This window comes from Cynocephalus volans, chromosome X (assembly GCF_027409185.1).
Source record: "Cynocephalus volans isolate mCynVol1 chromosome X, mCynVol1.pri, whole genome shotgun sequence".
In the NCBI taxonomy this organism is placed as follows: Eukaryota; Metazoa; Chordata; class Mammalia; order Dermoptera; family Cynocephalidae; genus Cynocephalus; species Cynocephalus volans.
In genome coordinates, this window is record NC_084478.1 from 144,821,449 (window position 1) to 144,960,148 (window position 138,700).

The following is a 138,700-nucleotide window of genomic DNA, read 5'->3' on the forward strand; positions in this document are numbered from 1 at the left end:
TGGCATTTCTATCTGTAGTTGTTTGAGAAACCTCCATACTGTTTTCCATAGTGGCTGTACTAATTTACAGTCCTACCAACAGTGTAGAAAAGTTTGCCTTTCTCCACATCCTTGCCAGCATTTCTTATTCTGTCTTTTTGATAATAACTAGTGTAACTGGGGTGAGAAGTTATCTCAATGTGGTTTTGATTTGCATTTCCCTGATGACTAGTGATGTTGAGCATTTTTTCCCATGCATGTTGGCCATCTGTATGTCTCCCTTTGAGAAATGTCTATTCAGCTCCTTTACCCATTTTTTAATTGGATTATTTGGTTTTTTTACTGTTGTTTGGGTTCCTTGTATATTCTGGATGTTAACCCCTTGTTGGATATATAGTTTGCAAATATTTTCTCCCATTCTGTAGATTGTCTTTTCACTCTGTTGATTATTTCCTTTGCTGTGCAGAAGCTTTTTAGTTTGACATAATCCCATTTGTTTATATTTTCTTTTGTGGCCTGTGCTTTGGAGGTCTTATTCAAAAAGTCTTTGCCCAGTCCTACATCCTGAAGTGTATCCTCTATGTTTTCTTCTAGGAGTTTTATAGTTTCAGGTCTTGCATTTAAGATTTTAATCCATTTTGAGTTGATTTTGGTATATGGTGAGAGGTACGGGTCCAGTTTCATTGCTGTATACATGGAAATCCAGTTTTCCCAGCACCATTTATTGAAGTCTGCCCTTTCCCCAATGTATGTTCTTGTTATCTCTGTCAAAGATCAGTTGGCTGTAAGTATCTGGGTTAATTTCTGGATTCTCCATTCTGTTCCATTGGTCCAGAATCACAGTATTTTTTATCTTCAATATTTCTATTGGTATAAGTTGATACAGACAGCCATTGCAGTATATTGAGCTCCATAGAGACAGTGCCAGGACAAGTGAGAGCCAGACGGGCACTGGGCAACTCTGTGCCTCACTGAGGAAAAATAACTAGACATGGGCAAAGGAGATCCTAAGAAGCTGAGAGGCAAAATGTCATCATATGCAGTCTTTGTGCAAACTTGTCGGGAGGAGCACCAGAAGAAGCACCCAGATGCTTCAGTCAACTTCTCAGAGTTTTCTAAGGAGTGCTCAGAGAGGTGGAAGACCATGTCTGCAAAAGAGAAAGGAAAATTTGAAGACATGACAAAGGCAGACAAGGCCCATTATGAAAGAGAAATGAAAACCTATATCCCTCCTAAAGGAGAAACAAAAAAGAAGTTCAAGGATCCTATTGCACCCAAGAGGCCTGCTTTGGCCTTTTTCTTGTTCTGTTCTGAGTATCACCCCAAAATCAAAGGAGAACACCCCGGCCTATCCACTGGCGATGTTGCAAAGGCACTGGGAGGGATGTGGACACCACGGCTGCAGACGACACGCAGCCTTGTGCAAAAGAGGCTACTCAGCTGAAGGAAAAATATGAAAAGGATATTGCTGCACAATATCCGAGCTAAAGGAAAGCCTGATGCAGCAAACAAGGGAGGTGTCAAGGCTGAAAAATGCAAGAAAAAGAAGGAAGAGGAGGAAGACGAGGAGCATGAAGAAGGTGAGGAGGAAGAGAAAGATGATGATGAATAAGTTGGTTCTGGTGCAGTTTTTTTTTTTTTTCTTGTCTATAAAGCATTTAACCCCCCTGTACACAATTCACTCCTTTTAAAGAAAAAAATTGAAATGTAAGGCCACGTAAGATTTGTTTTTAAACTGTACAGTGTCTTTTTTGGTATAGTTAACACACTACCGAATGTGTCTTTAGATAGCCCTGTCCTGGTGGTGTTTTCAGTAACCACTAACTTTGTTGGGTACAGTATGGGGGCTGTAAATTGGTTTGGAAATTTAAAGCAGGTTCTTGTTGGCGCACAGCACAAATTAGTTATATATGCGGATGGTCGTTTTTTCATCTTCAGTTATTTCTGATGCAGCTTATATGAAATAATTGTTGTTCTGTTAACTGAATACCACTCTGTAATTGTGAGGAAAAAAACTGCAGCTGTTTTGTTGACATTCTGAATGCTTCTAAGTAAATACAACTTTTTAATTTAAAAAAAAATTGATACAAAGCTTTTGGGAAGCAATCTGGCAAAATTTACTAAAATTTTAAATGTGGACATCCTTTGGTTCAGCATTGCCTCATCTAAGAAACTTTCCTAAAGAAATAATTTTGTGAGTATACATATATATATATATATAATGTGTATGTGTGTATATATGTATATATATATATATATCTATAGGTATGTATGTATACGTATATACACAGCATTATTTTCTAGCCTTACATTGAGAACAATTAAAATGTTCACCAATAGGGAATTCATTATTCAATAATATAGCAGCTAGAGGTGGCTCTGAGGGACTAGCATTTCAGGGCAACTTTTAAATAAATTTCTGTGCTCACAAGAGTAGAGGGGAAAGAAAGATCTTTTCAACAACTGAGGGAAAAACTAAACTTCAATCTTTACCTCTTACCATACACAAACATTTGCTTGAAATGGATCATAGACAAAAACATAAAAGCTAAAAATAAAAAAATTCTAGAGGAAAACTTTCAAGAAAATCGTTGTGACCTTAGGGTAGACAAAAATTCCTTAGGACATGAAAAGTGTAAACCGTATAAAATTATAAAATTAAGTGCATCAAAACTAATCTTTTTGCTTTTTAAAATAAACACTGTTTAAAAATGTCAAGGAAAGCCACAGATAAAGAAAATATTCACAATGCATATATCTCACAAAGGACTTGTATCCAGAATCTGTAAATGCTCTTACAATTCAATTAGAAGAAAATAAACAGCCTACTTAAAATGGATAAAAATATTCAAACACTTAGCAAAAGAAGATGTATAAAGGGTCAATAAGCACATGAGAGATGTTCAAAATCATTGATCATCAAGGAAAAGCAAATTAAGACAACAAAGGCATGCCACTACACACTCATTAGAATGGGCAAAATTGAAACGACTGACAATACTAAGTGATGGTGAAGATATGGAACAACTGGAACTCAAATACATGCTTGTCAGATTGGAGAATGGTACAACCACTTTGAAAATAATTCTGCTTTTTAAATAAACAGACACCTACCCTATAATCCATTCTACTTCTAGGTATTTACCCAAGAGGAAGAAAAACATATGTTCATAAAAAGATTTGAACATGAACGTTCATAGTAGTTTTATTGAACTAGAAACAACCCAAATGTCCATCAAAGGGTGAGTAGGTAAAACAAATTATGGTATATTTATACAATGGAATACTGTTTGGCACTAAAACAGAAATTAAACGACACAAATAGTAACAGGGATGAATCTTTAAAAGATTATGGTGATCAAAATAGCCAGACACAAACCTATACATATTTTATGTATCCATTTATATACAACTCTAGGAAACACAAATCTAATGTATAGTAATAGAAAGCAATTATCTAGAGCCAGTGGGGGTGAGAGGATGGGTATTGACTGGGAAGGGGAATAAAAGAAATTTTTTGTTGAGTTAGAAATGTTCTATTTGTTGGTTATCATAATGATTACACAGGTGTTGCACACTGAGTTCTCCAGAAGACGCTGGATTGGGGGCACAAGTTGTTTTTTAGGAGTCGATACCTATGAAGAAAGAGAGAGACTAGCCATATAGGCAGTGGAAGTTGTGGAACTCAAACACAGGCACCATAAAACCTCTGTCAACCTGAGGACAAGTATTGGAGCAAGTATTACCCATGAGAGTGTCCCACATCAGGCAGAAATGTCTGGGCCTTTATACTCCTGCTTTGCTAGGTCACTGAATATGGACAAAGGAAGGTTGTGAGCTGGAGGAAGGTGGCTCTCTGCATTTGAAGAAGAACCTGAAGGAGTTGACAGTGAAGGCTGTCTGTGTCTGCTGACACAGCTGGTGGTGGCGAGGGTGGGGGCATGTGCACGTCACTGTGTCTTCAACAATGGGTGTACATATTTATCAAAAATCATTGAACTGTGTACTTAATATGTGTGCATTTTATTGTTTTTAAATTATACCTGAAAAAGCTGATTTTACAAAAGGAAAGAATGTAGAACAGATTAGACAGTAAGCATATATATCAATCTAAGAAAGCATTTTACGTATAAAATATTAATCATGTCTAATTAATTGTTTTTTAAAAATGGGCAAGAATAAAATATTTCAAAATGGCATGCAAATTGTTATTGTTGTTTGCAGGGATGGGAGGACGATTGCTCGGTGTTAAAATGTACTAATATCCATGTATTGTTTGGGAGAGAAATTAAGGTATTATTTTTAACTTCTGGCTGGGTGAAGAAACAAATATTAATAACCACTTAAAGAATATTATTTGGTGTAAAAATTTCAAACTGTTACAGGAAAAAAGACTAGAATACGAAAAAGGGCAAAATGCAATAATTGTACTATAATTTAATCAGGGAAGAGAGACAATCAGAGGGAAATATAAAAAGAGGACTTCAAATAGAAATAAACAATAAGATGATAGCAGTTCCTAATATATTAATAATCTCATAAAATAAACCCTTTCCAGAACAGTTGAAATAATAGACTATCAATACCAGGAAAAAAATATGTACCAGGCAAAACAGTAGCTAAGATAGCAATATTACTAGAAAATTTTTAAAAAGACTAAGGCAAAAAGCATTATTAAAGATAGAGAAGGTTATCATAGAATAAAAGGCTAAATTCACTAGAAATATATAGCAATTCTAAACTTGTTTGCATATGTACATAAACTCAGAAAGGCAGTAATAGAAGAAACAAAAAAGACATAAGACATAGAAAACAAATAGCAAATTGGTCGACATAAAAACCACCTTATTAGTAATTACATTAAATGCAAACAGACTAAACACCCAAATAAAATGTAGAAATTGATAAAACAGATAAATAAAACATGATATAACTCTATGCTGTCTACAGAAAACACACCTTAAATTCAAAGACATGGATAGGCCAAAAGTAAAAATATAGATCAATGACCTAAATGTAAGAGCTAAAATTATACAACCCTTCAATAAAAACACAGGAGTAAATCATTGTGACTTTGGATGAGGCAATAATTTCTTAGATATCCAAAAGCACAATGTTAAAAGAAAGAAATAGTTAAACTGGACTTCACCAAAATTAAAAACTTATCATTTCAATTGATAGCATCAATAAAGTGAAAGGCAACACACAGAATGAGAAAAATGTTTATAAATTATGTATCTGATAACACATGTCCAGAATGTATAAACAACTCTTACAACTCAACATTAAAAGCAAAAAAATCGATTTAAAAATGGACAAAGGAACTGAACAGCGATTTCTTCAAAGAAGATATTTTTAAAAACCAATAAGTACATGCAAAGTTTTATAGCATTATTAGTTATTAGGCAAATGCAAATCAAAACCCCAATGAGATACAAATTCATATCCGCTAGAATGGCCATAATAATGATAGTTTTATAAAGACAATAATGAGTGTTAGCAAAGATGTGAAGAAACTGGAAACCTCTTAGATTGCTGGTGAACATGTAAAATGATGCATCTACTTTGGAAAACAGATTGGAAGCTCTTCAAATGGTTAAATGTAGAGTTACCATATGATTCAGCAATCCCACTCCTAGTTATATGCCCAAGAGAAATGAAAATATATGCCCACACAAAAACTGTACACAAATGTTTATAGTGGCATTATTCATAATAGCCAAAAAGTGGAAGTAACTCAAATATCCATCAACTAATGAATAGATAAACATAATGTGGTATATCCATAAGGTGGAATATTATATAGCCATAAAAAGCAATAGAGGACTGATATATGCTACAACATGGATAAACTTTAAAACATTATAATTTAAAGAAGCCAGTCACAAAAGACCACATATTGTATGATGCTATTTATATGAAATGCTGAGAACAGGCAAATTCATAGAGACAGAAAGCAGATTAGTGGCTGCTAAGGGGTGGGCAGTGGGTCCAATGGGTAGTGACTGGTAATGGGTATAGGGTTTCTTTTGGGGGTAATGAAAATGTTCTAAAATTAGATAATGATGATAGTTACACAACTCAGTAAATATACTACAAACCACTGAATTGTACAATTCAATAGAGGGAGTTTTATGTTTTGTGATGTATATATCTAAAAGTTGTTATTTTAAAAAGGATTTGAAGAAACAGTCCACATTTTTTTAAACTTAAGCACACTTTTATGACACAGAATTTTAGCAGTGTAGGAATAGAAGAGAACCTCTTAATCTTATATAAGCTCCCTAGCAAAAATTTACAGCAAACATCTTTTTTTTTTTTTTATGGGAAATTGGAAGAAAAATTTAGATGAAAATCAGAAACAATGTAAGGCTGACTATTATCACCACTTCTATTCAACTTTTCATTTGAGTTTCTAACCCATGCAGAAAGATGAATGAAGAAAAATAAAACAAAAGTGCCAGTGTCAGCAATTAATATGATTTTCTACACAGAAAACCTAAAAGAATGCACAAATTATAGAGTTTATCAACATGGCTCACAATATGATCAACATAAAAATGCAATTGTGTTTATACATTCTACCAACAAACAGAAAACATAATTTTAAAAAAGAACACATAATAGCTAGAAAACTATTAAGGTATTTAGGAATAAATAGAGTAAAATATGTGGAAGACATCTGTGAAGAAATTAATAAACCTGCATTTAAAAATATTTGTAAAATATATTACATGTCTATGAATTTCATGTTTATCCTCTAACAAACATTTTTAGAAGAAACTGTAGGAGAATATCATTATGACCCTGGGCCAGTTTAGACTCAACACACACACACACAAAAAAAAAAAAAAAAAGAAAGAAAGAAAGAAAGAAAAACACATCATAAATAATGATGTTTGATGAATTCAACTACATTAAAATTTAAAATTTTTGTTTATAAAAATATACCATAAAGAAAGTGAAAAGACAAACCACAATTAGAGAAAGGATATTTACAACATATATAGTAGACAAAGTTTTAGTGCCTTAAATATAGAATGTATTTCTACAAATCACTAAGAAAAACACAAATAAATCTAGTGGAAAAGAGTGGGGAAGGGAGAGGGGAGAAAGATAAAACAGGCACTTCATGTTGACAGAAACATGAATGGCAATTTGAAAGTATGAAAATGTGCTCAATCTCATTTGTAATCTAGAAAATGAAAATTGGGAACACAATGAGATACCATTTTGCACTCATTTGATTGACAGTAATTAAGTTGTCAATCCTAAGTATTGGAGAGAATCAATGAGAATTCTTGTACAGTATTGCTGATAATATAAACTGGTTCAATCTTATTGAAAACTAATTTTGTTTTATCATTAGGGTGAACATCCAAATAATATTGTATCCAGAATTTCTATTGCTGGGTTTATACCCTAGAGCAGCAAATTCTAGTAGGAGTATAATATGATCCATAAATGCAGACCAAATATGGAATTTTGAGTATTTTGAATATGAGAACATAGCAAAGTAAAAAGCAACAGATGGTATTCATTTTATTTTATTTTATTTTGGGGGTGTCTGGCCAGCATGAGGATCACAACCCCTTGACGTTGGTGTTATCAGCACTGGGCTCCAACCAACTGAGCTAAGTGGCCAGCCCATAATTTTAATAACGTATAGTTTAAATTATATATAGTACATTATCATTTTAGCAGGTAATCAATATAAAAATTATTTTACATTATTTGTTCACTAAGTTTTTGAAATAAGTGCCTTTTTTACATTTAAAGTGCATTTCAATTCTTACCTGCCCATTTCAAATGCTCAGTAGTGACATGTAGCTAGTGCCTACCATATTGGACAGTGCAACCATGGAGAAGCTCTTGTACATGTGCATCAAGAGGTATGCACAAAAAATCTTTATGGTAGTACTTATTGCAGTAACAAAAATAAGAAATAATCAATGTTCATCAATGGTAGTATAAATAATAAAGAGTCACACAATGGAATACTATACAGCAGTAAAATGTATGAACTAAAGCTATAAAAACAACATGGATAAATATTAGAAATGATGAATGAGAAATGCAATTCCAAGAATATATATAGTATGACAGTGTTTTTATTAAGTTTAACATAAGCAAAACTAAGCAATATAACTTTTAGGGAAACATACATATGCGATAAAACTATTTTTTAAAAGCAAGTGAAGCAGGTTTAGAGAACGGTGATGGCTGCCTGACTTTGAATCTCCCCCATACCCTCCTTTCAAAAACCCATAAAATCAACAAGGAGTACTTATAAAAGCATACATAACCCATGCATTCAGCATTTTTAGGTGACAGCGAACACTGCAACCTTAAAATTACCCTCAAGGACAGAAAAAGAACAAATTTCAGCAGAGCTTTTGCTGCCCACTTGCTGCTTTAATTTAAGCCTGTGAATGCAGAAAATGGAAGAGGAGAGGCTTAAGAATCTCCCTGAAAAAACATTGATGTGACTAGAGGACTTAGGTGAGGCACAGATAAAATCATCTCCATAATGCAAACATTCAATATTAAATAACAAAATATTGAACACAAGTTGGGACTTGGCAGTGCAAAGCACTGACTGTAAAAAAGAAGCTTTTTTTTTTTTTTTTTTGTGGGACCGGAGGGGCAGTTTCATATACTTCTGTGGGAGAACCAGATATATAGAGAATTGTCAGTATCCTTTAGAGATGAGACTGTGTAGGGAAAGAGGAAAATAAGAAGAAAAGAAAGGAAAACAAGGCACATCAACCCCTCCCCCTCTCCCTTGCACGAACACCACCATTCATAAAAGCAACTTCACAGAAGAGGGAGGGCAGAACTGACAGAAGAGCATTCCTTAACTAGGAATCCTGTCCATGAAATTAATAAAAATAGGAAAAAGCAGACCACATCCATACAAAACTACTGTAAAAAAAAAAATCAGAAAAATATGAATGAAAAGATCTTTGATGGTAAAAATTATCTCCAAAAACTATGAAGTTAAATAAAATTGAAAACAATAATCCAAACCAAATTAAAATACACACACGCACAGAAGGGCTTCAAAAAGTTCATGGAAATATTCATCTTACCTTTTAATTCCATTTTTCCATGAGCTTTTTGAAGTACACTTATGGACTTCAAAAAAGCTTTTAGAGATATTTTTTTTAAGAACCTTTGAATCTGAAATACAAAAACAAGAAACATAAATGAACCAAAAAAACATAAGTAAAACAGAAAAAAATTAAAAATCATACAAAATTAAAGACTAGATTACAAGGTCCTCACTAAACTATCAATCCAAATGAAAATGGAATAAAAGTCGCATAAGAGCATATAACAAAGAAACCTTAGGCATATTAGAAAGTAGCAAAATGAGGCGGGTAATTGGCACTTACTCTGAGGTGTGAAATTTGAGAAGGAGTTAAGTAGACAAAAGAGTACCAGGGATGAACATTAAGAATCATCACAAGCCCTATTGTAGGAGGGAGCACATCGGTGTGACTAGACTCTGATAATAAGACCAGGAACAGTAAGAGAAGAGCCTGTAAAGTACGGCAGGGGCCAAACCATAAGAAGCCTTGCAACCATATTACAGACCTTGGTTTTTATCTTAGGAGCCATGTAAAGTCACTGCAGTGCTTTTTAAGAAACGGGCAATATGATCAGATTTGCTCTGTGAAAAGAGGACTCCGGCTACAGTTCAGAGCACGTATTACAGGGGAACCAGAGAAGGTCCAGGAAGACCAGATAAGACGATTTATGTAGTACTTTGGGTGAGATCAGTCTAGGATGGTGGCAGAAGACACGGAGAGATTCTGATGGAGGTTAGGTATTTAGGTAGTAAAGTTAACTGAAATTTATGATGTATTCAATATAGGGAAGGTGAGGAGGGAAGAGTCAAGGATAACACTTAGACTTTTTGGTGTGAGGAACTGAGTAGGTATAGTACCATTCAATGACAACGGACACTGAAGGGAGAATAGATTTGTGAACATGTTAAGTTAAAGGTTTTTCAAGATATCATACTGGATATACAAGTATCAAGTGGATCTTACAGGCAAGGTGTAGCCTAGAGATTATATTTGGGAGTCATTGGCATTTAAGTGTAATTGAAACTATGATTGTGGATTAGATCACTTAGGAATGAGCATGGGGAGTATAAAGTGAAAAAGACATACTAGGGTAGAACCTTGAGGGACTCCAACGCTGAGTGCCTAGAAAGAAGAGACTAGACCTGCAAAAGAGACTGTGAACATGGAGCACACAGATAAAAGGAAGAACAGGAAAATATGGTTTTGTGGAAGCATTTTTCAAGAAGGAGAAAAGATTAATAGGGTCAAATGCTGCTGAGAGGTCAGATAGGATGAGGAGGGTAGGGTCCACCTGAGTTGGTGACAAGGAAATCACTGATGACTTCCAGAGAGCTGTTTTGTTGGAGGAGTAGAGAACAGATTAGAGTGGGTTAAGGAATAAGGAAAAGGATAGAAAAACTATAGACCAAATTTTAAAGAAGCATATCTATAAGTGGGAGGAGAAAGACAAGGAGGTATATGGAAATAGTTGTGGGGACTAGAGCAGGATTTTTAAAGAAAGAAGGGACTTGATGAGGCACAGATATTGATGAGAAAGGTCACAGTGAAAGAAAGAAGTTGATGTTACAGGAGATGAGATGGATGGTTGATAGTATAAGGTTCCCTTGATGGCAGAAAAAGGGAGGATTTAAGGACAGAAATAGGGGTTGCCTCACGTAGGAGCAGGGACATAATCTCTATTGCGGCAAGGAAGAGAGAGTTGCAGATTTAAAAAACAAGCCTTAAATCAGCATGTATTATCCTGTGATTACTTAATGAAGAAAAGAAGCAGGTGTCAACATAAGTATAGAATAAACAATGTGGAGGTAACAGTTTGGTGGGCTGAAATTGAGATCACAAAACAATAGTGATGACTTGGACACTCTAGTATTTGTTTAGGAGTCTTATTTTCCTTGACACTAGTTCTTGTCATTTTGGTTCGCTCTTCCAGACAATGCAGCCATTGATAACTTTATTCCTTGGTTTGGGACCACCCTTTCTCTGGCCTCTTTTTTCATGATTCTAATCTCAGTGTTGTAGGAACCTGACTATGAGTCTCAAGATCCCCTCCATAATTTCTCTAAGGACACCTCTTTTGATTACTGAAGCTTATCTGCTCTAATAATTCAGAGCTCCCCAACTGGGAATAACCCCTCCCTTTTTCGATTTGACTTTATGCAACTGTAGGTGTCTGTGTATATATAATGCCTAGGCATATTTCCTCAGGGTTCAAATGGGCATAACTTTCATATAATCAAAACAGGTCATGAATATGTGAGTATCTGGTGTAGTGAAAAGTCGTGTCTGTGAATTTGTAAATTTTGATATATACAGGTAAGAATTATAAGCATTTTTGAGCATTAATTTTCCCAATCATTTTTTGTAATTAAGCTTGGAATTTCTAAAATGTGTAACCTTAAATATTTCCATTTATTTTGAAACTAATACATTGCATAACATTATTTCTAAGAATTTTATCCGTTTATGAGTGTTTATCTACTTAATCAATTGCTTAATCAAAAGTTTAGTATTTATACACCCATGTTTATAGCAACATTATTCACAAAAGCCAAAAGGTGTAAGCAACCTAAATGTCCATCAACGGATGAATGGATAAACAAAATGTGGTATATACAAACAATGGATTATTATTCTACCTTGAAAAGGAAAGAAATTGTGACACATGCTACAGCATGAATGAACCCTGACATAATGCAAAGTGAAATAGGCAAATCTCCAAAAGACATACTGCATAATTTTATTTATATGATGTGTTAAGGATAGTCAAACTTACAGAAAGAGAAAACAGAATGGTAGTTGCCAGGGGCTGGAGGGGTGGGAATGGGAAGTCAATTAATGATGATAGTTTTAGTTTTTCAAGATGAAAAAGTTCTGGAGACTGGTTGCCCAAAAATGTGAATATACTTAACACTTATGAACTGTACACTTAAAATGGTTATGATGGTAAATTGTATGTTATGTGTATTTTATCACATTTAAAACTAAAAAACAAAAAAGAGTTTAATGTTTTTAAAGCTGCAAACTGGCTGATCTGTATGGAAGAACTGTGACCATGTAAGAAATACTGATGAAGGATTAGAGGAGAAATAAACTACAAAATGACAATGAAACAATAATAATGAAAATGGAGAAAAGATTGAAAAAAAAAAAAGAATTAGACACCAGATTAAGAATTTAAAAAGGACAATAAAATGGAAGCATTATATATGAATAATCAATAAGCAATAATTAACTTGTAAGGGCATAATGTGAATAATATGTTTAACTGTGAGCTATTAAATACAAGATCTGAGGGACAAAAGTTAAATAACATACACACACACACACAATAATGTCCCTGTGGAAAGGTGTCTAAGACATCTACTCAACCCCAAGAATAGAGAATACACCAGAAACAACAACAACAAAAAAAGAAAAGTAGGGAATATACACAAGAGTACCGTTCGGCAACAACATTTATATTAGTAGGTACCAAAATAAAAATCAATTTGTGTTTAGTCAAAAATATATGCTCCTCTCGAAACTTTACTGAAGTCAGTAAATGCTGTATCTACCAAAAAAAAAAAAAAAAAAAAAAGACTAATAATTGTGTCCACAATAAAATGAGCAAACGAAACATAAATATTTTATCAGAACTAGTAATAAATACTAAGGTCTACTAGATCAGTGTACTCTGTACTGGGTAAAGTTAAAATTTCAGATTGCGGTTTGTGAGTCAGGCCTGTACACAGCTCTTAGCAGGCTGACTCAGTCAATCTGTTGAGTTACTAGCAATGTGAGGAGAGAAGAGTAAAATGTTCTCTCTGGTATCTAAGTCCTTACAAACTAACTGAGAAAGGGCAATGTACACACTGAAAATAGAGAGCAAGAGAGTAAAAAAAAAAACTGCTTTGTCTCACCCCAATGCTAAATTAAATGGATTTTGAGATGGGCAAGGACAGTGTGAACTAGGAAACCTCAGAAGTGAGAGGAATGGTTCTAGACTTGTCAAAAGAGAAGGTGTTTTCAACAGCAGCCTTTAGTTATGATAAAAGTTCCACTCTAAATGGCTAAAAGATTATGTGGAGAGAGGAGTTAATTGGCTCCCATAGTTTAGAATTCGGGGGATCAATCTGGCTTAAAGAACAACTGGGTACCGGGACTCAATGATATCATCAGGATTTTTCCACGTTTCTTCGTTTCTATTGCCCTCGTTTCACCCCTGCTTTTCCTTATGTTTATTTCATTATTAGGCAGACTCTTCCCACATGATGACAGATGACTACCAGCAACTCTAGGTTTACATTCTCCTGATTTAACAATCTCAGCAGAAAGAGAGGAACATTTCTTTCCTAATAAGTGCAGCAGAAGTCCCAGATTTGACTCGTACTGGTGCACTTTGTGCCACTTTCCCATCGCTGAATCTCCTGCTGTGCCCGTTTGGCCTGAACTGGTTCACATACCCACCCCTGGAACTGGCTGGGGGACTAAGCTTTACTAAGACTCTGTGTATTGAGTTTAGAGAAGAGTTGTGGTTTCTCAAAGGAAAAGCAGAGTTTGCTACTTAAGGAAGGGAAGAAGGTGTTGGGCAGGTACAAATAGCAATTGTTCATTTACAGTCTCTAGTGATAAAACATAGCCCCAGATTTGAGTCACTTACAAACTAACTGGGGATTTAAGATTGTTACAGGGAGCCATTTTCTCTCTCGTGTCTTCCTTCCAACCATGGTCTATAAAAGAGGAACTTTCGCCCTTTAATAAACATTGACTAGAGCTTCTGGCCTTTATTCTACCTCCCACTTGTTTTTTCTACCCAAGAGAAGGAATGACTTGTGTGTTTGGTGAAACTGGGAAAAAATATTGAGTATGTGCAGCTCAGACCTGCATTCCCACACTAGAATACTGCCATGTGCTAAATGCTCTGAATTTGGGCTTCTTTGCTCTGTGTCTTGGTGGCAAGTCAGTCCAATTTGTTGGTGGGCTGGGAGAAGTTGCAGGTTTTAGAAGCCCATTTGTGACCACAGATCCAGGCCACGTTATCCAATCTTGCCTTATCAGTAATAAAGCTGATATTTTTTATCTCTGACTCCAGTGTCTATTTTTCATATGTTTCTAGATGTGGAAGGGAAAAGGTTTATGACTGGTACCTCCTGAGCTGGTATGGAGTACACCAAGCTGGGAATCAGGTAGCCTGGGTTTCAAGACCAGGAGGTAGATCACTTCCCTTTTCTGAGATTCAGTTTTCTCATTTATAAAATGAGTGAGTGGGTTTTGGAGAGCTCTAAGGATATTTCCAGGTCTAACATGTCATGACTATTATTGGGAGATCAACTGAGTCTTTTTTGTTTGTTTTTGTATTTGTTTTAATTTTATTATTATTTTACATTCTACGATGTTGTGGAGCAGTTGGGAGGGAGGGGAGAGGGGAAAGGGGAAGGAAATGGGATGGAAGAAGGAGGAAGGAGGAGGGGTGGGATTGAGGCCTGTGGCACCCCCCAAATTCCCACAGAGGAGACCGGAGGGCTTCTAGCAGTGGCTTGGTCATTGCCAGGCTGGGTGCAGATGTCAAGGGGATGTGGCAATAGCCCTCATCTTCCACTACCCCAGCTCAGGAACCCCTGGGACCTTCTTGCTAAGGCTTGCTGGTCGTTACTGGGCTGGTTGAGCATGGGGGGTGCATGGTCAAGACCCTTGGCCCCCCACCGCCCTGGCTCGGGAGAGCCCGAGGCACCTCCTGTGGAGTCTGGGTGTTCGCTGCTGGGCTAGTTGCTCATGTGGGGTGGGGGGGGGGCATGGGCGAGGCCCTTGACCCCACTGCCCCAGCTTGGGAGAGCCTGGGACTTTTCCTGCAGCAGCTGGGTGGTTGTTGCTGGGATGGTTGCACTTGCCAGGGGTGTGTGACTGAGGCCCTCAGCCCTCATCCACAGGACTGGTTGTGGGTGTTGGGGCACATGGCTGAGGCCTCCTGCCCTCCCCCTTTTCTGGCTTGGTAGCTCAGGGGACTTCCAGTCCTTCTAGGTGTTATAGGCATTCTTTGGTGAAATGAGACCTTTACTAGTTAATATGAAACTTTGTCTCTGGTTGTGGGCACTGTGTTTTTTCTTTCAGTTCTGTATTGGATTATTTGCTGTTCCCACCACTTAAACTCTGCACTGGAACTAATTTGTTGTCCTTGGCTTACTTCTAAAATGGGGGAACTTCCTGTGGGGGCTAATACGTGAGCTCTGTGGTTGAGCTAAATTGCTGCTTTGCTGCTGATTCCCTAGGGAAGGCTTTTTGTGCAGCTCAGGGTTTAATAGTTGACTTTATAGGTACTTCCTGCTCTCGAGAGATCCAGTGCACCTGGGTTGTGTGGAAAGTCTGATCTGGGCCTGAGTCTTTTCATCAACCTGCAGCCCTTACAGTTCTATATTCCTGACCAGTCTCCTCTGAGTGGTCCTGCACTGATTGGGGTGTGGATTAGCTGTCCTTGCTGTGCCCGAGTGTTCCCCTGGTGGGTCCATCTCTCCCACTGCCTGTGCTCCAAATGCTTCCCATGGGACTGGCCATGCTCTGGTCCCTTGAGATGACTCACTGGCCTCTGAGGGGCTCCTTTTTTTCAGTTGTTGTGGCTTCTCACTTTGTGGGTCCACTGGAATCCTGTTAGTGGTACTGCTGGCCTGGGGGCCACCAAGACCCTCTTCTCCCCTGCCACCTCCAAGCAACTCCATTAGAAGGACACAGCTGCAGCTTTTGCCAGCTCCTGCTTCATGTGCTCAGCAGCTCCAGCCTGGAAGTGGCCATGGCACAAAATGGTCAGAGTGGTTTTTTCTTTATCTCATTGTGGCTTCTCCCACCTTCATGCACTCCATAGGTCTCTCCTCCTCTTCCCCTGAGCTCTAGTGGCCCCAGCTTGACTGTCATTGCTTTTTTTATAGTTGTAAATTGGTTGATTTGTGGGAGAGAGTAATGCTGGGGACTGTCTATTCTGCTGTCTTGACCGGACCCTCTCAACTGAGTCTTGAAGGAAATCTATGATTTAGATTTTTAAAGAGGAGGAGGAGCAGAGCTGGGGTGAGGCTAGCAGGGATGAAGGCATCAGAGGAGGAGTGAGCATGGTAAGGATGAAGAATAGAAAGAAGCAGGGCTGACTGTCCAGCCTAGGCATCTGCAGACTGAGTCACCTTAATAACCCTTTATGTTTATGCACATAAAGGGATATAAAAGATTCAGACGTAATCACATGTAGGAGGAGTTTCACTGATGCATGTCTTGAAAACTCCTCTATCATTTATGAGATGATCTTAATATAAAGATCCCAAGCACAAAGATAAAACATATCACTAAATGTTAATAAATAGCAATCTCTATAATCCCTGCCTTTCAGAACAGCAAAGGGGTGGGATCATGAACTAACTCTTTTTTTTTTTAACCTGGATTTCTTGTCTAATGATCATAGCAGCTTTTCCCCTTATACTCCATTTAATGAGTTTAACATTGATTATACCTGGCTTCTCTGACCTCAGCCTATCTTTGATTCTGATTTGATAGCTAACATTTCAGGATTATCCCTGGGCAATGATAAGAAAGCAGAATCAAACTATATATGTGTGGAAAATGGAAATAAAATATAATATGAATCTTTCTGTGAAATTTTTGATGACCTCGTGTGTGTGTGTGTGTGTGTGTGTGTGTGTGTGTGACTGTGTGTATTCATTCTCTGCTTATACTTCTTGATTAATTACTACAATCCTGCACCTAACAGCTCTGCAAGTCCCATCTGAGTGGAACACACTCACATACTGAGAAACTTCGGAATGTATTGATTATGCCTCATCATTTCTTCAGACAAAACTCAGACTTTCTAACCTAGAGTTCTGCACGTCTGTCACAGAATGAAAAGAGGAGTAAAAGGATGATTCAACTACCCCCAGATCCAAGTTCCATTCATTATATTTTCTCTAAGTAACTTGAAGAAATTTTTTGGATCATATTGCTCTCTCCCAGGCATCAGCACCAGTTGAGTAGCTAGGTGGATGGAATTCTCTTCTCCAAAGAGAAGCCATAAGAACCTACCACCGACCTATACATTTCCCTTCAACCTAATGTCAGCTCTCCATTACTTTTTAAGCTTCCCTGACCCCTACCTCAGAATGGAGAGAGTCAGTACTAAATGAGCATTCTGACGACAGTGGCTTTAAAACAAGCTGAGGGAAGCCCAGAATAGAATCACATACCTTCAAAAGAGGTCCAAGTGTATTAGCCCATTTCTGTTGCTTATAACAAAATACCTGAAACTGGGTAATTTACGAAGAAATGAAATATATTTCTTACAGTTTTGGAGGCTGGGAAGTCCAAAGTCCTGGGAATATGTCTGATGAGGACCTTCCTTTACAGTGATGCAGGGTGTCACATAGCAAGAATGGGCTGAGCAAGAGTGAGTTAACCTTATAAGGCCATCAGGACCACACCCATTACTCCATGAATGGATCAATCCATTCGCCTAAGCATAGTCCTCACAATCTAATCATCTCTTAAAGGCCCCACCTTTCTAATACTATAATTAGATTTCCTGCCCTCTTAACACTGTTACAATGGAGATCAAGTTTCCAATACATGAAATTTTGGGGGACACATTTAACCCATAGCACCAAGTATGACAGTTGGTGTCCACAAATGCATCTGAATCTGTAGTATAAGCTTCCTATTTATTTGCCTGTTGAGAATAAACAACAGAGACATAGTCCTGCTCTCATGGAGCGTAGATCTTAGCAGAGAAAAAAATATGAAAGAAGTAATTATGATTTCAGTTTGATGATAAAAGCAACATAAAAGTAGATAGGAGTTCCTAACCCAGTTTAGAAGTTCAGAGAAGCTTCTCCTAAAAGAGTGAAACTTAAATTGAGACCTAAAGACTGAGTAAGATGTAGCTAAGCCTGAGGGGATGGGGTGGAAAAAAGTATTCCACAAAAAAAGCACAGTATGTGCAAAGACCCAGAGGCATAATCCTTCCTGGGAACTGAAGGATATCCAGGATGGCCAGAACGAGGGTAGAATATAGAATAAATGAAGGCATTGGAATTTGATTGTAACTGCTCGGACTAAAGAAAGGATTAACATAAATTTAAGAGGTAGTCTTGGATGTGGGAAGTGAAGAAAAGGGGGAGACCAAGCATGATTCACAGTTTTCTGCCCTGAGCAAATAAGTGGATAATGGTATCATTTATTAAGATAGGAAAGATAAGGATAGAAGCATGGCTGAGGGGGAAGATGCAAGTTCTGTTTTATTAGATATATGGAGTTAGAGATGCTTGTGAGACATCCAAGTGAATCAGAAGATTCGAAGCTCAGAAGTGTCTGGGCTAGAGATGTATATCACAGATATGGATGAAATTGTCTTTGAATAGTGTAGAATTCAAAAGGAGGGAAGGAGGGCCTTGGACCCCTTGAAGATCCTCATTTATTCTCTGAGTAGAGGACAATGAGTCATAAAAGTAAGGAGGAAAATGAGAAGTGCTGTAATGAAAGCCATAGGAAGAAGTTGTTATTTATTTTAGTTTATACATGATACATTTTCATTCTCTGTGGCATAAAGTTCCATGTGTTTTGGCAGATGCATAGTCATACCACCAACACCATAATTAAAAAACAGAACAGTTTCATCATCCCCTAAAATTCCCTTGTGCTGACATTTTTTTAGTCAACCCTCACCCACCCATGACAACCACTAGTTTGTTTTCCATTGCCATAGTTTTCACTTTTCCAGAATGATATACAGATGGAATCGTACGATGTGTGGCCTTTTGAGTCTGGCTTCTTTCACTTAGCATCATGTATTTGAGACTCATCCACGTTGTTTGTGTTTTCAATAACTCGATCCTCTTTATTGATGAGTAGTGCTGCATTGTATAACTGTGTCACAATTTATCCATTCACCAGTTGAAGAACATTTGGGTTGTTTCCAGTTTGTGGTGATTGTGAATCAAACCACTATAAATATTCATGTACAGATTTGTGTCAACGTAAGATTTTATTTCTCTCAGATAAATGCCTAGGAGTAGGATGGCTGAGTGGTATAATAAGTGTATGTTTCACTTCATAAGAAACTGACAACTGTATTCCAAAGTGGCTATGCCTTTTTTTTTTTTTTTTTACAACAGTTTTATTTATTTATTTATTTATTTATTTATTTATTTATTTTTTGTCGTTTTTTCGTGACCGGCACTCAGCCAGTGAGTGCACCGGTCATTCCTATATAGGATCCGAGGCCGCGGCGGGAGCATCGCTGCGCTCCCAGCGCTGCACTCTCCCGAGTGCGCCACAGGCTCGGCCCCATGGCTATGCCTTTTTGCATTCGCACCAGCAGTGTAGAAAAGTTTCATGGCTTCATATTCTCACCAGCATTTCATTTTGGTAGTTTTTTAAAGCCATTCTAATAGGCATGTGGTGGTATTTCATTGTGGTTTTAATTTGCATTTTCATAATGGTAATGATTTTGAACATATTTTCTAATGCTTATTTGCCATCCAAATATCTTCTTTGGTGAAGTGTATTCATATATTTTGCCCATTTTTAAATCTGGTTGTCTGTTGTCATATTGCTGAGTTTTAAGTGTTCTTTGTATATTTTGGATACTAGTCCTTTGTTAGGTATGTGATTTGCAAATATTTTCTCCCAGTCTCTGGGCTTGTCTCTTCACCCCTTAGCAATGTCTTTCACAGAATAGAAGTTTTTAATTTTAGTGAAGTCCAACTTATCAAGTTTTTCTTTTATGGATTGTGCTTTTGGTCCTGTATCTAAGAAATCTTTGCATAAACCAAAGGAATAGTTTTAAGTAAAAAAAAAAAAAAAAAAAGTCAACAAAGCCACTGATGTCCTTGATGGGGAAGTTTTATGGAGAAATGGGGACAGAAGATAGATGACTGGATTGAGAAATGAATTAAGGGTAATTAAGTGGAAGCAGTGAGTACAGACAACTTCTCCAGAAAATTGGGTAATACATGAAGGAAGCGTGATAGATGGAAAGGTCCTGTGGGAGTTGAAAGGAAGTTTTTTAAAGATGGGAGAGACTTGAGACTGTCTAAATTCTATCGGGAAGGAATCATCAGAGAGGGGGAACTTTCATCCTTTGTAGCTTTGGTTTTATATTTAGTTCCTGTGTTCTAGATCTTGTGCTCATCTTAGATGAATTTGGTATCTGACTTTAGCTGATCCCTTACTGAACCTGGAAAGGAAGGCCTAACCTACCATGTAGCCTGGCCTGTGACACATTTGCTTAGCTCCAGCCAAAGTTATTAACTCTTCATTATGGACCTGGGCTGTAGTCTTTGATAATCTTAGTGACCACCACTGCCACAGCCCCTTTCTGAAGAAATAAAATTTCTAGAGAATACACATTATACATTGAAAACAAGTAACCCATGGAATAAAACTTACCCCAGCTATGATAGAATGAACCAGAGATCTGCCCGCAATCAAGGCCAGCCATTATCTAAGGCTGTTGGGCTTGAAACACTGCCTTATAATGATGCTCTATATTAAAAGGTACTTGTGTCAAGGACAAACATCTGTAGAATGGACACGAAGGAGACTATATGTGTTTGTGGTGGCTTATTGAGAAACCCAGCTCCTAGAGCTCTTACAGATGTAGAAGAGGCAGAGAAAGAGGAGCTATTTGTATTAGTCCATTTCTGTTGCTTATAACAAAATACACAGAACTGGGTGTTTTATAAAGAAAACAAAATTTATTTGCTTAAGTTTCAGAGGTTGGGAAGTCCAAAGTCCCAGGAACACATCTAGTGAGGGTCCTGGTGATAGTGACAGTGATGCAGGGTATCACACTGTGAAATGGTGGAGCAGAGAGAGAGAGACGGTCTGTCTTCTCTCTTAAAGCCCTCAGAACCATGCCCTTGACCACTACTTTTAATCCATTCACTACGGCGTGGTCCTACAATCCATCACCTCTTCAAGCCTCCACCCTTCAATTACCATAATAGGATTTCCCAACAGTTACAATGGGAGCCAAGTTTCTAATACATAAAACTTTAGGGACACAATTGAAGCTTCAGTGAGTTTTGGCGGGACATAATTCAATCCACTACACTATTATTACCATTTTTCTTGAAATATGATAATCGTCCAGGTCTAGGAATTACTGGTGTCTAAAATACCCGTGTAAATAAGAAGAGGATACGTTCCGCTGAGAGGCAGTAGAGCATTAAGGTCGCATGCAGTCCCAGGAGCCAAATTGTTTGTGTTTAATACTGGATCTGCCACCCAGTAGCCAATGCCAGTGACACAACATCTCTGTGCCTTAGTTTCTCCATTTATAAAACAGGTATAATAATGGTTCCTACAAGATCAAATTGTGAGCTGAAATGAGTTAATACATGTCAGGCACTTAGAATAGTGGCCGACACATAGGACGTGATCCAAAAATATAAGCTTTTTGTATTATTTTCTCCTGGTACTAAGTGAGGCAGGGTAATTCGTAGAGTTACTATGTTTATTCTCCCTCTGTTTTTGCTTTCTTGTATTCCAATGAGGAATCCAGGCCCTTTGTGCTTTCATTTCTTGGGAGAGAGTAGGTTGTATTGTAGGGACCCAAATCTGTTTTTGTCACTTTTGTTTACCTGGAATCTTGTGCACATTGCAGGGATAATGCTCAAAATGGGGGGGAACAAATAATTGCCTTTAGAGCAGGCAGAAGGAGAGAGACTTACCCAAACCTTGGGAAGGATTTACGCCTTCCAGTTTGGGAGCAATAAAGAATTGAGGCCACTCCCTTGCAGAACCCCTGGGGGTAATGTATCTTTGGTTAGCCTTAGTAGCTAGCTAGATTCTAGATGGTGTGGCTTTCACCTAGGCATGGAAGAAGTGTGGCTGCTTGCTTTCACAGGACCATGCAGGCTTGGACTAGAAAGCATGATGGCCTGAGGATTAGAGATACAGTTGGCATATAAACCTCTTGAGTGTTTATGTGATGTTAGGAGGGTAGGGAACTCCAGAAAGTGATGGGAATTTAAAATTTTTTTTTTCCATTTCTGACAGCAGAGAAAAGTGGAGTTGGAATAAATTGAATTTAAAGAATATAAAGAAATGTGACAATTCTTGCATACCCAAGTATTGGAAGTACCATCCACACAATTACACAATAAACCATCATTACCAAAAGTAATATGGTAGGGTTTTCTTCCTTATAAGACTAGAAAGACTAAATTATATATAAATCGGTGCTAAGAAAGAAGTTACAGTGAAAGATCCTTAGAGGAAATGAGAGGCTGGAGGGGTGAAGTGGGGAGCGGTGAGGATCCCCCACTGCAGTCTTTGTCATGGAGTCATTAAGGTGTCTTTCAGAGGTAAGGTAAGGCTTTTTGGTGCATAGTATCTATCATTTGAGAGTGCGCATTAGTTTCCTAGGGCTGCCATAACAAAATATCACAAACAAGGTGCCTTAAACAACAAAAATTTATTCTCTTAGTCTTCTGAATGTTACAAGTCCAAAATCAAGGCGTCTGTAATAGTGAAAACCATTTATATCTGGCATTGACATCTGGGAAAGTTTCTATGAACTTTTTACCCTCAAAACACAATGCCTGTGTAGATTATACACCTGCATAGTATTCTTTTTTTTTTTTTTTTTTTTTTTTTTAATTATTTTTTTTTAAATTTTATTTTGTCGATATACATTGTAGCTGATTATTGCTCCCCATCACCAAAACCTCCCTCCCTTCTCCCTCCCCCCCGCCCCCCCAACAATGTCCTTTCTGTTTGCTTGTTGTATCAACTTCAAATAATTGTGGTTGTTATATCTTCTCCCCCCCCCCCCCCCCCGGTTTGTGTGTGTGTGTGTGTATGTGTGTGTGTGAATTTATATATTAATTTTTAGCTCCCTCCAATAAGTGAGAACATGTGGTATTTCTCTTTCTGTGCCTGACTTGTTTCACTTAATATAATTCTCTTATGGTCCATCCATGTTGTTGCAAATGGCAATATTTCATTCGTTTTTATAGCTGAGTAGTATTCCATTGTGTAGATGTACCACATTTTCCGTATCCACTCATCTGATGATGGGCATTTGGGCTGGTTCCAACTCTTGGCTATTGTAAAGAGTGCTGCGATGAACATTGGGGAACAGGTATACCTTCGACTTGATGATTTCCATTCCTCTGGGTATATTCCCAACAGTGGGATGGCTGGGTCGTATGGTAGATCTATTTGCAATTGTTTAAGGAACCTCCATACCATTTTCCATAGAGGCTGCACCATTTTGCAGTCCCACCAAAAATGTATGAGAGTTCCTTTTTCTCCGCAGCCTCGCCAGCATTTATCGTTCATAGTCTTTTGGATTTTAGCCATCCTAACTGGGGTTAGATGGTATCTCAATGTGGTTTTGATTTGCATTTCCCGGATGCTGAGTGATGTTGAGCATTTTTTCATATGTCTGTTGGCCATTTGGATATCTTCCTTAGAGAAATGCCTACTTAGCTCTTTTGCCCATTTTTTAATTGGGTTGCTTGTTTTCTTCTTGTCAAGTTGTTTGAGTTCCTTATATATTCTGGATATTAATCCTTTGTCAGATGTATATTTTGCAAATATTTTCTCCCACTCTGTTGGTTGTCTTTTAACTCTTTTAATTGTTTCTTTTGCTGTGCAGAAGCTTTTTAGTTTGATATAATCCCATTTGTTTATTTTTCCTTTGGTTGCCCGTGCTTTTGGGGTCGTATTCATGAAGTCTGTGCCCAGTCCTATTTCCTGAAGTGTTTCTCCTATGTTTTCTTTAAGAAGTTTTATTGTCTCAGGGTGTATATTTAAATCCTTAATCCATTTTGAGTTGATTTTAGTATACGGTGAGAGGTATGGATCTAGTTTCATTCTCCTGCATATGGATATCCAGTTATCCCAGCACCACTTGCTGAAGAGGCAGTCCCTTCCCCAGTGAATAGGCTTGGTGCCTTTGTCAAAGATCAGATGGCAGTAAGTGTGTGGGTTGATTTCTGGATTCTCTATTCTATTCCATTGGTCAGTGTGTCTGTTTTTATGCCAGTACCATACTGTTTTGGTTATTATAGCTTTGTAGTATAGCTTAAAGTCAGGTAGTGTTATGCCTCCAGCTTTATTTTTTTTGCTGAGCATTGCTTTGGCTATTCGTGGTCTTTTATTGTTCCATATAAACGTCTGAATAGTTTTTTCCATTTCTGAGAAAAATGTCTTTGGAATTTTGATGGGGATTGCATTGAATTTGTATATCACTTTGGGTAGTATGGACATTTTCACTATGTTGATTCTTCCAATCCAAGAGCATGGGATATCTTTCCATCTTCTTGTATCCTCTCTAATTTCTCTCAGCAGTGGTTTGTAGTTCTCATTATAGAGATTTTTCACCTCCTTGGTTAACTCAATTCCTAAGTATTTTATTTTTTTGGTGGCTATTGTAAATGGGCAGGCTTTCTTGATTTCTCCTTCTGTATGTTCACTATTGGAGAAAAGAAATGCTACTGATTTTTGTGTGTTGATTTTGTATCCTGCTACTGTGCTGAAATCATTTATCAATTCCAACAGTTTTTTTGTAGAGGTTTTAGGCTGTTCGATATATAGGATCATGTCATCTGCAAACAGGGACAGTTTGACTTCATCTTTTCCAATCTGGATGCCCTTTATTTCCTTCTCTTCTCTGATTGCTCTGGCTAGTACTTCCAACACTATGTTGAATAGGAGTGGTGAGAGTGGGCATCCTTGTCTAGTGCCTGTTCTTAAAAGAAAAGCTTTCAGCTTTTCCCCATTCAGGATGATATTGGCAGTGGGTTTGGCATATATGGCTTTAATTATGTTGAGATACTTTCCCTCTATACCTAACTTATAGAGGGTCTTTGTCATGAATGAGTGCTGAACTTTATCAAATGCTTTTTCAGCATCTATAGAGATGATCATATGTTCCTTGTGTTTGAGTTTATTAATATGGTGTATCACATTTATTGATTTGCGTATGTTGAACCAACCTTGCATCCCTGGGATGAATCCCACTTGATCGTGATGAATAATTTTTCGTATGTGTTGCTGTATTCTGTTTGCTAGTATTTTAGTGAGGATTTTTGCATCTATATTCATCAAGGATATCGGCCTGTAGTTTTCTTTTTTGGTTATATCTTTACCTGGTTTTGGTATCAGGATGATGTTTGCTTCATAGAATGAGTTTGGGAGATTTGCGTCCGTTTCAATCTTTTGGAATAGTTTGTAAAGAATCGGTGTCAATTCCTCTTTGAATGTTTGGTAAAATTCTGCTGTGAATCCATCTGGTCCTGGGCTTTTCTTTGTTGGGAGCCTTCTGATAACAGCTTCAATCTCCTTTATTGTTATTGGTCTGTTCAAATTTTCTATGTCTTCACGGTTCAGTTTTGGGAGCTTGTGTGTGTCCAGAAATTTATCCATTTCCTCCAGATTTTCAAATTTGTTGGCGTATAGTTGTTTATAGTAGTCTTGAATGATTCCTTGTATTTCAGATGAATCAGTTGTAATATCGCCTTTTTCATTTCTAATTTTTGTTATTTGAGTCTTCTCTCTTCTTTTTTTTGTTAGCCATGCTAATGGTTTGTCAATTTTATTTATCTTTTCAAAAAACCAACTTTTTGATTCGTTGATCTTTTGAATTGTTTTTTGGTTTTCAATTTCATTCAGTTCTGCTCTGATCTTAATGATTTCTTTCCGTCTGCTAACTTTAGGATTGGATTGTTCTTGTTTTTCTAGTTCTTTAAGGTGAAGTGTTAGGTTGTTCACTTGCCATCTTTCTATTCTTCTGAAGTGAGCATTTAATGCAAGAAATTTTCCCCTCAATACTGCTTTTGCAGTATCCCACAGGTTTTGGTATGATGTATCATTGTTTTCATTAGTTTCAAGAAATTTTTTGATTTCCTGCTTGATTTCTTCTTGGACCCATATGTCATTAAGTAGAATGCTGTTTAATTTCCATGTGTTTGTATAGTTTCCAGAGGTTTGTTTGTTATTAATTTCTAGTTTTAATCCATTGTGGTCTGAGAAGATACATGGGATAATTCCAATTTTTTTGAATTTATTGAGACTTGATTTGTGACCTAATATGTGATCTATCCTGGAGAATGATCCATGTGCTGATGAGAAGAATGAATATTCTGAGGTTGTTGGGTGGAATGTTCTGTAGATATCTGCCAATTCCAATTGGTCTAGAGTCTTGTTTAGATCTTGTGTTTCTCTACTGATTCTTTGCCTAGATGATCTGTCTAATATTGACAATGGGGTGTTCAGGTCCCCTGCTATTATGGTATTAGTGTCTATTTCCTTCTTTAGGTCTAATAGAGTTTGTTTTATAAATCTGGCTGCTCCAACATTGGGTGCGTACATATTTATGATTGTTATGTCTTCTTGATGGATCAGTCCTTTTATCATTAAGTAGTGTCCCTCATTGTCTCTTTTTATGGTTTTTAGTTTAAAGTCTATTTTGTCAGATATAAGAATAGCTACTCCAGCTCGTTTTTCTTTTCTGTTTGCATGGTAAATCTTTTTCCATCCTTTCACTCTTAGTCTGTGTGAATCTTCATGGGTGAGGTGGGTCTTTTGTAGGCAGCATATAGTTGGGTCCTGCTTTTTGATCCAGTCAGCCAGTCTGTGTCTTTTAATTGGGGAATTTAAGCCTTTAACATTAAGAGTTGTTATTGAAAGGTGTTGATTTATTCCTAGCATTTTATTGGTTGTTTGGTTGTCTTAGGTGTCTTTTGTTCCTTGCTTTCTGATTTACTGTTTGGTTTCTTTGTTTGTTGGTTCCTTAGGTTGTAGATAGTGTTTTTGTTAGCTTGTTTTCTCTTCATGAATGCCATTTTTATTGTACTAGCGGGTTTAGATTTTTCTTAGGTTTTTATGGCAGTGGTAGTTATTTTTCAGGAACCAAACCTAGTACTCCCTTGAGGATTTCTTGTAAGGGTGGTCTTGTGGTAGTGAACTCCCGCAGTTTTTGTTTGTCTGAGAAATATACTATTTGCCCCTCATTTCGGAAGGATAGCCTTGCAGGGTAGAGTATTCTTGGCTGGCAATCTTTGTCTTTTAGTATTTTGAAAATATCATCCCATTCCTTTCTAGCTTTTAGGGTTTGTGATGAAAAGTCTGATGTTAACCTGATTGGGGCTCCCTTATAGGTGATTTGACGCTTCTCTCTTGCAGCTTTTAAGATTCTCTCTTTGTCTCTGAGTTTTGCCAATTTGACTATGACATGTCTTGGAGAAGGCCTTTTTGGGTTGAATACGTTTGGAGATCGTTGAGCTTCCTGGATCTGAAGATCTGTGATTTTTCCTATACCTGGGAAGTTTTCTGCCACTATTTTGTTGAATATGTTTTCAATGGAATCTCCATTTTCCTCCCCTTCTGGAATACCCATGACTCGGATATTTGAGCGCTTGAGGTTGTCTGATATCTCTCTCAGATTTTCTTCCATGTCCTTGATTCTTTTTTCTTTCTTTTTGTCTGCTTGTGTTATTTCAAACAGCCCATCTTCAAGTTCAGAGGTTCTCTCTTCAACTTCGACAAGCCTGCTGGTTAAACTCTCCGTTGTGTTTTTTATTTCGCTGAATAACTTCTTCAGTTCAGCAAGTTCTGCTACATTTTTTTTCAGGACATTGATTTCCTTGTATATTTCCTCTTTCAGATCCTGTATACTTTTCCTCATTTCATCATGATGTCTAGCTGAGTTTTCTTGTATCTCATTCAGTTTCCTTAGAATTATCACTCGAAATTCCTTGTCAGTTATTTCAAGGGCTTCTTGTTCTACAGGATCTAGAGTATGAGATTTATTAACTTTTGGTGGTGTACTTTCTTGATTTTTTGTATTTCTGGTGTCTTTTTTTTGGTGTTTATTCATTGTGGCAGGGGGTTTCACAGTCCACCGGTTTGAGACTAATGACTAACTAGGATGTTGCTGTGGTTGCCAATTTGGTATGGCTCCCGCCGTGACTGCTCAGTTGGCCTCTAGTGTCTTGTGTGTGTGGTTGCCTTGGGTCTTGGGCTTCTCCGGGAATCCACCTTTCTGGTCAGCTTGTACTCTGCTGGGCTGGTGGATCACGTACCACAGGGTGTGTGATCTCTGTTGAGCTTTCACTTTCTGTACAGGACTTCTCCCCGTTTGGTGTGCTCTGGCCCAGGCTGTTAGATCGTGCAGTGGCGACCCCACCGGGTGTGTGGTTTCTGTCGAGTCTCCGCCTCCCTGGCCGCACGTCTCCCCCCTCTGTGCACACTGTGCTGGGCTGGGGCGTGTCTTCTGCACCCCTCGTCTATCAGCTGGGCCTTCAAGACCCTGCTCAGCACCGCCTCGTCCAGGAAGTCTACCAGGTTTCTGCTAGGCACAGACGACCGGTCTCTCTGGGTGCCTTTGTAGCACTGTGTAGATCTTTCTCGGGTCTTGTTCACCTTTGTATCCCCCCGGTATAAACCGAGTCTAGTGCCCGCCTGCAGCCTGCTCTCCGGCAGGTTCAAGCGGACCTGGGAACTCTCCTACCACACTATTCCCAACCAGAAATTCGTTAGGCTTTTTTCCAAACTGGTGGTCGCAGAGATGGTATCTGCCTCCCAGTAACAGGAAGTTTACCGGGGTGGAGTCCAGGGTGTGGTGGAGTGACAGTCAGCCCTCCCGTACGTGCTAGCCCTCCCAACACTGGTCGGGACGCCCCACACCCCCAGCCCCGCCAGAGAACCGCGGAGGGAGTGGGAGAGGAGGCCGGTCCGCAGGGTCCGGAAAGCCCCGCGCCAGGCCAAGCAAATGGGCTCAGTGATGGCCGAGCAGGGCGGAGCTGCCCGCACCTGGGAAAATGGAGGCAGCACTGGGGCAGTGAGTGGCCTGGTGGTGCAGGCGGGAGCCGCGTGGGCATCCACCCCCCGAACAGAGCTGTGCCAGGGATCACTCACAGTGCTGTGCCAGGTCGGGCGCTCGCTCTGTCTCTGGTTTGTTGCCTTCCGTGTTCTCGGCGCTGCCGCCTCGGGCTGTTCAGTCGCGGCGCCGCTCGGGCGCTCCCAGGAATCTTCTTTAATGCCGGCCTGAAACCTCGAATCCTGAATAGGGCAGCTGGCCGCCTTCAGTACGGCCCCAGCCTCCGGGATCCTGGCTGCATCCACAGCAGCCCTGGCGCCGTGTTCCCTGTTTCAAGACTCGCTTTTGCAGCTAAGAATCAGTTCTTTTCCTGCTCCACACTTCAAAGCTGTTGCCTGTAAATGAGGCAGCCTCTCCTGCCGGGGGCAAAGTGGCGTTGAGCCCCCACGACCGGCCAGCAGCAGCAGTCCTCCCTTAAGAGATGGCCAGAGGAAGGTCCACAAGCTTCCCGGCTGCCTGAGGCCCAGTGGCCACCTTTTCCACCTCAGCTACTCCGCGCCAGCCGCCGCAGCCGCCGCCATCTTGAAACCTGCATAGTATTCTTTTTACTAAAGAAGGGCCTTCCAGAGACATTCTTTAGAAATACCAAACAACATGACAAATAGCTTTCCCTCCCAGCTTTATTTGAATTGACAAATAAAAACTGTTTACGTTTAAGGTATACAATGTGATGGCAAACAGCTTGTGAAGTAGCCCCAAGATATGGCCTGGAATATAAGAGCAAGGCATGACTTGTGAATTGCTATGCCATTGTGAAGAGTATAGATGAGCTCCTGTTTGGCAGCATGATCGAGTATTCTAGTGAGGATATATACAGAGAAAGAGGTATCTTATACATGGTCGGCAGGGAATGAGTTTCAGAAGAATACATCAATTTCTCAGAGTCTGCCATTCCTATAGAGCTGTTCTGAGGCCAGTAGTCTTGTGTTGTTCTTTCCACCAAAAGCTGCTATGGTAGGGCATGCTACAGAGGGCAGGCAGCTAACACCAATGACCAGGACTGGCCAATTGGGAAGCTGGTGACTTGGAGAACATATGCCTCACCTAAAGGGGGCAGCCACTTCTCAGTTGCAGCAGATTGCCCCTGCATTGCCAGATCTTCTGATTTCTTTAGAAGAACCTTCAAATCTACATCATTATATGAAATATCTTGATTTTTCAATGTTGGCAAATAATGAAAGAAAAAAAGTTGGACAAGTTGAATCTGATCCAAGGGCCACCATTTTGGGAACTTTGGTCAGAGCTTGTGTCATATGGGTTGAAAGAAACCAGTCCTGCAACCCTGTCTCAAAAGACTGGACAATTGCTTCTTCCACGAAGCTTCTTCCCTGTGAGAACTCTGTTCTTACTTTATACTTCAAGGGCACCTAAGCTTTATCTTTCTCATGGTATTTATCTTGTATGATAGTTATTTATTACTACATCAGTAGTAGACACAAGCAAACCAAATGTTTACCTTGGGAATAACACCACAAAACTGTAGGGGAGACTTCTTTCTGCCATATTTAGGGAACACAACCCTCACCCTCTGACAATAGACAATTTGATGATGGGGGAAAAACTGACCAAACTGAATCAGTAAGATTCTCTCCCTAAAAAAATTTAATTTGGGACCCAAAGATTCTGGTGAGTTGTGGTGCTTTTGATTAAACTGAGGATAAGTTAACCTAAGTATTGGTAGGACCAGCAGAAAGCTCAGAGAAACAGAAACATGTTCTGAACAAATAAGAATGAAGCAGATGTGCAAAGAGAAATGGTTATAGTGTTAGGAGAAATTACAGGAGAAAACTCAGGATGTAGACATTCGCTACTTCCTGTTGCTTTCATCAAAGTTCTACAAGAGAGCAATGAACTCAAACTAGAACTAAGAATGTCTGCAAGTAGATATAGAAAGGAACAAGTATTGCTAAGATAAGTTCTGTCTGCCTATGAGTTTTAGTCTAGATCACCTGATTGTCCCACAATTTGGAAACTTACAGGATTGAAAAAACCAACCACTTTATTTATTTATTTATTATGAATATTCATGAGATACAAAGCCAATTGTCACCAACCACTTTTGTATCTCAAAACTGAAGCTGGCACAATCAGTGGCAAAGAATTGGCAGCCATAGCAAAAGATACAATTGGTGGTCTAGGCCTTTCTCAAGTAGGTTCTATTAATAATTCTCTGCCAGACCAAAGGGCAATCCTTTGGTGTCTATGAATGGTGTCTCATTAAGCAAGGTTATTTTAGGGCTAGGGGGATGGGTAGAATGCAAAGACGAGTAGATTATAAAAAGGGTAACTTCAGATTTAAAGACTATGTCTTGTCAAGACATTTGACTGTAGTTACTTGCACGTGGAATTGATCGGAAACATACTTAAGTTTTGGAAGGAATTCTACTGCCAAAGCCAACAACATGCTGTGACTGTTCAACACTTAAGGAAACCCCAGGTGTCCAATAGTAAATGCTGTGAAACTGTGCAGTCCCCAGGATGTGCTCCTCGGTGCCTGCCTCAGATTTGGCCATGAATGAGCAAGAATTACCTTGGTGAACAGATTTTTTTTTTTTTTTTTTTTAATGAAGGCAAATGGATGAGGGAGATACTCCCAGAGAGCAGAACCAGGAACTGCTAAGTTGGCTCACCAAGGAACTTACTCCACCGTCAGGGCAGCAAATCCTTGTTTTTCCTGTCCAGCAGGATTTGATATAAGCTTTGACCAACGACTGCTGTACATTTCCCTTATATGAATTTTCCGAATGGAGTTTTTACTGCAGATATCCTGTTCTGGCTAAAACATTTTATACTGGTTATGTGAGAAGACCACTTGTGTTTTAATTTGTAGATCACAAGACCAGACTTTATAGAGAGAAGTATGAGACAGGCCAAAAGTCTCAGATGACACTTTTAGCTTGTCTCGCCTTTTACATTAAAGGCCAAAAAGAAGTGTATAAACATTGGCTACCCAAAGTGGTGAACTGTAGCAGACACTGTAGGCTGGCTCCCCCATAGCCCTATATAACCCGATTCTTGCTTTTCAGTTGTAAGCAGAGCTCACTGGTTGGAGTTTCTGGAAAAGTTTTTAAAAATGGACATATTCCTTTGGCATATCCTTGAATCTTTTTGTTACTTTTCTTCTTCTTTCTGCCTAGAACATACTGAGAATGCCTGGAGATGCAGCAACTATCTGGTGAGCATAAGATGCAGGAGGAAAGATCTACATGTTAAACATAGCAGAGTTTTAGGCACCTGTAGAAAAACGTCAACATGTTAGAATATATGGGGACTTCTCATGACCTCCACTGATAGCCTACAAAAAAGGGGGAAAGCTGTGGCTGAAATGGGTACATCTGAAAGCAGAGGGGAAAGAAAATACAGTTTTGCTAAGTGACCCCTTATACCTGCTCTCAGCAATTCAAGATGAATGAGAATCATATTATGAAACTTTCAGGGTTGAAAAGCCTAAATTATTTGCCCCAATATAAAGATCATTTTTTAAAAAGTTAAGAGGAAGGAAACATAGTCAGAAAATAGGCATTCCCCAAGCACCTACTTCTACCAAAGAAGGGCCTACCTTCAATTATCTGTGTTTCCCCACCCTAAAGTGATTTTGTAGTGATCCCATTGTAAAAGCCAAGGCAGAGTCATTTAATTGAGGGACAAGGGAGGCTGGGCAGAGTTCTAAAGCCTGCTGCCTGTTAGGCTAGGGCAAACACTCAACAATATGAGTTGGCAACATCTCTTCCTTTGAATACCACCCCATGAAATATAATATAAATAAAATTTATTGTGGCAGAATTCTAGTTGCCTATCCTGACATCTATTTCTCCTTCTTTAGTCACAGATCCCCAGTCTGTATCTGAGTATATTGCCACTTGGAATAAAGGACCAGACAACATTTAAATTCTGGTCCACGAGACACAGGCAATAGTGTTTTGTGAACCTTCTGCAGAGTCTCCTGAGAAGGGAGGAGACATGTCCTTCTTTACCTTTCCATGTCCTACTGCCTGGGATGTTGATGTGATAGCTGGAGTTTTATCAGCTATTTTGGGCCATGAGGATTAGGGCCCTAACCTAGGGATGATGGAGCAGAGAGCTAAAAGGAAGTTGTGTACTTCATACCAGCTCTAGATGATTTACTTACATGCTTCTTTTATAAAAGAAGGAAACTTCAATCTTGGGTAGGCCACTGTTACTTTTTGTTTTTGTCTTATAGGAAACTAAATTTAACACTAAATGATGCACCTACTAAATTGTTAAGGAAGTTGTATTGCCAGAGAAGCCCCAAGCCTGGCAAAAAAAAAAAGGCCTGTAATTTTTTTCAAGCCCTAAGGTAATCCCCGAGCCACTGAACTGACACGGACAGGAAGTAGGTTGCTGAAATTGTGGTGTCCCCAGAGGGTAAACTTTTGCAATGCCCCATTCACGAGTAGTCAAGTAGGAAAATAGACATGGAAGATGCTCTCTGAAAGCAGAATCTGGGACGTCCAGCTGAACTAACCAAGAACTCACTCTATTGCCAGGGCATGGGGTTCTTGCTATTCATGTATATAATAAATAAATTGATATGATATTGATTGGTCATCCTTGTGTATTTTTTCCATTTTTTCCATTTCTAAATGGGAGGTTTTATTTAGTTTATCCTGTTGTCCTTCCAATATTGGACATAGGATGCTTTGGATGGAGTCAAATGTGTCATTTACCCGTAGATGTGAGACCATGGGAAGCTACATCAACACCTGCACAAGGTGACTGTGAATCACTGAAAGATCTTGCACTAAAAGTTGGATATACTTGGGGTACATGAACTTGAATTGACTCTATATACAGGGCACAAGTATATTTTCATCTGTATATGATATAGTTGTGTTATATTAGTTGAAGACCTTTCGTAAGTAAATTGGGTAGGCTATCAAGTAGTGGAATACTGAATAGCGTTCATATGTTATTTTTGTCTGCCCAACATACATTCCTAATTGTTCCGGAAACAGCATTGTGGTCTTTTTATGAGGTACCACCTCTTGCATGTACCATCTCCCCCACCCCCCACCCCCACATTTCTCTCTTTCTCTCCCTCTTTCACTTTCAATCCATAAGGTTTGAGTTGGGATGTCCCACTCCCTGGTTCAGAGAGTAGGCACATAAAATCAAACCTGGCCAATCAGCATATTCTGTCCCCTGGCTTCAGGAATGGCCATGTGACCCAAGCTGGTATAAGCATATGGCTAAAGCCAGGTTAATGAATCGGCCCTAGGAATTATACTGGAACTATTAGAAATAGTAAACTCTCTTCTTCTGGATTGCTACTCTGGTTAGATGCAAGGGTGGACCTTCCAATGATAAACACAGAAGTCACAGCTGAGAAAAGGAGAGGGGCAGTTTTCTAACCTCACAGGTTCAGCACCGGCATACAGCTGTTCCTGAAGCCAAACCACTCATGGATCTTTTAACTATTTCACCTAATACACATCTTCTTTTCTTAAGCCACCTTTATTTCGTATTCTGCCACTTATAAGCAGAAGAACCCTGACAAACAGACCCCTATGTACTTATAATGTGCCACCCTTTCCTGTTTTGCTTATGCTATGAATCATTTACTGACAGTTGCTTGCTTGTGTGTGTGTGTGTGTGTGTGTGTCTGTTTAATCAGTGCTATAGGTATTTCCCTCTCTCAGCATTCTCTCTTATCTGACATGCTTTTGAACCAGACAATGAGAAGCCAGCTCCCATCCTGTTTGTTCTTGGTATTTGTTTGTTGGTTGGTTGGTTGTTTGATTTTTAAAGCATTGCATTATTTAGGAAACTATACTGGATAGTCCCAGAGGGGGAAAGAATAGAGGGGAAGGCTTGAGGATACAAAAGACAGAAAAGGCAAATTGGGAGAGAGGTTTGGAAAAATTCCTAAGAGACCTAGAAGACCAAACAGAATGAAGGGAGTTCAATTAGGATCCTATTGCTATTATGTTTTGCAGCCTGTATCTTTTCAGGGCTCTGGAAGATTTGGCGGAATGACAGAAGGAAATGACTGGGTGGTAAAACTAGGGAGGCTGATCCCTAGGAACTGTCCCTTCCAGTCTTGGAAATGAGATTTTTGTGGCCAAGTTTAGCACAGAAGCAGCGGAGTCATCTGCTTTTATTTTTTTTAGTTGTGGTAAAACATACATAACATAAAATTTACCATCTTAACTATGTTTAAGTTAAATGTAAAGTTCAGTGGTATTAAGTACCTTCACAACATGCACTAAGAGTGAAACTTCTGTACCTGTTAAACAATAACTCCCCATTCCCCTCCCTTCGGCCTCTGGCAACTACCATTCTATTCTGTTTCTATGAATTTGATGGCTCCAGGTACCTCGTATAAGTGGAATCATATAGTATTTGTCCTTCTGTGATTGGCTTATTTCACTTAATGTCCTCAAGGTTCATCTGTATTGTTGAGTATGACAGGATTTCCTTCTTTTTTAAGGCTGAATGATATTCCATTGTATGTATATACAGTAGTCCCTCGGTATTTATGGGGGATTGGTTCCAGGACCCCAAGGATACCAAAATCCACAGATGCCCAAGTCTCTGATATTAAATGGCATAGTATTTTCATATAAGCTATGCACATCCTCGTGTATACTTTAAATCATCTCTAGATTACTTATATTACATAATACAATGTAAATGCTACGTACATAGATGTTATATTGTATTGTTTAGGTAATAATGACAAGATAAACGTCTGTACATGTTCAGTACAGACACATTTTTTAAAAAATATTTTAAGTCCAAGGTTGGTTGAATCCACAGATATGAAACCCACAGACACGGAGGGCCGACTGCACCAGTTTGTGTTTATCCAGTCATCCATCAATGGACACTTGGTTTGTTTCCACATTTTGGCTATTGCAGGTAATGCTGCTATGAATATGGGTATACGAGTGTCTATTTGAGACCGTGCTTTCAATTTTGCGGGGTATATGCCCAACAGTGGAATTGTTGGTTCATATGGTAATTCTATGTTTAACTTTTTGAGGAACCACCAAACTGCTTTCCACAATGGCTATACCATTTTACATTCTTAGCAAAGCACAAGGGTTCTAATTTTTACATCCTCACCAACACTTGTTGTTTTTTGTTTTTTTCATTATAGCCATCCTAGTGGGTGTGAAGTGATATTTTCTAAAAATGAAATGTATTGGTTATTGATTATACATATTTACGGGGTACAGAGTTATATTTCAATACACGTATACAATCAGATCAGGGTAATTAGCATAGTCATCATTGCAAAACATAATCATTTCTTTGTGATGTGAATATTCGATCACCTCTTTCCTAGCCATTTGATAACATGCAGTAAATTATTGTTAATTATAGATGCCGGGCTCGACTGTACACCAATAGAATGTTTTTCCTATCTAGCTGTATTGTGTCCATTAATCAGCCTCACTGCCCCCCAACCCCTTCCCCTTTCCCACCTCTAGTAACCTCAGTTCTATTCTCTTCTGAAAGTTCAACTTATTATTTGTTTATTTATTAGTTCCCACATCTAAGTGGTATCTTATTGTGGTTTTCATTTACATTTCCCTAATGAATGATGATGTTGAACATCTTTTCATGTGCTTGTTGGCCATTTGTTTATCTTCTTTGGAGAAATATCTGTTCAAGTCTTTTGCCCATTTTCCAGTTGGATTTTTTTGTTGTTGTTCTTGTTGTTTAGTTTTATGGTACTATACTAGATGCTGGAAATATAGCAATGGATAAGACATAGACCCTGTCCTCGAAAAACTCATAGGCTAGTGGGAGAAGCAAAAACGTATTTTAATACATGTGGTGAATCCAATTACATGCTCAAGGTATTATGGGAGTTTCAAAGAGGGGTACATGAGTAGAAGTGGGGAGCAAATGTGGAAGTTTTCCTGAGGAATATAGTATTTAAACAGATTCTCAAAGAATGCTAGCCAGGTGAAAAGGGGGGAGGGTGGACATTCCTGACAGGAAGAAAACCATGAGCAAGGGCTTGCAAGCGTGAAACAGCAGGGTGTGTGCTGGAAACTACAAGCATTGACCTGCTGTTGAAGCAAGACCAAGGCAGGCAATGGCAAGAGATAAGGCTGAGGAGGTAGGCAGAGACTGGATCGTGCCAGATGTTATAGGCTATCATAACGTGTTAAGCGTTATCCCGAGAGCTATGGGGCATCATTGAAAGGTTTTAAGCAGAGGAGTTACACAGTCAAACTTGTGTTTTAGATCCGAGTTTCCCAATCTTTTTTCACATCACATTGTGGCATACATAGCATGATAATTTTTGTATGCACTCTGGGAGAGGTAGACTTGTAGCTACATGCTGCTGGAGATGACAGGCCCAGGCTTCAGCTGCCCTAGGCCCAATATAGCTGTCCCAAGAGCTAAAGATGGGAAGATGTTTTAGATGGATCGCTCTGACAGTCATGTGAAAAACAGATTGGAGGAAAACAGCCTTGGAGGCAGGAGGGCAAGTTAAACTAACAAGGTATAGTAGGGATAGAGAAAATAATTAGGAGATGGAATTGACAGGACTTGATAGATTGGAAGTAGCGGGTGGGAGGAAGAGGAGTCAAAGGAGTTTCTAGCTTGGACAACTGGGTGGAGGAGCAGCATATTTGAGAGGGAAGACTATAGAGTTTAGTGCTGGACATAAAGTTTTGATTCATTTTGAGATGACTGGCTGGAGATGCCCAATAGACGGTTTTCATGTTCTTATAGGCTCTCCTGGCTATGGAGAATTAAGCCATATGACCAAGGATCTCATGCAGTGTGGAAATTCTTATGGCTTTAAAAGCAGCCGTGGCAGTGACTGTACTAGCGATCCACCTTCTTTGAAAAGTTTCTCAACCCACAGCCTCAAAAAGGCAACCTGTCATATGTACCACGTGACTCCAGCCTCTTGACCGCAACTGAATGTAATGGGGATAAACATCTGACTCAAATTGGGCCAGAGAACCAGGCACTGGGGCTCAGTGACTGAGTTAATTCTTTGTGATCATATAGATCACTGGTTCTCAAAGGGTGGTCCCCAGATCATCAGATTCAATCATCTGGGAACTTGTTAGAAATACAAATTCTCATACCTCATCTCATATGTACTGAATCACAGACTCCGGGTCACAACAATCTGTGTTTTACAAGCCTTCCAGGTGTTTCTGGTGCAGGCTACCAATTGATGTAGACTCTTAAGATATGGCCACCATTCTGGGAATAGCCCTGATCAACCACCCAAGTGCTAAGTAAGCAGAGAAATCTGGCTTGCAGAGTGAAACAGGAGACTGGAGCAGAGACGGACAGAAACACAGAGAAATCGAGGCAGAGAGACAGAGAGAGGAGAAACCAGCTGCCTGATAACTTGCCAGTTTTCTAAGGCCCAGTTGTTCTTCCTGCAATTGGAATTCGTGAAATTTTCCTGTATCATTACCTAAATCCCCTTTATTTAAATGGGTTTTTTTTTTCTTCTTTGTGATAAAAGTGTCCGGACTTCATAGATATTGCTCTAAAAGTTTTCTGTTGAGAATTTATTGTATGGCTACTGTTGCAGGAGTCCTAAAGGATACCAAGATCAACTAGACTTGGTTCTTGCTCTTGAGAAGCCCAACTTATTGGAGGAGGCATATAGACAATGTTAGAAGCGGGGCAGGGGAGGCGGGTAGTGAGCTGTGAGATCCTCTGGTGAGCACTGAAGAAATATTGGCTAATCTCAGTGGTACCAGGTAAGGCCAGAGAAGACCTCAAGGAAGAATTGAAAGTTGGTATATGCCTCAAAGGATAAGTTTGCAAAGAAAAGGAACAAGAAGAGGGGAAGGTGTTCCAAGTGGAGAGAAATATTAGAGATATGGGAAACTATGGTGTGTATCTGGGAAAAGAGTGCAGTGTCAGGGCAAAAATAAATTAAAAATGAGAAGCTTAATTCTCCCTGTTGAAAATAAGGAAGAGACTTCTCTCCATCCCCCTTCTTTTGCTTTCAAATGTATTTTCTCTGTCCTTTTCAAATGTATGTAAACTTTACAATGGCTAGATACATAAGCCTCTCACCCAGTCTCACAACTCCTGGGAGCTGTCCTTTTGAGATACAAATGTTAAGGGAGCTAGCACCCCTATCTCCCAGTTTCTGCAGGTCGTAGGAGCCTAACTTAGGCTACCTGGGCCTTGCTCTGATTTGCAAAACTACCTCCTGTCATAAAGATATGAGAAATTTGTTTCTCCTCTAGATAAAGTCAACATAGGTGTTCTGTATGACAAAAGGTGCTCTAACTTGAGGACTAGTTATTGCTTATCTTGAGAACATGTATGTAATGGGTTGTATCTGTTTGGCTATACAAGGGAGTGCGATCCCTTTCTGTCTTGGCAATCTCTTAGTGGGTCACTTGTAATGTGTATCACATTTTGGTTTAATACTTAATAATAAGAATTTTTCTTTCTTTATTACCCTTGTGGAGAGGATTTCGGTATCAGGATCTCTCTTTTTAAATAATATTTCCCCAAAAGTAGTTTGGTTCATCTGGAGTGTGTACAGTGACTAAGAGATTGTCCTTGACCAAACTTTAGTCAGGCTTCTCCTCTAATTCCTCTTCCCAACTAGGCCTCGACTTTTGGACTTCCATGTCTGTCTTTGCACTGCCCAATTTAACAACAATCCCGCTTAGTTGCTTTAGCCAGAATCCCCCACCCTCAAAATCCGATCATTATCTGATCTGGTTCCTCATCCTCCACCACCCTGGCCTGTCTCCAGCAAGAATCCTGTTAGGTTTAGCTAGAATCCCCCCTTAGCCCTGATGTTTCCTTTTAGTCACTTTCCATCCACTGATCCCCAACCTGCTCCTTGACTATAAATTTCCACTTTGGGTTGTTGTATTTAGAAGTGAGCCCACTTCGACAATAATGGCTCTTCCCCTCTACTGTGATAGTCCTGAACAAAATCTGTTTTTACTGCTTTAACTACTGACCATCTCTGGTTTTCTTTGACAACACGTTGCAGAAGGAAGAGGGGAAAGACAAAACTGGCGGGCAAGCCTGAGGCCAAAGCCTGAAAGAGTGCTATGTTAGAGTGGAGATGTTATTCCACAGGCATTGATGGGCTATGGAAATTTTTAGTTAGGGGAGTGAAATAATCAGTTTCTAGCTGTAGAAAAATGACTGGCAGTCATGTGGAGGATGGACTGGAAGGGAGAAAGGTCAAATGGCACAGCACTGAATGCATACGCAACAATGACTGAAAAATACTATTTAAGGGTCTTTTTAGTCTATTACTGACTTTTCTCTAAGCACTTTAACAATATCTAGAGCTGTATTTTTTAACCACAGGATTTGGAGAGTAGAAGACAACAGTGAGTGTGACTGCATGTCTGACACTCCTTGGCCACTTTTCCTGAACGGGGGGGTATTCCTCTGGCACCGCAACCTCATCCCAATGACTCTTAAGATCCCAGGCATCTTTAGGATCGAGAATATTTCTGATGGTGTCCATCAGGAGAAAAGAGTTGCTTATTACAGTGGTCTCTACCATTGGCTGGTGGCTCAGTTTTCAGTAAAGACTTGTTTGGTATCATCAGTGAGGTCCTGAACATTAACTGGCCTGTGACTATTAGTGCAAATGCCTCGTTTCTTGAAAGCCTCCACCCAGAGCCCCATATTGTGACCATTGATTGCCTGGATTCATGTTGGTTCAGGTTTTCCTAGTATGACAACCCGTTAATGGATTTCTTGAACTTGGGACTTTGTTAATAGAAGCGGAGAAGAACCAAAACACTTTGAATGAAGTACACACACATTTATTAAATAGTTAGCCAAGGCACATCAATAGCCACTTACAATATATAGAAATATGCATACAATTAACACAGATACAGTTCTCTCCTAACTGCCGATTTTTCCAACAAAGAACTGTTCAGCTTTTCAGATCACAAAGGTTAAAGGCAAAGTCTTAGTCTCCATCTATTCGTTCCCACACTGTTCTTGAGAACTACGTTGACTTTGAATGGCTTGATCATCAATCTTCTGTAGCCTTAAAGTCTCTAGAAGCATGCTGACTGCTTTAGCACGTGCTATTGTTGCTGTTCATCTGTTACCCTAGGGTTTTTTTGTTTTTTTAAACCAGGCCCTCTCTTTGCACTTGCACACACATGCAGTGCATTGCAGCACTTAGGGGGACACACCTCACTCTCTCCCATCAGGAAAACCTGTAACTTTTTTGTGTTTGTTGCACTTTACACCGGATGCCCTGTCTGCCCCTGCACTGTGCTATTTCCATGCACAACACAAAAATGCTGGGCTGCACTGACCCGGACTTCCTTCTACTGATTCTGCATCCACATCAGAGTGCTGTGCTTTTGCTTTGGGCACCTGTTTTTATGAATGAGAATCAGACTTCCTGTACGTCTCACAAACTTCACCCAAATGTCCTGGCGATGACCCTTTCCATCCAAAGTACTCTGTTTGGAGATCTTGGCTTTTATTCCCCAGATCCCTACCCACTGTCCTGCCTAAGGGAGAAGTGAAGTCAGGCACTGAAAGGAAAATCTGGGAGGACTCAGTTAAATGGGCATTTCTAGTTCAGGAGAAAGTCAAGTAAAAAATCGAAATGTGTGTGCCCATCTGTTGAATATTAAGAAGTACACATCTTAGATGACCACAGAAATGCAATCATGTATCAGGTCTGTCACTGTGTCATGCTCTCTACAGATGCTGACCATGGGAGTGGATTCTGGTCTACGGAATTTTGGGATGTCCTAGTCAGTATTTCAGGTTCATTATTATATCAGAACATTCCTGACCATAACAAAATTACAGGACTCCTCATTTCCTGGGGTGGTAAATGACCACATCACTCATCCATAGGAATTCCATTGCTGTGCTTAAACACTGAGATCCAATGCCTAGAAGTTTGCTTTAACAAAACATATTTATCTGTGCATGTGGCTGTCTGATATCTGACCACTGGAGAGACATGCCTTTTTAAATACAAACACTCCCAGGAGAGGCAGCACATTCAGCACTCCCGGTCCTTTAACACCGTAGTGGGTTTTGTCCCTTAGATCTCAGCTTATGAGCTGCTCTTCCTAGCCTCAGATGCCCATCAGGAAAGTTCTGAAGAGGAAAAGTCCAGATCTGAGGAAGAAGGCCTGTTAAATTGCTACCAAAGGGCTTTTAGAAGGCCAGAGACCACCAAGAGGGATGAGAACACAGGGCCCTAGAATGATGCTGTGCAAAGAAGTTGAAAAGTACCCAAGACGAACTTGGTTTACACCTGGTTTTGCCTGTGGGTCACCTTTCTTCCTGCCAATAGAAACTCCAAGTCTCCATTTTGATAATGGTCGGGAATGCCTGTCCTGAATTGTTGCCTGTCTGTCATTCAGCAGCTTCAAAGAGAAAGCCATCAACGGAACTCTGAAGAGGCCAAAGACCTCTTGTAAATGTCTGTATACTGAACTGGCTTTAGTGTGGGGATTATCAGACTCACAGAAACACATACAACACATCAAAGGGCTTAAAGGTGGCTTATCAAGAAATGCCATAGTGGGAACAACATTGGAAAGAGAAAAGTAGGGCACAAGGGGCAGGGGCTCTGTATGGTACACCTGACACTGGACAAGGACCTAGCCTCCTCCCTGGCCCTCTGTACTGTTATAGACATGCCAATAATACTTTACTTTGCCACAACCTCTGATCCAAACTCTCTTCACCTTAGTTTCCCATCAGGCCAACTATGGAATGTGGAGTAGCATTTTTGAAGTATTTCAGAATCTGACAGAATGAAGTATTATCATGTTACATTCACTTTCTTCGAGAACAAAAGTGATTGTCCTTTCATCTCTGTGCCATTCGTTGGAGATAACCAATTTTAAGTTAAGAAGAAATATTTTAATGGAAAAATTCATGCATTTCATTGTTATGAAACCACTGATGCCTATCTTGAAAAGGAGCAAATGAACACTGGTTTCCATCTGTTACACTGAAGATGCAAAACAGAAACGAATAACTGGGAAATATAAGCTTATAATAATGTATTATCTTAGAGTATGCCTTAGGTTTTCTGAGGCACAATCGAAACCAGTAAGCATTATCTCAAAATTCTTAAGAGTGAAAATACAAGTGTCTTTCCTGTGTTAATAACTTCAATCTTATAGAAGAAATAATACATCTAACACAATGGATGAATTATCTACATAGTTCAAAATACTGAAGGTATCTTTGAAATAAATTTAGTCTATGTATGAAATATAATGTTGAATCAAATCACAAATTAAAATTTTATATTAGAATTACTAAATATTCAGATTAATATACTAGAACATAATGTGTGAATATGGATTCATAAAAAAAGACATAACCAAGAATTTTACACGTTTTATTAAAAGAAAAAAAATAAGCTTGAATTAGCATACTAATATGAATTGCATAGTACATACTTCTAAACATAAACAAGCACTACAGCACTAACTTGCAAACAAAAAAAAATCAAAGCATCTGCAGTTGAGGGAATGACCTATTGCCTTTTGGAGTCAAAGTATTATGGGAATATTTTATATTCATAAAATATTCTGGTCATTATTTAAATCTATAATTGTTGCACAGGGATAATAATTTTCTTATCTATAGGTATTTGTAAGTTGCCATTTTTTTCTGTCCAAAATACATGCTTCCATTTTCTACATTATTCCAAATTGTCATATGACTGCATAAAGTTAGCCCTTAAAACAAAACAGTATATTTAGGAGTATCCTTTTTTAAAAAATCTTAATTTAAATGATTGTAATTTGGGAGGATGCAAACAAATGGCTCATTTTCTAAATATTAAAGAAACAACAACAATAATAAAGGGAAACTTATTTTTAAAAGGGTATCCCTAGAATCCAGTGATATGATGGTCATATCATTCTCTCAACTGCTAGACACAAAAGACTTAGCAACAAAATAATTTGGTTTCCATCACTAACAAATAGCATCTGTATACAGAAATAAAGCTTTGGAACCATGGAGTTCTATGACAGATAAATCTTCAGGTTGTATGTTTTGGGAGAATAAAAAAGTACTGTTTAATAGCTGGGTTACTTTTAGGTCTTATTACAGAGGTACTTTTAAAAGTAATAGGATGTAGAAGATGACTAGGGAGAATTTTTGCAATATCTGCAAGTGACTTATTTCATAGTGACACATTTTTTCTTTTAGGTATACTGTAATTGAGGATGGGTTCTATTTAAAGATAAAATTTCTCTGGAATAATCCAGCTTTTGGATATTAATGAGTGATTCTCTTACAGGCATGGACAAGTGGAGGAGTTGGAAACTGTACGAATTAGTCAAACTAATTCCTTTCCTGGGCTTAATATTAGAGGTTATTTTACGGCCTCAGTTGTACTCATTTTTTATACATACTTCATTCCCTAATCTGTTTTACTTAAACACAGCCACTGTGTTTAAGCTCCAAAGAGTGTGACCCAGTGGCTGTCAGCATGCACACTATGCCACCAATTCACTGTGTGTCTTTTATGATGCTTCTAAGATCATCCCTACTATTTTATAGATGTTTCTTCCTGACTTAAAATCTCATCTCTCTATTGCCCTTATGAAAATATATTCTTGTGCCTTATAAATTCACAAGGAAATGTCAACACAAAGACATGGGTTAAACTGGGAAATCATGTTGGTGATACGACTGATGTTGAAGTTCCTAACTACAAAATGAATGAATGCTTCCATGTTATGTAAATGGAAATGCTGGGTCAGATTGTCAGGGCTGTTTGTTGTATGGATGACTCTAAGAGATTATGTGCTGAGAGGAAAAATAAATTTTCTAGTCAAACAGACCTGAGCTACTGGACAACTGTAAGGCTTGGATTACTTTTTGGCTTTGGCTTATTTTTCTTTCTCTGTAAATGAGAGCTATCAAAATGGATAGCAATACCAACATCACTCCAACCCCAGGACAGGCTCTATCTCAGGGGAAAGGGCAACACGCCCTAAGATGTGAAGGATTCCAAGTTCCTGTAGTGTTCGATCCCTTAACCTTAATCGTTTCTAGGCCTCATTGCCTGGGGGCAACAAGAAAGTCAAATGGCTACCTGTAGGAGCTAAAATTGGCAGAGATGGTCTGATTGAAACATTCTCTTCCAGCCCCTGTGATATGTAAGATTTTGGCTGGTTCTCTTCTGTTTAGTTAAAACAAAACAGTGGGTGGCTGAAGTGGCACAGTGAAGTACTTTGTAATCTGGTAAAGATAGGTCAGAAAACAGCTTCCACTGAACAGGTAAAATGTAAATATAGCCATTTACAAAGTTGTGCCGGGAACATTTTTTTCTTTGTTGAAGGAGATGAACTGTTCTATGCTGGCTATACTTAACTGTTAAAAAAAAAAAATCTTTCAATGGTTGCCAATTTGGTTTTGGGTTCTGGATCTTAAAGGAGGAATAGTGGTCAACATTAACAACTTGTCACTTAAATACCTATGAGTGGATATACATATTAACTGATGTAAATATCAATTGATAATTTTCTATAAATGATGAAATCTGATTTGGTCATAATGGGAATATTTATCTTGCAATTTACAGGGTATTTCACTCTTGCAACCATTGGAAAAAAACCAAAAACCTCTGCCAAAAACCTGCCTGGGGTGTGTGTGTGTGTGTTTACAGCAGGAATTAGTTTAAAAAGCAAACAATCTTTGCTAGTGGTCTTGCAAAACTATGAAGAACTTGGACTCTTGTTCAGTGCTGCTAGTGGAAGTTTAACCTATGACCTGTTACCAGTCTTCTCTTTTGGTGAGCCATAGCAAACTAGCAAGCCTCCACAACAGCAAAGCAACATCGTGCTTTAGTTAGGTCTTATAGCAAAAAAACCCCTCCTTCTCAAAGCCTTAGAAATAACTCTCTTACTAACTTTTCCATTATTATCACAGACTTCTTTTTTAAAAAAAGCTCCAAGGATTGCTCTCATGGACTATGTACATAAGTGCAAAATAGGTGTGTCTCACACATCCGCACCCTGACTGAGACGATCAGTTAACTGCAGCATATGTCTATTAAACACTGTTAAGGGGTCATTCCACAGTATCTTTATGTATGGTATTATAAATATGAATTAATTTCAAAATATGTTTGAGTCATGTTTTAACCCTCATATAGATATATTTGTGTAGGTAATCCCCAAAACCCAGAATTTTTGCAGCTACAGCTATGCCATTTGTATAGGATAATTTGGAATAAATAAAGTTATGAAAAAAGGTCAGGTAATATAAGTGCAATGATTATGTTTTGAAGTCTAAATACTGTGGAATAACCCTATCCACAGAACAAATTCTATATAAACTATAAAGCCTGATTTTAGAATACAAGTGTCGTAAACTTTTTGACCAAAAAGTCACACAAGGATATGAATTCAGCTTTCGCATGGGACTCTGGGATTTAAAAAAAAAAAAAAAAAAATCAGCCATATCTGTTTTCTGAGTTTTGACCTTTATCTCCTATATGCTCATAACTGTTACAAACCATTTATAGTTCGCAAGTAAAATTTTCACACACACACAAAATGTCTAAGGTAGCCATGTTGTAGTTTGGTTGCCAAAGCAACAACTAAATAATAATTAGTCAACAATTATTATTTGTATATAAAGTTAAATTTGTTCTTAAACTGTGAGCTGTAAAGAAGAGTTATGGACTATAATCTATATCTTGTCATGCTTCAGTGTCAGTTTAGAACCTATCACGGCGGGCTGAATACATGTGGTAAAAACAAACTTTCTCCAACTCTGCTTCAAAAGTAAATTCATGAGTAACTTAGAGATATAAAAAAGTAATAAAATAAAAATCTTAAAAACTAACACAAAGAAAAATGAAAACATGGCACCAAGCAGTGAGCTGGTGCTCAGAAACTCTATTTGTAGATATATTTACAGTTCGATTAGGCTATCAACTAAATTTGCCCCCAAAAAGTTGTTTATACTGTTTTACATGCTGTTTATTCTATTGCCTTCAACAGGCACTGGTAAAATTAGGCCACTGTTTTACTCAATCTATCCATCAGAATTGGGAAATCAGATTTCCCTCATAAATTTTACTATTTCTATTTCAATGCGTGTAAAATGTATGAGATAAAAAGAATGAAGATTCCAGTTTCTAATCAATCTGTGCATCAGAGCCTACCCTACGGACTAAAGAAACTCAGAAAACTTGTGGCTGCATTTTACTTAAGAGCATCCTCATCTAAACTCTCCAAAGAGAGGGAAAAAGAACCAAATAACCTGCCAAATAGAAAATGAGCCGTCTCTCACATTTAATAAAAAGTAATGTAAATGGTGTTCCGTATTCAGACATCACTATGCTTACTGGTCATGCCATTAAAAACAGATTCAAGTTGTAAAGATTAATTTCATTCAGTTCCTGCCGATGGCAGGGAGGAGGTACTTGCTTTTTCCCAAATTGGAGAGGTGAGCTGAGGCCCCCCATTAGCGAACACAGTCTAGTGGTGTAGGACAACACTTACGGCAAGATCAAAGTGCTTCAACATGTTCAAAAGGGATGGAGACGATTGATGGAGTAGGGAGAAGATGGCTTTCCACATCACAATTAACTACAAATTAAAAGACCCTAATCTGGAAAAGTGAAATGAAATGCAACAGCTGGTTGTGGAATCATGCTTCAATCGCAAAAGTAAATACTGTATTTAAATAGCAATTTTATGAATCCATTTATTTTAATTTAATCTTGATCCCTCTTTAAAATATACTTATGGTCACATAGTGCTTTTTAAAAAAAACTGACACTACTGAAACCCTCTTAAAAGATAACTTTTAGATTTTCTCTGTATACATGACCCGTTTTATCCAAGTTTCAGCACTCTTGCATATTTTTGCAAAAGGCTGAGATAAATGGACAAAAAGAATAATTTTGGATAAATAAAAAATAGAGGCCCTTGAAAAATACAAAGCTTATAAAATGTTAACTAAGAATCACAATTGATTAGAATTTCATATATACATTTCATCCAGTAAATTTTTGTTTAGAGTCACTGATTACTTTTGTGACTTCTCTCTTAACCGGAAATTTATAGTCTAATGACTTATCTTCTTCCTTTCTCTTCTTGAATAACGATAGTTTGAACAAGTCATTGCACAACTAGTTTGAAGAGTGCTATCTTAAAATTGCATTTTTCTCAAAACTCTGTTGAATTTGATCAAAACCTTAGGGCTTTGAGCTTGCTTTCTTTAAAGTCACTTACAAAGCAACTTTTCAGATGCCAACAATATAGAACATTGTGGCACCAAAAATACCACTACCCTGAATATCTCTCACTGAAGCTCTTAAGTCATTACTAATGTCTTCCAGTGCTTAAAGCAATACGAAAACAGTTGTACTTCAGGTTTATTTTCTAGGTACATCTTTGCTAAAAGTTTAAAAAGTTAAATGAGATAGTACGTTGCATCAAACTACACAAAAGTTCATTTTGCACAAAAAAACGTTCCCCTCTCCTTTAAGGAATGCATCCAGTTTAGCTCAGGTGCATTCTTCTTGGATTCATGTGTTCACTTCTGTCCTTCTGGAGAGGCACTGGCACAGATTATATAAAACTCAGTTCCATACACAAAGAATTTCAAAAAGGCATATTCTACTTTCATCTCTAGCGATTTAAAAATTTCGAGAAACAGAAATTAAAGTGGTTTAAAGAGTCTTGATCTCTAACTCCAGGCAACACTGTTAACAGATGACAGTGGCTTCATACAAGCAAGACTGTTTAGAAATCACTGTTGATCAGGATTTGGAATGATAATTAAATCAATAGGATTAAAATCAACTACCAGAGAGCTACTTTTGCTCTTTTGTATTCTGAGCCAAATCAATCAGCTTTGGGATAGAGTCTCAAATGTTCGGAAGCATAAACAATGTGAAAAGGAGGAACAGTGGGAGTCGGGATATTTCTGGGTCCCACACTGGCTAGGAAGCCTCGGGCAAGTCACATATCCTGGGCCTCAGTTTCATCAACCGTGAAAAGGTCTTTGCCAAGCACATTGTTCTGTGATTCAAACACTACTAGCCACTTTAAGGTATTCTAAATCAAATTTTCTCTTTGCTTGTCATTTTCATGAAGGAGAAAAAGAACTGATATATATATATATATATCAAAGAGCTCTATTTTATATATATATATATCTCAAATTTGATGGTTTTATATTTTACAGTGGGAGAATATATGTTTAGTAGACAATGTTAAATCTACCTAGGTTGATGTAAAACAGCATATGTTTCGACGACTGTATAATAAGAGTAAAGTTAATAACTGAGTAGAGTGGAGGAGGTATGCCACACACCACAGGAATCAATTACTATTTTACTTGGTTGCAAAATTATTTAAGTATTAGTAATGTGAATTCAGCTCAGTTCTGTAGAGTATAGCCACTCTCTCATCTAAAGGGTGCTAAAAACCTCTGTATTATAATTTTCAAACACATATAAAGGCAAACAAATCCAAATAAACAAAAAAAGAGACTTGGTTATGAGTCTGAGGTTGAAGTTTGGACAGGGAAATACTTGCCATATATCACAGGTGCTTGCTCCTTCACTGAAGTGTTTAACAAAACAGAAAACTTAGTTGAACTGAAGCTAAAGGCCAACTGCAGACATCTTTCCCAGTTCTTTCAAATAAATCAAAGAATACATTTAAACACCTCCCTGTCCCTGTCCCCACCATTTCTCCAAATCTGTACTCAGGCTCCCTTTGTGATCAATAGAAAATCCATTTGGGAGGAAAGGCCTCACATAGAACCGTTCTCTTTCACCCTGACTTTTGCTAGACCACATCTTACATATTATTCAGCGTAGTCTAAAAAGCATTAGCCATTTGCATTTGGAAAATGGCACTTGTGCAAAAGATTACACTGCAAGGGTTTTACACATGTTTCTTCAGTATGTAGAAACTATCTCCACGCCCCCATCTCTCTGTTTGATTTATAGCCTGTAATTAGCATACCTTTAAAGCTCCAAGTACCAGTTTCTCAGCTGAAGATGGCAAATGGCTCAGTTTTAGACACTCAACCTAGGAGATAGGATTCTTTAGCCACAAAGAATGTAATGGGCACTTTACATAACTGTTAGTATAAATGCTGAGAAATTGATTGACAGGTAAATTCTTATTTTTCAAGCTATTTAAGAGGAGTGGATGAGGGGTTAATGTTTTAGAAAGTTCCCTGCTTTGTGCAGGTAATTATTTCTCTCAGAAAAAAAAAATCTAGTAATTTGATTGTATTATGCGAGATTAGATATGCAGGTACAAACTATACACATGCATGTTTGTGAGTGCACACTCAAAAGTGAGGCCTTTTTAAATGTCTGCCCCAAGAAATCTACAGAAATATTCTAAAGAAAGAGAGCATACTAACATGAAGCTGTCATGGTTTTCAAACACATATACTTGTTTTCCACTAATAACATTTTACTTGAAATCAAACACCACACATATACAGCAAAACACTATATAGTATGTAAAAACAACACAATACAATACAGTAACAAGGAAAATGGCAGTAGATATATTTGTTACATTCTAAACCAACCCAACAGACTACTGTGTAAACAAAATAGTAAGGTAACACTTCAGAAACAGACAAATGTTTATCCACCAATGATGTACTGTAAGCCAACAGTACACTGTGGAAATTCACTTAGCATAACGGTTACTGGAAAATCACAAAGAGTAAGGTCACAAGTTACACAATTTTATGGTCATGTTTTACCTGATAATTCAAATGAGCTGGATGGTAGTTACTAATTTTCTATATGTGTTTTGTTTTAACATCTTCATTGATTTTAATTCTTTATTTTTTACTTGAACTTGTTGGCTAGTATGTTTGCTTTGCTTAATACATTGACTGCACCACACTTGCTGTGTTGGTAGAAGAGGACGTATGAGAATATGTATAGAAAGGCCATACTGAAGTTCTCACGGAGAGATTCTGATACTCCATAACTCTGCTGTTCAGAATTTCAACTGAAATGGGAAGAAAAAAAAAAAAAAAAAAAGAGTCAGAAATATTGAAGGATTATTTAACTAGGAGTCAGGAGACTGGTTTTTGTTCCAGTTCTGTGTGTAAACTATGCCAAGGTATTCCCTACTCTGAATTTGATATTCTACATCTGTGAAAATGGGCTGTTGGGAACAATCAGTAAAGAGCCATGTAGCTATTGTAGTCTATGGTTCCTATCGAGTGCTAATGTGGAGAACTGCCCTAAGTTAGCAGAGATGCCAAAACTTTTTGCTGAACATCCACCCATCCTTCCACCTCCTTCAACTGGCATATATTGAGAAAACGTGTTTACTATCAAACATTTTGAAATATGCAAATGTGAAATCAGCTTTAAACTTTTTACCTGAATGTTTTAGAGCCATGCAGAAATAGCGTAAGCGTGAAATCTAGGTATATAGTACTGTACAAAATTACATCTTTAGCCTTTGTAGAAATTTTCAACACCTGTTACACATGGAACTGATTGTTGGCAAGACCTACATTCTCTTGTTTGGTGCTATTCCCAAGTTGCCACTATCCCAGATAACACCCCTGAAAACTATTAAAATTTATAGCTCCTTCAGTTATTCCATATACTCAAAGGTGTCTTTTTTAAAACATTCCTTATGATTGAGGGGACCTATTCATTTAATGTGCAGTCAGCTATTGGCTCTGTCCAGCATGATGAGTGTGCCTGGCCTGTGTGTTCTCAGTGGGAAAGAAGGGCTGCTGGGATCTGGGAACGAGTCCAAAAGAAAACAGAACTGCTGCCTCCTTCAACCAAATAATACACTCCGGCTGTAAGAAGTTCCAACTTTCAATGACTAAGGTATGCAATTCAGAGTTGGTACACTTGTTTAATAAGTCCCTAGAATTAATTAAGATATCTAGGAGTCTTAAGTGGCTTCAAAAGTCACATGTTCCAAGTGAACAACTGCTCAAATTAAGTGTGTACTACTACGGGCTCTGGACCAGGCAAAGAGATCAAGGTGATGGGGAAAAAAATCCAACAATAGCAGTTAAAAAAAAAAAAAAAAAGATTCAAATGAAAATAATGATTAAATGACTAAATTATGTCACTCAAAATTCAAAACAGCTGGAGCAATTCTAATTGACTTACATAGAATAGTAAAAGCACTATTTCCTACAATCACAGAAGCAATTGCTTACTGACTTTAAGATAATCATCTCAGTCAAATCCTGACAAAATTACTGTTTTACTTCAATAAAAAAATGAAGTTATAAAAATGTTAAAGAATTTAAATTTGAAATGATCTATGCCTTTGGCTAACACATCACACTCCTTTAATAACAGAAAAACATTTTAGAATTTGTAAGCTCACTGGGAAAATACAGTACCAGCTGTCACTTCCATATAAAAAAAATTGCATATTTGCTCTCACAATTTTAATTTGGAAAAGTCATAAGCAATGTCTATTAATGAAACTATTTACCAAAGGCTTTAGCAATGCAATGGTGCAGATAAAATATTTAGCCTATAAATATTATTTATATTAATACTTAAAGAAACTTACTGTTCTACTGGTAACTTCTACATCTGTGAAACAAACATGCTGCTATTCAGTTCATCTATTGATAATTGGGGTATCTATAGTAGTAAAAAAGATTTTAGATTAAAATAACTTCTTGAGAGAATTCTGGTTATTTTGTTCACTATTTGGACAAGGTAATCAATAACCATAATCAATTTCACAGAAAATTTTAGACATATTAACCATTTCCACTAATAGTAAATTTTGCAAAGCACAGATTAGAACATGGTTTGTCCCCCAATGAATTAATGCTCTGTATGCTTTATGGTTATCATAGTTGTAATTTAAACAGCAGTGGATCTTGCAGTCTATAAGCATAGTTACCAGTTTGATAAGGCAAAACTACCATTACATTATACAATAATTATTGTATGTGTCTCCTTACAATTTCAAGACTCCCCAAAAACTTATCATTTGCCTTGTGACTCTGCCTGGAAATACCTAAAGCAAATGAAAATCAAAACAACACAAGCACATCTAACGTTGACATGGGAAGGAATTTCTGATGTAATCAACTCAGTAATGATAAGGACATCTGTGCCTTGGAAAGAAATGTTATCTTGCTTTCTTTCCAGTGGTTCTAAAGGTAAAGACGATGACTGCACTAAGTCAAAGTTCAAACACAATAACTGAAAATGGCAGTAAAATAAATTCTTCTCTTGACCAATGAGGAAGCATTTAAGAAACATTTAGTATATACATTTTAAGGATTGCTGTGGTAGCAATAATTGGATATAGATTATAAAAAGAAATATCTGGTAACTGATTAAAAATTAGTAAAACTCTGCTGATTAATCTCAGGATAAATAACAATGTGCAGACAGTACTCTGGAATATACACAAAAATAACACTTGTAAGTGTGACAACTGCTTAAGAAACCTAAGAATATGGACCAATGATTCTCACCAATCCAAAAAGGATATACTGCGCCTTACCAACACATTGTAGTTATCTAGGTCTGAACAGGTGAAATAAATGGCCAAACCTGATTGCCTGTAGCTGCTGCAGCGAAGGGAACGCTGGTGGCAGGTGTTGCTGCTGCAGACACAGTGGTAGGTGTAGCACCGTGCATCATGGGCACTTTCAGTAGGAAACCGTGGAAACAACACACGGGAGGGTGGAGCATTTATGCAACCATGACACATACGGTGGGATGAGGTGTGGTAGGAATCACAGCAACAAGCCATGTGATGTCATCATGATGGATACACCAGGATGCAACATGCAATCACAGTCAGTGCAAAGCAACACAGCATGGAAGAGGGACAAATTTAAAAAGAGAAGAGGGGAAAGCCAATTAGAGTTACCATTAAGGAAAACAGAACCATTCTCAACATTTAGTAAGTTTTTGAGCCGAATCACATTGTAGTTGACACAAAAAGCCAAATTTTCAGAAGGGGTTATAATGAGTGCATATGAAAAAAAATCTGATGTTGTTACCAGGGCTATCTATCTGCAGCCAGATAAGCAGACAAGTAACTGGGGTGCACATTTAAAAGGGGATTAGGGAATTGTGAACTGGTGTTGGCTTCACTGACTCATGAACGTGAGTGCTGTCACTAGTTTGTAGGCGCTAAGTGACAATTATGTTTACTTACCTGATCTGCATGCAAAAAAAGTAGTAGTTTGATTGGTGGTTATGTGGTAGGGGAGCAGATATGAAGAATATAGTGGATTATGTGTAAAGGTTTTTAAGTACACCTCCGGCAAACTCCTTGGAAACTACGGCTATTTATCAAACAAATACATGGAATACTTCAGAGAAAATCTTATCTTCACAGCAAATATAGCTACAGTGACTAGCAGCTGCAAAATCTCTTTCAGGATGTTTTCTTTTTGCCTTTTCTAGTTTCTATCTCATTTTGAAAGTTTTTTTGGATGCTTTTCTAATTTCTAGTTCATTTTGGAAAGCAAACCAGGGCATTAACTTGTGAATGGCAAGCATGCATACATAATAATTTATCATGTCTACACTGATTGAATTCAGATTGTCTGAAAGTCTACAGAGAAAGTGAATGGCCAGAGAGAGGAAAATCAATATATGCAATGTCACAGAAACCGAAAATGTACCCCAAATGGTGGTGTACAGAAACTCCATAGCTATCCCTTCCACTCATCTCTAGTTACCCATTACCTATAGCCATCCCTTAACTGTCTCACATGCCAATTCTGCAAATACCCTTGTTTCCCTTTGGACAGCAACTGTACAGGAAGCAGCACCACTAACGCAGGCAGTTTGCATTCCTAAGCAGAGCTCCAAAGGTGAAAGGACAGCCACAAAATGTGAAGACAGAGACACAATTCTCAAACTTGCAGAAGTCTGTTCTTCCAATCACATGTATGCAATGCTTTTCTTAGTATCAATGGAAACGTTGCTAACTCCTACAGGGCACAACCAATCCCTCAATAACAGATGTCTCACTCCCACTGCCAGGGTTGAGATCTTGCTATGTTAGTGAGTGCTGCTACTTTGTGGTTGTCATTTTGACCTTTGTTTTACGTCAATAAGCCCGTGAATGTCTTTTGAGTTCTACATCTACATCTACTCTGGTCCACCAATGGACCAGTTCAAACTCTTGCGAACTCTCAAAAAAAAAAGAACTGGATTGATATGAGATGGCAGGGTGGGATGGGGTGAGATCACTCCTCTCTTCATGGAACAGAGCTATTTTCTCATGATCTGTTCCTGGTGCCCATGAGGACTATAGGAGCTATGAGTTGCTTTCTCATCCTCTTCAGTATTTCTGATGTGCAAAATGGCTTAGAAATGGCTACCATATTTTGTTGGCTAACTAAAGGATATGTGTGTAACTGGCTGCTAAAAATCACAAAATCCCCCCCCCCCCCCCCCGAGACGTTTTGAAATGATTCTGTTCTATCTAGTTTCTGTAAAGGTGGCAATTCTAGAACACTACAGAAATCATCACAGAACAATGCAGAATGCTGTAGCATTGTTTAACTCATCCTTTCTCAACATCGAGTGCTGAATGGTTTAGGACTTATGGACAATTTGGGGGGAGGAGCAATTGTTTTATTTTACTTTACAAATTATACATTTGAGATATTTTTTAAAATAATAGATGTAAAACTAAGAACAAAAAAATGGCTTATTCTAGCTAGCTAAAGAAACATTTAAAATTTTTTCAGGTGGTATTTTTAGGGTAGAAAGAAAGAAATGGCTGGGTCAGTATTTGGCCACAGTGGCAACCAACTAGGACTTGGCAAAGTAGGACTATTTTGACTCCACAAAGACATAAAACAGAAAGCACCATATTAAACCTTAAATACTCAGAAAATGTCCAGCCACATCATTCAGTCACTCATCTCTTTCATAGTCACAAGAGAGAACACATTTTTCAAGATTAGAAAAAGTTGAGAATTTTTGTACAAAACCTACCAATACTTGAAGCGGGTGCCATGCACAGTATTGGCCCTGTACACCATGCAGAAAAGCGTGGAGAGTAAAGAAAAGACATATTTCATTATTAAAGCTTCACTGATAGAAATAAATTTTAACTAGAAAGATATTTTCTTTGCAATATCAATTAATCAGCACATGCAAATCCAGTAATCTTCCATGCTTACAATTATAGATTCGCTTTAAGATCACAAACCCAGTTAATCAAAGTAATTCTTGGATTCTTAGGTACAAAAATGCGCTTTATTTTTTCTTTAAAGAAATTACCTCACTTAAATTGCATTTATTTTGGACAAATACATCCTAAATAATTTTTACATAAAAAGAAGAATTTTAATTTATGACATATATCATTTTCAAAATATGCTCCAGGATCTGATACCTGGTGCCCATATTTCTATTTAGAGCATTGATCTATTAATACTGCCTCTTCCACCTCACTGTAACTGAGAAATTTACTATGAACATATGGCAAATTGGCTTTTCATTAAGAGGGGGCTCTCTGCCAGACAGGTTTTTATTTTGCTATTAATTAAGGGGAGGGGAATTTTTCTGACATTCTTCCTTAGAAATCCAGACTTTAGGTTGGCCAAATCTGGCAAAAAGAAAAAAGAAAAAAAAGGTCTAACTTCTAAACAAAGTAACTGTAGGGTTGAGAAAACCTAGAATGAGCAATGTAAATTTTATCACATTCAGCCAACTACCTTGGCTAGACTTCCTTGGCTACCAAATTCATTCCAGAGCTATAAGACAAATTGGAAGTAGTCAAGGTAGCGTGATCTAATGTGTAGGTCTTAAAATTTTCTATTCAATTTGGTAGAAAACTTTTGCTGAATGTAGGAGGTAACATAAAATATGCTGCAAAGTGTAAAAAAATATAATAAATTGCTATAATTTTACATTAACTCGTTAAAGAGTTAGGGGCTAAAATTACCTATTTTATGTATACTATATTATTCCATACTATAAATTTAAGGGTAGCTTTATTATAACTACCTTTGGCATATCAAAGATAATATTGATTATAGTTCTTTGCTGTGCTAAAAGGTGGGAATTCCTTTTTTTTTTTTTTTTTGAGAGCGTTTAGATCACTGTCTGTGAAAGTGATACCTAAGAGTCAAGGAATTAGTTTGAGACTGACCCAAGTGAATCAATCAAAAGCAACAAAAAATAAAAGTAAAAAATAAGATAAGCTAAAAAGAAAAAATGTTGACACCTCTTCCTAGCTTGATTTTAAACCATTAATTTTTCAGGAACACTAGAAAAACAGGTTGTTCTAGATATTAGCAGATCAAGCATAACTGCCTTGTTTTATTTCTAATCAAAATACATGTCCACAGTCTTCCCATAAAAGCTTGTTGGAAGCTGCGTACATCCATGACATACATCACTAAGGTGGCCGCAGTGCCCAGAGCGGAGTTCTCACCTGCAGGGATAAATGCCGGCTGCGGGAGCTGTAGGTTAGCCACAGCTGGCTGGCAGTGGAAAACACTGGGGTTAAAGACCGGGGTGGCTCCATTGGTCTTTTCATGTGCCGATCTCTTTGGTATCAGTTGAAATGCACCAGGCTGTAGAGCCTGTGAGGGAGGGATGGATTAATCACTAGTACCAGAGAAAGTAATATATGTATTCAAACCAAGCAAGCACCAGTTATATAAGGCATGGCTTATATCAAGGATATCTATTGAACGAGACATTCAATTAGCAGTGGCCCCACACAGCAAGGTAACCAACTGTAGAGATTACCCAGTTCACTAGATCAGTGGTTAGTCCAAAACAGAAAATAAAAATACAGGGGGAAAAATGAGAGCTTTCAACCTCACTAATTTAGATCTCACTTGGGCAGGATGGGACAGAAAGCTATTATAGCAAATCAGAGACCAGAAGAAGCCACAGATATAGCAGGAAAGAGATTTCTGTCAGGTAAAATTCTGACATGGATCTAGGAGATAAATGCATATAGGTGCTAAAACAGATGTTTGTAGATCAGAGTCTGATACTGTAGACCCCATAAAACAAAATCTAATTTATACAAAGACTTCGGGTTCAAATCCTACAACTGTGTATTTCCTAACTAACATGTAAGGAAAAAGCAAATGCATCATTCCTCCCCCACCGCCTACCTCCCCCAGATACTATAGATAGTTAGCAAAATGTATACAGTTCTCATTTAGAGAGGCTTGCTGTACATTTCAGTATGTACCATTTGCTTTAAGTCCTTGTAGGGTTTAATTCTAAAACCTATTAGCATGTTTAAATCCTCTTTTCACGTCTACAGTCTTTTTCAAAATCTCACTGTGCTTATAACTTGCCCCTGGATCAGATTCATTGGAATTTAACATTTTTTTTCTCAGCAAATTGCACATTACTTAAAAAACATGTCCCAGCATACATGCTGCTTTCAGCATATATACATTAACAGGGTAAAAATCCCTTTTTTACAAAGCATTTCACTTTGAATCCTTAGACATATAAAAATCTTAAACTTCTTCATGAAGATCTCCTTTATTTAATCTTACCTCAAATAAATTTCTATTGGCCAATCTGACCTTACCTCTAAAACCCCACTTTGATAGGTTACTCAGAAAGGAATTTTATATTGATGTCCACAAGTAACAACTGAAGGCCTACTATATAATATTTAGCTCTCCAGATGGAAATTTGGGGATGACTTTTTTTAAAAAACATATTGATTATACATATATACGGGGTACAGAGTTAAATTTCAATACATGTATACAATGCATGCTGATCTATTAGCACATTCATCATTGCAAAACTTGATCATTTCTTTGTGATTTGAACATTTGATCTCCTCTCTTCTAGTCATTTGGTTACATGCAGTAAATAATATGGGGCTGACTTGTGACATATACATTCTACCAAACACCCAAATCATCAGAAATGGGCAGATACACAGGAAGACCCCGTGCCTGAACAGGGGTACAGGTGCACAACGGCCCAAGCAAGACATTTCTTGCACAACCCATGTGTATAAGGTTATTTCCAAAAGTTCATGGAAAAATAGAATTAACAGATAATACAAATCTTTCCATGGACTCTTTGAAGTACCCTTGCTTAAGAACCTTTACTTTTAGGGGGAAACTGCATTTCTTTTAATAGGCCTACGCTATTTCTAAACTCCATGCAACCAACATAAGTAATCAAAAAATTGAAGGCTTAAATTCTGCATTCTAGATACCTTGTTATTTTCATAGCTTAAAAAAAAATCTCACCAGTCAAAAGCATTTAAGACAAAAAAAAAAAACAACCCTGGGGGAAGTCTTTTTTAACATTCAATAACAGATTACATTGTCCAGATCAAGGGAGAAAGTTAGGTTTGTTCAGCTTTGGTGCTCAGATCCTTCACGAAGTGATGGGTTCAGTTCTGAAAGAACAAGGGTACTGAGAAAGCAGAGCTAGTCCACAATGGTGCTGTGTCTTTGAAACCATAATCGACAAGGAAAGTTGGAGAAATTTGGAGTTTTGAGCTTAAAGAGGAGACATGAGAGCTACTCTCTTACAGGATGACAATTGACTTATTTTGTGAAGTCCCAGCAGCAGCATGATAAATTTCACCTCAGTATGAGAAAAACCTTCTTAATAGGGATATTTAAAAATAAATGTATTGCAGGGGAGGCGGGAGAGGGAGGGAGGAAAAGGAGGAATTGGTAAAGAGACACAAAAATCAACTATATTGTATATTGATAAATTAAAATAATAGAAAAATAAAAAATAAAAATAAAAATAAATGTATCTCTATTGTGAAAAGGCAAGGTCTCTGTCATGGGAGTCTAAACTATATCAGTGTCCGTGAGGAGATTCACCTCACACTCCATCTCTTGGGCTTCAGGGTCTGGCGGTGCTTTCTCCACAGCCAGGGAACATGAGGTTTCCTTAGGGTTTTCTCCCTTATTGGGGTTGTGAGACCCCACTACATGAGGAAATGTCCAGGTAGAAAAAGAAATGAACAGCAAGCAGCATATCAAAATAATTGACAGCTGTGTCACACTTACTCAGAATTCCTATTCCTTTTTTTTTTTTTTTTTGTATTTTTCGTGACCGGCGCTCGCACCGGCCATTCCTATAGGGGATCCGAACCCGCGGCGGGAGCGTCACCACGCTCCCAGCGCCGCACTCTCCCTAGTGCGCCACGGGCTCGGCCCATAATTCCTATTCCTTAACCGATCACACTGCCGTGTTACACAAATATTTGTCCTACTTCCTACCTTTCAGTGTTATTAAGGCAGAACTTTTCCCCAAAACTGACTTGCTAAGATAACTCAAAATCCAGGCATGTTTTCCCAACCCTCTAGAAATCCCCCCTCCCAGCCTTAGCAGACTGCTGCCTTTGTCCTCAGTACTATCCTTCCAGAAAAAAGAGGAAAAGGTAACCTCGACCTTTAGGAAATTAGAACCTACTTAATATCCCATTTTTTAAGTGCTCTGTTTTTGAAAGGCACTGAAGATGTTAGCAGCAAAGTGCTCATGAAAGCGACTCACAGAGCAGAGAGGCAACTTTCTGCCTTTTTAGGATATTAAAAATAGTCAGACTATAAAAAGCACTCAAAAATAATTTATTGTTTATATCATGTATTATACCCTTTTCTCTGAAAATGGGAGAAAGAGTAGGTTAAAATCATTAGTAAAGCTTTTAAATAATTAACTTTAGAAAATCATAGTAAGTAAAGTAGAATAAGTAGGCTCTCTCTTTTCCAGCTTATAACCTTGACTGCTCATATTAAGGTGTACTCATGACTATCGGAGATTATGGTTACAGTCTATTAGGCCAGCTGAAGAATATCCTAATCATTTGCCCTAAAACAGACAGGCCCCAAGTGCAGGCTTTTCTTACCATCGCGGAGGCAGCTGAATGGTTCATCTGGTGATGAGCTGCCTTGAGTTTGGCTTGTAAGTGTGCAGGTGGATGGAAGTACTTGCATATCTCCCGGCAGCAGCGACCTTTAACGTAATCCATGCAGACCGTCACAGTATTATCACTGACTTCGATCATGGAGAAATCGGTAGGGTGAGCATAGCGGCACTCACTCTCCCCACGGGTACAATTTCCACGCTGATACTCTCGGCAAACCTTAAAGAGGAAAAAACAACACATGCACACACTCAGATCACATTGATGACTGGAAGGCGGCGATTGGCTTTTATTTATTTTGCCAGTGGATGTAAGAGTAATCAGATAAGAGGGTACTTCAAAAAGCTTATGGAAAGATTCGTATTCTCTTTTAATTCTATTTTTCCATGAACCTTTTTCGAGTACCGTCATGCATTTTGTCATTTATTTAGGAAAAACCTAAAAAGATGAAGGGTAATGTAAAGCCATATTCACTATGAGATGTAAACACAGAACAGAGTTTATATTCATTAAAAAAAATTACATTATCCCCAAAGGAAAGGAGTCTGTTTTTCTTACATTGAAATAAAAGTCCTTAAACATATTACTGAAAACCAATTTTAATCCTCTAGTTAATACATAGTTTCAAGTGTAATTAGATTTTTTTAAGGTCTGAGATGAGTCCTTATCACATAGCAATGCCCTGGTGGTTTTCCACAGCCAACCTGTGAACCATGACTGAGTTATATATACGATAAGATTCCATTACAATATGCTACCATTGAAGGCATTTAAGGGGGCTGCCAATAGAGTTGTCTTTGTAAGAAATCAACTAGTTATTTATTTCAATGTACAAAGAATGACAAGGGAAGATTGAGGGACTTCAATAAATCAAAAAGCTATTTAAAATTTCTTTTATATTTTCTATTCTTAGACATCAAGGGATATTTATTATCTAGTACATCATTTTTCAAATGGAGAAAAAGGTTTAGACACTATGAAACATTTACATTCTGCATTCATATAGCTTTACATTCCGTAATCATACAGAGTTAGATTACTCTACTTTTTTTTTCAGTTTGATTATTCTAGCAAGTAGAGATTCACTGACAAATACAGTAATCCCATTCTGTAAAGCTGGAGGGTGGGTACAAGGAGCACTGCCACCCAGACTTCTTGTGCCATAGCACAGTCTATGGCTGGGGACACATAAAATATTGTTTGACCTACTGTACAACTGAATCAGTTCACTGAAGAACAGCGTATAATTGCAATAGTAAAACATTTAACATTTTTCTGAGGTTATACTCCATAAACTAAAAAAAGCTTAGGTACATTTATTTAAAACACTCAACACATTGGGCTCTGAGACTGTTACTTCATACATAAGGTTAATATCTATCCTACAGATATTTATATATTTCTTCACAAATACCTCCAGTTTATCTGAACGCATAGGTTTTGGTCCAGCAACTCCTGGCAACGGGAAAGGTGGGTTTCCAGAAATCAGAACAGGTGCATTTGGGAAAACTTCGGCAGGAACCAGGCCCATCCCAGGATGAGGCAAGTAAGGATTGAAAGTCATAGCAGGATTAGCTACAAGTGCCGGAGTCATAGGAAAAGAAGTCTGTATGTTTAAAAGAGAAAAAAAAAAATGTTAGAGGTAAATAGATTTTTCCACAAGGAGGCATTCTTTCAGAAATATTAGAATTATCTAAACCATATCCTGTTTCCTCTGATTTATTTTTACTTTCATACTAATTCCCATATAGGAATTGCTTTCAGATGAACAAATCTCTTTCAGTAAATTTATTGGTAAACTGAAAAAATGAGCCCCATGACTTTAACAGCCATGGATTAGCCAAATTAAATCTCATTGCTAGAGTTTGTTCTAAATATATTTTCTCCAGCACTTCCTTTTTCATATATATGGACACTCTCCCTTGTCTCCTTATACAGGCGTGGGCTCTGCAGGCAGACTTCACGTCTTCCTGAAAGTCCCCTTCCTCCCACCTGTCTCCTCCCCCTGGCCCCCCCGCCCCCCCAGTTCCATCAGCATTGCGTGGCTCTAAAGCTGCCTGGCCTCCACAGGCCCCAGGCCCCACCTGTTCTACCAAACACTGGCCTTGCTTCTCTTGGTCCACTGACAGTTATGGAAGACAGCAAGAAGTTGAGGAAGAATGGGGTAGATTAGAAAAAGCAAGCTCTGGGCCGTCCCCGTGGCTCACTCGGAACAGTGCGGCGCTGGTAGCACCGAAGCCAAGGGTTCGGATCCTATATAGGGATGGCCGGTGCACTCACTGGCTGAGCGTGGTGTGGACCACATAGTGCCTTACCGGTCAAAAATAAATAAATAAAAGCGAGCTCTTTAAACAACTTCTTGCCATCTACCGAAAATTAGATTGGTACAGTTATTATATTTTATTATTTTTAAATTAGCGGTCCTGTTTCATAAACTAATCTGACTTGCCTAGCCTTGTCTTTATCTAGGGGGCCAGACGAAACTCACAGTTCAAAAGGAGGCTCTAGAAATGCTACAAGGATCCCTGCTAGGCAGGAAGAGATAAGATAACAGGATTATATGGTACATAAACTAGAGCATAACTTGTAAAGAAAAGCCTTAGAAATGCAAAGGGCTATTCTCGGTTTTTCTATTTTTAAAAGTCCTGGACTCAAAGAGATTGATATGTGTATTGCCTTTATTATCTGTAACCACATAATTTATCACTTTATTGTGCTGTTTTCCAGTTTGTTCCACATGTGGGCATCTTTTCTTCTCAATGGGGTTATAATTTCTTTGATTATATTATCTTGTCTCCCCTGTAGTACCCAATACTTAGTGAATGACCAGTTGACAGATATAATCAATGACACATTTTAAAAATACATTTTAACAGTTTAATGAATGAATAATAGATCATGATTAAATGCAGTACATTTCTAATACTGATTCTATAAGGTAATTACTGTGTAACTGTTGGTATCTCATTGTGGATTGCTAATCGCATGTGTTCTTTCTTGTTTTCTTTTTCTTTCTTTCACTAAAAAATAATGAATCTGTTACACTGCCAAGCTGTGCCCACACCTGCTAAGTCACATTAATAGGAACAGCTGTAAATACAGGTGGCACTGGAGGCTGTGGAGTATGAAGTAAGAGGCACCCCCACCCCACAACACCGACTTGAAAATTTTCACCAGCACAGCATTTTCCAAGAAGCCCCTGTTATACCCACATTCAGCTTGGAGGGAAGCACTCCCCTATTAGCATTCTACCTTAGGAGAGTTAATCGAATTAGCTAATTGGTATGTTAGGAAAGGCAGAAAGAACTTGGCCCCAAAGAACTGGCAAGGCTCACTAGGGTGAGCAGACAAGGCACAGTGGTGGCCACGAGCTTTAAGACGAAAGGGGCAAGACCACGTGCCAGGAAAGATGGTGGAATAAAGGGGAGGGGCTTTCAGGTTTGGGGACAAATAATCAAGGGCTGACCCAGCTCAAGTAGATTTTGTGATGTAAGAGGTTACAGGGATACCTCATACTTCTCCTCAAATGAGATGTGAAGCTCCGGGAATCGGCTGATGTGACCTTATATAATGAGAAGGGAATCTCTTGGAAACAACCCTCCAGGCATGCTTCAGCAATAAAACAGACAATTCAATGCCGTCTCAAAATCAGCGAGAATCTCTGATAGTAAAAACTCATATCCGAACCACATTTCAAAGTACTCTTTGTTTTACTTTTTATTTTCTCTGACTTCTGTGGTAAATTTCTCACTGAAGTCATCATCCCATTCTCCTGGATGCTTTTTGCTTTTGCGTTTTACAGAACTGAGAAGGACCATTATTACATCTATTAACTGTTGAACTGAAAGAAAGACCTGGAAGTGGGTGGATTTTCCAGATTAAAAAAAAATCGTTAATCACTAATAAATCCTCATCAATTAATAATATTTAAGCCTAATGTAATATATAAGCAAATGCTTTCTGTTTAAGGTAGTTTTTTCCTTCCTTTTTTGGGGTGACTCACCAGGGAAATTTTCCTGGTTAACTTCTGCTTTCTTTGGAATACATTTTAACCTTCTTAGGTTAAATGCTCCAAGGGTATGAAAAAAAGCTAGAATTATCAGTCTATGTAAAAAATGTAAGGGGGTTGCTGAAAATGTTTGGGTTTTTTTCCTAAGGTTTCACCACATACTATACTGTGCTATCTTTAGATTTTAAAAATAGTACCTTAGCTTTTATAATCATTTTCTTCTTGAGTATAAATTTTATTCTATGACACTGTTTATTGAGAAGCAGCAAGTTCTTCATTCTCAAGCCCGGGGCAGAGGCAGGAACTCTCAGACTGCTTGTTTGTTTTCAAATGGACATTTCTTTTTTCTCACCACCACCTCTGCCCCAGGGTAACTCCTCCATTTCATGAATGTGAACATTCAAAGGCTTAGCTTTGACTAATAGCCAAGGGTTAAGTCAAGCAGCCCACAAGCTTACCCATTCAGCTTTAATAAGCAACTTTAATCCTGCCCATAACTATATCGTAGCCCTTGATGGCAGCTGAGCTAATATAAACCTAGCTGTGAGTTAATCTTTATTTTAAAGAAAAAGGTTCTTAATACGTTGAATCTGATTTCTCTTTATAGCCTAAAATGGACTGTCCCCAGCAGTGCCCAGACCAGGCAAAGTCAGTGACAACAGCCTTTGCTTCCAGAAATTTAAGAACCTAAATTATTTACTACTACTTGAAAATAGAAGGCTTTTTCCTCTCAGACCCGGAGTTATGGATTTTCATCTTTCTCAGTCTTGTAAATGCAACAAGAATGGTGGAGACAATGGACTTTATAAATAAGATCACCTGACAGTTATTTACTCTGTGTTTCTAGCAGTATTAGCTTATTAGGAAACATTTAATTGTATAGTGCCTAGGAACTATCAGGAATTCAAGAAATGTCTCCTAAAAATTAATTAAATGTCTGAAGAACTGTGGCTCCTAATCATTTTCAGAGTCTGGGACTTCTCTGAGAGTCAGATAAAAGCTTCAGACCCTGTACATAGAAAAATCCACATATGCACAAAACATTGCGTGTGATCTCAGGAAGTTCAGGGCCCCATGACATCTCTGGTGTGGAATTAGACTATTTACTAGTTAAGAACCTATGTTCCAGAGTAAGGATCTGCAAATTAGGGCCCCTAGGTCAAATTCGGCCCACCCGTTTTTTGTGTGGCTAGTGACTTAAGGATGGTTTTTACAGTTTTAGATCGTTGAAAAAAATTAAAAGAAAAATAACATTTAGTAACACACACAAATCATGAAATTCTTATTTCACCATCCATCCACAAATTTCACTGTGCCCATTAGTAGACCGATATTACAAAAAACTGTGGATTTTTTTTCTGTTGTTATGTAAGTACCCATATAATATTCTCGACTTTCCCTCTTGTCCCACACAGCCTAAAATATTTACTATCTAGTCATTTACAGAAAAATTTGATGATCACGATTCTAGAAGATTCCAAAAAATAAAATTTTACTCCATCAATTTCTGGAATAAAGCACTAATTGTATATAAATCTTTGACATGCATTTAATATTTGTGGCAAGATTCCTTCCATAAATTGAAAAGGTTTGGCTTTATAACCCAACACTAAGGTAGTCACTAATAATTTCTTTCAAATAGTTACGAAAACTAGGGTTCTTAATTATTTGTTTATGAAACAATCACTACTCAGTGACTAAGAATGGGGAGATAGTTGGAATCCTATAAAGGTAATTTTTTTTTCTTTGGTGGCTGGCCTGCATAAGGATCTGAACCCTTGACCTTGGTGTTATAACACTGTTATAACACTGTGCTCTAACCAAGTGAGCTAACTGGCCAGCCGCCATAAAGGTAAAATTTTAGAAGCTACCACATATTGGTTTTAAAGAATTCTGAAGTAGATTTGAATAATAATGCAATTCAATGAAAAACTATGCTTCAAATAAATGTCTACTTCACACACATTTTAGGAACAACTGACATTACTTTGAAAACAGGTCATTCCTCAAGCAAGTATAAAGAAATGAAAATAAAATGTTATTCTAAATCAATCATTGTGCCTCCCCAACAGCCTAGATCTATTTGTAGTTACCTCAATAATATCCAAGGTCTGTCATAATTATTGTTGAATGAATGCAAAATACGTTAAGTCACTTAAGCTAAATCTTGGCCCAAAGTCAACAAAATCATCAGGGCCTTCTATCTCTGAGCTCCTGTCTAGAGAAGGATGACTAAATGTTTTCTTTTATAGAAGTATAAACATTTAGTAACAATGTGTAGACTCAATTTTAATACCAGAAAAATAGCACTCTTAAATTTTACTAGCATTCATAATACCTTCACTTTACTGCTCATTTGCAAGCATTTATATGGTACAAAAGGAAGCCTCTTTTTTTGTCATCATGCTTATTTCTATCCTTAGATAATCCCAGAGTGCACTGAGGTGCATAATTTTAGTTTCTGTCAGACCTTACTAACTGTTCACACTGAGCACAACTGAATAATCTTTGTTTCAGTTTCTGTGTGGTCATTTCCACACTCTTTGAGTGATGTTACAGCGGGGACCAAAGTGGCCAAAGAGCAGGCTGCAGGAGACCCTTGTAACTTCCAGATGAGTTAATTGGTCCCTCAATAATTGCAAGTTAACTTTATAAACAGACGCAAGCTGATAGTGGTGTTTATGTACGAACCATACTTGCTAATGAATAAATCACTGTGGCTCTAGAGAGAATTAAGAAAAAAAGAGTTCAAGGGTCAAAAGTGAATAACTGTCCTCATCTAGACCTGGTTTTTCTGATTGTATTAATCACAGAAGACTCCAAGTAAGAGGAAGCATTGGGGGTAGGCAGGTAGGAGAAAGATCAATAGATTGTTGTGGGCATAAAAGGTATAAAGAATAGTAAAGAAGAGAGCACAAATCATGGTTCAGATCTACCCATATTTGGTGGCAGGAGCTGCGACAGTAGGCAGGAAGTATAATGGAGGACCTAAACAGAGATCAGCGTAACACCAGATGATTATTAGTGGGAAGGATCTATGAAGAGAGCAAGTGACTTCTTCCTTAGACAGGCAGGCTTGAGAACTCATAAGCAAGGCAATTTTGACGGTTCCTGAGAAGTGAAGAGGAACTGACTTGAAAATCATTTGTTGGTGACCACCACGTAATAATAATGGGAATTCAAGTAACTTTAGTATTGCAGTAGGAAAGGAAAACTATGGGAAAAAAAAATCAAGTTTCTGGCATGGATTGTGGTGATGGTGTACATTGAAAATATACAGCTTTTTGTGTGTAAATCATACCTCAATAAAGTAGCTTTATAAAAATCAGGTGATGACCCAGTTTTAACAAGGAGTATAAAACAAAACGTGGGTTTTGGAGTGGGGGGAGAATGGGAAGAGCTGAGTAAAGCAAGAAACCCACAGAAAACCTGGAGACTATTTATAAATATGTTAATGAAAGTCCAGGATAAATGGTGCTAAGAGTTAAAATTATCAAGGGTTTGACAAACAACCACCACCACCACCAAAACGACAACACAAATCAAAACAAAACCTTATATGGCTAATAGATAATACTATGGAGGAAAAAAGAAAAGCCCAAAGCTATAAAAATATGAGGATCAGGTACAAATAAAGAATTAAGCGGATCAGAAAAATATTCATTTAACATCTTACTATTGTTAGATCATAAATTGCAAAAGGGTAGACCCTGTTTCTGGTTCATCTTTTTATCCATCTGTAACCCATTTAAATGCCTGGCACAGAATATATGCTCAATAATTATTTACTGACTTGAATAAAAAGGGATTCCTAAACCATTGATTAATTTTTGGTTTATCAAATAGAAAAATCCACTCCAAACTGTCTTTTGATAAAGATGTGAAATGCTAGACCAAACAGTATGAAAAGCACAGGGTATTTTATACATACATACATATACATATAGCCCATATGTATATAGCCCATATGCATTTTTTAATTGGAGTGGCTACATTTTAGTACCAGAAGGTACTCAGCGAAGGGTTCTGAATAAAAAGCTTAGTGATATTCTATAAGGTCAAAATATGTAACTTATTACAAAATGTGTGGTTCCAGGGGAGTAGTGCATTTTTAATGTCACTAATATCCACAGAATGGTTCAAGAGGTAGACTACATAAGGAAGGGTTTCAATTAATATATAAGAGATCCCTAAAGGCTATTAAAGCAAATTAGGAATGTTTGGGGGATCACTTTAAGATTATCAGGTGGTGAAACTCAGTGACACACCACTGAACTATATCCACCTGCACAAGGGGATGGTTTTGGTTTTTTTTTTTTTTAAGTCATCCTTTATGATGAGATTGTCAAGCACTGGCTTTGTTTGTTGTTGTTGTTTTGTTTATCCTCCCTCAGGCAAAAAAGATTTTCACAGAGTCTCCCAAACTCCCAGCCTTCATCTCACTTGCCATCAACAGCAAGCAATTGTGAGGTACCTGGCTGGAGCTTAGACTGTGACCATGACCAGTGACGCTAACAGGCCCACATGGTCTCATTAGCACCAGGCTCTAATCAACTGAGCTAACCAGCCCCAGAGGAGAAGGACACAAAATGGACTGAGAGGAGATTACGTTTAATTTGTCCCATGGGAATGTATAAGGATAAGGGGAGAAGGTTGAGATTTGTTACTATCAAAGAATCTAGGCACTGTAAAAGACAGCACGTACAAGTGCCCTTTGTTTGACGGCAAAAGTATAGCATTTTCATTTATCTTTTGAAAAACCAGATTTCGTAATACGTATTAATAGAGTTGGTGGCAAACCTACTGCAAGTGGATTTATTTTGCTTCAGTATAAAAAGAGCTTTAAGCTGTGTGACAGATAGTCTCAGGAAAGGACCTGAATAACTACTACTCTACTTTGGACCAGTAACTGTAATCAGGAGTAAATCTAGGATCTGTGGGGCCTGAAGCTTAAACCATTGGTTGGTGGAGAGGAGCTTTAAGAACAAAGAACATACAAATAAACACCTTTTGCAAATTTTACAAACACATTTTGAAGACACTGCTAGGTCCCCTCTCAGGGAAGGAGACCATATAAATGAGGGGTTCTGAGCCTGTAGGTAAGTCCACCTCTGGAAGCAATGTTTGTTAAACAAATAAATAATGTTAGGCTTCAATTGCTACATCTAAAAGTAAAATCTTATCTATTTTTTAGAAAATGTAGTAAAATCCAGATGAAATTCTGGGCTCACGGCATGGTAGCACTCCAGGCACTCCTGTGATATGATTTTTGGTCCACCTCAGTGCAGAACTTCACTTGATAATGACAGTCATAACTATATTAAGAGCATATTAACCTTATTAATTACATAATGCCTGTCTTCTACTGACTTGCAAAATTTACTTTACAAAAATTACTTTACAAGACACTTAATGTCACCATATCGAGACGAAAGAATTAAATGTCATCATTGATTATTCCATAAGTAGGTAAACTGAAAGACCTGCTGCAGAACTTTCGTTAAAAACATATTGTAATTTCTGTACTGACCATGAGACTGGTAATCTGCAATATGAACATAGTTTCCTTTTCCATTAAATCTAAAAAATGTCTGGCTCACCTTTTTCACAGTAATTTTTAATGAAAGAGTCATGACAATAACTACTCTTTACAGAATAAATATTTGAGTCAAAAAGGTGAGTGTATGTGAACTAGAAAAACTGTAACTCTAATATGAATTTGCAAAATGCAGAATATATCTTGGTGAGGGAAGGATATTATTCTTGTTTTCAACTACTAAATTATTTATTTATTTTCAAAAATTAAGAAGTAAATAAATATTTTTATTTATTTATTTTAATTTTATTTTACTTCTCAATATACATTGTAATTGATTTTCATGCCCCTTTACCTGTTAAAAAGTAAATATTTGCCAATTTCATTTCTAGTCACTCAAAATTGTTCTAGTCCAAAGTTTCAAAGAGTAATATTTTATAGCTCTTATTTAATTAAAGAAACTTAAACATTAGAGACATTGAAATCTAAAAATAATATTACTCATTAATAAGTATATCACCCTTCCTCCTATCTACTTGAACTTCCTATTTTTTATTTTTATTTTTTTAGATTCTGAACTGTTACATCATTTCATTAATTACCATATTAACGTCAGATAAACATGTAAGCCTGTTTGTAAGAAATATATCTAGGAAATACAAAAATGATATAAAAAGGTGGGGAGGGGGTCCAGACATACATCAGATGCTTCGGTCTGAGATAAATGAAAACCCCGGAGTGGAACCCTTGTTTATGGCTTTTGTGATTTGGAACCCCATAACTTTGTCACAGGAATGCAATCCATTAAAAGCATATAGCAGAGCCAGAGGACTTGGCACACCCCAATGGAACCTCAAACGTGCTGAACCAACAACCTCTACATAAATCATCAGGTGAATACACTCAACTGGGTCAAGTTCACCTGTGTGTCAGGATCTGCTTCTACATGAATCACCACATTCAAAGAGCAATTTCCCATAGATGGACAGGTCTAGATGTGCAAAATATCAAAATAAAAAATATTTTTAATAGCCTTTATTAACTTTACACATATATACATCACATCCAATAGTGAGAATCCTTCTTCCCCATAATTAAAATTCCTAATTGTGAAATTAATATTTAAAAACTTTAGCTTCGTGTGAGGGTAATCCAGTGTGTCTGTTTTTCCTAACATCCTTCTACAGTGCTCATGTTTACCTCCTGATTATGCTAAAGGGAGTTCTTAAACATAATTTTGAACATCGGAAACAATCTCTCCTAAATTGCATTGAAAAATACTAAGGAGTTACATGCTAACCTTCCTTAATAAGGCCAACAAAAAGCTTTCAGAGGTGGAATTTTATACTAGCAAATGTCAATTCAGACCTGTTAAATACAGTGAACAAACTTGCTTGCTACAGCAAGCATTCCACCCAAATTGACTAGGTGTGGCTTTTATTCATTGTTCAGTCACACTGAACAGAATCTGTTTTCTAGATACCATCCCATTTAGGTTGACGTTCCCTTTATCTAGGGGCTTATAATAAGCAAACCATATTCCATTTTGCAAAGGCAGATGTGCTCTTCTGGTATCCTAGAAACAGATCAACTTATGCTTTGTGGAAACACCTGAAGTTCAAGCCAGTGATACAAATGGGTCTTAATATGCAACCATATAAACACCAGGACTGGAAATTTTTAAACAAAAGCTTGACTATTTTAAGAACAAAAATCAGATTATTCTGGAGGGGAGGATTAAAAAGGATAGAGAGTTGTTTGGGAGAGAGTACGTACCAGAGAAATTAAGCAAAATCATACATTACTTCTGTAATAATATCAGGATCCATAAAAAAGAAATTTCTTCAAAATCAGACTGGTAAATGCCACTTAAAATTGTTTAATTTAGCTCAATTGTCACTCACAAAACAGCTTCCTACATCACGGAAGAAGAGCACATCAACCGTCTCTAGGTGAGATTTTTGTACACACAATAACTGCAGAAATTAATCTTTTATCAGTTTACCACATCACAGCAGCTATCGTTAAACAATCTACAAGGTAGGGAAGCAATTTCCAATTGTTCCCTGGAGTCTTCTAAGTAATGCCTTGTACCTTGTGATATCCTATAAAATAAATCGTACTCCTGTGAGTCATATCAGCCATCTTCAGCAGTCTGAAATCTGAAATTACCCTCATTGAAGAAAAAAAGGGAAATGTATTCTATTATATAAAGCATGGAGAATCAAATTAGAAAGCACAACTCAAGAGGATGAAAACTCAATGGATTTCTTACTGGATTCTTAAAAAGCTACTCCCTGTTCTCCAGCATGAGCGAGCATTATCAATAATGCATAAAGGGTGAGACTTGGAATGGGGATACTCTAGCAGAGTCTGAATGGAAGGCGTATAGTCCGACTTCCCTCTTTACCCCAACTTTACCCTATCCATGCCTTGCTCTCTGATTCCCTGAAACAGGGCATTTGACGGGTGCCCTGCAGCTGTCCCTTGACTTTTGAGAAGATATATGCTCCAGCTCTAGAGAAAATGCTGGGCTTAGGTGTTTGAAAATAAAATCTGGCTCCTATTCTTTGCTCATCTGAAATTGGGACATCCCATGGGAGGTTGAGTAATAATGGTGAGTTAAATGCTCCCTTCCTATAGTCACCTTTGACCAACATCCCCCCATCCCCTCACCCCCAACCCCCGGGATCCACCTTCCTACACTCTGCTTTGATGGGTTAAACTTTTTTAAGATTCCACATGTAAGTGAGATCATACATTATCTGTCTTTCTCTGTCTGGCTTATTTCACTTAGTATAATGCCTTCCAGGCTCATCCATGTCGTCTCATTTTACACTATATATCAAGTCATCATGTTGTACACTTTAAATATATACAATTTTATTTGTCAATTATACCTCAATAAAGCTGAATAAAAATTAAACGTCCCTTGCTTTATTCCCCATCTACTCATATTTCTGGACTCACCAAGCACGTTCACTTCTCTGTGGTTTTGTTCATACTATTCTCAGTATCTAGGAGGCTTTCTCTTCCCCATTCCCTTGGAAGTAAGGAGGAACTGAGATACTTCAGTGTGTGAAAGCCCAGGAAAGAGTGTGAACAAGTTCAACCATATAAAGTATGACTGAGGATCAAAGAGGAGCTCTGAAGAGCTCACTGGTGACCTTCTGGCAACTAATTTATCAACGTAATTAATCCGCAATGAGTTCCAAGGCAAATATTTTTAGTAAACTAATAGCCCAGGACATGAAATCTGTTTATTTTACTTAAATCTGTCTAGACATTGTAGAAAGAGTAATATCATGATTAAAAACTTTAGTGAATCTTCAATGTCCCTCCCACCTGTTTTTGCATTTATCTATAAAGATGCTCTAGTTAAAGCGTGCCATATCAACGCAGATCACCTTGAATTTTGAGAAGCAACTTTATAATGAGATAGGCTTTGCTGAGAACAGATTGTCCTCGCCCACATTTTCGCATCTAAATACTATACGCATCTTTCAGCTTTTAGTGTGTTTATTACATAGTCACTGATGACATGGGAAACAAAGGTAACATAGTCCTTTCAGATTTATCGTGTTAATGGTTTAGCAGAAGTAGGTCAGCTGAAATTAGAATGAGACACTACTGAACTAAATGCGAGACCTGAAGAACTGTAGCAGAAAAGGGACGGTTGTCAATTCCGAGAGGTGGAAGATCAAAATGCAACTTTGTATTTTAAGGTACCAGGACGAGATGAATTCTCAATAGGATGATATCAATAGATATAGCTTAATTACTTTTTAAAGGAGTCGTTTAAAACTCACGGATCCACAACAATACTAGACACTTTTCTAGAATGACACCAGAATTTTATTAACTTCTGCACAGAGAAACTCTGTAGCTAGGTGTAGCTAGGTTAAGGTAAAACTACAATCAAATACCTGGCCAGTATTCCTCAAGATTGTCAAGGCCATGGGAAATAGGAAAAAGACTGAGAAACAGTCACAGACCAGAGGAGCGAGAGGAGACAGAATTCAAATAAATGGGCTGTGGTACCCTGGATTGGATGCTGGTACAGAGAATACATTAATGGAAAACCTGGTGAAGTCTGAATAGTCTGGAGTTTTTAATAGTAATGTGTGAATGCCAGTTTCTTGGTTTTGACAAATCTACCATGATAATATACCAAGTTAACAGTGGGGAGACTGGGTGAGGGATAATACAGGAACTCTCTTTACTACCTGTGCAACTTTTCTGTAAATCTAAAATTATTTCAAAATTAAAAGTTTATTAAAAAGCAACAACATACCCCCCGCCATCAAAGAACAAGGAAACTTGTTAGAGTTAATGTCCCAGAATTCAAAGATTTCCATGTAACAATGATCAAACTTCCTCCACATCTTAATATACCCCCGTTCCTTTATTAATATTCTTCTATAAACTAAACTCATGCATAAATGCAACTAGGTTTTCAATCCAACATACCCAATTGCTCCCTTCACATGCACAGCTCTGTAGTGTCAATTAACATATTAGCTTGTGTCCTAAATCCTGTTCTAATTTCCCAAAAGCCCTGCAAGGTTATTCTAATGTAGATATATATTCTTTAAAAAAAAAAAAAAAAAAAAAAAAGACACACACTGGAAATTTTCAAAGACATAGCTGTGACTTACGAGTGACGACATTTGAGCATTTTGGAGCATAAGCTGCATCTGCTGGGCGAACATGGCTGCGGCAGTCTTCTGTTGAATCAGATTGTTGCGGCCATTAATTTCTAGCTGAGTTTTTAGGTGTGGAGGAGGGTGAAGGTACTTGCAGTTTTCTCGAGTACACCGACCCTAATAACAAAGAATTAGACAAATTTGTATCTATTCATTTTATTTTTTGATGGCTGGCAGGTACGAGGATCTGAACCCTTGATTTGATGTTATCAGCACCATGCAAATTTGCACTTAGTATTTCTAAAAATCAGATAAGATTAAGAAAATAATAAGAGTTTATTAAGCTCTTAGTATGTGCCAAGAACTGTAATAAGCACTTTACATGAGTTACTCATTTAATCTTCATACCAACCCTGTATCTTCATCTTTCAGGTGAGGAAACTGACACTGAGAGAGGCTAAGTGACTTGCCTGCGGATGCACAGCTAAAAAGTGACAAAACCAGAACTAAAACCCAGTTCATCTGATTCCAGAACTCATTCTCTTAGCTGCTCTGCTCGGCTTTGATATGTATCACATTATATTTTAAACATAAAATATTAGGATTAGTTTATCATCATAACATTACAAATGCAAATAAAAATTTTTCAACATGAGATGTAAAATCATGCATGTTTAAATTAAATAAGACTCAGGATTTGGATCTACATATACAGGAAAATCTCTACATAATCAAGAAAATTCAGTGAAAATATTTAATAAATACTCAAACATAAATTTTGGACTCAATCATTCAGGACAATCTAGGCTCCAAAGATTTTTTCCCCAAACTTATATACTGTGAGAAACATCATGAAATCCACTGACATTCTGTTACTCAAAGAATAAACCCCTACACCTGGCATGTTGTTCTTTAGGTTCCAAAGGCAAGGGCCCTACATCACTTGGAATTGAGACCAAACTTCATTTGGATTCTCAACTATCTGAATGTTTTATTGATGGTTTAAGCGCATTCAAGACAGGACAATATGTCAGTTCTACGGAATCAAACGTGCCTTTGGTGTCACCTAAATGCTGACATGGCTGCTGATTATGGTGTTTATTATGTGACAGCAAAGGATGTCACTGGACTAGTTGTTTATTCCATTGTTATAATGTGACCTATTATTGTATTTAATTCATGAGCACTATACAAAGCAGCTAATGATTCTCTCATTTGATTACTAGGTCCACCATCATCTTTTTAAGCAAGCAACTCTTTTTTCCCACAGATGCTAAGATTCTTTACAGTACATGACGTTATTGGGGCAGGGGGGTGGGGGAGGAAAAAAAGCAACCCTTTCTTTTTTTTTTTTTTTTTTGGACCCAAGAGTGCAAGTTGCTAGGCCACCTGAATTCCCAGGAGAAAAATGAGTTAGTTCACCAAGTGTTTTCATTCAATACATGCTGTGCATTTTCCTTATTTATGATCCCTAAATGGTTTGCACAATCACTTCTCCATATTTATTTATCTTGTTCTTAAAGCATTCCTATAATTGCACTGAGAGTCAAGGTGTGTCCTTCAAAACTTTTATAAAGCTACAAATAATGTAACTCCAGATAGATTGCAACTGTCCTTAAGTATCACTGGGACCAGATGGCTGTATTGTTTTACCTCCCCTGGCAAGAAGCTGAGTATAACATAAAACTTAGTGTGAGAAATTAAAAAATACACTATGGTTTTCTGTCAAGTTTGTCCTATTATTTCTCCCATCGATCATTTTACTTTCAATCAAGTTAAAATCATTTACAAAATCAACTAATATCTTAGTTTCAATGTACCTGTATATTTCTCTGCAAATCCTGGAAAAAGAATTTATTGGTAGTTAACAGTTGAGAGTGGTATTAACCTAATCCTCCTGAATTCAAATCACAATAATGGGGGTCTTTTCTCCATTAGTTTACCCCTAAGAGAAACTGTAAGCTTCTTTTTACACCTACCACAACCTGCACCAAATCAAAGACAGCCACAAGGATTTTAGTCCCTAGGTTCTCCACCAGCTCCAACCCACATAACTGAGGGTTACAAAGACAGCCACGAGGATTTTAGTTCCTAGATTCTCCGCCCTCCACCCACAGAACTGAGGTTATCTGACTTAGAATTAACAACAGCCTGAAGGAGGCAGTGGCACTTGGTGACCTCCACAGCCAAGCACGCTAGTGTATACTTCTACTTTGGGGTTTCTCTTCCTTCTCCCACACCCTAACATTAAAGATTTCCCCAAGGCTCATCCTAAATCCTCTGCTCTCTTCTTTAATCTTTTTTCCCTGGAGAAATAAAGTTGTTCCAAAGTTTCACGTACCCACTGCAATTGCTCAGATCTTAAATCTCTATCTGTACCTGTGACATCTCCTCTGAATTTCGGTCCTTTTTATTACCAGTTGCAGCTGCATTTGGAGATCCTGCCTCGTAACCAGATCTAAATAACTTACTCCTGACCTCCCTTTTCCTTTGACTATTTTTCATCTTGCTGCATACTCACATTTAGGGTCGTTGCTCCAGTTGCTATGCTTTGGGGCAGTCACACAGCAGCAGTGTGAAAAGAAATTAGGCAGCTTTTGAGCAGGATTGCTCTAGAATTGCTAGCCACCTAGATAGCTTGTTCAGACAATTAGCATACATGACCAGAGAACACAATTTTTAACCCCTCTGCAAAAAAAAAAAGCTGAATTCCAAACAGATTAGTTTAAAAAAGAAAGAAAAAAGAACAATTGGGATTTCACTATTTGTTACATTTTAGAGTCTTTTACATTTATATCATCTACCCTGAATGCAATCAGAGAGAGAGAGAGAGAGAGAGAGGAAGAAGGGAGGAGAGAACACAGCGTGTTTGGCAAATTTCCTACCAATCTATAGATAAAGGGTTGAACATGCCTTTATGCCTGTCCTTGCAAATAACTTTTCTTCTTAAGCTTTTTCTTGGGAAACTAATGACATTTTTACAAAGCAAAACCAGTACACAGAAATAGAAAAAAAGGGAATTACACTTTAAAAATTACATCAAATTGGACAATAAAACTAAAGCATGGAATATGAGGCAGCAGGAGGTTTAAAAATACTTATTCATCTTAGTTATGAGATTTTACTTGATTTATATTCTTTTTTGAATGACAGAATCCATAATTTAATTCTATAACAATGCAAATGCACAACACCACCTTACCAAAGAGTGCTGCTTATGTTAAAGAAATCTTATAAAATAAAAAAAAAAATCTGCATTTTTCTATGCAAACAATAGATGAGGAGACCAAGTAATTTAATATCTGTTATCTGTGGGAAACAATGTTTCAAAAGAAAACCAAGCCCCTCATGTTTTTTCAAAATGACTTTAGAACTCAGGATAATGTATTTATATGCACAACACTTGGTGATAATAAATCTCCTCTACATAGCATTCATTCTTCAAGAGGCCAAAACTTAATTACAGGCCACAGTACTTTAACTGGCATTTGGGGGAGAACAAACTTTGTATGTGACACTTGTTAACATTTGCTTTTAATCCTTGTAGGGGATTGAGGCTTTGGCAAAGCATGTATGGATGGGATACAGTGGGGGTTGGTCATCACCTATTATTTTTGTCCTTTGGAAAACCAATGACTATGAACTAGAAAGGCTCCACTGGTTTCCCTGGGCCAGCTAAGCACTCTGAGTGTGTCACAGGATACCCTATAACACTGGGTCTATAACAGCCCATAAACTATCTTGGGGCTGAAAAAAAATCACTCCTCAGGTTTCCCTATCCAAGTCAATGGTGTCCCAAGCCCTCCTTCCAATCTTGACCTACCGATTCAGAGTTACCATGTACTAGCGCAAAGTATTAGATCATGTCATAACTCTATAAATGTTGAACCTATGACACTGCCATCCTCTGGCAGAGCAGGCTATATTCTAAAAACAGCAGCTAAGGCTAGTCAAGACACGTAAATATCTGTCTGTATCTCTCTGTCTCTCTCCCCCTACACCTTCCACACGCACACAAAATTAAGGAAGTTAGAGTGCAAGCTAATGTATGCTTGCGTCAATTTCTCTTCTTTTCCATTTCCTTATAGCTTAAAAAACACGTCATTCTCATCTGGCCTTTGACTGTGTTACTGAGTTAAGAAAATAGCAGAGTGATTCATAGGAAAGTGATTCTTTGCTGAAATAAGTGCTGTTACACCTATGCATCTGCCAGCTCCCCTTTTTCATCTACTATCTTTGAAAATACACCCAAAAAGCAGCAGGGGGAGAAAATGGCCAATGACATTTCCGAACTATGTCTGCATCCAAAAGTTGATGACAAAGGAAAAAGTTATGGAGCATTTATAAATACTCCCAAACTCAATCTACTGCTTTTTGCCTACCTTCAGGCTTTTCAGAAACGAATACAAAGCCTTTGACTGAGAAAGAAAAGTCGCATTGTAGAGATTCAAATCCCAGCTAAGTCTTGGGACTTCTGAGAGTCAGAGTCTGTCAGATACAAGACTTCCCATGCACTTGGTGGTAGAAAAACCCTGTGAAATGTACTTTTTTAGGTTCATGAGAGAAAGCTCTACCATCCATCAGAATAAGAAAAGGACCCTAGGAAGCTGAAAATTACCCTTTGTCAGTCACAGAAACAGCTGTTGCAGAATGCCTTGCTTCTTCAAATACATTTGGAGTTATAGGGGAAAAAAAAAACCAAAACACCCTCTGTCAAATACAATTATAACTGGAATACCTTTTCAAAGGTAATGTCTTTTCAAAGACATGATCTCACTGACCTGTTAGACTAAGACTTACATGTTAAATAAAGGCACCAAACAGACGATTTGTTTCATAAAGAAAAATTTTATTCGATTTTAAGGATCATGTGCTAAATGAAAAATCCTGATATTACTGCCCCACTATAACATACTTACGTGCATAGATATGGCTTCTAAGAGGAAGTAACAGTGATTTTAGAATTATAAATCATATATAGTAGGTTGCCTGGTTCCTGCAAACATCAAAGACATATTAAAAGCTAGGAAAAACTCGAAAGAGCTAAAAGCGAGTCAATATCAACATAAATTGAGTACTAGCCAGATATCAGCATACTAATGGAAAATTTCCCACTTTCTTCCTCTTAGAATTCTGCCTTTCCAAAAATGGATATAATCTGAAATCTTCTCCTCCAAATATTGTATCATCTATAAATATTGATATATACACAAAAAGAGCATCCTTAAAATCCTGCATACCATTTTTAATTTAAATTTAAGATGCGGGCAAGAAATCTGGGGAAAACGTCTTTAATAAACCATTTCCTGAAGATACTGAAGGCAAAATTAATGAGGCTGAACAAAGACCCCCATGGAGAGGGCCAGCCAAGTGCCCCCCACCACTGCAGTCAGCACTGTGTCCCCTTTCCTCATGCCTTAGGAACTCGGTTTTCTTGACACATCCCATACATGCATATACAGGGCAATGACTTTGGTGCAAACCAGATAGCACGTCTGACTAGGCGAGAATCTGGGAGGAGAGCATAAAAATTTTCTTGCCTATCTGCCTCAAGAGAGCTTTTAAATTGTGACCTCCAGGAGACGAAGGGAGGACTAGGCTCAACAATCACACTGCTGTCCTCAAAGTGCCCACTAAGATAATTTGATTCCCAGACTTGAAACATTTTAGGGCTGAACCTGATGTTAAGGAACATCTTGTGCACCTTTATCTTACGGAGAAAGAACGTGAAGGCCAAAGGGGTGAGATCACTCATCCTAATTCACAAACAGCCCATAAGCACAAAAGCCAAGTTTCCTGATTCTCACTACCCAATATGGAGTCTCAGTTCAAATGACTCTTTGCCGGTAGAGACTTCCAGAATCCATCTCCCCACCCCCATCCTCACTCCCCACGTATCTCTCCCTCCTTTGTGCCTCCATCTGCACCTTGTACTCAGTTTTATCATATCACTTATCACTGTGTACATCGATAAATTGTTTGCATGCCTGGCTCCCCTATTAGACTTCGAACCTACATATGGATAGAACTATATCTTCCTCATCTTTGAATCCCCAGGGATGTGTCTGTGCCTGGTCAGTAGCAGCCACTCTATACAAGTCTGGTGAGCTTTGTGAGAGTAAGTTTATAGAGCATAACATTACATCTGCCTTAGAAGCCTATTGCTTCTCTTGCTATTTCCTTTTGTAATTTCTTTCTTCTCCCTCCAAGAAGAGAATAGTCAAAACATGACTGAGGCTGCTCCTGGTTGTTTGTTCCAACTGAACCGTTATTCTATTCAGGTCCAGAGAATGAGCTAATTTGTAACTTTTTCCCCCTATGAATATAAACCCCGAGTAATATGTGCCCATCATGACTGAAAAACCCTGGTAATTTAGTATAACTGAACCAGAAATGATATGAATTCATGAGACTCGCAGACACAAACCCTAGCCTAATTCCAGGAGTCTCTGGCCACAAGAGCCCCCAGGATATAGGGCTCCAATGGCTAAATAAAGGATCCGGCAGCAGATCCCTATCTAATCAGTACCTGGGCCTGCCCAAGGGGAGCGCTGCATTTCCAGGGTCAGCACAGAAAAAACTGCGTTCTCCAACTGCCCCACCCCCGCCCCGAATTTCTCCGAACAAACTGCGTCACATTCCCTGAAGCTACTTAGACAAAGGTGAACTACAAGGCTTTGGGAAAATCAAAGTGGGTGGGGCCTTGTCGTGGATCTCTACTGCATATGCTGACTTACAAGAAAAATATGCCAGGCTTTACTTCAAGACCCCACGTTCAGCTTCATTCGCATTAAACATTTATTTTCAAATAAACAAGAACTTGAAATTTTTCTCTGACATTTTTTGAAGAGCCAATAACACTAAAAATTCTAGTTGTTGTGCACAATAAAAGTAAGCGTGCCTCACCAATACCCCAAATCTGCTTCCTGCCCCGATCCACCCCACATACACACTTTTTACCCCTGCTCTCATCAAATACCTTCAACCGCTTTAGAAAAATATTAACTGAATGTCTGGTCAATAATAAGCTCATCAAGAATGCATCATCTCTGCTTACAAAAGAACCAACCAGAATCAAATTAAAACCCAAAGATAGTGAAGCACACTGGTACCAAGTTACCAAAAGTCAGAAGGCATTCCTGATGCTAAGTGTTCATAGAAGCTGTCTTTATAGCAGCTGATGGCTATCAACATAAAATGGCATTAAATACAGAAAAGAAGAAAGGAAAAGTAATGATATTCAATTTGTTACTTCAAGAAACAAAACACACATAAAATCACACAGCTTCAAAGAGCTACTTACTACCTAGCCATTGTTATGAAACAATATAAAACGCTCTTAGGGTTCCCTCTCCTCCTTTTTCTGGACACTCCATTCGGTCACCTACCACAGCAATTCAGAAGCCAGGACAAAAAGGACACCAGCTGTTTATACCCTTTCTTCCTGGCTAGAGCTTCTGCTTAGAATCCTATCTAGGAATGCCAGATTTATCAAATAAAAATAGAAGACTCCCAATTAAATTTGAATTTCAGATAAACAATGAATACTTTTTTTTTTTTTTAGTATAAATATGCCCCGTACAATATTTTATCTGGCAACCTTCTCTCGATCTGTTCTTCTATCCTGGTGACTTGAGCCGAATAAAGTCAAATCCTCAAAAACCCATTATTTCTCCCTTTACCTTAAAGTCCTAAGCAGCCCTTCACATGGATTCAGCCCAGGTTCTACAGTTGCCCAGAGTAAAGCAGAAGGCACTCTCAGCCCAGCTTACCTGACCAGCTGCAAGGAATTTAAGGAAGTTGACTGGTGAAGAAAGCAATTTTTGATCCCATAGCTCCGCCCACCAAGATTCTCAGGGCTCGCTACCCTGTCAGCCACTCCACTTTCCCACCCACAGTGGTGCAACTGTAGTTTTAAATGACCTTGACGCCCACTGGAGCTCCCCCTTTAGGTTAGGATGAAGAGAGGCATGGTGTGTGACCAAGACCTGCCTAACCCCTGACTCCAAATGTATGCAACAGTTTTTTGAACGTATGAATACATGAAAATGAGGCTTTTATGTTTTTAAGGTTTTTATTTGCATGTGTGCAGGGGGGAGGGATGAGTTAACTTTTTCTTTTTTTCCCTTCAGCCCTGTCTGTGGAATACTCAAATTCAAGCAAAAGTTACCCATTAAAAGCCCAGGAAAATGACTGCTTGGTGTCATGTTTCTATATGGACATATAAGATCTATGTAGTCCATATTCAAAACGCACAGACGAATAGCCATTATTTGCATAGATATCTTTTTCAGTCAATCCTTGATTACTCATATTAAAAGAAAGAGAAGTAAAGAGGCATGGTTAATTCTAATGAACCAAATAATATATTCAGGAAAAATGGCAATCTGTAATAAACCCACACTATGGAATATATATATGACACAAGTGGCAATTGTAAACATATGGGAATCAATCGCTAGATACAGTCCTGAATTTATTTTGTATTTATTAAGAATGCAGACTCTTTCATTGGAATTATCAAAGATTCAGAATTAGTAAGGTCAGAAAGAATGAGATTGTACTGTGCTGGGGCAGTTCATATGTTTATAGACATATCAGAGAAAACAGTAAATGGAAAGGCTCTTAGAGATCATTTAGTCCAGCATTTGCCAGTGTGTACCACAGACCACTACTCTCAAGAGGGGACCCTCAAAAACTGGGTTTCCTGGTCAAATGGCTGTAAGAAATGGCATGCTATATTCCTCTTTTAGAAACTGACAATGCACGAGCATAATAAAGGGTGTCACATGTCCTACAACAATGACACTTGCATGCTTTTGTTAAGCCAGCATTTCCCAACCTTGTTTAATCACAGAAACCATCTCCCCCTTTTTATCAATTGCCTGTTAACATTCTCCTTAGGATGCCCTTACGAAAATACTGATCTAATCCAATCTTCTCATCCTACAGGTAAAGAAACTAAAGCTTAAACCAAGGTGCATGGCATTTTATAGTTCAAGCTAGTTTTCCTTCATACTTTTATGTCAATTTCTCTCCTAAATAGAAAAATAGAGTGAACTCCAAAGAACTCGATCTTCCATCCAAAAGACAGTTTTGCCTGTACTTGATCTCCCAAAAGCTAACAAGATCGGTATTTTTCCTGTGATGGCTACAAAGTAACATCCCACAATCATCTTCCCAACACCCCTTTCCAGAGGCTGTAAGTTTTGTCAGATTTTCTAAATGGCTGCTGTGGCTTTCTTTTATTTGAAGGCTTCAGTAAGGCAACTTCTGAAATACGAATTTCAAGCCTTCTCTCTCTAACTGGCCTTCCTACACTGTGACTTCTGTCCCTTGAATCCATGCCAGTTACCTTAGGTTTTCCATGACTTAAGGATCTCAAGTGAGTTTTAACTGTACTAAAACTTGGGAAGTAGGAAGGTATTTGGCAATCCCCTCAGTTCCTAGGGGTTTCAGTGTTGCACTAAGTTCAAACCTTAGGGTTTCCACTTAGCAAAATTAAATTTCCTGTCTCCAAATGAAAAGAAAGTTTCAGAGAAAAATTTAATTTAGACAAAAATCTTACAAATGTATAAGGAGAGTATAAGATGAGAACGGCACTGATTATTGTTCAGATTTAAACAATTTATCTTTACAGGGCTCAGTGTGCTAAGAATAAATGAAATAATTATGTCTCTCTAGCCAGCTACTTATCCCTCCACCAAAAGGTCATATAAAGGGCAGATATAGTTATTGATTTACCTCTGCATTTTGAAATTAGGAGCACAAAGATGAAAAGCAGGCCTTGTTTTGCTAAATATGAGTCTTCTTTCAGATATAGAAATTTAAAGGCATGATTGCAAAATGGTTGTTTACAGGTTCTTGCTAAATTCATAAACATGAAATCATTTTTCAAACCCCAAATAGAGCCAAATGTATCCACTTTAAAATAAGCATTTTCCTCACACTCCTATCCTACTACCAAACTAATACCAAAAATGCAATTTCTAAGCAGAAAGTTTTACTTGGTGACATGGACTGATATTAAAATACTTTGAGGCATGGATTAAAAGTCTACAGTTTGTTAGTGATAGCATACATTTTATCACCCAAAGTCTTACTGAAACCCTTGTGCTAACTTGTTATAAAACTGTAAGCAGTATCAGACAAATCCCCAAAGAAAACTCCAAACTCCAAGTGTATTGTGTATTTAAATACAGTGGCATTTTTAACCAAGCAACTCTTTTAAATTTTTTCTCTTTTAAAAATAAAGATCTATTCTGCCTGGCCTGAGCATCTACCAGGTATATTGTTTCATTCAAAATGTTTCAGAGATGTGAACAGAATCAACAAAGTTCTAAATGAAACTGCTGAGATCACCTTTCAAAAATATGTTTTCAAATGATCTTCTTCTCCCAGTCTAATTTAGTAATTCAGCAACCTTGTTAAGCTCACCTTCTGCTTTCAGCAAGCAGCTAATATTTGAGGATGATGAAACTGTTCCTAGTATTTAAAGAATTAAACAAGGCCATCCACAAACAATGTATCTAGAAGTGGGGTTTGTTTTGAGAAAATAAAGTGATAAAGGGAGGGTTTTCTTTTTTTTTTTAAATAAATCAATCCCTCAACCATAAATGTCTCATGCCCTTACACAGAGGTTGAAATATGACCACTGTCAAAGGATGCTTATCTACAAATCCAAAACAAGGAAAAAAAGCAAAGCAAAGAACAGAGAGTGAATTAATTAGCTTTCAGATCTGGCAATTGTACTCCCTAAATCAGTTTAAACAGCTGGAACAAGACTTACTGTACTTATTAAGTTGTACACTTGTGGGGATGTGGTGTTCTTTAAAAATGTGCATCCTCTACATTAAGTACAAAATGGTTTCTAGGGTCATTCAGGCCACAGCAATATTCTAATCACTGCCTTTCAATTAGTGGAGTCCTTATTTTGGTGAGGAAAAATAAAATAAAACAAATCCATTCCAGCTTCATTGTGCCTTCCCTGAAAATCAAGATAAATTAGAAAACTTCAGAAAACATGTCTTTCTGAATAAATAAAATAAGTCCATTTATGTCCCTTATATAATGTAAATCAAATTCCGTTATAGAAAATATTTGATAAAGTGGATACAGTGAAATAAACAAGGTAGTGTAAAACATCAGTGTGCGAATCTTTTACACTTAATTTTCTACTAAAGATAGCTGCAGCATTTATTTGGTTTTACATTGACTGTATATACTAGCCTCTAGTATATAAGGTCAAATGACTCTTCAGATGCAAACTAATTTGGACCATTTTTTAGTGTGTTGGAGAATAACTGTATTATACAGTTTTAGCCCATGTTACTTGGGGTGGGACAATTGTTCACACACATTTAGAGATCAGGTTGAGGCCCCTGTAAAATTACATTTTCCATTGATATCATAAAAGTAGTCATGGAAGGAAAATTCATTTGAAGGATTTATAGAACACTGAGGTCTAGTTTATGTTTTTTTCACACCACGTCCACTTGAATATTAGTGGCTAACTTTATTGTGTATTTATCATGTGCCAGGCACTGCTCAAAGTGCTTTATATGCATTTTCTCACTTAATCTTCACAATCGAGGAAACTGCGGCACAGAGAAGTAAAGAAATATACCCAAGCTGACAGAACTAATAAGTAGCGGAGCTGGGATTTAAACCTAGGTGCCCCGGGTCTGGAATTCACACTCGTAACCAGGACACTTTATTGCCTGGTAATATTTTGACAATGCTAAGCTGGTTCAAATATTTCTACTGTCTGGGCCACTATTTTCCCTCTAAGACTATAACAAACATTGCACATCAGCTGGTCATTAGATGTGTCCAGAAACGCAGAAACTATTTAAAAGACAAACATATGGCAAATGGGATAGTTTTTTAAGTATCTAAGGATCTTAGGTGACTTGAATGTGAATAAGACGAGGTAGTCAAATGTTTAAAACACAGTCTTCCATCCTCCTTGAAGCAGAACAATTAGTACAAACATATCCTCTTTTCTTTTTTTTTTTCTGGCGCCGGCCAGTACAGTGATTTGAATCCTTGACCTTGGTGTTATCAGGACCACACTCTAACAGAGTGAGCTAACTAGCCAGCCCCTCTTAAAATACCTTTTTAGTAAATGTTTGCACAACAGCATTTTGCCTGTTAGTTTGGGAGAAGCAGTGTCAAATTATCAGGAGTTGGGTCATGAGAGCTTTAGCATGAACGTCCATGACCTTAAAAAAGGAACAGTCCAGTAAGAGCCCTATGGAGACAGAGAACCGATGGGAGTGGGCTCAACGAAAGAGTTGGTCTGTGCACTTTTTGACTATTATTGCCACCCTAAGGAAAGGATCTTTTTAAAACACAGTAGCTCTATTCAGAGGCAAGTTTACTCAGACCACAAGTGTATGAATGCTGTAGGTTCAACACTACCACAAAGCGGAGAAAGTCTCTGAATGATGACAAAAGATCAACCTTATCACAAAGTAGTACCAAGTGTTCTTCTGAAGCATTTTCCTCCCGTACGAACATAGGTAAATGAGAAATCACATAAACTGCACACACCACCTCATAATAAACTTCCCCACCCAAAGCTCAGTTTTAGTGTGGGTTTTGTTTAAATGACCATAGGGTAGATGTACTTTGAGATAATGCAAAGGGAGGGTCATGATCTATGGGCCTAAGAACCAGGGTTTGAGTTTTTCAGTGCTTCAAATGTAGCCAATGAACAAGAGTTGCGTTCTTTAAATTTTCTTTTCTATACTGCCAATTTCTTTTTGGTTAAGTAAACATTATTAACAAAATAAAACTAAAGACTTTCAAACACAAATGAATATATACAGCTGCATCATGTAAACATGTCAATAATGTAAACATATAAATTCTCTTCTGTAATTGATCATTTAGCTTTTTCTACAGCTTTTAAAAGATGAAGTGTTATAGACATTTGCTGATGACAGTAGGGAATCTGGCTCTTATAAGTGACTAGACAACTGAGCATGCAGAATCCAAAAGTGGACATATACTTTTAAAGACAATGCAACAGCAAAAATAAGAACAGTAGCAAATAAATCCATTGTTATATGAATCAACTGTTTGGAATTAGGTCACAGGCTATTCTATTCATACTCTGACTTCTAATGTATTTGTTTCTAGGCAAAGAAGGCATAAATTTAAATTTTAATATGAATGCAGTGTTTTTATTAGAAAGAACGTTAGGCTGGGATTCCAGTACCCTAGATTCTAATTACTTTTAAATCATGGGCAAATTATTTTCCAATTCTGTTAATTAACTTCTCTAGGAATAATTCCTTCCCCTACATACTTTATAGGTACTTCGAAAAAATTAAGTAACAAAGTAAAATTTAGTATGCTTTGGAAGTAAAATCAGTATACAATGTAAAAAATATTATATTTATTTTTTCTTTATTGGTTCTTTACAATAGAACTAAGATATTTACTAAGAATTAAGTATAAAAAGTCTGACAAAGTATAACTATTTTCTATCATTCTACCTCCCACAAGAGGTAATGCATTATTATATGAGTAATTCTTGATTATATGAGCAATAAAAAATATCATGAACTTAGAAAGGAAATTTATATATGTACAATATTAGAAAACTGAGGACGCTTCTCTTATTAGAACTGCATATTATTATTAAGCACTTGATTCTTCCACAGCTTAGTGGTATAGTAGGCAAAAGGCAATGGATAAAGCAGAAGATCCAGGCTTTCATTTCATCCTTCCAAGTAACTAAGAAAAGAACTATTGCTCCTCGCTCTTTTCACTAGCAATAAGCCTGTGCCTACTTAGGAGACTAGTTTATTTAGTCAAGAGACACTCTTACCACCACAAGCTTCTTACTTTAAGATTTAGCATAAGGAAAATTCACTTTAGAATCATAACGAATAAAACGTTCAAAGTCATTTCTAGCATATGAAAAAGGATGGAGCATTGCACTCTTTGGCTGTTTTTATTGTAACTTTGCCACAATTACTGTTATATTTTACTTATACATTAAAATGATAGAAAGAAGTCAGGCAAGTCCTATTTTCCTGGTGCATTACAAAGATAGAGCAAAACAAACAACAGACTGTAAGAGAATATGCTAATGGTTCTTTAAATACTAATACATAATTATAGCAAAGGTATTTTAAATATTATTTATTTAAATTGGTAAAATAATAAAATTGAATCTTATTATAAAACAGTTTATAATGGCTGGCTTGTAGCATCAAGGTTAAGGGTTTGGTTCCCCGTGCTGGCCAGCCACCAAAAAAATTAAAATAAATAAATAAAATAAAATAAACATTTTTTACATGTTTGAGATAATTTTTCATTTTGCTATTTTTTATCTCAATAGGAGAACCTCTTAAAAGCCAACATTGACTCATATAAATGTGAAACATGTTTGAACATGATATATACTAGCGTACTTCAAAAAGTTCACAAAAAGATTTGAATTATCTTTTAATTCTATTTTTTCACGAACTTTTGGAAGTACCCTCACACAATAGAGGTTTTGGGGTACAAAAAAGTCATCTTTCTTTCCAAAGGGTTATAACAGATAAATAACTGAAATAATTTTATTTCTTTTAGGTGTCACCCATTTAGAAACCAACATGATTCTTGCCCAATCACCTGCCATGTAATATTCCATGAGAAGTTTCTATATGCTCCGCAAAAAATAAAGCTCTGTGGTCAGAGAATTTTGAGAAATGTTGGGTTAAACAGAACTAAACTGCTGTCTTTGGTGCAGGATCTCTCAGAGCCTTATCTCAGCTAATAAGCACTGTGATGCTCCTCGGGCGGAGAAATATACTAGGCTTCCCAAAGATGTATGACACTTTTTTTTTTTTTGTCGTTTTTTCGTGACCGGCACTCAGCCAGTGAGTGCACTGGTCAGTCCTATAGAGGATCCGAACCCGCGGCGGGAGCGTCGCCACGCTGCCAGCGCAGCACTCTACCAAGTGCGCCACGGGCTCGGCCCAGACGTATGACACTTCTGAAACAAACACTGTTTTCTTTCCACCAGATCTGAATATAAACAATAACCCTAGAAAGAGGCCATTTGAACAAGTGGTGAGGAAGGAAGAATTATTGGGGGAACAACAGAGTGCTGAGAATTCTGAAGCTTTGAAACATCATCCTTAATTGACACCTTCCTGAACCATTACGGTTTTCCTCTAAAGCAATGGTTCAAAAACTTTAGTGTTCATCAGAATCACTGATTTAGGGTTTCTTGCAACAGACTGTCAGGCCTACCTCCAGAGCTTCTGATTCAGTAGGTGTGGGGTGGGGCCTGAAAATCTACATTTCTAACAAGTGCCCAGGTGATGCTGGCACGCTTTTGAGAACCTCTGCATTTTCTTATGTTAATAATTCGGTTTCAAAAAGGTCACGTTGAAGGAATTTGGACATTTTAATTCCACGTCTATGACATTAGAAATGATGTTAGCAGTCATGTAAAAAAAAAAAAAAAAAAAAAAAAGGCCAGTCCAGGTCATAAAAAAAGAATTGGACTTCTCACAAAATCTATTCTACTACTCCTAGGAAACACATTCATTTTCTGTTTACAAAGTAGAGCTATTACTTATAACTGGAAGTAAGTATACGAGTGCTCTGTATTAAGAAGTGTTGCTTACATTTGCTCTACAAACTCTCCAGAGTGTGTTTTTCTAAGTGTTTGCTATGTACCCAAATTTAAGCAAATAAAGGATTTTCTAATGAATTTCCCTCAACTCTCCGATAAATTCATACCTTTACTCACTGCAGAAAGCCCAGTCATTTGAAAGCATTTCCCCTTCTCCTCAACCCCCCAAAAAGATACCTGGGAAAAGCCAAGCTGAAAGGAAAAAAAAAAAATACTTTTCACATCAAATAAGCAAACAACCCAATGCTGACCACAGCGTTTCGGCATGGATAATCAAAAGCTAAAGTATCAGTAGATTCCTAAACCTCAAAGCAAGCACTGAATACAAAGTTCATAGTTGGAGTGAAGCAATAGGAAAAAAACACACCTCATACAACACTTTCTTCTTTTCCCAGTGAAGAAAACAAACACCTGTCTAAAGAGTTCCTTGTATGTGTTACACTCCTTTCTATGTCAAGAGTAGCCTTAGCTACACTTAGTTTACTTCTGAGTATCACTGGAAACTTCTTTTAAACTGAGATCCCCTGTTTGCAATACTGGAATGCCCAGACCACATTAATACGACTAAGTGGAAAACACTCCGAGAGCTTAATCAACTGCAAATAAGACATTCAGAAATAGAATTAGCCCCTTCCCTTGCTGACGTTCTCTCTTACTAGCTCTAAAACTGCATTTTTCCAAAAAGGCTTGGAAATGACCTTCAAGAAAGTTCTTTTCCAATATGATCATTATAATAAGCCTAAAGAGCAAGACTGGTATAATGGGGAAGGTGAGACTATGGGAACAACCATATCAAAAACTTCAAAAATTCAGATTAAGGTTAATTGCAACAGCTGGGCCCAAAATGTGGCTGTGAGCTTTCTGGCAACCACAGTAAATAGGAAAATGTATTAGATTGCATTGTTCTTGCTGCCTGATCAAAGCAAGCATCATAATTTAATATGTGCTTAATAAGCACTGTGCTGGATACTGTGGAAGAAACAAAGAAAACTGTGACATGGAATGTGCCCACAAAGAGTTTACATATCTTCTCTCTTGTGCAACTGCAGAGGCATGAGGAATGGTACTGAGGGGGCCCTAGGACTTGACCTCTGTTTGGAGGTTGTAAACAATGGGGGAGAAATCAAAGGTGACTCGGAGTGCATGTGACTAGGGGTGCAGATTTAGCAGTGCTTTGAGGAGAAGGAGAAGGAGCAAGCCTCATGGAAAGAATGAGACTTCTCAGAGCCATAATTAATCACAGCTCTTCATTTTTGCTTCAAGGAACACAGAAGATTTTATTACGGAAAATGTGTAAAAAAATGGCACAAATAATTCTCTCTTGGGGAGGGTGTCTTACTCTATTGCTCCCTTTTCATTATGAGTGTGTTATTCATACACCTTCATTCTGGTCTTGGTTCAAATACATTATTATTGGAACTAAAGTATTCAGAACGAAAAGCCTTTCTCAATTATTTTGTGTATTTTATGTATTTGTTAATAATTAAAGAAAAATAGCAATTTAATCATACAGCCATTCCTTCAGAATTAAATAATTCTGAGTTCTAACTAAAAAAAAAAAAAAAAAAAAAGGTGTGTCCTGATCTTTTTCGTTCCTTTTTTTCCTACCTTTTTTTTTTTTTTTTTTTTAACAATTTCTGACTCAGAAGCAATGTCATTTTTTTTCTAATGTGTTTATCTAGTGGGAGAATAGGAAAATTTGAGGAGAAATAAACAAAATATGTTTAAATATGTTTTATCATTTCAAAGATGGAATAAATGTCAAATGCCACCAGAGTGAGGCCTCCAGAATTTGGAAAAAGTCTTGGTTCCGTTTTCTCTTGTCAGTTGCTTATTAACATATGCAAGTCACAATTATGAAAATCATTGCTAAATGTGGACCATCAGCGGAATGCTGTTAAATACTTAAAATAATTTTAAGTTTCCTTCTTTGTTGAAAGACTTTTCTAAAATGTCCCAGGCACCTTTCCTAAACCAAGAATTAAGATGAAGACAGAGAAAGTGTAAAAGGTTGGGCTGACTTAACACACTCAAAGATAATAAGCTCATAAGCTTAGAGAACCTTCCTTAAAATTCCATCTTGAATTTACTTTCTTATTTTCCCTTTTTTAAAAAAAGGAGAATGGATTAAATTCTAGTTACAGAGTTTTTTTTTAAAAAGTGTCAATGCATGGCTCAGTGCACTCTATTAAAACTTTTCTTTTCTTCGCCTTTCTATGCTCAAACTCTTTGGTTTTCAAAATACCACTGTGTATTTAGAGCCAAAGTTATTGATTAAACTTTAAATACATATTTTTATTGGACTAGGCAGTCACCTTTTCCACAAAACCCTTTTGTGCAGATTATGACCTTGTACTTGATTCAGAATGGACTTCTTAGCACTAATCATACTTCCAAGAATCCCCTGATTTGCAAGCTACCCATCTGCTGTAAAATTCAATTTCAAACATTTTAAGACAAAAAATAATGCTTGAATATTACTAGATTATGACACTAATTATTTAAAAATAATATTTAACAGTGGCCACTCAGTAGATTTTTAAAAATCCATTTATAGGGTAAAAGCACTCAAAATGAAACATTTGCAACATTTGGCCAAAGAGCAGTTCTATAAGCTGAGGAATGGAATTACATTAGCACAAATCAGCAATCTGTAGGCTATCAAATCTAGGTTAAAATGTGGTTGAGTGAGCCAAGGTGGCTCACGGGTATATACAGTTTTCATCCACATTTAAATAAAAACCTAACTGGGGGTGGAGTGCAGATGCAGATGAAGAGATAACTGGGCACCCCTCAGTTGAACCCATATTCATTCTCCCTTTCTCAGAGTGATTCAACAAGCGCATGGTTTATTCCACAGATAATTTTCAAGGTCCTAATACAAGCTAGGCACAAAAGATACAGCAGTGAACAAGAGAGTGTCAAATGCAAGGCCAAAAAAAAGAAAAAAAGTATGGCAGACCTTCCCTTAAACTTCAACGAAATCCGAAATCCAAAGTTAAGGTGAGCACAAGAGCTCTTTCTTAACCGTGTTGGCTTCATCTGCTTCTCAACTCCATCACTGGCTTTCCCTTCCCACTGCCACCACCTAATTCAAATCCTTATCATTTCCTACCTTCGATACTTCAACAGCTTTACAAGGGGTCCTCCCTCTTGCCAGTCTCTTTTGCTCTACCAATTTTTCTGCATAGGCTTAAAAAACATCAGATTTCTCAGACCTACAAAATAACTTCCAAACTCCTCACTGACTTTTGGGACCACTCCTCTGCGACAACTCAAGCTCTACGCCTCAGCCAGTCTGCCTTAACATTCAACTCCCCGAACACATCACAGTTTTCTCTCTCTGTCTTTGCTGGGGTTATTATCCTCTCTGCCTGAATATCTTCCTATTCCTTCTTCAAAGAATACCTCCAACAGTACCTCTCCCACGACTGCATTTTGAACCACCAAGTACCTCTCCCACGACTGCATTTTGAACCACCACAGCTGGATGTAATCCCAGTCGCTGCCCCTCCCCTTAGACTCTTTTACTGTTAGTTTGTAACTGGCTTATGGCACATAACATAAACAACCCCATACAAAGAGGTCAGGCAGGAACCAAGTCTTCCATAACTTTGTATTCTGCACAGCACTGAGCCCAGAGCCTAACAAGAAATAGGTTTCAATAAACGTTTGTTGAATGAATCATCTCCTTGGGGATTTAGATATATGTTAAAACTTTTTAATGGATTTAGCAGGACTTTCAGCATTAAATAACCCCTGTTATGTATAAAAATCCTTGTAGTAAACCACAACCAATAGTCCTACAAATTGAATGCTGCTGCCTGCTCTTGTATGAAGAGAAACAGAGGAAGAAGGATTCCAATGACTTGGTCAAGGCCACACACAAGGAGCCTTTGTTAGAGGTGTTATTACAAGGCAACATTTTCAGTGTTTATGCCACTTGCTGATATCATGTTTCATTGCAAATATCTCATTGTTTACATCTTTAGTTCACCCAAGAAAGAGGCATTTATCAAAACTACTTTTCAGGCTCCTTTGAAAAATAAGACAATATTCCAAAACGAAACCCTTCTTCCAGTGGGGTACTACTGGAAGAATAAAGATGGACATAGTTTTAAAATTTGTCACTTACATTGAAGTTAAGATTGAATTTGTTTCTATATAGAATGCTTTCCTGGCTAATAAAAAAAAAGTGAAATAACCATGAAATTGCAGAAACTCTAGAGATTATGTTTTTGTAAAAGCTGAAATAAATTTAAATTTGTTTAAGTGGAGCATGTGATAAGCATAAAACTTAACAACAGAAAAACAACTTTTGAGCTAGGTATTTGTCAAATGTTTAAGACAAGAACACAGAGTTCATGGAGATATTAAGAATTCTCACATTGTTACTTTAGTATTACTATCTTCCACAATAGGAAGATGCATAAATGTTTTATGACAATATGACAATGTGATCTTAAAACAATGTGACCTTTAAAAATGTGGTCTCCAAAATGTATTTGAAACTAAGTAAGAGATTATTGATACTACAATGCTGTCTATCTACTCAGTGTATTTAGAGGCATATAAAGGATGAGTAAAGAGTTTAAAATAATGGAGAAAAAGGTTTTCTGTTTGCATTTCTGCATACCAAAGACAGAAATTAGAACATTACTAGTAGGTAGATAGATAGCAAATCATGGCTGGCACATAGGATATATCCAGGTTTAGGTAATTTGTCACATTTAACACAATCCTATTACTGTGGACTCTACATTTTCAAATTTATGGATAGTTTTCACAGTGTGGAAACTGCCTTCACTGTACACTGTTCACCCATAAGAATATTGGTAGTGAAGAAAGAACTTTTTAAGCTAGCCGTAGTAACGCCATTTTGCAAGGCACAAAACATTACCCTGGTTAAAAGTCCCTAGCATAGGAAAAGTACAGCCTGAGGTTGAGACCAGATAACGAACAGGATATCTGTGGTTATGCACCTGGGCCCCGGCCCGAGGCAAAGGGCGGATAGTTCCCAGAAATAGACAAGTCAGTTAAAGTTTCAAGGGTGCCCCTCAGCTGTTTCAAGGACTCCCAACAGTTTCCAGGGTGCCCCTCAGCTGTTTCAAGGACTCCCAACAGTTTCCAGGGTGCCCCTCAGCTGTTTCAAGGACTCCCAACAGTTTCCAGGGTGCCCCTCAGCTGTTTCAAGGACTCCCAACAGTTTCCAGGGTGCCCCTCAGCTGTTTCAAGGACTCCCAACAGTTTCCAGGGTGCCCCTCAGCTGTTTCAAGGACTCCCACCAGTTTCCAGGGTGCCCCTCAGCTGTTTCAAGGACTCCCACATAACCGAAGCTCACCCCAGGCCTTATTTAAACTAACCAATTAAACTTGCTTCTCGCTTCTGTACCCGCGCTTATTTGAACTGACCAATTAAACTCGCTTCTCGCTTCTGTACCCGCGCTTTTTGCTATAAAAAGGACCCAGGAGCTTCACTCGGCGCGCCAGTCTTCCAAAAGACTGTGTCGCCCGGGTACCCGTGTGTTCAAATAAACCTCTTGCTGTTTGCATCCGTCTTCGTGGTCTCGCTGTTCCTTGGGAGGGTCTCCCTGAACTGACTGACTACCCACTTTGGGAGTCTTTCATTTGGGGGCTCGTCCGGGATCGGAGACCCCCACCCAGGGACCACCGACCCACCAACGGGAGGTAAGCTGGCCAGCAGTCGTTCTGTGTCTCGTTTCTGTGTCTCGTTTCTGTGTCTAATCCTGTGACTCTGACTGTCTTTCTGAGTGCGCGCATTTTGGTTTCAGTTTGTTCCGGGTTAGTCGCTCTGGGAGCGAAGTGCGGGTAGCGAACAGACGTGTTCGGGGGCTCGCCACCCGGCAATCCTGGGAGACGTCCCAGGATCAGGGGAGGACCAGGGACGCCTGGTGGACCCCTTGGCAGAGGATTATTGTGTTTTGGTCTCACCGCGTCTCGGGAGGCGCGCTCTGCCATCGGACTCTTTCTTCTATTTCTACGGCACTCGGTCTCGTCGCCGTTTCTGGTTTCTTTTTGTCTTAGTTGTGATAGGTCTTTGCGTCGTCGTTCCCCTATTGGAAATTTTCGAGATGGGGCAAGGTGCCCTTACGCCTCTCTCCCTTACTCTAGATCATTGGAAAGATGTCAAAGCCAGGGCTCACAATCTGTCCATGGAGATCAAAAAAGGAAAATGGCAGACTTTCTGTTCGTCTGAGTGGCCCACATTCGGCGTAGGTTGGCCGCCAGAGGGAACCTTTGACCTTTCTGTCATTTTTGCAGTTAAAAAGATTGTTTTTCAGGAGACCGGAGGACACCCGGACCAGGTTGCCTATGTCGTGGTATGGCAAGACCTCGCCCAGAATCCCCCTCCCTGGGTGCCACCCTCCAGCAAAGTCGCTGTCGTTTCGGGACCAGAAAATACTCAAGGGCCACCTACAAGGAAGCCTTCTGCCCCTCCCCGACCCTCCGTCTACCCGACACCAGATGACCTATTCTCCCTCTCTGAACCCCCACCTTACCCGGCGGCTCCGCTGCCCCCTCTGGCCCCTCAACCAAACAGATCGGCACCAGGACGAGCACCCAGTGACCCCAACCCTGAGGGACCGGCTGCGGGGACTAGGAGCCGCCAACCTCGCAGTCCGAGAGGCGACTCGGGTCCTGACTCCACCGTAGCTTTGCCCCTCCGAGCCATAGGGCCCCCAGCCGAGCCAAATGGCTTGGTCCCTTTGCAGTATTGGCCTTTTTCCTCAGCAGATCTTTACAATTGGAAGTCTAACCATCCTTCTTTTTCTGAAAAACCAGCAGGTCTCACGGGACTTCTTGAGTCCCTTATGTTCTCTCACCAGCCCACTTGGGACGATTGCCAACAGCTACTCCAGATCCTCTTCACCACTGAAGAGCGAGAAAGGATTCTTCTGGAGGCCCGCAAGAACGTTCTCGGGGATTACGGGGCCCCTACACAACTCGAGAACCTCATTAATGAGGCTTTCCCCCTCAATCGACCTCAATGGGATTACAACACGGCCGAAGGTAGGGAGCGTCTTCTGGTCTACCGCCGGACTCTAGTGGCAGGTCTCAAAGGGGCAGCCCGGCGCCCCACCAATTTGGCCAAGGTAAGAGAGGTCTTGCAGGGACCGGCAGAACCCCCTTCGGTTTTCTTAGAACGCCTAATGGAGGCCTATAGAAGGTACACTCCGTTTGAACCCTCTTCTGAGGGGCAGCAGGCTGCGGTCACAATGGCCTTCATCGGCCAGTCAGCCCCAGACATTAAAAAAAGGTTACAAAGACTAGAGGGGCTCCAAGACCTTTCCTTACAAGACTTAGTAAAGGAGGCAGAAAAGGTGTACCACAAGAGAGAAACAGAAGAAGAAAGACAGGAAAGAGAAAAAAAAGAGACAGAAGAGAGAGAGAGGCGGCGTGATAAACGCCAAGAAAAAAATTTAACTAGGATTTTGGCCGCAGTGGTAGGTGAAAGAGGGTCTAGAGATAGGCAGACAGGGAACCTGAGCAACCGGGCAAAGAAAACACCTAGGGATGGAAGACCCCCTCTAGACAAAGACCAATGCGCGTACTGTAAAGAGAAGGGTCACTGGGCAAGAGAATGTCCCCGGAAAAAGAACATCAGAGAAGCCAAGGTTCTATCCCTAGATGACTAGGGGAGTCGGGGTTCGGACCCCCTCCCCGAACCTAGGGTAACATTGACAGTGGAGGGGACCCCCATCGAGTTTCTGGTCGATACCGGGGCTGAACATTCGGTGCTGACCCAACCCATGGGGAAGGTAGGGTCCAGGCGGACAGTCGTAGTAGGAGCGACCGGCAGCAAAGTCTACCCCTGGACCACTCAGAGACTTTTAAGGGTCGGACATAGGCAAGTGACCCATTCCTTTTTGGTCATACCTGAGTGCCCTGCTCCTCTGTTGGGCCGGGACATCCTGACCAAACTAAAGGCTCAAATCCAGTTTTCCACAGAGGGCCCACAAGTAACATGGGGAGATCACTCTACCATGTGCCTGGTCCTAAACCTAGAAGAAGAATACCGGCTGTATGAAAAGCCGGCCTCTCCCTCCATCGACCCATCCTGGCTCCAACTTTTTCCCACCGTATGGGCAGAAAAGACAGGTATGGGACTGGCCAATAACGTCCCACCAGTAGTAGTAGAGCTGAAATCAGGTGCCTCACCGGTGGCCGTCCGACAGTATCCAATGACTAAAGAAGCCCGGGAAGGCATCAGACCCCACATCCAAAGGTTCTTAGACCTAGGGGTCTTAGTGCCCTGCCAATCGCCCTGGAACACCCCTCTGCTACCAGTAAAAAAGCCAGGGACCAATGACTATCGGCCAGTCCAAGACTTGAGAGAAATTAACAAAAGGGTGCAAGACATTCATCCCACGGTCCCAAATCCATACAGCCTCCTGAGTTCCCTTCCGCCTAGTCACACTTGGTACTCAGTCCTGGATCTCAAGGATGCCTTTTTTTGCCTCAGACTACACCCCAACAGCCAGCCACTGTTCGCGTTCGAGTGGAGAGACCCAGAAAAAGGTAACACAGGTCAGCTGACCTGGACACGGCTGCCACAGGGGTTCAAAAATTCTCCCACTCTCTTCGACGAGGCCCTCCACCGAGATTTAGCTCCTTTTAGGGCTCTCAACCCCCAGGTCATATTACTCCAATATGTGGACGACCTCCTAGTGGCAGCTCCCACATATGAAGGCTGCAAAAGAGGGACACAAAAGCTCTTGCAGGAACTGAGTAAGTTGGGGTACCGGGTATCAGCTAAAAAGGCCCAGTTATGCCAGAAAGAGGTCACCTATTTGGGGTACCTGCTCAAAGGGGGAAAAAGATGGCTGACCCCGGCCCGGAAAGCTACAGTTATGAAGATCCCTACTCCCACAACCCCCAGGCAGGTCCGCGAATTTCTGGGTACTGCCGGATTCTGCAGGCTCTGGATTCCTGGGTTTGCTTCCCTGGCTGCACCCTTGTACCCCCTGACAAGGGAAAACATTCCTTTTACCTGGACTGAGGAGCATCAAAAGGCTTTTGACCACATAAAAAAAGCCTTGCTGTCTGCCCCCGCCTTGGCTCTCCCAGACCTCACCAAATCATTTACTCTGTACGTAGATGAAAGAGCCGGTGTAGCCCGAGGAGTGCTTACTCAGACCCTAGGACCATGGCGACGGCCAGTAGCTTATCTATCAAAAAAACTGGATCCAGTGGCCAGTGGGTGGCCAACCTGCCTAAAAGCGGTTGCTGCAGTGGCACTCCTCCTCAAAGACGCTGATAAGTTAACCTTGGGGCAAAATGTGACTGTGATTGCTTCCCACAGCCTCGAAAGTATCGTGCGGCAGCCCCCCAATCGGTGGATGACCAATGCCAGAATGACTCATTACCAGAGTTTGCTGCTAAACGAAAGAATATCTTTCGCGCCCCCTGCTGTCCTGAACCCAGCTACCCTACTACCAGTCGAGTCAGAATCCACCCCAGTACACCAATGCTCAGAAATCCTTGCTGAAGAAGCTGGGACTCGACGGGACCTGAAGGACCAGCCATTGCCCGGAGTGCCTGCCTGGTATACAGACGGTAGCAGCTTCATTGCGGAAGGTAAGAAGAAAGCAGGGGCCGCCATCGTAGATGGCAAACGGACGGTATGGGCAAGCAGCCTGCCAGAAGGGACATCAGCCCAGAAGGCCGAGCTAATAGCCTTGACGCAGGCATTACGCCTAGCCGAAGGAAAAAACATCAACATCTACACGGACAGCAGGTATGCTTTTGCCACTGCTCACATTCATGGGGCAATATATAAACAGAGGGGACTGCTCACTTCTGCTGGAAAAGACATTAAAAATAAACAAGAAATTCTGGCTCTGCTAGAGGCCATTTACCTCCCTAAGCAGGTCGCCATTATCCACTGCCCAGGCCACCAGAGAGGAAATAACCCTGTGGCGGCCGGGAACCGGAGGGCCGACGAGGCTGCAAAACAAGCCGCCCTGTCGGTCAAGGTGCTAACAAAAACTACAAAGCTTCAAGAGCCAATCGAGCCTGCTCAAGCTAGGACCAAGCCAAGAGAGCTCACTCCTGACCAGGGAAAAGAATTCATTCAGCGGTTACATCAGCTAACACACTTAGGACCAGAAAAGCTCCTTCAACTGGCAAGCCGCACCAGCCTCTCCATCCCGAACCTCCGGTCCACTGTTCAAGAAGTCGCCAATCGGTGTCCAGCTTGCGCCATGACTAATGCGGCTACCACCTACCGAGAGACCGGAAAAAGACAACGGGGAGATCGACCCGGCGTATACTGGGAAGTAGACTTTACAGAGGTAAAGCCTGGCCGGTATAGAAACAGGTATCTGCTAGTATTTGTAGATACTTTCTCTGGATGGGTAGAAGCTTTTCCTACCAAAACGGAAACGGCCCTGACTGTATGTAAAAAGATACTAGAAGAAATCCTGCCCCGTTTCGGGATCCCTAAGGTGATCGGGTCAGATAATGGCCCAGCCTTTGTTGCTCAGGTAAGCCAGGGACTAGCCACACAACTGGGGATAAATTGGAAATTACATTGTGCGTATAGGCCCCAGAGCTCAGGTCAAGTAGAGAGAATGAATAGAACCATCAAAGAGACCTTAACTAAATTGGCCTTAGAGACCGGTGGAAAAGACTGGGTGGCCCTCCTTCCCTTAGCGCTGTTCAGAGCCAGGAATACCCCTGGCCAGTACGGTCTAACTCCCTATGAAATCCTCTACGGGGGACCCCCCCCCATACTTGAGTTGGGAGAAACACTGGGTCCCGATGATAATTTTCTCCCTGTCTTATTTACCCATTTAAAGGCTCTAGAAGTTGTGAAGACCCAGATTTGGGACCAGATCAAAGAGGCATATCAGCCCGGTACCATAGCTGTCCCCCACCCGTTCCAGGTCGGAGACCGAGTGCTGGTCAGACGCCATCGACCCAGCAACCTTGAGCCTCGGTGGAAAGGCCCGTATCTGGTATTGCTGACCACCCCGACCGCAGTAAAAGTTGATGGCATCGCTGCCTGGGTCCATGCTTCCCATCTCAAGCCTGCACCACCCCCGGCACCAAACGAGACCTGGGAGCTGGAAAGGACTGATCATCCTCTTAAGCTGCGTATTCGGCGGCGGAAAAATGAGTCCACCGGGTAAGAACCCCCACCGGCCTGTGATCCTCACCTGGAAGGTACTGTCCCAAACTGGAGAAGTTGTCTGGACCAAACAGGCTACCCAGCCGCCTTGGACTTGGTGGCCCGATCTTAAACCTGATGTATGTGCCCTGGCGGCGGGTATTGAGACCTGGGATATCCCGGGATACATAGCATCGGGCTAGGCCCAGATCAGACCCCCTGATTCAGACTACACAAAAGCTTATAATCAGATCACCTGGGGGGTCCCAGGGTGCAGCTATCCCCGAGCTAGAAACAGGCTTGCCGCTTCCCCCTTCTACGTGTGCCCCCGGGATGGCCGGACCCTTTCAGAAGCTAGAAGGTGCGGAGGGCTGGAATCCCTATATTGCAAAGAATGGGGTTGTGAAACCACGGGGACAGTCTACTGGGGACCTAGTTCCTCATGGGACCTCATAACTGTAGAACGTAACGATAGCAGTAAAAACTGTGACAACACCGGCTGGTGTAACCCCCTTAAAATAAAATTCACAGAGAAAGGAAAAAATTCCAGAGATTGGGCACAAGGAAGAACCTGGGGACTAAGGTTCTATTTGACGGGAAACGATCCAGGTGTACTGTTCACCATTCGCCTAGATATCACCAATATGCCAACTGTGGCAGTGGGCCCCGACCCCGTCCTTGCAGAACAGGGACCTCCTAGCAACAAGCTGTACCCAATGACTAGCAGGCAACCCCCCGCGGCACAAAGGAGCACTGCTACACAGAGCCTCCTATCACCAGGCACTCTACCCCCCACCACGGGTGACAGGCTCTTTGGTCTTGTACAGGGGGCCTTCCTAGCTCTAAATGCCACCAACCCGAACGCCACAGAGCATTGCTGGCTCTGTCTGGCCATAAGCCCCCCCTACTATGAAGGAATAGCCTTTTTGGGAGAGGCCAATTATACCAGCGCCGAGAGTTGCCGTTGGGGGACCCAGGGAAAGCTTACTCTCACAGAGGTCACAGGACAAGGGTTATGTATAGGAACAATACCTTCTACCCATCAACATCTTTGCAACCAGACCCTATCCATCAATTCCTCCGGGGACCATCAGTACCTTCTCCCCTCCAACCATAGCTGGTGGGCTTGCAGCACCGGTCTCACCCCTTGCGTTTCCCTCTCAGTTTTTAATCAGTCTAAGGATTTCTGTGTCCAGGTTCAGCTGATTCCTCGCATCTATTACCATCCTGAAGAAACTTTGTTGCAGGCCTATGACAACCCTCATCCCAGGTTTAAGAGAGAACCTCTCACACTTACCCTAGCTGTCCTACTGGGAATTGTGGCAGGTATAGGTACCGGCTCGGCTGCTCTGATTAAAGGACCTATAGACCTCCAGCGGGGCCTAACCGAGCTCCAGACTGCCATGGACACTGACCTCCGGGCCCTCCAGGATTCAGTCAGCAAGTTAGAGGACTCATTGACTTCTCTATCTGAGGTAGTACTCCAAAATAGGCGAGGCCTTGACTTACTGTTTTTAAGAGAGGGAGGCCTCTGCGCGGCCCTCAGAGAGGAGTGCTGTTTTTATGTAGACCATTCAGGTGTGATACGAGACACCATGGCCAAACTCAAACAAAGACTAGATAAAAGACAGTTAGAGCGCCAAAAAGATCAAAACTGGTTTGAAGGTTGGTTCAATAGCTCCCCTTGGTTCACTACCCTACTATCAACCATCGCCGGGCCCCTAGTACTCCTTCTTCTGTTGCTCATTCTGGGGCCCTGTGTCATCAACAGGTTAGTCCAATTCATCAATGATAAGATGAGTACAATTAAGGTCCTGGTTCTTAGACAAAAATATCAGACTATAGATAATGAAAATAACTTTTAACTCCGCTCTAAGATTAGAGCTATCCACAAAAGAAATGGGGGAATGAAGAAAGAACTTTTTAAGCTAGCCGTAGTAACGCCATTTTGCAAGGCACAAAACATTACCCTGGTTAAAAGTCCCTAGCATAGGAAAAGTACAGCCTGAGGTTGAGACCAGATAACGAACAGGATATCTGTGGTTATGCACCTGGGCCCCGGCCCGAGGCAAAGGGCGGATAGTTCCCAGAAATAGACAAGTCAGTTAAAGTTTCAAGGGTGCCCCTCAGCTGTTTCAAGGACTCCCAACAGTTTCCAGGGTGCCCCTCAGCTGTTTCAAGGACTCCCAACAGTTTCCAGGGTGCCCCTCAGCTGTTTCAAGGACTCCCAACAGTTTCCAGGGTGCCCCTCAGCTGTTTCAAGGACTCCCAACAGTTTCCAGGGTGCCCCTCAGCTGTTTCAAGGACTCCCAACAGTTTCCAGGGTGCCCCTCAGCTGTTTCAAGGACTCCCACCAGTTTCCAGGGTGCCCCTCAGCTGTTTCAAGGACTCCCACATAACCGAAGCTCACCCCAGGCCTTATTTAAACTAACCAATTAAACTTGCTTCTCGCTTCTGTACCCGCGCTTATTTGAACTGACCAATTAAACTCGCTTCTCGCTTCTGTACCCGCGCTTTTTGCTATAAAAAGGACCCAGGAGCTTCACTCGGCGCGCCAGTCTTCCAAAAGACTGTGTCGCCCGGGTACCCGTGTGTTCAAATAAACCTCTTGCTGTTTGCATCCGTCTTCGTGGTCTCGCTGTTCCTTGGGAGGGTCTCCCTGAACTGACTGACTACCCACTTTGGGAGTCTTTCAGTAGGAGCAAAGATTAATTTATTCTCTACCAAATTCCAGTGAATAAATAAAAATTCGAGGTCCAAGAGGGAAAAAAAAGCCCATTTATGATAGAAAAAATCCAATTTAAGGTATACACTTAAATGCCTATGACCAAATTATAGCTGCAAAACTGTTTTTAACAGATAGATCCTACGTCCATATATATGAAACTAGATAACAGATTAGATATGATACAAAAGCAATATTAGGCAAACTCATCATAAACAAGATACTGAAAAATGATTTATTCTATCTCCAGAGACAACATGATTAAGTCCAAATAGTGGAGATCATTTAGAAAATGAAAGGTTGTCTTCACTCACAGGTGGGAGCTAAGAAGGAAGGAAGGAAAGAAAAAGAAAGTAATAGAGAAAGAGAGAGAGAAAGAAAGAAGAAAGAGAAAAAAGAATCATAATAATATGTTGAACTTTCAGAAGGAAAGAACAAAACTGTAGTTTTCTAGAGCTGGGAAAGGGGGAGGGGGATACCAAGAAATGGGATAATGAACACAAAACAGCTAGTTAAGAAAAATAAGCGTTATTGTTGTATGGTTGAGCTAGGCACCTATAATTAACAATGATTTATTGCATGTTATCAAATGACTAGAAGACAGGAGATCGAATGTCCTCAACACAAAGAAATCATTTCATTTTGTTATGATGAATACGCTAAATACCCTGACTTGATCATCACACATTGCATACAGGTATTGATATCCAACTCTGTACCCCACAAATATATATAATCAATTATGTTTTGATGATAAAAAAAAAAAAGAGCAAAGGAAATCGTTTACTGACTTTTAAGAAAACAATATCAAGAAAGACGGTAAAAAGAAAAAAGAGTTCAACTTCTAATTACATCTAGCAGTAAAACTTGACCCTGGGGTGAGAACTGAAGGCACAGAAATAAAAACATTGAAAACCCAAGCAGGAATGCAAGTCTGGATTAGACAGCAACAACAACAAAAACACAAATTTAAGAAACTGAAGGCTGATTACCTAGTGGAAGAAACATAGAAGAAAATGAAAAGATTATTTAGAAATAATAAGAAAAAACCAGATGGGTAAGATTCCTCTGGAATATATAACCCTATAAGTCAAGTGACACACTGGGATACAGGAAAACACGGTCACCTCAGGGATGGTACAAGCAGAAATCTCATCTATAAGGGCAAAAAGAGCAGTAAGTAAATGATGTTCTCTGAACAGAATCATGTTCCTAGATGAACTAATTGCTATTTCCAGATGCACAGAAGTACCTAGTATCCACATTTCACAAAAATCTGACATAGAGAAAAAGATAATACTTGCAATGACTTTATACAGGTATGCTACATGAAGAGAATTATTGAATGACCAAGTATGATCAGGTATATATTTCCCTAACTTCTAAGAGTTTCTTCCATACAAAAGTGTTGAATATAATAGAAAGTTCTCAAATTTCAGATTTTCAAATCTCTCCTGCTTAACAAGGTTCCTATGGCAAAAGGGTGATTTTAATGGAATCACTGAATTGTGGTTGGGGAATAATCCTTGGCCCTGTCACAAGTCCTTTCTCACCAGATGTCCAATTGCAACTTGGCTACGAAGTGGAGAGAGAAATGACCTTGAGCTATGATACCATAAAACAACATTCTAACTAAGCTGGATGAGATTCCAATTTATTTTACAAAAAAATATTTGACCCATAATAAAGCCAAACTGCTACTGCAATATTTTCAGCTAATCTGTGACAGGTACCTCCCTAGCCAGCCAGGGCATTGTACTAATGAGTATATAACAGAATGGGATATCAAAGAGTTTTGTGCAGTGAAGATGTATGTGGTCCACAACCACAGTTATAACCCCCAATTCTGGCTGGCTAACAGCACTGCAGTGCCTGGGGAGGAGACGAACAAGGGAGTAGAGATAGCTCAGTGTTCTGACATTCAGCAATTAAGCAAAGCTCAGTATCGCAAAGTTAGATAATTTTGTCTAAAAAAATGAAAAACACCCTGCTTCTTTCTTCTATTCAAAACTAATCATCCAAATGATTGTCAGTGAACCAAATATGAACCTTTAAGTCTTACTCTAAATAAATTATCATGAAATAATAAAAGAGGGAGGGATTAGGAAAGAGAAAGTTGGCTTCCTCACACCCAATCTCCAATTCCAAGTACAAAAAGCAAAGGAGAAACACGAAACTTCACAGGCAGTGCATCCCAATGTCATGAGGGTCAGAGAGACTGTGGTAAATGCTGGGCAGCCTTTGGTTTAGTAAAACAATAATCCAATTGATGTTTTCTCCATTTCTTTCAGTTCCATAGGAAAAAACACAGAAATGATTGGAAGAACACTGGAGTCATGAGGCTTTTTAGATAACTGCATATGTGATCTTGGGCAAATGACCCTTCTGCACTGAATCTCCGGTTTCCTCATCTGTAAATGGTAAAAGTTTTTAACGGAATGATCATTCTACATCTAAAATTCTTGATTTGCTAGGTTGGTGAAGTGCTGTGCTGGGTATGAACCCTTTCCTAACTATTTAATTTCCTGACTCGTCCAGCTTTTGCGGTACAGTCCCAGGATCAGCCCTTGCTTGAACTTCGGAGTTTTTGCATTACTATACCCAAAGTTATTTTTTTTTTAAAAAAAAAAGAAGAAAAAAAGAAGAAATAATAATACCCCACTGTATTGCTGAGCCTCAAAGGACGGGAGATGCATGTGTAAGGCTAAAAAAAAAGTTAAGTTTTAAAAATACTCTATTTCAAAATAATTTTGGATTTACAGAAAAATTGCAAAAATAATACATGGAAGTCACAGTATACTCTTCACCCAGATTCCCCTACTGTTAAAAACTTACACAGCCAGAACACAATTTCTAAGACCAGGAAATTAACACTGGTACAAAATTCTTAAATAAACTAGAGATCTTATTTGAATTTCACCAATTTTCTCCATAATATCCCTTGTCTGTTCCAGGATCCAATTCAGGATCCCACACGGCATTTACTCATCACGTCTCCTTAGTCTCCTCCAATCTGTGACAGTCTTTTCTTGTCTTTCATGACCATGACACTTTGAATGAGTACTGGTCAGTTATTACATAGAATGCTTCTCACTTTGGGTTTGTCGAATGTTTTCTCGTGATTAGACTGAGATCATGCATTTTTGACAAGAAAACCACAGAAATGATGTCATCATATTGGAAGACATGTGATGTTGATATACTTTATCCCTCATTATGTTAACCTTAATCACTTGGTTAAGGTGGCATCTGCTGGGTTTCTCCACTGTAAAGTGACTATTTTTCTCTTCTAATTGATAAATATCTTAGGAGAGATACTGTGAGACTATGCAATTATCCTGTTTCTCCTTCAACTTTTACTCACTGACTTCAGCATCCATCAGCGGATCTTACCTGCAACCATTATTACCGTGGTGTTCACCTAATAATAATTTTGTGATTCTTCTGTAAGTGGGGGCTATCTCTTTTCCCCAACTTATCCATTTATCCAATTATTTATTCGTACAAATATGGATTTGTGAGTACCTATTTTATTCTTAGGGATATAATTCAAATACTATCATTATTTAGTTGACTGTTCAAGTTGTCCCAACTTCAGCCATTGGGAGCTCCTTCAGATTGGCTCCTGTGTCCTCTTCTCATGTTCCCACCCTTTCTCAAACACTTCTTTGCTTTCTGGCACCATAAGACAATACAGCCTCATCTTGTATTTTCCCTGCCTCAGTCTAGAATCAGCTCTTACTCCAGGGAGGCCTGCTTTCTTTATTGGAGAATGGTATTAGAAACCAAGATATGGGTACCAGGTGTGCTCACTGTGGGGATGGCATTGCTTCTAGGACCTCGCAAGACAGAGCTAGGAAATAAAAGCATGCATACTAACCCACGCATACACACACATCTATTTATTTCTGTATCTGTCTAACTGTATACATTCGGATGTCTCCACTCTAACCCACATCACAGTATTCAGTCTAGCCTTCCCCTTTTCTTTATTTTTAACTTTTTTCTCTGACGGTGATAAAACATGCTCTCCATTTATTTGTTCAACCCTAGTATTCACAAAAATTACTTATGTATGCCTGTAGGAACAGATTCACTAATTAGGGCCCAGTATTCATGTGAAATTCTTTTTATCTTTAATATGAATATAGCACCTCCAGATTTCTTTTGATTAGTGTCAGCATGATATACCTTTTTCCATCTTTTTAATTTTAATATTTTTAACTGAAAAAATAAAAGCAAAGAGAAGAACAGTATGCTACTATTTGTGTGAAAAAAAAAGAAAGAATAGTTATGGACATATTTGCTTGTATATGCATAAAATAGCTATGAGAGAGGGAAAACTGAAATATCAGTTGGGAGGTCAACTGGTTAACTGGGGAAAAGAGATGGTGGGAAGATGTGCTAATACCCCTTTTATATTTTACTTTTTTTTTCTTACTTTTTAATTGAGATATAAGTCACATATCATAAAGTTCACCCTTTTAAAGTTTACAAGTCTGTGGTTTTTAGTACATTCACAAATTCATTCAGCTAACATCACTATGTAATTCCAGAACATTTTCGTCACCCCAGAAAGAACCTTGCACATGTTAGCAGTCACTTCTCACTATCTCCTCTCCCACCCACCCACCATCCCCTACGAGCCCCTGGCAACCTTATTAATCTGCTCTCTGTCTCTATGAATTTGTCAACTCTAGATACTTCATATAAATAAATGGAGTCACACATTTCATATAAATGGAATCACACATTTAAATTTCATATAAATGGAATCAGACACCTTTTGGGTTTTTTTTTTTTTTTTTTTGTGACCGGCCGCACCGAGCGCACCGGCCATCCCTATATAGGATCCGAACAGCGCTCCCAGCGCCACACTCTCCCGAGTGTGCCACGGGGTCGGCCCATCAGACACCTTTTGTGTATGGCTTCTTTCACGTAACGTAATGCTTTCAAGGTTCATCCATGTTGTAGCATGTACGAGTACTTCATTCCTGTTTATGACTCAGCAATATTCTGTTGCATGTACGTACCACATTTTGTTAATCTATTCATCAATTGATAGCTGTTTTTTAAATTTTTAAATTATAAAAATATATTATCCATTCACAAACTAAACTTAAAAAAAGCAGAATAGAAACGACCTCATAAAAAGCAGAAAAAAAGTAAAAAAAAAAAAATCATCAAGTAAATAATGTATAAAAATAATAATACATGGAAACACTTTGGTGATTTGCCAGAAGGACTCACAGACTCAAGAGCAACTTATTAGTAACAGCTAATGTTTATTACAGCAATGGATACAGAGCAAAAGCAGCAAGAGAAGGATACAGATCAGTGGAGTTAAGAGATGCCCAGCACATCTCTTAACTCCACTGTTAAGAAGGCTTCCAATGGCCTTCTTCATCTGAGGCCACACATGACACACACAGGACTCTCTCTCTAGCAAAAACTACAGGGGCATGAGTGGAATGTCTCTGCCTTGGGAAGCCCAGTTCAAGTCTCAGGGTCTGAGGCTCAGATGGGTCCTAGTCACATGTGTATGTCCTGCTACCAAGTGGCCATGGCAACTGAAACTCAGGACCCCAACAATGAAAAACAATGAAACCAGGTTCACATACATCATCAATCTTGATCTTTGTGCAAAGCAGCCCTGACAAGCCAGTATGGCATGGTCCATTGTTCCAGGTGTACACAACAAAATCAATTGGGGACAAAACAAATGAGGGCCACATTCCCATGGGGTGGCTAAGGGTTCCCTTGGAAACATGCAAAGAGTAAGCCACCAGACCTGCTGTATTAACTCTTTCCTCACATGAGTTTTCTCTACTGGTAACTCCCCACCACTGGGGTATGAAGTGGAGTTGAGTTACTAGTCTTAGGGACAAGGGAGTAAGGGATGGTTAGGGATTAGGCACCATTTGTTCTACAATTACACATAACCATGAGTCATTTGTTTTGATGGAAATTATCTTTACCATTAAAAATATGAAGAATGGATATCTCTGCTTTTGCAGGCTTTCTTCCTAATTATGTCAACTTTCCCAGACTCTTAGACGCCAAAGTCTTTAGTAGGGCTTTACAAGGTCCTACCTCATCTCTCCCACCTGTTACCTCTCTGTCCTCAGCTCCTACTGTCCCCTCTTCAGCCATCTGCTGCAGTCACACTGGTGACCTTGAGCTTCCTCAAACACACCAGGCCCACTCCTGCTTCAGGGCCTCTGCGTGGCTCTTCTCTTTGCGTGGGGTGTTCTCGGAAATACTCAGTGCTCCCTCCCACCCCTCCTGCATGCCTCTCCTCAAATGTCACCTCACTGGAGGCCATTTCATCTACAACAGCAGCCCCCACCATTCTCTGTGCCCTCCCGGCTTCCTTTCCTTCACACCTGACCATAGATCCTTAACCTGAATAGTCACTGCTTTTCTGCCTGCCCCTCCCCCAAACCCCCACTAGAACGTCTGCTCCATGGGGACAGGGACTGTTTCCAGCTCACTGCTAGATCCGAGGCTCAGGACAACGCCTGGCACACAATCGGTGCTCAGCAAGTACTTATCTAGTGAATGAATGAATGAATGAATGAATGAATTGGATCTATATAGGCACTGGGTGGAAGGAAGAAAATATTTGTAACACAAGTTTGTTATTCTCAGCTCCAGACTGTAGAGGAAACACTCAACTCAATTCTTAACTTTCTCTCTCACGATTTAAAAATGCAAATGTCACGTTTAATATAATAAAATTTCTTTTATAAAGACGATTTTGGTTCTTCCTCAGAGGCTAAGCTTGCCTAACAGGTTTTTTCTTTCTTTCTTTCTTTTTTGGATAAGAGTAATGTATTTGTGAAAGAAAATTAAACAGTACAGAAAGGCACAGAGCAGGAAGTGGAAGTGCCCTGGGCTGGACGCTGGGGGGGAAGGGCCAGGGTCCTGCGTTCTCACTGGGGCGGCTGGAGCGCGGGGCCGCGTCACAGCAGCTGTGTCAACAGGCTCATCAAAATGTCCCCGTGCATAAATTCGCCACATCAAACTGTCTTCTCGCTTTGCTGCTTATGTCTTTTGCCTATTTTTCTAGGAAAATACCTTTGTATTTTTTTTTTAAAGCTGTTTGGGTGTCAACACACATACATTATATACTTTTGGCTGTCAAATATGTTACAACTTTTTTTCTCCAAATTATTGCTTGTCTTCTAACTTTGTGCTATTTTCCACCATCCGGAAGAGACTTTTATCGTGTTCAGTTCTGTCTGTCCTTTGCTGTGATTGTCTCTGGCCCCCGTAGCAGGCTTACAAAGGTCTTCTCTGCCCCAGGATTATGAAAGTGTTTACCTGCATTTTCTTCCAGTACTGTCATGGTTTGATTTTATTTTCCACGCTCAAATTTTAAGGCACCCGGAATTCATTTGGTGATAACAGACAGTTACTGAGTACTTATGATGTGCTAGACTCTGTCCCAAGCGCCTTCGCTGGCCATCTCCTGTGAGTGCTCAGTAACTCCAGAGGTAGGTGCTGGGAGGACCCTGTTTTCACAGGCAGGGAACTTAGGGACAGGGAGGGTGGGGACTTAGCCAAGACTGAACAGCTGGTGAAATCTGGCCCATCTAATGCTAAAGCCTACACAGGGTGGTTGTAAGGATGAAATTAGCTGTACGTAAAGTTTCTGGAATATACCAAGCAGGCAATAGGAGGCAGGGTTTATTATTATTGCACAGTCTCATAAGCATAATTTCTGATGGCTGCATATTATTTGAAAAATGGTATCTTTTTAAGTTAAGTATATTTCTAAACTCTTATTCCTTCACAAGTATGAAAAGCCTTTAGAATTACATAGAAGAAAATGGAAACTTTATTTTATGAAAGAGTTGTCATAAAAAAAATTTTGGAAGAATATACACTGACATATGAAGAGTGTCAATGGGTAAGAAAATTACAAGTTTGGTTTTTAAAAACATCTTTGTTTCTATATTGCAGTTTCTAGAAAAAGTTGTGTTTTTTAAAATTTTATGGTCAGAAAAGTAACCACAATAACTATTATATTTTTTAAAAGACTGTAAATGAAAGATCAGATAGTATCGAGATTTTTTGGTAGCCATGTTAGAATACGAACCTGATAGTGAGGACAAATGGAGAGGGACAGGATGGCTTTCCAGGAGCAGCAATATAGAGTGAGTGAGGTCTGCAAGGTGGCAGCAGGCAAGATGAGGTTTGATGAGACATATACATGACTATATGAAAAACTGGGGAAAAAAAATCTTAACCATGGTACTGGGTAATGGGGATGACATTTACATTTTATTTTTAGTTTTGTCTTCTTATGTATGCTTTTTAAAACTTCTACATTTTCCTTTCCCTTCATAAAGCGGCATCCTTTTTAATATTAGGGGACATGTTACTTATCGTAGGAAAAAAAAAAAAAAAAAGCAGAAAATTTGTTTCCCAGTTCAGGAGGATCAAACACTAGAGGTAGGCAGGGGCACCAAGTCCAGCACAGAGACCATATCCTGCAGTAGCATGTGACAGGAACAGGCACATAAACACAACTTCTGGGACTTCCTACTCTCCAGTGTTCTGTCTTTCTACTAGCCTATCATTGATAGCTCTCTGTCATGCTCTTGGTCCATTCTCCTTCCATTTTCTTCTTGATTGACCATAATTATAGAAGGGTATTACCCATCACTTTCAAGATGGACACTTGTTCACCGTTTAACATCTAGGATATTGAGGTACCTCTTACAATCACTGGCATGTTATAGGGGATGATAAATGAATGGAGAGAGATATTTATCAATTTTTACAAAAGGATAGCTGGTCATTTTACAGTGGAAAAACCCAGCAGATGCCACCTTAACCAAGTGACTAAGGTTAATATAATGAGAGATAAAATATATCAACATCACATGTCTTCCAATATGATGACATCATTTCTCTGGTTTTTCTTGTCAAAAATGCATGATCTCAGTCTAATCATGAGAAAAGATTTGACAAGCCCACAGTGAGAGACATTCTATGAAATTACTGATCAGTATTTATCTAAAGTGCCATGGTCATGAAAGACAAGAAAAGACTGAAGAACTGTCACAATTAGAGGAGACTAAGGAGACATGACAAGTAAATGCTGTGTAGGATCCTGAATTGGATCCTGCAACAGAAAAGGGACATTATGGAAAAAATTGGTGAAATTCAAATAAGGTATCTAGTTTGCTTAAAAGTCTTGTATGAGCATTGATTTTCTGGTTTTGATAACTATGCTATGTACGGTATGTAAGTTGTTGGCAACAGGGAAATCTAGGTGAAGAGTAAACAGGAACTCCCTGTACTATTTTTGTAGATTTTCTGTAAGTCCAAAATTATTTCGAAATAAAAAGTTTAAAAAGAGAGGCTGAGCTATCAATACATGTTTGTTTGGGTACTAATTGTAATTCCATTTTTCTTTCAAAAGGTTTTTGAAATGTCCAAAATAGTATTGACTTTTACCAGTCAAGGATGCTCACTTTTTAAAGGTCATAGAAGATAGAGATCCTTAAGTAAAATGTTACTTTCCTTGACTCTAAGGATGACAGGTTCTGCCTATGTGTCTTTATGGTGCAGGCAGACCTCTGTGATGGAGCTTATAAATGGTGCAAAGTCTTGCATAATCAGGCGACCCTTGGGATTATGTTGCTAGGAGTCTAAGCTTCTGGTAAGCTTTCCCTTAACAAACAGGGATAAATAAATATTCAGTCAAAAATAGTCAAATTTTAAATTAGTGAAAACTGCTGTGACCACTGGTGCTCATACAGAATATACTTATAACTCAGGCCAATTTGACCTGCAAGAATAGACTTATATCCGTATGCCTATACTACAGATTTCACTTATTAAAATATTGCTATGCTTGTGATGTTTGAAGATATAGTGTGAGTTGTTTCATGTGCATTCCTTACCCAGTTCCCATCTTTGAGGAATGTGTATGGGTTTACATGACTGTCCACTGACTAGGCCTTTACCAGGAAATTCTTGTTACAAAACTACCCAAAGTGGTGAGTGGGATGGCAGACTGTGATGGCTGTTGTTCTGTCATAATGAAATAATTTATATCCTTCTTGGGTAACAGGTGGCTGCTATCCAGGTTAATACACACTACTTCAAGTATGGAAGGAAAGGTTCAAGACATCATGATATTGTTGAAGCAGAATAACTTGGCTATGAAAACTATCACAAAGATTGAATTAGTTTTAAAAATGATGATCTTTTGTTAAATCCAAAGGGACATTTACTAAAAATATCAACATAGATAAATGGCAAACTGTAATATCAAGAAATTGGCACAGAATGGATTGAGCAATACTTTGAAGAAAACTCGGAATAAATTGTTCCAAGCAGAGGCAATTGAATTAAAAACAGCTACACACCAACATGACGTGAGATTCTTCTATGTAGCTGGAAATTAATCTATGGGCTGCACTGTCCAGATTTCTATCCAAAGATGGTACAACCTTCATCACTGAACGGTCAACATTCCTGCAGTGATGGGCATAGCACTTCAGCACAATGCACAATCAGCCATCCAGCTTACCCTTCTTATTTTCATAACATTCCCTCATAATGAGGTGAGAACAGAATACTGTACCTATTGTACCTACTATGAAGGCAAAGAACCATCACCTGGTAGAGTAGCTAGTGCTAATGGAATCCCTACAAAAACAAACAAAAAAAATGAAAAACAGAAGCCACAGCCCAAAACTCATCAAATGATTGCTCCAGTTATTTAACCACTCATGGAAGAAAAAATAGTACACAGATGAATTTCAATGGTGTTTCAATTATACAAAATCAAGATGGGTGGCAAATGCTGCAGAAAACATTGAGGTTATGTTATTTGTGTATTGTACTTATGATAGTAGTATACTCCACATAGGTGAATTACATTCAACTTGGTATAGCTTTCATACATGTCATAGATAAAAAATAATATAAAAGAGAACTACAAAGATTTTGTGCAGACATTGAAACTCTGATGAACGTGCTATCTAAATGGCAAATTAAATAATTGTTTAAAAGGCTTTGTATATTTGAAATACAGTGTTATGGTTTTCATTAAAATGTGCAAATGTAAGGATTATGTAAATCTACTTTATCCAGTGTGACTGGTCATCAAGGTATTAACGTACTGCAAAAATTATTTTAAAAACACTGGATATAGTGAGTAGATAGCTTGTTTAAATAATTAAGTGGCTTATTAATATTCATTGGCCATTATCTATTTAGTCTCTGAATTAGACATTTTCCAAGCTTTAAAGTGGCAGTGCAGCAGGCATTTATAAACAATCACTTTCCATATAGCTTTTCTTCAAAATGTTTAGTTTATGGCACTCTTTTGCCCTTAAATGGAGGCACCAACCAATGATCAGGAAGATCACACATCTCCTTCCACATTCTATGATGCCTAGAGAAAGACAGAATTTACAAAGCCTCCAAAGAACTCTATATCAGAGAGTAAACCATAAAAACAGTGATAATTAGCTTGAAGAATATTACACTTATGGCAACTGAATTTGGGGATGTTTATTTGGAACATGAGTTTGTAGTTTTAAATAATAAACCCTAACTGAATAGAACCTTTCTGAAGACCTCCTAAAACAAACACTTAGTTAATCGTAAGAAGATAACCTTTCATTAAACTTACTTTTATAGTGATATATGGTTTTTCATTTGTGGTATCTTATTGGAATCTCCACAGTAATCACAGAACTCGGGTGGAGAAGCTATTACCCATATCTTAGAGATGAAGTTTGTGAGATTAAGTAGCCTGAGGTCAGATACAGTAATGAGGCCAGGACTGGACCCCAGATCTCCTGAAACAATATATGTAAAGTCCCTAGGGCTGTGCCTGACCATCTATATGAACTGGATGAAAGATGCCTCCTTTTCCTACCCCACCCGAACTTGCTCGGTGCTCTTTTCCACCTCAAAATACTGCCTAGTCCTGTAGCAGTAGATTTAAACAGTACACAGAATAATTGTAGATGAAACTTGAATGACACCAAAATGAAGAAAACAAAATAGGCCCATTAGTTATAATATCAGCTGCAAACCAAAGCAATTCAGAGATTTTTAACGGTAGAAATTATCCTTAGATTTACGACAAGTTTCCATTCTTAAAGTGGAATGGTCTGCAATAAAAGCTAGTAACCATGAAATAAGTAAAAATAACTGCTTTAGTAGTATATCAATCAAGAAAATGTTTTCTGAGGAAACTATCACATGAAGGAATACATCTCTATTAGCCAATGCAGCCATAAATAAAAATGGTAATGAGGTAAAATTGGTCCTGATGAGGGTAAAACAATATGAAGAAATTGAAAAGGTTCTTGTTAAACTTAATTCATTTTGACATATTTTGAAAAGAAATCTCAACTGCATTGTTGCAAATCTTATTAATTAACCCAGGAATTCGTTATCATTTTTTGCTTCTATGCTTTAATTTGTACTTTAAGTATAAACTATGAATAAAACATGAAAACCAGTGAATTTTCTTCTTCTGCAATCATATATGTCCTATTCTATATAATACCTCATCTGCCCTCATATTTTGTTTACACTCTAGTACATAATATTTGGATTTGGTGACCTTGGCAATAGGATTTTCATTACAAAAAGTACTCACAAATCTGAAACTGATCAATCAGCTGTTCAGGGAAAAAATTAAGTGAACCTAGTTTTGTAGCAATATGTTTACAAAATATAAATATATACTTTGACTAAAAAACTTCAAAATGCCATCATTTTCCTCCTAGATGGTGAGACTTTCGCCTTACTTTCTCAGTCTGACTTTAATTATCCTCTGACAGCTGACTGATCCCTGCCAAGTGCAAGTATGGATAATGAGCTATAACTCAGTAAAGGGCTTCTCTAGGTTATATGAGGATTATGATCACTGTATTCAAATTCTAAATCAAGTACAAAAAATGTAAACTATAACAAGCCTGCAATCCCTCATGCTTACCGAAATTCTTTAATTTTGACTTTTTAAGTTCATCTATTTTGATAAGTAGGTTTTAGTAGAGTGAGCTGTAGACTGGCTTAGTTCTACAAACACAAAGTCTATATCCTGTCTTAAAAAACAAGCAAAACTTACCATTTTCATGCTATTGTTCATTTTACTCATTTCAAAGCACATCATATTTCAAAAACATAAATTAGCAAATTTTGCATTCAGATGGGACTCACCTTTAGAGAATCAAAACAGGCCACCACACGACCATTTTCCACGTGGCAAACTCCTGGCGGATGGGCAAACTTGCAATCTGCATCAGCTCGAGAGCAAGTTCCTCTCTGAAATTCTCTACAGACTTCTAAAGTCAGCCACTTGGTATCACGAATCAGGGCAACATTGACAGCCGTCATACTGAAAGCAAAATTAATACCAAGTGCACCCTCTTTAGGACAATATTACTGTGAATTGTTAAAGGATTAAAGATGAATTCAAGGTAAATGTGAGAGATAACAGGTTGCTTTGGTGAAATGTCAATTTGTTAGCACTTAGGTTTTCATTTAAGTCAAATCCAGTCTAGTCAAACAAAAAGCCAATCTTAAAATTAAAATTGTATTGGAATAACTAAAAATCAAATTAGAGACCAACTCCTAAGAAGGCAACTGTAAAGGTTAAGAAATTGATTGTTTTATTTTGCTCCTTTACCAAATTTACTTCAAATAATTGGCAGACTTTCAAAAGAATTCTGTACTCTCCAGATGATGTTTTCAATTATTCTTGCAAAAAGCATATGCTGCTGGCTGCCCTTCAATTTGTGGAATGGTCTCAGATTGCGGGGAGAAAAGCTTTTCTCCCTATTTCTTAGCTTTAAAGAATAAGATTGGGAAGGATGTTACAACCTTAAAAAAAAGTTTTGTTGCAAATCAAGAAGAGGGAGAATGACTGAGAATCACAGAAAAAAAAAAGAAAAGAAATGGACAAGTTGCTGACAGTCACCTACAAGCACACCAGGGTTTTTTTTGGGGGGGGGGGCGGGGTGTGGCAGGGAGAGGGGTTTATATAGAAACAGTTCTAACGTAGAATCCAAGCAGCAGAGTTTCAGAAAAGGCACTTTTCAGAACCTGCAAGAAAAAATAAATAAAATTAGCTAAAATAATACAATGCTTCCGTTTCAAACTCTGGATTTGGAAAAGAAGTCACCATTTCCTATTTAAAACAGGAAGCATCTAGATGCAGACAGTGCAACACAGTGCAGTCAGCTATTGTCAATAAAAAGGACATTTCCTAGCGTAAAACTGTGCCTATACAAGGAAGCAACTACTTAGATTTACTGTTGTACTACAAGACTAGGCAGCAACCCAAACTTTAATTTTTTAAAAAATGATTGTTTCTTTTTGATGTGTTTAGGGTAGAAATTCATTCAGGGATCTGCTGTGCAGAAAATGCCAGTTTGACACGACAGTCCCTGATGTATTCATGATCCACCGTGTCTCTCCAATTTTTAGAGGCTACCAAAGACCTGTCTTTAAATTGGCTTTACTATGGTCGATTGAAAGCTTGATTATCTGTTCTCAAACTTTGGAAAACAGGAATTGCTAAGATAATTTAAGTCGTTCTAAGAGGTAACTTGTGAGTGTGTTTGAAATTTAATTGTTGATAATCACATCACGACACAACCAGCTAGAGACTCACTGCCTATGAGGCAGGGTGGAGGATGGAAATGTAAAATGTGCTTCAGATAAAGAAAAACTCCTTTGAAAAGATACTGCATTTTTTTCTGCATATGCTCTCTTAGTCTCAATGAAGGGAAATGAGAGGAACTCTGAATAAGGTTTCAGCATATGAGAGACACAAAGCACTGTTCCGTAATTCATTAATTACTGTGCAGCTTCAAGGTCTGCAGTTTATCCCAGTGTCGACCAGCAATAATTCCGAGCAACTCAGTTGAGAAGATACATGAAAGGTTAAGTTACTGGCATTATGCCATAAACACATACGAAAATAACACTAAAACAAAAGGAAGCTCTGAGAATCAGAAAAATCAACTAATTGTTAACTCCATCAAAAAGTAGAATTAAAGCTTTTGAAAATACTTCATTTATTGTTTTGAACATTTTCAATAACTTGTCAAAATCTGAATTTTCCATTTGTCTTTTTTGTATTCAAGATAAAATTCATTATCACCTGATTTTTCAAGTATCATTGAGAAATTAAGTACCTAGGAAATTCTAGTGAGCTTATCTATTCAAGAGCAAAACATGTTTTTCTCTGAGTCATTCTTCATGGAAATCTTTCTAAAACATACTATATGTAGCTTTGCCTTCTTAAAAATAGTGAACATATACAATACACTTTTTTTAGTTACAGACTCCCTAGAAAAGACGTTCTTGAACACTATCACCACAAAGAAGTGATAAATGCTTAGGTGATGGATATGCTGACTATGCAGAAGGGATCATTATACAGTATATGCATGCATTGAAATAACACGCTGTACCCCATAAATATGTACAATTAAAATTTTTTAAAAATAAATATATATATATATATATTTCACATCATTTGGTCTCTGGTTAAAGATATGGAGTCATTAAGTCCTGGGAAGTATTATAGTTTTCCTCCTTCAGTGACAGACTGTAAATTTTCACTGCTACTCCCATCTCTCTTACTGCCACAATATCTGCCATAGTAAATTTTCCAGTTCCCTTCTGGAAACCCTACTAGCTAATTATGACTGTTGAATAAGAGTTAGTTACCCACTGCATGAGAGGCCTAAGCGGCAAGGGGCAGGGCTTTCCTGCAGAAATTCTATGACTGCTCTTACTGTGTTGGGGGCCCTTGAACACCCAGGGTCAGGTTCTAGAGAGTTAAGGTTGTCGGTTAAGGTTGATCTCTAGAAAAATATTAGTTTTTTTAAAAAAATAGCCTGATGGGGGAAATGCAAATCAAAATCACAACGTGATATCACTTCACACCCACTAGGATGGCTATAATAAAAAAGACAGAGAAATTGGAACCCTCATACATTGTGGCGGGAATGTAAAATAGTGCAGGTACTGTGGTAAAACAGTCTGACAGTTCCTCAAAATGTTAAACAGAATTACCATATGACCTAGCACTTCCATGCCTCAGTATATAGGCAAAATAATTGAAAACAGTTTTTCAAACAAATCCTTGTACAGGAACGTTCATAGCAGCACTATTTACAATAGCCAAAAGATGGTAACAACCCAAGTGTCCACCAACAGATTAATGGATAAACAAAAAAATGTGGTATAGCCACACAATGGAGTATTATTCCACTATTAAAAGGAATGAAGTACTGATACATGCTACAACATGGATGGACCTCAAATACATTATGTTAAGTAAAAGAAGACAGTCACAAAAGGCCACCTATTGTATGATGTCATTTATATGAAATATCCAGAATAGCCAAATCCACATAAACAGAAAGTAGATTAGTAGTTGCCAGGGGTGGGGTGAGGGGAGGGGAGGAGTGACTGCTTAATAAGTATGGGGTCTCCTTTGGGGGTGATGAAAATGTTCTGGAATTAGTGGTGATGTTTGCACAATTTTTTTTTAGCATATGATACTAAAACTCATACACCAAATTGTACACTTTAAATGGATAGTACATGAATTACTTTCTTTTTCTTTTTTTCTTTGTTTTGGCCTGTAACCTCTAATGGGACCCTGGTCAATTCCTCAAAGCAGTTCCAGCCAGTACATGTCTTCCTTGAGACTGGAACTATTTCAGGGGCACGGGCTCCAAAGGAACTAGATGCAACAAAAAAAGGAGCCGGTGTGAGGATGGGAGAAGTTCTCAGCTCTGCAGTTCCGACTATGTATAAAAGACAGGGAGAGGCGCCAGTTTTCCCTGTATTCTTAAGAAGATCCACTTTGTTTGGGGGACAGCTTTATCATCACTACCTTAGACTTGAGTAATAGGAATACAGTTTTGCTTTTTATGATTTATACTCCTCTAATGCAGAACATAAAAAGTTACCATTTCTTAGTGCACTTGTACATTGTTGTACATATAGTTTACAAGGGCTTGTATTTCGTTGATCTTTGGATCTCTCAAAAATACTCTAAAGCATGAGTGATAACCCCAAAATGCCAATGAAAGCGCAATGAAGGTCATAGAGGTTAAATTACTTATTCGAAGTTACAAAGCCATGACTCTAGGCAAGGTCTTCTGACTCCATATCTCATGCATAGATCCCAGCAGAGAAAATGTAGTAGAGATCATTTCTTATCTCTCTTGGGAATCGTAAACAAGGTAAGCCAGCCATTTTTGTAGAATATTTGTGACTCTTTCTCAAAATTACATTAATGCCTGATGTATCACCAATTTCATAATATCCCTGAGGTGTGCTGGGCAGAATATATCCAGCATCTACTATGTGCCAGGCACTGTTCTAGATACTGAACAAGACTGGTGAGGTCCGTACCCTTGTGGAACTTCGTTCATTTCAATGGAGAAATGACCTAAGGCACAGAGAAGTGAAATGATTATTAGTTTATGAAGGGCTGGAAGTAGACATTAGGCATTCTGACTTCAACACAAGCCTCTAACTCACCGCGAATGGTACACAAAGCACAACGACTTAAGAATACTCTTAAACACTCAAACACTATTGCATAGAAGTGAGTCACTGAGAGGAATACCTCAGAATTACTCACACTAAGTCTTATTGCTCCCCAGATTCTCCTTAGAGTCGGTACCACTGTTCTTGTCTCACAGATGGCGAAATGGAGGTGAAGAAAGATTAAGTAATTTAACTTGCACAACTTCATGTAACTAGTAGATGATCGAGCCACAGTTCAAACTCAGGCAGTCTGATTCCAGAACCCACTCTCTTAACCATGCTTCAATACTGTGTCTCTCTTATGGCATGTACCACATTCTTCCTCATTCGAGCTGACTGGGCTCCTTAACTTTTATCCCTTACTAGACTGTAAACTCCTTGAGAGTAGAGATCATGTCTTAGCTTTGCTGGCTGTATCTTGTCATTGGAGGTTGGAATGTTATAGCAATCCCCAGGATTCCTATTTTGAAAGGTATAAGGATTAAATGGTAATTTAAAATGAGCCCTTCTGTCTTACAATGTTAGAAAGTTTTGTCAGTTGAGCACCCTCTTAAGCTGGCTGAGTTTTGGCTACTTCTTGCAGTTTTGAATCCACTGGACCTGTAAAGTTGAGTATAATTTCTCACAATTCTAGCCTTAAAATTGGGATGATAATACCTAGGATTCTTCATACATAGTACATTCAATCTCCATAAAGAATGGACTATTCCTAGGTGGAGCACAGAGGATTTTTAGGGTAGCAAAACTATTCTATATGACACTGTGATGGTGAATACATGACATTTTGCATTAGGCAAAACCCATAGAACTATACAATACAAAGAAGGAACCCTAATATAAAATTAAGTTAATAATAATATAGCAATATTGGTTCATAATTGTAACAAATATACACACTAATGTAAGATGTCAGTAATAGGAGAAAGTGTATATGTGGGTGGAGTAGGATATGGGAACTATCTGTATTTTCTGCTCAATTTCTATGTAAAACTAAAACTGCTATAAGAATAAAGACAAAAAGGAGTTAATTTCATCTTCAAAAATCAGAAAAAAAGAGAATGGTCTATTCCTGCTCAGTTGATAGCAGCAAAATCTTATAAAAATATGGAATACTCAAATAATTTCTGTCTTTATCTTTGAATAGAAGGTTAATCTTTGGAATGTTTTCACCCAACAGTGGGTGTGATGAAACTGAACTGGTGGTGGGAGTGGAGGTGGGGGAGGTTTCACTTTGACCCACAGGAATAAACATTCCCTAAGTATTCTTCCTTGAAAATAAAATAATTAATTTTGACTTTTAATCAATGCTCATTTATAAGAGTTTTAGATAAGATATAACATAAATAGAAACACATTTATTTTAAAATTACATATACATGATTCGCTATTAAGTGCATCCTCTGAAAAGAATATTATTATTTTTTTAATGATTCACATCTTTTCTCATGGACGTTATCTTGAAGGTAAAGCAAAACAAAACAAAACAAATACTTTCTATGAATCTACTGGAAATGGTAAGTTGTTCCAGAGCTGTTTGCAAGGCCACTGCCAACAACTACTTTTCCTCCACTTTCCTTATCTCCTCTTTTCTTTTGCTTTCTCTGCACAAGCCAGCACATAACATAGAAATACTGCCAATGCCTGGTCCAGAAGATCACAAAGATACTATTTGGCACCTAAAGCAAAAACTGAAGAGGCATTCCTTTAAATGCATTTATCAACCTCCTGAATAAACAATGAAAACAATGTTTTCTTTCTTTCCATTTTAAGCTCTCTGTACATCTGTATTACCTCTAAATTTTTTGTGGCCATTTATTTTGGCTCTACAAGTATATGACACACCTGCCGCACGCTGCTTGAATTGGCAGGCTGACAAGATTTAAAAGCCTTCGTTTTCGAATTTGTTTCAAGTTCTATTTCCCTCACGTGTTTTGGTTAGTGGCCCACCACCTCACGTTCTTTCAGGCATATGAGATGTGCTCAGCACTGCAGATGGAAACCATGATCTCATAGGCATCCTACACAAAACCAAGTCTTCCGTCCAAAAAAAAAAAAAATTTTTTTTTAAGTTTCATTGCATTTTTTCACAATACTCCTGGGATAATAAATTTCATTTACCTTTTTCAAAAAGCAGGTAAGTCAAGTTATTTTATTTCGTAAAGCAATTAAACAACCCACCTCAGTTCATACATATGGTCATAGAAGAAAAAACAGGCGCTATAGTGAACCCCTTTTGAACATAGCTTTAGCAATGAATGTAACTGGTTTTGTTTGTCAATGGAGTTTGTTTTCAAAGATGTATCAATTTTTAAATAATATGTGGCAAGAACAATGAGAACTTGCTAATAAATGTCATTTAAATATTTTAGACTAATCCAATTTAATATAAACACAACTTAAAACCCAGATTGTAAACATAGTTATTAAATAACACTGATTAAGTGCTTATGTATGTGCATGGGACAGAAACCCCACGGCCATTAAAAGATTTTCTTTTGGGGCTGGCCAGTTAGATCAGTCAGAGTGAGGCCTTGTAACACCAAAGTCAAGGGTTTGGTACTGGCCAGCCGACAAAAAAAAAAAAAAAAAAAAAGATTTTCTCTTAACAAAAATTGGATTTAAAGCTGAAGACAACAGGAGCTTAACATTTGATAATCCCAGTCCTATAACGCTCAAACATTTGAGATAAGTGAAGTACAAAATGTCACAAGACTAATTGTGTTTAATATATGCAAGGTGATTTTGCTGACAATTCATTCAATGAATATTTATCGGTCATCTAATATGACCCAGGCACTGATCTAGGTGCTGGAGAAACAAAAACCATGCATTCAAGTGGGTGGCAGCAGGTGAGGAAGGTGGGGGGTGGAGGGAGGCAGAAAAAAAATGAAGAAACATATCCATCATTCATTGTATCCCATTCAACAAAAAAATTACTATCGAGGCATGTGAGGCCTTTAAAAATGTTCATATGAGAAATATCAATCAATCAACAAACTTTGTACACCAACTATTTGCACAGACCTGTGTCACATAGCCACCACGGGTGTTTTCAAGGAACAAAATGTAGATCTGGGCCTTAAATAATGGAAGGACCTAGGTGAGGATGGGGGTGGGGCAGAGGGCGTTTTTGGAAAGAGGAACAGCAGCAATGAGGGCGAGAAGATCAGAGAGGGCGCTGGGCATTTGCAGGCTGGTGAGCATACGTGGGCTGGCTGGGATGGCAGGTTTCTCCTGGGGAAGAGAGATAACATGTGGGTGGTTTCTGAAGGACCTGGACAGTGACCCAAGGGGTATATGTTGGTTATAAAAATAGAAGCCTCTCTCAAACTTAGTGTCTATAAATGCAGACTGTTCACTCTGATCTGCCCTGAAAAAATGTTTGTATTAAAGGAGTCCACAACACACAATCAGAGTAAAGTTCATGAATCCACCATGCTCTGGAAGAACAAAAGACGAAGGGAAGGTGGATAAGGATCAGAGTGTCTCTCCCCACTTCACAGGCTCTGCGAGGCCAGGGCAGGCAGCGGTTCAAGTCCGACAAGCATGAAAAGCAGATTGAGAAACAAACTGAAAAGTGCAGCTTCTTGTTTGCATTTTGCTCACGACCCATTTAGGTGCACATACCTGCATTCCTATTTCCTGAATTGTCTCAAATACTTTTCAGTCTTAATCTCGATAATGGAAATTCCTTTAAAAAATGTAGTTGACATTTCAACAAAGATTTTTTTTTTTCTTTTTTAAGTTAGATTTTTTCTGAAGAATAAGCTCATGCCAGGAGCTAAATTTGGACAGTAACTTTTTTGGCAATAATGGCATGCTGTAAATTCCTAGTATAGGGCTATAACCAGCACCCCAGTGGTTTGAAAGTGTGTTCATGCTCCTCTCAAAATGCATATTGAATTGAATTTTCAGGGCCAATGTACTCACTGATAAGATGTGGTTGAACATTCACACACCAACACACACACACACACTCACACACTGAAAAATAATAAAAGCTATCACTAAATGGTGTTAAGTTTAAATACAGTCATGTCGCTTAATGAAGGTGACACGTTCTGAGAAATGCGTCCTTTGGAGATTTCATAGTTGTGTGAACATCACAGAGTGTACTTACAGAAACCTCGATGGTATAGCCATTGCAATCTTATGGGACCACTGTCATATGTATGGGCCATCGTTAACTGAAATGTCATTATGCCTTTACTTACAAATAGCCCTCGTCAAACATGTAAGTCACAAGAGAGTGACTATTTATCAGAGAGATAAACTAAGGTAGCATGTAAGTGATTTAACAGCACAAAGAGATTCATTACTGTACCTAGTAGGCATGCAGTGAGGGCTTCCTTATGTAAATTCATCACCGCCATTATAGTCAATAAACTCAGATTCTCAGTCTGAATACAGAGCACCTGCTCCTTATTAGAAGCATGTATAAAACTAGTGAAAGGACAGAGGGAAAAAAAAAGCTTTGTGGTTGAAAATGTTGAGAGAGTCACAAACATACCCTCATTTCAAAGACTAATGTCAAAACTTCTAGTTGACTTGAAGGGAGTTTTCTGGGAAAATGAATTTTCTAGGAAAAGTGTCTACAAGAGTTCTAGCCCTTTGTGTCTGCAGTTACTGTTTTTAGAGGCAATATTTCACATTCATATCATACACATAACTGAAATATATATCTGTAAACCAACTGCCTGAAAGTTCATTGGAAAGCTCACTGCTTGAGTAAAAAGTAAACAGTGAAATGTTAAGAGCACAGACAGGACAGAATCTTAAGTTCTGCATTTCCCAATCTTCACACAGACCTGAGAGTATCTTTCTTTAAAGGCTCCTAAAATAAGAATTTCATTTTTCTCTTGATATTCCAGAGTGATTTATGCTGGACTGGAAATTACAGCCCTTCCTTTATAGAAAAATTTAGAGGCTGGCTTTTAAATATCTTTTAATTGATTTTGGACTAGTAGTCAATGCCCTTGCTAACTCTAAAGAAGGGTGTGTAACTATAATACAGTAATTATAAAAAGTCATCTTTCTGGCCCAGATAGTATAGTTCTCTTCTGTCTCCCAAGGTCAATCTCAACAAGTCTCAAAGGAAAGATTAAAACCCCAAAACTAGAGGGGAGCAGGAAAGATTGGTTTAATTATATGATGAGATTGGAAAGCACCACCTTCACCTATAATTTAGTACTCATCTTCAATGAGAAGAATTCTATAAAATCTATCAATTTCAACTCTGGTTTGCTTCGATAATTAGGGAAACAACTTCCGTGACTACTTTTGCAAGGCATGTAATTTAAATCCAGATTTCAGGTTTTAAAAAAGGCAGTGGATGATCAAGTACACATCCAATAAGCAAATACTCCAAATAACTCTAAATGAGCTCACAACAGAGTTATCAAAGCCAGTGAGGAACAAAGTAACATATTGATTACTTCAACCTTGAAAGGAGGCCCAGAAAGGTTCATCTAGTTTGCTAAAATGCCTGAAATTTTTACTGTACACATGAAGAGCTCGTGATCTAATTTCATCATATCTGATATCCTGACAATCTGTGATCAGAATGGGTGGCAGATTCTCAAAAGTTTAACTCAATTGTCCTAGTTCATTTAGTTTCCTTCACTGACAACCCATATCCATGTTGAAGCTTAATTCCTGGCTCTGGAGTTATTTCCACACTGCTGAAAATCAAAAAGGCATCGTCTGCAGTTTTGAATCCCTGGGGATAGACAATCCCTTGCTTCTGAGGTTATAAGCACTTTCTGACCTCTGTGGGTCTGTGTTTTCCACTGATTTCAATGCAACTGCCTTGACTCGCTCTTTTAGTTTCAGAGAACAACCCCCTTTTTGCACACATGGTTTTGTGGCAACTCCTTCTATACTGTAGATTTTCCAAACTTTGGACTCTGCTTTTCTATTATATTTTACCTGAACCTCTCTACTTTCTAAAGCTTGTCATAATCAGACTCAGTTTATCTGTTCATAACCACTTGACCCTCCTGGTCAAAGTGTGTTGTCAGCCAAAACTTCTAATATCTGGCACATTTATCTTGTTAAACAAATATTTGCTTTTGTCCTCTCTTTTTCCAGTTTCTACTTATGTGAGCCCCACCCCCCTTCTTTTCCTGCTATCCTCTGGTCAGGATAAACAGGCTCCATACAAAATATTGTCTACATTAATTTCTAATCAACTGGGATACAGGGAATTCTATTGAGTAAGAATTTCAAGAGTGAGTTTAGGGTTCACAAAATAACCTCTAACACCCAATGAAGAGGATAAATTTACTCTGCTTAATACATTTTGTGATGTAGTCTAAAGCCATTATCTTGGCTAATAACTAATCGGCATTTCTAGGTAATAATAATAGTTAACATTAATGGATCTCTTATTCTGTGCCAGGAACTGTTCTAAGTATTTTATATTCATTATCTCATTCAATCATCTCCAATACCCTATAAGGTAGGTACTATTAAGGAGCCATGTTAAAGTTTAATTTAAAAACAAAATCTGTTTCTCAGAAATTTCATTTCTAGACTTGTCACTAAATAGTTGTATGGAATTTTTCAATATTTAAAGTTCTCAGAAATCATAATAGAGTCATAAACATCAATTTTACAAATCTCCAAGTTCTCAATTTTCTTCCCAGTTTCCTGCAATTATAATATGAAAGCTTATTACTCCCTATCCATGGAAGCCAGAAAATCATAAATTGCTTATAATTTGGGGGGGTATATCTTCTCATGCATATCTCGCAAATAAGTTAGAAACTGCCTGACACACTGGGTTTTAAATCACCCATTCAAAAGAACATGTGGTCCAGAAATCTGGCATCCAGCTGGCAGAAGGGAAGCATAAAAGCCTTTGGGCATAGTAAATCCCTCCCCCAATAATAAAACTTCCCTACCAAAAAAAATGGCTATCCATATCAAAGTGAAAACTTTGAACCAAGATTCACAAATTATGAAAAAAAAAAAAAAAAAACCCGTGAAACTATAATACTACAAGAAGGTTGCCAGTATCTTCAAAAACTCAAATCTCTCTGTAACATCATAAAGAGAAAGCAAAATAAAAAGGATTTTATCACAAGTCAGTTTTAGGACAAGATCGAGTACAAGCCTGCAAAAAAAGCAGGGATTTGGAAAAAAAACTCAAGGGAAATGCTGAAGTCAAATCAGCGAGGAAGCACAAACATATATGAAAAGTAAGAAGATACCTATAGATTAAGAATCATCTCAACAAATCAACACAGCTTAAATGGCCAGGCAAAATCTGGAGGAGGAGAAGGAGTGATGGCCTAAACAGTAAGTTAAAAAGAGCATTTTCACTTATACTGAGGTGAAGGGAATGTCCATCCATGTTGATGGAATCTTATATTTACCACGCGTTCATCAATTTAAAATCACGAGCATACACATTATAGGGGTGGTCAGGAAATTAAAGTTAACCTTTTATCATTTATCTTACCAACTACAGTACTGAATGATTTAAGTCATTAAGTTTGACAGCCATATAATTTCAATATATATATGAAGGAGACCAAAATGCCTTGATTCTATTTAAAATAACAGTATAATCCCACAAAAGTACATAAAGGTTCTCAGCAAATACAAACTTCTTCAACTCACAGTGACATAAAACTGAGTTTAAATTTCCAGAGTCCAAATATGAATGGTGTTATCAATCACGCATACTACTAAACACTTGTTCTACTAAAATATTCAAGCCTTAAGCAACGAAGCAGCTTTCACACTAGTAATCACTGAAACAACACAACTCAGGTTATCAGGTTTGTCAAAAGTCAAAGACTCATTCAGCAATGGATGAGGATTCTGAGATTGCTAGAGTTGGAAATAATCCTGAAAGATCAAGTCTAGCTCATTACTCAGTAAATGAAGGCCTCTAAACCATTTAGAGTAAGATGGCTTATATCCAGTCATTTAAAGAATATTGATAGTAGTTATCCCTAATTATTCTTTCATAAATTTACTCACTAGAGAAACATTTATTAAGGACTAACTTAGGGCCACATAACTGGATGTTGAGGATACACACATGGATAAGCCACAGCCCCTCATGTTTATATTTTATTTTCAAAATTTAAAATAAATTTCCAAAAGAAAATCTTAGTGGACAGATTACATGATTTTAGGAATCTAGATTATGTATATATATGTACGTGTGTATGTGTGTGTGTGTGTATACATACACGTCTTTTTTTTTTTTTTAATTTATGTTTAAGCCCACAAGGTTACTGAAGAACAGGCCAAACCATAATATCATTAGGAACCCATCCATTCCATGACCATGTCCCTCAGCTATATTCCCATTATCTCTTAAGTGGCAATTCTGTCTCTGCAACAAGCATCCATGTGATTTTCCTATGCTTTGACTCTACTTTTCTCTTAAATGAAGGCTTCTGAAGCCTTCACTGCTAGAATATTTTCTACTGATACCTCCTCTTCCTTACCCCCAATCACTCCTGCATGTATTGCAATATGGCTTCCATCTCCACCATTCTACTAAAACTGCCCTAGATTCAGTGACCGCATTCAAGAACAACACTGGACACGGGGTACAAATGCAATTTCTGGTAATGGGCATCCTGCCAGTATGAATCTGGCCCTCACATCATGGGTACGAGGGGTGACATTTAGCTTTGTATCTCATGAATATTCATAATAAAATAAGTAAATAAATAAAGAAAAATAAAAAACTAACATTTACACATTTACCCCCCATTACAAAAAAAAAATAATAATAATAAATTAAACACTGCTGGAATTGTAGGTACATTTACTATTACCCAGCCCAGCAAAGAACCTGGCACAACCAGACTCTCAATAAATACTAGCTGAGTTGAATATTATATAAATAGTAAAGATGGTAGGTAGTATGCATTTCATAGTAGTTACTCATTAAACAAAACTTCAAATTGTCAGCAGTATACGGACATAACTGTATATTTACAAAAACTAACTTTTTCCAACACTTATTAAAGACTATGTACAAGGCATTGGACACGGTTCCTGTTCTCACGAACTTTATTATTTATTTATTTAATTAATTTGGCAGCTGGCTGGTAGAGGGATAGAACCACGGACCTTGGTGTTATCAGCACTGCACTCTAACCAACAGAGCTAACCGGCCATCACTGTTCTCATGAACTTTAATAGTTTTAACAAACTATAATTTCCATGCCACATACTTAATAAACCTGTTTACAGAAAAGGAAGTGCAACATAAGTTTGTTTTTTAAAAATACATTTTAAGGTCTTATAGGAAGAAGTAGGGAACGTGCTTTCTTTGAAAGGGAGAAATCCTACTCGTTCCTCTAGAGCCAGCTTCTCAACTTCACCAAGCAGAAGGGATCAATCAGTGAGTGCTCAAAACACTTTGCAAACGGAACTCTCCACCAACAGTCCATTATATCATAGTTGTGCATCTATTTCTGTGAACCCCTTTAGAGCAGGACCTAGCCTGGTGCCTGACACTTAATAGGCTCTCAGTCCTCATTTTTTTTTTTTTAATTTTGCAGATGAGGAAACTAAGGCCCCCCAAAGTGAAGAAAGTCTGGTGTTGTGTCACGTATAGAATAAGCTTTAGAATCACAACGGCCCAGATTTGAACTTTGGTCAAGATATTCAATCTCAGTATCTCAGTTTTCTAGCAGGAATAAATCATGTGACAGATGTGCAAACCCCCGATGTGAGGCAAGCACTCAGTAAACTCCAGATCCCAGTTAATGATATTGAACTGGGATTAGACATAGTAGGGGGATTGTTAGGAATTTGAAGAAATTTTTTAAGTGGGCAAATTATGGTATTTATTTGGTGTTTTAATTTTCACTTTAGCCAAAGTAAACATTTAAATAAATTCAGTGTGGAAGAGTGCAAAGGACCTAGATGGAAAAGGGTAAACAGCTGCCCTAGGGACACAACACAGAGCTGATGTAACAGCATCCTTAGAGACAGGAGCAAAGCCTACCCAGCTATCAGCAACATCAGCTAATTAAATAGGCAAAAGTTTTATATAATCAAAATAAAGGTATGCTTCAAGGTGGCACAAAGAGAATAAAAGAAAGCAGTACCTTTCCAGATTTGGGGGCAATACATTTTCTAGATCTTTTAAAAGGAAGATTAATTTTTAAATAAGTAAATAAAGTCTCATTAAAAAATTGGAAACTTTACACAACTGAGTACTTATGAAAACAAAAGAGAGAAAAAAAATCAAATATCCTTCCTTTTTTTAAAAAACCCAGCATAGCATAGTGCATAAAAATAGGTTCTGGAGCCAGAAGGCCTTGTTCATAGTTCCACCTCTTACCTACTAATTGAAAGACCTTGGGCAAGTTACCTCAACAATCTGTATTTCAGTATTCTCATCTATAAACTGGTGTCAATAATAGTATCTATCTCATAGGGCTGTTTTGTAGACTAACAGGAGTTAATACTTATAAAGCACTTAGAAGGGTGTCTGACACAAAGTAAACACTAATTAAGTGCTTCTGAAATAAATCACTTGAACTCATCTTGTTCAACATGGAAATAGAAATCTGATAAACCTCATCCCATTATTTTACAAAGACAAAAAAAAAATTTAATGATTTGCTATGCATTTATTCTAAAGCCATCAAGTTCCTTATAAAAATACTGTATTTACAAGATGAAAAACTCTCGATACGAACAAAGATAACGAGGAAAAATAAAGGCAAGTGGTTTGCTTATTTTCTGTTTCTCCAGAAGGATCTATAGGTGAAAGGTATAGATACTTTTTTTTTTTTTTTTTTTTTTTTGTCGTTTTTTCGTGACCGGCACTCAGCCAGTGAGTGCACCGGTCAGTCCTATATAGGATCCGAACCCGCGGCGGGAGCGTGGCCGCGCTGCCAGCGCAGCACTCTACCAAGTGTGCCACGGGCTCGGCCCTAGATACTTTTTAACTCAACACAGTGAAGGGCCTTCTCCATGGCTTGAGCTCTTCAACGGTGCATTGAACTGCTTCACTAGGTGGTGTACTTCTCTTCACTGGGTTTCTGTCACACTGGATGGGAACCTGGACTAGAAACCTTAAAATCACCACACAAGGCTACGATGCCACGAGTAAGTAAGTTTTTATTTTAGTATCAGAGAGGAAGTGCATTACTTAGTTGTGTGCTACTTGCATGGCACTGCACTTGGTCTTTGAGTAACACAAAATGCATACAACACAGTTTCTTCCCTCAATGTGTTTCTAATCTGGCTAGAGAGAGAATCTCACACCCCAAAACAATTAGAGGCAGTATATGATTAAATTCTGTATCTCACCTGCCTATAACCACAAGCTCCTACGAATATAAAATGACAAACTGTGCCCTCTTAGAATGTTCTCTTTTATCCAAAGGTAATGTTTCTTGTAAATCACAATGACTGTATCTATGGGAACAAAAGAAATAATCACTGCAGGGTTCCTATTTCCCTTTAACGCGAATTGGAGAAGTGTTATATCTACCAAGATCTCCGAAATGCAAAGCACTACACTGATAGCAGCAGATACAGAAAATGCAGGAAATAAAAAGAAAAAGAATAAGCCTACAGATTTGTATTATGCATAAGAATCTGTGCTTTTTACTGGTAAAGTCGTTCAGTCATGAACACGAGCAGACCTGAAGCTAAGAGGCATTCACCCACATTTTTGCTTTAATATGAAAGCCCGAATCACAGACTCACAATGCGGGCAGGCAGTGATAATCTACAGGCCAACTCCATTTTTCGGAGAAGACAATAGGTCTATGGAGGATAAATGACTTGGTCATAGCTACAAAGAGAGTTAGCAATAGAGCCAGCACAAGAGATCAGTTCTGATAACCAGAGTTTAATACTTTGTTCTATACCTCGGAGAAAGTTTTAATCTCAATCTCAATCAATCTCTTTCCCAATCTCGATCTCCCTCCTTTCCCCTCCCTCTCCCTTCCTGTTCCTCTCCCTCCTTCTCTCTCCTCTTTATCTTCATACTTGAACTTTTAATTTTTATGTTATGAAAATACATGCAATCATAAGAACTAAGCCACTATAGCTCTACTTAAAAACCATTCTATTTATTTGAATGGGAAGTTAAAATAAATGCTTTCAAAAGTTCAGAAGAAATAGAGTAATGGCCTCCTTTGGCAAAGCACACTCTAAAACTGCTGGTAAACTGCTAGGGAAGTTAATAGATAATCTTTACTATTTGATGCAAATTATTTTTTTATACCAAAATACAAGCATCAAAGTTCAAAAGAAGCAGGAGTTAGAAGGGGTGACAGAAGCTAGCAGCTAGCTGGTGAAAGACAGACCACCACAGGATTTTTCAGAGACCAAGGAAAGACATGGCCACATATCTATGTGTGTATATTATACTGCTAGAAACCAGTGTGTGTGTGTGTGTGTGTGTGTGTGTGTGTGTGTGTGTGTGTGTGTGTGGGCACACTTAGGGGATGTGTGTGTTGTCGTTGTTGTTTGGATGAAGGGGTAGAATCACTCTGCTGGCTGAAATGGAGCTAAACCTGAGACATTATACTGAATACATGACACAGTTCTTTCCTATATAAAAAGAGCCAGGAACTAACACTTCACCTGAAACCTAAGGAAATTAGACTTCAGTCATTTAGGACAATTAAAACTAGTAACAGAACAATTAACTAGGGCAGTAGAAGAGAAAGCTAGAAGCAAAAAGCCTACAGGAAGCTGTATATAGGTATATGGCCCAGAGCTTCTTAATACACAAAGTATTTTGAGTAAAAGGAATAGATAAGTTCTCCTCCTTAAAAGAAAAACCAAAGAAAGCACTTAAGGTGGATTAATAACTTTTAGAAATTTGTAGGAGAAAGATTCTCATAATTATGCACTTTCTGTTATTTAAATATTACTTAAAATTGTGTATCATTCTATCTATAATTGGTAACTCAATATATTGACCATTTTGATAAAGATTTTTTTTTTTTTTTTTTTTTGGCGGTTGGCTGGTATGTGGATCTGAACCCTTGACCTTGGTGTTAAAAAGAATTAATTTTTTTAGAAAAAAAAAAACCTGATTCAGTTGTGTCCTATACTATAAACCTATTCTCTTGTTATCCATCCACACATGGGAAGCCCAGATGGTTACAATTTACAACTGGGTAGCACCTAGTGGCAGATAACAGAATTGCAAGCATAGTGCTAGTTGAAAATAAGCAGCCCACATAAAGCGAGCTTTGAAAATACAATTTAAGAAGAAATATCTATGTCATGTAATGTCACCAAATAACTAAATCCATGCCTTTACAATGACTACATTTTCTCATTTTGCAGTATTTAAAATATTACTACAGCTGGATCAATTGCATAGCAATTCCTATCAATGAATAAGATTTAGAAATGAGTGGATTCTTCATTCATAATTAATCAAACGAACATGACCTGTATAGGTACCAAAGTTAACAAAGGCTAATACATCACTGTAGCTAAAAAAGATTGGCTGCAATTTTTTTAAGGGATAAGAGAAGAATAATGGGGCTGGCCGGTTATCTCAGTTGGTTAGAGAGCTGTGTTATAACACCAACACCAAGGTCAAGGGTTTGGATTCCCCTACCGGCCAGGTGCCAAAAAAAAAAAAAAGAAAGAAAGAAAGAAAGAAAAAAGGATAATGTGGCATGAGATTATGAACACAGAAAATTGGATGCATGAAAAGAAACAGCTTTTCTTCATCAGTTTTATAAAAAGATAAAGCACATATTGTCTGAAATCAGTAAACGTAAAATAGATTTAATTAATGGAAATACCAAATTTTTTTCATCATGGTCACTATGAATCACTTTTTATAGAAATCTTTTCAAAATACCACCAGTCCTTTTTTTTTTTTTAATCTTAGTAAACAGCATATAGTAAACCTAATTAAATCTTTCTCTCATTACTAAATAACTTGGGTATGTTTTTCTTATACTTAATCTCTGGTAAATTCATATTTTCTTTTTCCTAACAATCAGATATAGATAAAATTATTGTTGACTATGGGTTTTAGACAGTTGGGATCCACTTAATTAAGAATTCACAGTTGAGAAAATGTATCAGCAGCTCCCACTGAGAAGTAAAAATATAATCCTACAATGAAAATTCAAAATTAAATATATCTTATGATGATAAACTAACATCAAGAAAAGCTGCTCCTCACAATTGCAACGGTTGGTAAAATAACAGTATATAATAGAGGGACTTTTAATTTTCACATCTAATGGGAACTCAAAAGTGAGACTTAAAACCCCAGAAATATGTTAAATCCACTTGCCATTTCTTTACTAGGTTATTTATGCCAATAGAAAAATCAGGAAGACCATTAGTGGCAAGTGGAATGGTACAACTACAGATGGAATCACACAAAAAAATCCTATTATATTTCCTATTCAAATACACTGGTTATGCTAAGCTACCAAGGTAAAAAGAGCATGGTTTAAAAATTATCTGATGCAACAGAAATGCCATTTTCTAAAGGTAGATGGAAACTGAAATAATGAACCAGGATTAAAGAGGAAAAAGGATGGGAGTAATGCAGGAAAGTGGAAACTAAAACAGACATTTAAGTGCTGAGCACATAGTAGGTTTTCAAAAATATGTTAGTAAAAATATCAGAATCTAATCTGGAGCCTGTCAAAAATCCTTGCTGTGGTAAATCATTTTGGGTATATATATTTGCACATAGAAAACTCTACTTAGGACACATCTTGTAAGCTAATGTGTATTTATTTTGTTGCAGTAGTGGTAATGCTTTTACGTAAATTAGAATATTTGTTGCTCATTACACTGTGAATGCTACAAAACTGAACTTAACTTTAAAAGCTATGATTCTGAAGAAAAATGTATGTGGTTATTCCTTAAGAATTCACAAGCAACACATCCATTTGTACAGTATTCTTTTCCCCTCTCTAAAACACAGAGTATTGTGAACATTCATATCTTACACAGCACTTGAAAATCCTTATATGACAAGCAAATTGTTATTGATATTTGAAAAAACTTCCACTGGTAAACTGAACATCCAAAAAAATTTAGTGTCCTTTATCTTTATTCTTCTTTTATTACACATTTCTACTTCAAAATAATGCACAAATATTTGGAGCATGTATGATATTGATGAGAGGAAATAATTTTCCTTCCAAATACAAATATATATTTATGAAGAAAATAAAATGTGCTTATGTAAAAATTCTTTGATGATACCAGTTCATTTTTAGATTTTTCTTCAACAGGCTTCCATTATACTATTATTAATGAGATATCTAATAATTCTTCAAAAATATTTCATTAAGAGATGCAGAAGATTAACATTCTGTATTCCTTTCAACCCACAAACAAACTCTAGGAGTTTGAAAGTGTTTTCACTGAAAGCAGGTATCTCTTTGTAATCCTTGCTCTGGTCCCAAAATAATTTTCTCAATGTTACAATGTCTATGACAAATAATTTTTTATTAACATTGCAGGTTCATCAGATACTACAAAAGTCTATAAGTTCACATTAAAGTCTGAGTACAATAACACCTCATTTATTGGAAAAATGTCAGGCAAGCAGAGAATCGATAAAAATGAAATTTCAAAAAACAAAACACTCATACATTAATATTTATCTCTTAATCAATTTGGATAAAAACCTTTCTAAAAAGGTTTGTAAAAATTTGCTTCCCCCTTAGTCATAGAATAGTGAAAAAAAAAGTTATGCTTTTTCTGATAATTCTAGGTCATCATTAGAAAGAAAAATTAGTAATGTCTTGAAAGATATGACGGGCACTTTGTTAAATGGCCCCAAATACCTGTGCGTTTGGTGTTTTTATGCCCACTTTTCGCAGTTTGTCTGTCTTCTTCCTCACTAGCAGTGATTTATTGGCTCTAAAATGTTCTTTTTCAACGTGTGTGTGTGTGTGTGTGTGTGTGTGTGTGTGTGTGTGTGTGTGTGTGTGTGCGCGCGCGCGTTTGTGTCGGCTGTATGGGGATCTGAACTCTTGATCTTGGTGTTATAACCGCACTTTAACCAACTGAGCTAACCAGCCAGCCCAGTTTATTGTCTCTATAACTTCAGTGTGCACCTACCTACCTGCCTTTATGAAGACCCCAACAAACACAGTGATTAAATTTCCTGTGGTTCACAAAACTACATTCAATCAAATAAAATGTAGCAAAGATTTGCTCTGTCAGGTGTTGAATCAAGTGTGTTTGATTTATGTCATAAAATAAACACAAATGACATGGGCTCTGGAGTGCTGTAAGGGAGGACCTTGGGGAATTCCCTATGACTACAGTTTAAAAGCTTCAGGACCTAGTCTCATGAGATCTACAGTGTCTGTTAGAAGCTGAGGTCTGGTAGTAGTATCCCATTTCTTCATGGGATACAACTCTTCTCTCAGAATCCTAGCTAACATTTAGGAAGCAACCAGGTGAAAACAGTCCAAGAAGACTGTGAAGGTCACAAAGCTCCGGTGGCATGAATGGTGGGGCAGGGGGTTGACCTCCCAATAGACTATGAGTCAGGGATGATATTCAAAATATTAAACAATCCTTACAGCATGGCCCACGCCAATCAGGACTGATGCTGTCATGCCGGCTGTTGCCATTTTTGCAGCTGAATCATGGGGATGTCCAGGTGGTGAGCAGTAGAAAGGGTACTCTGGGCACTGTCTATTTAGCAACCAGCAAGGAAGTATTCCAAT

The 138,700-nt window shown here is 38.4% G+C and overlaps 1 protein-coding gene and 1 pseudogene across 2 annotated transcripts; one reads left to right on the forward strand and one right to left on the reverse strand.

Moving 5' to 3' along the window:
• The first annotated feature begins 970 nt into the window (after positions 1-970).
• On the forward strand, positions 971-1,591 carry LOC134367446 (high mobility group protein B1-like; annotated as a pseudogene).
• Positions 1,592-52,462: 50,871 nt separating this feature from the next.
• MBNL3 (muscleblind like splicing regulator 3) lies at positions 52,463-117,833 on the reverse strand. 2 transcript variants are annotated; one of them, XM_063084421.1, is made up of 8 exons: positions 117,657-117,833; positions 74,959-75,123; positions 62,170-62,361; positions 60,738-60,974; positions 57,309-57,357; positions 55,862-55,897; positions 53,450-53,544; positions 52,463-52,519 (listed from the first exon to the last, which is right to left on the reverse strand). In XM_063084421.1, the coding sequence occupies exons 1-8, from the start codon at positions 117,831-117,833 to the stop codon at positions 52,463-52,465; spliced, it is 1,008 nt and encodes a 335-aa protein (XP_062940491.1). The 2 variants fall into 2 exon arrangements, with proteins under 2 accessions (XP_062940491.1, XP_062940490.1); XM_063084420.1 differs by having other exon boundaries at positions 57,309-57,459.
• Positions 117,834-138,700: the final 20,867 nt, after the last annotated feature.

Bases quoted from the DNA above. Each gene is read 5' to 3' on its own strand.
- MBNL3 (XM_063084420.1), bottom strand. From the start codon at position 117,833: ATGACGGCTGTCAATGTTGCCCTGATTCGTGATACCAAGTGGCTGACT. The intron at 75,124-117,656 runs GTGAGTCCCATC...CTTTGTTATTAG, and splicing joins CCTGTTTTGATTCTCTAAAG to GGTCGGTGTACTCGAGAAAA. The intron at 52,520-53,449 runs GTTTGGCCATTT...TTACTACTATAG, and splicing joins CAGCAGCTACAGGCAATCAG to ATACCCCAATTATCAATAGA.